The sequence below is a fragment of the Hyperoodon ampullatus genome (assembly GCF_949752795.1).
Source record: "Hyperoodon ampullatus genome assembly, chromosome: 20".
NCBI lineage: Eukaryota > Metazoa > Chordata > Mammalia > Artiodactyla > Ziphiidae > Hyperoodon > Hyperoodon ampullatus.
In genome coordinates this window covers 26,284,937-26,428,351 of record NC_136933.1, presented here as the reverse complement: position 1 = coordinate 26,428,351, position 143,415 = coordinate 26,284,937, and the positions used below count along the sequence as shown (strand labels likewise).

Below are 143,415 nucleotides of genomic sequence, written 5' to 3'. Positions count from 1 at the left end.
TTTTACCATAAATAATGAAAGTCTAGAGAAAAACGTGCCATCATATGAAATGCTCCTGTCTTTAGAGGGACATTATTTGTTTATTTTGGATCTCAATTCTTTTCCTCCTGCCACGTCTCCAGTCTATTCCTACCAAAAGGCCAAAGAAGTCAGGCAATCTGAAGCCTGTTTTTCTTTCCTAAGACGATGGACCAAGCTGCCAAGCATCCTCTCAGGTCAGGAGCAGTCACAAGCAGGCACACAAGTCACCAGAATGCACACGCTGAAACGGTAAATCCCATGCTCTGGCGCAAGCACGATTCAAGCTATCACTCCTAAACAGCTTAATAGATCACTTTCATAACCACAGACTCTTTAAAAAGCATAACCTATGTCCCACATACCCACTGATTGGCACAGAGAGAGGTAACCTCCCATCACTGGATTCACGAGTAAATCAGAGTAAGGTACACATGACTTCATCTACTTATGTGCCAATAACTTTCAATGTGTACTTTTCCTATTGTAATAAAAAAAAGTGGATTGGACTCAGAATCCAAATCAGTTGGCCTCTATTTATGAGCGTATACTTTATCCTTAAACTTTTTTTTTTTTTTTTTTTTTTTTTTCAGTACGCGGGCCTCTCACTGTTGTGGCCTCTCCCGTTGTGGAGCACAGGCTTCGGATGCACAGGCTCAGCGGCATGGCTCACGGGCCTAGCCGCTCCACGGCATGTGGGATCTTCCCGGACCGGGGCACGAGCCCGTGTCCCCTGCATCAGAGGCGGACTCTCAACCACTGCGCCACCAGGGAAGCCCTATCCTTAAACTTTTAATAAACAGTAAGCCCTGTCTGTACACATTTGGAAAGTAAAATGTTATAACAAATGAGGAAAGATCAACCGATTTGTTTTTAATCCTTGTGCCCCATCAAAGTACTGACTTTCATGTTACTTCTACTACAGTATTTTGGAATTCACAATTAGAAAAGTGTAGTTTACTTGCTAAACCACGTTATAAATATATGTTATTTCCCCTTATGTTACTATGTTCATTGTCACTCTGCCACAATTTCTTAGACTGATGCTTGTAAAAATGGATTTCCCTCATCAGGATGACAGAATTCATATTTAAAACATCGTAAGTAGTGGGTTCAACCGTGCCTGCCTGTTATTCTTTAGAACTCTCAAAAAGAAAGGATTTTAACCTTCTTTTGGGGGCGGGATACTACTCTTTTTGAGCCCACTATGAAATATCAAAGTGGCCGAGCATACCTGGTGGGTACCAAATGCTCCTTTTAAAGCAGACAAACACCACGGCCACTGTCAGCGTTTCCTACTGATGACATGCGCTTTGGAAAACATTCAGTCACCAAAGACTTAAAACTCAAATAAGAGCAAATCGTTACTACATCACTGAACACAATTATCAACATCTCTTAACTTGAAAATATTAAACCCATCTCAGTTAAGCGGCGAGAAGGACCTGCTCTTGAGGTGTGTGGGCCTTTGACCATATCTGGGCCTGTGATGACAGAGGAGATACTTCCAGTGCTCACTAGACAGATCTTATTGGGAATCAAAGATTTCACCCTTAATACTTACTACATTTGGAGTGGAGCCAACCGAAGCTAAGCACATGTGGCAGGAACTTTTAAACTTAGTTAGAAAGGGTTTAAAAGCTTTACTTATCAGTTATAATTTTAAACCTCAAGCCGAAAAAGTATGACCTTCTTTCAGTCGTTCCACTAATATCGTTCACGTCGGCTTAATTTAGGATCTCAGCTCTGGGAGGTGGCCCCGAGGTCCCCTCTCATGGTGCAGGAAGCAACGGCACCTGGTACCCCACACAACTCAGGTCTGGCCGCCCGGCCACTCCGCGAGTGATCCCGAGGGACAGTACACCCCAGTACACTCCAGGCCTCACCCACCACACCCAGAGGCTTCATCTCTCATTCTGTTTCTTTCTTTCTCAGGTATTTTGCAACTTATTTGTAAGGTTATCTATCTGCACACATCCTACATCTTGCCATCGACCCCATTAAGCAAAGCAAAGCAAAGCAAAGCAAAAGGAATGCGGACTAGGCAGCGGGCCTTAATAATACAGCATCGCAAAAGGTCTTCAAGGCCCCGCGACAAGCTTCTACCTTCTAAGCCTTTAAATGATCCCGTGGGCTGGGCGGGGCCCACCGGGGCCCACCCCCAACTCTCTCCCTCCCCGCCTCCACTCCCCAAGCCCCTTCCAGTTTCCCAGTTGGGACCTCGGCCCACAGGGCATCCCCTGGCCCAGGGCTGCCGAGGGACACGCCCGGGTGACCTGGCCCACCCTACGCGGCGCCCTCCTCGCCTCGGTCTGGCTTCTCCTCCGGCAGGTTGAGCACGAACGGGAAGAACAGGCCCCGGGCGTCCGCGGGGGCTCGGAGCGACTGGAGCTCGAAGCTGCCTTCGGGGCCCGCGTCGCCGGCGCCGGGCTCGCCATCCGGGGGCGGCACAAAGCGCCAGGTGCCCGCGCGGCTCACGCAGTAGATGGTGCCATCCAGCGCGGCACAGCGGAAGGGCTGTAGGCCCGATGGCGCGCCAGGGGGCCGCAGGTGCGAGGCGCAGCGGCTCCACTGCTTGGCCAGGCAGTGGTAGCGGAGCACGCTGACCCCCCCCGCAGGCCCGGCCCCCGGCGCATCGCCGCGGACCCCGCACAGGTCGAAGCGGTAGATGAAGCCGTCCAGGGCCACCATGTCGGCCGAGCGCTCGCGGCTGCTGCTGCACGGACACTCCTGCCACTCGTCGCGCCGCGGGTCGTACTTGAGCAGGCGGTAGAAGAGCGAGCCCCCGGACACGTAGATCTCGCCGTTGCAGGTGGTGGCCTCGTGTGCCACGGCGAAGGCGCCCCGGGGCAGCGGGGCCACGGCGGCCCAGCGGTCGGTGCGCGGGTCGTAGCGCTCCACGCTGAGCAGGCACTCGCCGCCCACGGCGTACAGGTGGCCGTCCAGGGCCAGCAGCTGCAGCTGCGAGCGCGCCTGGCGCAGCGGCCGCACGGTGCTCCAGCGGTCGGTGGCCGGGTTGTAGCAGAAGACCCGGTCCGAGGGCCGCGCACGGCCGTCGGGGCCCGCGGGCCCCACGCCGCCGGCCACGAAGAGGTAGTTGTGGAGCACGCACAGGCCGCAGCCCCGAGCCGGCGCGCCCTCTGGTAGCCGCGTCAGCTCGCGCCACTCTCCGGCCGCCTCGTGGAAGCAGTAGACGGCGGCGTCGCCTCGGCCCTCCGCGTCCCCCGACGGGCTCTGCGGTCGGCTGCCCGCGCGCTCCCCGGCCGGGCCGAGCGCGGCGGCCAGAAGACGGGCGCGGCCGGCGCGCAGGCGGCGGCGCAGCAGCAGGTCGCGCTCGGCGCCCGATAGGCGCCCGAAGACGGCGGGCTCGCGCAGCACCTCTAGGTAGTGGTCGCTCATGAAGCGGTAGGCGGCCTCGCGCAGCTCAGCCAGCCGCTGCCGCTTGGCCGCGCTCAGCACCTCGAAGCAGTTGGCCAAGCTCAGCTGCGGCGCCACGGCGTCGGTGGCGCGCTGCGCGGCGCAGGGCAGCTGTAGGCGGCGCGCGCCGGCCACCACGTCGGCCACGTTGTCGGGCCGCACGCCCGCCATGCGCCCGCTGTACGCGTAGGCCAGCAGCAGCCGCAGCGCCGCCCAGCCCACGCCCTGCACCCGCAGCACGTCCCGCGACGCGCGCGCGCGGAAGTAGTCGCTGCGCGCCGCCAGCACCGCCTTGTGCGCCCGCAGCCGGCGGCCCGACACCTCGATAAGCAGGTCGGGCTCCCCGTGCTCCGGCCCGACGCCGGGGGGCACGGGCGCGGGGTCCCCGGGCTCTTCCGGGGACGTGGGCTCCTCGGCCGGCGGGCGCTCCCCGGGGGACGCGGGATCTTCCGGGGACGCGGACTCTTCTGGGGACGTGCGCTCCTCGGGGGACACGGGATCCTCAGGGGACGCGCGCCCTTCCGGGGACGCGGCGCCCGCGCTGCCGACTTCCCACTGCCTCTGCACCACCCGCCGGCCGCGGCGACAAGAGGGCGGGGAATCTTTCCCGGAGCTGAAGCACAGGGACGCGCTGAGACTGCAGGGTGTCTGCGCCGGGGACGCAGCGCCCTCCCCCCCGGCCGCGTCTGGCGGCTGCAGGCCGCCCTCTCCCGGAGCCTCGGGAGCGTCGCCCCGGCCCCCGGCCTGGCCGCACGCTCCGTCCCCCGGGTAGAGGACGTAGGGGGCCACCGGGCTCTCCATGCGAGCGCTCGCTCCGGCTGCCGTCCCCGCTCAGCAGCCCGGCATGACTTCGCCCGGACTCGGGCTGCCCAAGGTCGATGGCTCCTCCGGGGCTCCTGGCTTCACACGCTTCTGCTGGCGCGCGATCAGATTTCACTTGTGTCCACACTGGTTTTCAATCGCACGCAGCTCCCCTCGCTCCCGCCCGCTCTCCTCTCCGGCGAAAGGGGTGTGTCGACTGGAGCGCGCTCCCGGCTGAACTTGTGAACCTGGCAAGGTTCCCGCCCGGCGGCCGTCTGCAGGGGTCTTTGTGGCTCGGTCTCCGCGCCGCGTGGTGATGATCAGTCCACGGACAGGACCGCCCTGCAGCCGCAGGCGCGGCTCTGTCTGTAGCTCCTGCGCTTCGGAACTGAGCTGTCAGGTGCTCCTAAGGAACTGGGCCTGCCCTTTCTTCCTGAGTCAGTGTTTATCCCTCCACATTCCATCACATCTCTGTCTCCGAGGACCAACGAATCAGAGACGGGCTGCAGTCCACACTTCAGAACACTGACTTTACGGCTGTTTTACAGGGAGCCGCCCCAGGGAGCTTTCTTTTTGTACGAGACTCCCATGTGCGATTAAGGTTTATGGATGGTCAGCCGGACAATATCTGTGTGTGTCCTGGCATCGGCAGCGCTCCTGATGGGCCTGCCTCGACAATGTTCACCTGGAAGCCGGGAGGGCATGATTCAGTCGCCAGGTGGGTGTTAGGAAGACACAGTTACTGCACACACTAGACCAGCTTTCCTCCTTCATCCATCGGGAGCCTTCCTCTGCGACTTCCTTTGTTGGAATATCAGGTGTTTCCATGTCATGTCACCACGCTCTTTGTGTTCCTGTTTATAGGAGAAAGAGACAGAATGTTGGGATTTGCATTTTTCCATAGGGCTATTTTGTGTCAGTGGCATCTACCCCATTTCCCTCCGTAATTTTCAGGTTATAGGATTCAGATACGGTGGGAATGGGGATCGTGACATTTCAGTGCTGGAAAGTTTGGTGAATAAAACATATGGGATTATTTCGATACTAAAAAACTGTTCCTCCCCTGATTTTTGAGGCCTATAAAGAAGAACCCAATTCAGCCATGAGCCTTAAATACATTGGGTTGAACCATACGAAATTGCTGGGTTTTGTGTGTCAGTGCAATGGCAGTCAAATATCAACCACATCCGAATTTCGACCTAACGAGATGTATATGTAAAATTGAGAACTTTTAGTGAGAAAGCATGGCCAGCCTATGAAACCTCAGTTTTATTGTGTGACAGTTTTTCTGAAATCTTTTCCAGCCAACTATCTCAAATTCATTTACAACAAATATCTGGAGAAAGGTGCTGAGGACTCTTCTCTGGAGTTGGCCTCAGAGGCTCCAACTCTGGAATCTGTTTGAACTGCTCATTCCTGGCTTTGTACCTCTGAAAAACCTCAGAGAAGCAACTCTCCACATAGCACACGTGTAGCAAAAGAAAAGCCAAGGCAAAACAAAACAAAACCAAAACAAAAAACAAAATCCACAGAACTACTTGGAAGGCAAATGTGAGCACCTGCAGATGAATTATAAAAAAATAATAAATTATCTTTCCTAATTGGCAAAACCTTCACTGAGACTCCCCAGCCTAGAAGGGGGTCTTAGCACAAGGGGAGGGGCAAACTGTGCTCTGGTTCTCCTAAGAAGAGGCTGCGGACAAGAGAAACGGACCAAATACATACAGCTCAGATGTGTCATCATTATAGGGTATGTTCACCTCTCAAATGGGATAAAGTGATACTTAACCACCTACCCTCAACCTCTTCTGATTTTCTACTGATCGTACTTAATACTGTTACCTGATCCCTATAAATGCTCAGGGTTGAGAGAATGGGTGTGTATAAAAATATACGCTTGCCCTGCCCTTTTTGCTACAGTGTTACGAAAAAGACTTTCCCATTATTCTCAGAAATACGAGTGTCTTAGAGGTGGAGATTCAAGACATTCAATTCAGTCTCTCCCTTCCTCCCCACCTCTCTCTGTCTCTCTTCCCCTCCCTCTCTCTTTCTCCCTCTGTTTTCCAGAAATCTTTAACAGTAACCTTTGGGGCATATTCACCAGGTGCAGGGCACTGTCTAGGACATGTGGAAAGGCAGCATGGAGACAGTCGGGATGAGCTGAAACTCTGACCATGGGCATGTGGGTCACGGAGGTGCCACATGTTTACTCAGCTGTGCCCCAGCCCGTGATGCTGCTGGGGAGGTCCTGCATCCACTGAGATGGAAATGCACTCTGGCCCACAGAGACTGGAATGTGATGACAAACTGGAAACCTGCACAGATTTTATAAGCAAAGCTTCTGGCCTCTTCCCAAACGCCAGAGGTGCTTTCTTAGTCAGCTGAGTCATTCAAGGGAAAGTCAGATAAAAAGTAAGACATATACATATCTTTCCCAAATATACATATAACTGTCAATGTCTGAAATAAAATCAGAGAACTGGCTCTCTTATTTGCTTCATTCTTTTCACACTTTCTCTGTATGATACAGAAGACCTTGGACCTCAGAAAACTAGTTTGTTTTTTTTTTTCTTTTCTTTTCTTGGCCAGGAGAAGGGTTTCAGCACTTCCTGGTTCTTTCTCTGGCTTGACTCTCATCGGGACGTGCAGAAGCCCAACCTCTGAGAGTTCTCTTCGTGGAAGTCATCACAGACTCAAAGGAAAGGCAGGGAATAGGACACACTGGAAAGCCTAAGTTTGCAACTCTTATGTTTTCAAAGCTCTACAGAATCCGTTTAAAGCCTGAAAGAATCAGGCTAAGTAGGCATTTTGTCGTAGCTACAAGAAGCAAGAGCTGCATGTCCACAATGACACAAATATGACCCAGGTGGTCAGGGGTCCAAGCAGGCACGTCCTTGCCAGCTCCCTGTGCGCCCCTGGCATGGATCACAGACCAGGCTGGCAGAGCAGGGGGTGGCCCGAGACCTGGGCGCAGCCATGTAATCCCATCCAAAGTGTGACAGCTGCTCTCCCACTCAGCTGGCTCTCTGCCCCGTGACCAGGTCAGGAGTCCCTGTTCACCCACACAGCCAAGGTGATGGTGAACACCTGAGTGTTGTCAGGTGAGACAGAAGACCGTCTGTCACTGTGATGCAGGCGGCAGTGATGCTGGATCCCAAGAGCCGGGAGGCCACCCAGCAGGTCCACTTTGTGAACAAAGCTTCTGCAGCATGACAGGTCCTGGCCCCCGCCCGCCTGGCAGGGTAGAGGGTCAGCTTCCACAGGAGAAATGAGGAAATTAAGCAGAGGGGCCACTTCCTTTTTCAAATGATGTTAAAGAAAGTCAGCATTCAGAGCTATATCTTTTTTCCCCAGCATGGCCCATTACTGTGATTTGGCCTTAAAATGGATGGGAAGAAGTCAGCCCGTTTTGTGTATAACAGTCCTCTGAGCACCACAAGTCTGCCAAGACACTTAGGGTCAGATTCTTTGGATTGGAAGTCCGGGATTTGCAAGGGGACGTCCCCCCATGTTGCAGTTGGCTCCAGCATCAGAGTCCCCCTAAGGGGCTCCTGGAGGACTCTGTGCCAGCACCCACCCTGGTGACGGCAAAATAACTGCAACTCCCCACCCGACTGAGACATCGGGAAGGATTTCTTCCCTGAGCACTGCTTCTGGGGTCTGTTACAGTCAGATGAAAGGCAGCATCTTCGCCCCGTGTAGCGACAGGAGGGGATCTATCAGTGGAGGTGTGGGGTGTAGTAACAGGCTCCTTCCTGATGGTAGTGAGAAAATATTTTAACAGGAACAAGTCTGCTTTAAATATAACTTAGGTAGCATTTCCCCCTGAAGGCTATACATTTCTTCTCCACATTGTAAATACCTAAACAGAATTTTTTAGTCTCTCTATGAATTTCTTCACTCTCAATTTGAATTTTTTAATAAATTTATTTATCTATTTTTGTTTATTTTTGGCTGCACTGGGTCTCCGTTGCTGCGCATGGGCTTTCTCTAGTTGCGGCGAGTGGGGGACTACTCTTCATTGTGGTGTGCGGGCTTTTCATTGCAGTGGCTTCTCTTGTTGCGGAGCACAGGCTCTAGGCACGTGGGTTTCAGTAGTTGTAGCACGTGGGCTCAGTAGTTGTGGCACACGGGCTTAGTTGCTCCGCGGCATGTGGGATCTTCCCAGACCAGGGCTCGAACCCGTGTCCCCTGCATTGGCAGGCGGATTCTTAACCACTGTGCCACCAGGGAAGCCCAATATGAATTTCTTAAAGAAGATTGTCTATGATTTCCCAAATGTGGACATTATTTTTGTGCTTAAGGTGGATATAAGGTTATTTAAAATTAAATATGCTTCATTAGAATAATATAGGTTGCTAAATAGACTCTCCGTTTCAAATAATCTGTCAGTTTTTTTAATATTAATGAACAGACTTAGGAAGTTTATCTAAATGTCTGCAGCACCTATTGTTGTAGCCGATTCCTCCTCGGCGTTCTCCAAGTCACGCCCGACACGTATCTCATCCGTGTGTCCAGCCACGTGCCTGTGACAGCAGAGTCCTGGGACCACCACCTGTGCCCCGCCCGCCGCCTGCTTCCCATACACCAGCACGACCCTGTTCACATAGTGAACAGCCAATAACCCCTGGGGTTAATTCACAAAGAAAACCACAAACAGAAGAAACATCATCGAGTCTTAGAAATTTGCAGGGAATGTCAGGATATCTGTTTGATCATAGAATGTGTTGATTCCCTTCAGCTGTTCCTACAAATATTGCTGGTTCCTTCTTCCTTAGGCCCAATTAAAATGAGGTGGCAGTTCTGGGTGCGCAGGGATGCAGGTGGGTGGGAGCGGATGCCTCGGTGGGGGTGGGGAGGGCAGCCAGTGACCTTCACCCCAGCCCTGATTCCCACGTTCTCCGCACTCATCACAGTCCGCCGTTGGGCCCTAGCAAGACCATCATAGCGGCGTGCCTGGAACACGGAGTCCAACGCTGCCACAAGGAAGCATCATTCACAAAATAGGTTTTCATTCCTCAGTCATCCTGGGAGCTTGGCCTTCTGGCTGCTAAAAGCCGGGTGCCGCGTGGTCTTGGGAGACGCGGAGGGTGCAGGGCCCGGGTCCCTGTGTGCAAGGCTCTGTACACGCTTCGGCCGAGGAGACACCCACCACCTGGATGAGAGGACCCCCAAGCCGGGTGTAGGCCGTATGTTCCGTGAGGTTTGAGGATGGGCAGGGCTGGTGAGCAGCCTGGTGTGTTGAATAATTAAGAGGGGAAGTGACGTCCTTCAGCAGGTCTGGTGACGTTAACCAGAGTCTATTCTGCCAGATTACAACGTATCATTTTTAATCTGCTTTTCATGAAGGACATTTCTAAGACTCCACGGGCTGTAACATAACCTGAATGCACGAGTATTCATGAAACAGCTCACGCCTATTTTGTCTATTTTACAGGCACTGCTGTCACGTGTGTTACATCACAGGGACATACGCAACCCTCGCAAGCCACCCTTCTGTGGGGTCGTAGTTTTTAGCCCCGTTTTACCAGAGAGGAAGTGAGATGTGAACCAATGTCACATACAATTAATCAGCCCCACACTTAGTAGGTGGCAGAGCCAGATGGGGACCCGCTGTCCGGCCTCAGCGCCCACGCCACCAAGCACCAGGCCCAATGCTCTGTGCCCTTCTGTTAACAGTTCTGAGCGTGAAGCACTCGACTTTGCTGCATCCGTGCGCTGGGCTAGTGGACGCCTACGAGACACTCCCATGTCTGGTCCCCTGCCCAGCACATCCTGGGAGCAGAATTCTGGTGACTCAGGACGCCCCCAGCTCTGAGAGTAAAGCAGATAGAGACACAGGGCAGGTCGTGGCGGGGATGGGCTCCTGCCGGCGCTGTCTGTGTGGGCCTGATTTAGGGGGTAATGGTGGCTGAATCTTCTGGCAGGGCTTCACTGGAGGAAGTAAAATTAGAGAATTTCCTAAAGAGAAGCTTTTACGTAATAGCTATTCTCAAAGTCCAAACTCCTTAGGCTGGTAAATGAGGCATTGAGCCATCTGTTCCCAAGTCTCCGCCGCCCTCATCTCTCCCTCCTCTGCCCAGAAGTCCTCTCCATCCTTCGCACAAGCACAGAACTGCTGCCACGCCCCGGTAAAGCCTGCGTGGGGGTGTCTGTGCATGTAAACCCCATGTAGGTGTATCTGTGTGTAAACCCTACACAGGTGTACCTGTGCGTGTAACCCCTACACGTGTATCTATGCGCGTAACCCCCACGTAGGTACATCTGCATATGCGTTCCCACCTCAGGGTCTCTGCCCACACAATCCCTGCCACCCAGAGCCACCTCTCCTCCTTTGAGCCAGAATTCTTGCTCATTCCCAGGCCCCCAGGGACCTGCTGTCACAGACACTGCCTTCCTCACTTCCCAGGTCAGCAACTGTGCAGTCCATGTTTGCACAGAATGTCTTATTTCAGCACCTCATATGCATGTGTGTCATCCTTCTGGATTCACGACAGGGAGATGCATTAATCGTTCTAACCTTGGCACAGGGATGGGCTCTGCCAGGGCCCCCAGAAAAGGCTTGATGGATGGTGAGTGAATAAATGTTAACCAGAGGACCTAGAAAAAACAGCTCTGAAAACATCCAGATAAAAATCCATATTATAGCAGGTTCTTGCACTACATACAATGTATGTATGTATGTATGTCTTATCAATGAAACATGATACAGAGCTCACAAAGAAAAGGTTCTTCAAAAGGGATTGGTGTTTGTGGACGCTGGATCAGAGACAGGTTTTTACTGTCTTCTATCTAGCTCTGCCCAGTTTCTCTATTTCCTGAAACGAATATACACTGGCTCCACAGTCATAAAGGGTAGTGGGATTAAGTCACAGGGTTGCTCCAGCCCAGCCCACGCCCCACCTTCCCAGCGCCTGGTTCCGAGAGCATGGCCCCCGGCCAGGTCCTCCTGCTGAAGGGTGATGCAGGAGAAAGGCTTTGGCCAGGTGGGTGGGTCAGGGAGCTGAAATCAAGGGAAAGCTTGTCCTCGGGAGAAGGAAGCGAAGCCAATACAGAGCAAAATCTAGAAAGAGAGGAGAGAGTGCCCTGGGTGAGTCACCCCCAGCCAGGGCTTGTGACGTCTGCGAGCTAATAAGTCTGTTTCTGGCTTCAGCGAACATGAGTGGGATTCGTGTCCCTGGAAACTAAAATAACTCTGACTGTAAACAAGAAGCCACCTTGCTGGGTCTCCGCGGGGATTAGACGGGCGTTTGTAAAGAGCTTCGCCCTGAACAGGCCCCAGCTCCTGGTAACCACGTGCCGTGAGGTGCCGACCCGGACAACACCGGTCCCGGCTCACAGAGAAGCCCCACCAGGACGGAGTGCACAGCCCTGCAGCCTGTACCCAGAGCGGCTCCCAGGCCTCGCGGCAATTTTCCATTTTGTCCTCACGATCCACATATGAGGACGGGTAGAGGAATTGCCATGATCTTGATTCCAGACACGAGAAAATGCTGGAGGCCCAGAAATACCACGTTACTCGTCTCAAAAGACCAAACGAAGTTAGCAGCAGACCGAAACCAGAGAGCACTTTCCCCCTTTCCCCGTCTCTGGGGCATTTTACACGAGGCCTCAGAAAAGATGCCTGCGGCTTGTACCCGTTCACTAAGTTAGCGGCCACGTGGGTTCACAGGCCCCACTTCCCACTGCTCCGGAGTTTCAGAAGTTTGGTAGCAACTATGAGTGTCTCTGTGCCCTTAGCCGTTACCCATGACAAGCTGTCTGGGGGAAGATGAAGCCCAGGGTAGAGAGATGAAATTGACATTAATCCAGCAGGACAACTGGGTCATGAAAATCTGCTGAATAGCTTCACTGTTCTCCTTCCTTCATCAGATCATGGGTCTTTGTTGTTAATTCAAGAGACTCAAGCAGCGTTAGAGCTTCATGACTCACAAGACAGCCCTTCACTGGTGATGTAGTAACACACCTGAAGTCACCACACTTTAAAGCAAGGGGACATGGGGGCATTGCTGCTGCGCTCAGGGAAGCGTGTGCCTTCAGCCATCACCTAACGTGACATCACACAGACGGGCCCCGCCTCAGTCCCGGCTATGACACAGCCCTGTGCTCCCTGAAGCCAAGACCCTGAAGAACTGAAAGGAAAATGGATGAGGGTAAACCTGTGCATTCACTCAAAAGGGGGGCTCCAAGTTACTTGAGTGCAAATTATGCCCTAGGTTCCGGACGTGCCTTCAGGGAGCAAACCCAGAATATTCTGCAAGAGAAGCACCTGCTTTTGCTTGTGGCTCGAGGTTCGGGAGTTGTTGACAAGTGCAGAGTGTGAACACTGAGATCACACACAGAATCACAGAGACTCTGCAAAGAGGCACACGGATTGCAATCCTCCCTGGAAATTTCTAGCTATGACACCCAATTCTGAGCAATATTTGGGTAATCTTAACTCTTTTAAAATAAGTTTATTGTGTGAGTCCACTGAAGTCAGAGGTGAACGTCTCAGCAGTGATGCAAAGCTGGAGCCAGAAGTGAGACTGCCTGGGTCAAACAAACCCACACTTTCCCCAAGTCTTCAATCTGTTCAAGTCCCACCAACGCTGAGAAATAATTAACAATATGCAGTCATTTGCTCATTCACTGAGTGGATGTATGCTGAACACCTACAGTGTTCCAGGAGGTGCCCGGGGTCCTAGAAAGTAGCAGGAACCAAACAGACTTGGCCGAGGCCCCACGGAGCTCCCAGCGTAGGGAAGACAAACATAAGCCATTACTACAGAATTCTAGAGGAAGTACAAACCACGGCAGGAAACATAAACAAGGATCCGAGAAGTAGTGATGGATAGACCTGATGTCTACTTGGGATCAGGTAAGACCCCTCTGAGAGCAAGAGAGATCCAAACACAGGGTGGAAGAGAGAACAGACGCCTTGCAGTGGAAACAAGCTTGACCAGTTCCAGAAGCTGAACAGGCTGGTGCAGCCAGGAGCCCCAGGGTCAGAGGACTGGGCCCCTCCGAGGCGCCCTGGCATCTTAATGACAACAGGAATCCTCTGATGGCTTTAAAGAAGTGAATATGATCAGTCTTGTGTTTTAGAAAGAGTGTTCTGTGTCCTTTTGTACAGAAAGACTGATTAAACTACTTTTAGACTGATTTTCTATCACTGCCCAAACAACCACACACATTAAAATGGATGAACTAAATCTACATGTATCAATGTGCATAAATTTCAGAAACATAATTTTGAATTTTTGAAGGTCTGCCATTTGCAGAAAGATACAGTATAATTTACACACATTTAAACATGAAAAAAATACTATGTCATTCGTGGAAGTGTGGAAGGGACAGGTGTGAATTCCGGTGCAGTGGTTACTTCTGAGCAGGGAGGGAGGGTTGTCTACCTGCTCTGTATCACTTGGCTTCCTGAAGGTTTAAAGCATAAACAGCAAGACGAGAACGTGTACTGTCTCACTGGGATACATGAATATTTTTATTGCATTGTTTACAGCGTTTGAGTATTTTATAATTTACCACTTAAAAATGTTTTTCCAGGGCTTCCCTGGTGGTGCAGTGCTTAAGAGTCCGCCTGCCGATGCAGGGGACACGGGTTCGTGCCCCGGTCCGGGAGGATCCCACGTGCCGCGGAGCGGCTGGGCCCGTGAGCCATGGCCGCTGAGCCTGCGCGTCCGGAGCCTGTGCTCCGCAACGGGAGAGGCCACAACAGTGAGAGGCCCGCGTACCGCAAAAACAAAAAGAAAAAGTTTTTCCATATGTTTAATCAGTACTTATCAATTAAATAGTCAATCTGGCCTGCTACTGACCCTCATGGAAGCCACACAATCTGAAGCATAATTAAGTAAAGTCACTCGCTAGGTAAGAAGGTTCCTAAGTCGCTGTATTCTTAGTGCTGGAGTAGGCATTCCTATGTTTAAAGTTCTAGTCAAAGTGAAATATGGGAAAGTTAAATAAAAACTCACATTTTATAATTTTTAAAGCTCTAAGCTCTTGGTTTGATAACAGAGAGACTTGTCCGAAATCACACGCCTATTACTGGCCGGTTAGAACCCAGGTTTCTCTCCTATTAATCTCACTTGTTTATTTACCATTATTGGCGTAAGTGGAAAGCCAGACAGAACCCCCTCTCTGTGGTCTGTCTGGCTTTGCGTTAGTTACGATGTGACGACAGAGCCCCCGCCTCGCCCTCCGGCTGCACCTGTGTCCTCAGGCTTCTCAGAAACGATGCTGTTGACCTCGTACATCCCCCCTCCGGCTCAGCGGGTCCTGGGAAAGGGCCTGAGTCTCGCGTGGAAACCGCAGCCGGGCAGAACCACCTTCTGACTGGATGTCCGGAGAGGAGCGGCATGGTGGGGAGATTACAGGGAGAGGAATTTATCCAAATTCAACACGTGAGCTCTGTCCTCAAAGCGACGAGCGTGGCTCAATGGGACAAGAAGGCAGATGAAATGCTGGCTCAACCGTTTCTTCAGCAGAAATCAAGACAGATGTTCTGAGGAGCGTGAGTTCACCCACGTGAGCCTCAAGAGAGGCCATTTCCATCAGGCCAGTCCTGACACAGCCAGGAATGAGCGGATGCAAAGACGAAATATTTAAATTACCTTGAGATTGAATCCGAGGAAACGATGTTGTTAGCCTGCTGCCTTTGCAAACGCTTTTAACATCTGACTCAAAAGAGCTTACAGATGAAGGTTGCCAACATCTTGATTTTTATTGCATTTGCCCCCTAAAATGTGGGTTTGGGGTGAATGGCTGCAGTGGGTTCAGGGTGAGAGAGGTCACTTCAGTCTCAGAAAGATGAGTATTTTGGAAAACGGCGCTCCCCCCTGGCAAATGCCACAGTAGGTCAGGCATGTGAAGACTCTGGAGGGCTTCGCAGGCGGGCGGGCGGTCCAGTGGTTACGACTCCGCCTTCCAGCGCAGGGGGCGCGGGTTTGCTCCCTGGTCAGGGAGCTAAGATCCCACATGCCCCTGGGCGGAAAAAACCAAAACATACAACAGAAGCAACATTGTAACAAATTCAACAAATATTTTTAAAATGGTCCACATCCAAAAAAGAAATCTTAAAAAACAAAACTCTGAGGCTGTGACTCCTGCATGTGACACTGGCACCGACATGCCCCCCTCCGCCCCCAGACAGCACCTTACCACAGTCTGTCCGTCCGGGGTCTGGAATTCCACGAGGAGGCGGCCGCTCCCCGAGTGCAAAAGGCAGCTGTAAAGCAGCACAGCGGGGGCGGGGGGATGGTGTCTGCATTCCTGGTCACAGCACAGCTCCCCCGCCGCGCGGAGCACCTGCTCAGAGCATCCTCACCAGGAGAGGCGGGCTCTGCCGTGTCAGCACCTCACCTGGGGGCCCCAGGCCACACAACCGATGTTCCTTTTGGGGGCCGGGCCCTCTCTGGCCATGCATCCGGCCGGCCTCCTTCTCTTTGGGGGTCTCTGGCGGGCAGCTCTGCCCCCACAGCCCAGCCCTTGGTGACCAGACTCCGGAAAGGGCTGTAGGTTTTAGAGAATCTTCCACAGACACCAGAACGGGCCCTTTCAGAGCCTGAGGACACATCATCAAGCTGCAACACCAACCCACCTTCACCCACAAGCCTATGACCTTCGAGAAGCTGTGCAGGCGGCTCTGTTCTGCTCTTGGCCCACAGCCCTCAGGTGACAGGAGACGGTCTGACCCCTCAGCAAAACCCAGCCTCGTCCAGAACATCACGATGTCCAGCAACTGGGACCAAAGCGCTGCTGTGGACAATCAGAGAGGCCTCCAGAGGCTTGAGGACAAGGATACTGCTCAGAGCGGTCTTACTAGGAAAACAAAGGAATGACCATCAAGGAATATGACCAGCAAACTGCACTATATTCAGTATATGTAGTCAGTAGAAACCCCGCTCTTGGCGGAGGGATAAATTAGGAGTTTGCGATTGACATATACACACTACTATGTATAAAACAAATAAACGACAAGGACCTACTGTATAGCATAGGGAACTATATTCAACATCTTGTAATAACCTATAAGGGAACAGAATCTGAAAAAGAATATATATATATGTGTAACTGAATCACTTTTGTGGTATACCTGAAACTAACACAACATTGTAAATCAACTATACTTCAATAAAAAATAAATTAAAAAAATTTTAAACACTCCGCCCAACACACACACAAACACACACAACAGGGGCAAAAAGACAATGAGAACAATACCAAAAGGTTTAAAAGGCATGCTGATTGTGAGAATTATGAGTGACTTTTTTTTCATAATTTTTGGTATCTTCAAATTGTCTATAATGAATATGTATACTTTTAGAATCAGAAAAATTATATGTATATACACATCTCTCTATAGATGTGCATGTGTATATATATACAAGAATGTGTACGTGCATATGTGTACATTTACATCTCTGTGTGCACGTGTATGTGTGTGCATCAGTGTGTGCATAAAATAAAATGACTCAAGTTTTGGTTGGGCCCCGAGAAAGAATACTTGGTAGAAAAATATGGTCAAATGAAAGCTTTCTTATAATATCCAGGCTTTTAGGCACAGAACTATGAAATGAAGGATCCATTTTGTTAAATCCCCGGCCTGATTTAGGTTGTAGGTTTGAAGAAAAAAAATGTTGACACTGAAGACGTGCTGTATCTCAGAATTTCCAAGGGTTTGACTAGTCCCAGAATCTTTCCCCAAACTGGGAACGTTGCAGTTGAGAGATGGCAAGCACCTGCTCCAGCCCTTCCCTGTGTTTCACACACACAGGAAGAAACAGAGACCAGAGAGGGTGAGCCACTTGCCCAGGGGCACACAGCTCTTAAGTGCTGTGCTAAATTAGAAGCCACACCCTAGGACCCCTGCCCGCTTCACTCCCTGCACTATCTCAACTCCAGAAACCTAAACACACTGAGAACAAGTCCAAGACCCAGTGATTTTCATAATTTCTACAAATCCCATGATGCTGCAGAAGGCGTGGTTTCTGGGGTTGACATCACAGAGCTGAGAGCTCCAGTGTTTCTTTGCCTTCGCTGGTGAAACGACCAGACAGAAGGACCTTGGAAGATCCGGCCACCTGTGCACCTTGTCCCGGGGCTGCCATGACTCCACAGCAGCAACAAGTGCCCCCGAGTTCACAGCCTGAGTGACCAGGCCCCGAGGCCACCCCACACACACAACCTGGGCCACGTCGAAGCCACACAAGGTCAGCTGGATTCAAAGCCCTTGTGCAAAAGCGTAAAAGTCTTCTCAGAGCCTGTAATGCTGACCAAGAGGCTGCAGGTGCCTACAGTTCATTTCAAAGTTTCACGCAGGTATTCCACCTCATTTGGCACATAACTGGGCCTACGTCTTCCATCTCAATGTTTCTCCTCAAAATATCAAACCCTTTACAATAAGTAGTAAGAATGGTTGCACGAGAAAGGAATCAAGGTGCTGTTTGACATAAAAGAAATGAAGACAATTTTTCTTTATATCTTGACTTCTACATCAAGATGATTATCTACATGGATAAAAGTACTTAGTCTTATTCCCTACTCAATCAAACGGTGATTTCCATGCACTCAAAAGACAGGAGTTGGCACAGGTGAGAGCCTCGTGCAAACTGATGGGACCACTACGCAGCAGAGCTGTGACATAAGCTGAGTACTGGATCTACTGCCTGTCATGTTTCTATTCCCTGTGTCAGCCCGGTGACTTGACTCTGCACTGACCAAAGGACCAGGGAGGGTGAGACTTCTCCCGTCACACAAGGTCCCCTGCAGTCAGAGCCCAGAAAGTGCCCGGCCTTTGGGAGACACAGACCTTGATATCCAGGCACCTGGGCCTCATGGGAGGGCGGGCTGAGGGCCACACACAGAGCTGCAGAGTGGGCAGCACAGGCCCCGAGGAGCCGCCACAGCCCCCTGGCCACTGGCCAGCCAGGATGAAGGAGCTAGAGGGCAGGGGTGGCTGGAGAGTGCAGGACGCAGCCCATCCTTTCCAAGGTGACCCCTCGATCCAGCCCACCCGCACGCTCTTCTCACGGGTGATGATGGCTCCCCGGATGTCTGCATATGTGCCCCGGTCTCTGGATCCTAAACACTGGTGATGACGGTGAGGTGAGGCTGTGTTGAAAGCAGCAATAATACAGATTCCTCTCTTAGGACCCAGACCTCGGATGCCCGGCGCCAACGTGTAAGAAGTCCGGGGACACCAGATGCCTGGCTGGAGGGAGAACAGGGAGAGGCCACGGAGACACTGTGCTGAGCACCGGGTCCAGCCCTGCTGCCCTCGTGCTCCCAGCCGGGCTGCAGACGTGCGTGTACACCTCCAGATAATCCATTTGAGCTTCCCCGCCAGACCTGCCCAGACCGCAGGTTTATAAGCCAAGTCAACTCTGTTGTTCTGAGCCAGTATGTTTGGACTGGTCCATTATGCACCCGCCTGGACGGGGCTGCCACCAGAGCAGGAGCCCGCAGCAAGCTCAGCGGTCCCAGCTGGGCAGCAGGCAGCCAGTGGGCAGATGCCTCTGGGCTCTGAAGCAGTTGCCAGCGGGGCTCCGAGGACAGGTGGATGGGGTTCCTGGACATGGCTCTGGAGGGCAGGGCTCAGCAGCACCGTGGCCACATGATGCTGGAGGCGGAGGATGAGCTCGGCGGGCTGGATGATACTGGAGGAGACTTCCAGGCAGGGCCTGGGTGACCCTACTGAGCTCTGTCTCCGTGACTCGATGAGATGAGAGAGGAGAGCTGAAGGGAAGGGTTTCGTTTTCAAGTGCGATTTGGAGGAAATATAAAGGAACCAGGCCCCACTGGGTTGGAAGATAAAGCTCTTCCCTTTCCCAGCCCTTCCGATATTGTCAAATTAAGATGGGGCCTCAGAGCAAAGATCAATCCAGGTGGCACAATCAGATCCCCTGTTAAGACCTCATAAATATCTGAGGGGACACTAGACACAGGCCCTGGAGGTCCAAGGTAGAGAAAGGACTTATGTGGATTTGTGGATGTAGCTTTTGTCTAATGGCTTGAATCCCAACAGATCCATAGAAAACCCACAACGTTTTTAAGATAATTGTACAGGAAGAGATACTGCCAACTTGGAGTAAATGGAACAGATCAGCACAAAGAGAAACCAGGAAACAGGCTGAGAAAACCACTCAGCTGCAAACACCAGGCATTTCTTATGAAAAAAGAAGGATGACTCAGAGGGCAGGACCAAGAACCCAGAAGGCAGAGCCAAGAGCACTGGAGATCACCCCAGGAACAGGAACCCAGCCAACTTGTGCCTGACTGCACTGCAGGGCTGTCACGGGCCAGAGGTCACCGTGTGCCTCCATTCCCCTGTCTGAACAGGACAGTTGCGATGGGTAATTTTATGTGCCAGCTTGGTTGGGCCATAGGACCCAGGTGTTTGGTCAAGTACCAGCCTAGACGTTGCTGTGAAGGTATTTTTAGATGGGATTAATATTCGCATCAGTAGACTTGGAACAAATAGTTCCCTCTCCACGGTGTCTGGTAAGACTTGCTTCCTGGCTCACAGACAGCATCTTCTCCCTGTGTCCTCACGTGGAGGAAGGGGAGAGGGAGCTCTCGGGAGTCTGTGTTACGAGGGCACTGATCCCATCATGGGGGCTCCACCCTCATGCCTCATCACCTCCCAAAGCCCCCCCTTCCTAATACCATCACCAGGGGATTAAGGTTCAACATGTGAATTTGGAGCAGACAGACATTTAGTCCACAGCAGGCGCTAAATTTGTGGGGTTGGTCATTAGACAACCACGCCAACCGGAATGAGCATCCCGTGACCCGTGTTGTGGACCACAGCCCACGGCACTGGGAAGCTCCTGGCCGTCCAACATCCTAATATTTGTGTCTTTCGATGACCACCCTGACGACTGTAAGAGGAACCGATCATGGGGGAGGGGCAGTTGTGTGAAGCCCACCTGGAACCACTGCAGAGGGAGTGGGAGGTGACAGTGGCTCAGGCAAAGGCAGCAGACTTGGCATCTGCACCAAGGTCCTCATGGCTAAGACTTTCCAGGAAATGGCGCTAACAGCAGCACCGTGGTTATCGGCTTACAAGACGTGCTGTCCACAACACCCCACGGAATGGGGATCCCTTTGGGACTCAGTACCTCTCAGTTCTGTAAAATGCACACACGTTCTGCTCCATCAAGGCCTAGAGAGCAAAGCTCCATCAGTGTACATAGAGGAAACGCCACAATGAATTAGGAACAAAAATTATATTGTTACAAATCTAGGACATGGTCTAGGGGCCCCTCCCAGCCTTCCTTCCCTTCTCTACTGTGCCGGGCTCCTCTGACCACCATCTCCCCTAGGCCGTCCCCCCCTGCCGTCCTCCTTTGCCAGGCCTCCTCATCCTTCAGACCCCAACTCAAAATCCCTTCATCAGATGCTTTCATAGGGGTTTATTCCTTTCATTTAGGCCACTTGTCTGCTTGTTATTACACATGAATTAACATGATTATATTTTTAATGCCTTTCACCTTATCGGAACCTAAGCCACGGCGGGGCGGGGGGGTGAGGACCTGTGCCTGTTTTAGATGCCATGGCATTCCCAGCACCTAGAACTGTGCCTGACCTGGGGGAGACATTCGATAAATGTTTGTGAAAGGAAGAAACTGGATTTTAATCGGTCAAATATTGCAGAAGGCCTGCAATGGCTTCAATTTCCAAGGCACTGTTTAATATTCGTTCTGGCAGGAGTTGGGTTGTCCGCAAAAGGCAAACTCCTGGAAGTTTCTGCTGTATTCCAAAGGTCATTGTTCATTGTTAACTATGTCCCAAAGAGGTGCAGGTGCCAACACTATACTTTTAGCATAATTACAATACATCCGAGAGAAAAACTGAAATCAAGGCCACAGTGGAGACACTAATCCCTTGAACTCCTGAGAAAAGCAGATTTGCCCTGAGTCACCAGGGGAAGATGTGCAAAATGACGGGGCTGGTTTCTGGTCCGCACGCTGACGGCCTCTCGGGGCACCTCTAAGGCCAACCCCGCATCTGTCCTCCTGGGTCACAAAGCCTTGGAGGTAGGGAGGTCGAGGGACATTACAGCTGCCTAAGTAATTCCAGCTTCACTGCAGAGCTATGATTATGGACAATTTATGCTGTCGGCGTTTAGAAAAAAACTGAAATAGGATCCCAGATGGAGAACCCACAGCACAGAAGGCCCCCCAGTTTCAGTACAGGGACAAAAGTGGACTAAAAAGAGGCCTCCTGCCTTCCCGCTGACAACGTGGCTACTTGTATCAGAACATATGGAAATGAAATCAAGCACTGGCGACTGCCAGGAAACATGTTCAGAGATGAGGTTTCAGATCCTTCTGTTCTGCCAGGGCTGGAGCCAGCAGCAGGCAAAGTCCTCAGCAGGTGAAGGAGGGCCCGCCCTAAGGAATGCCCAGACACTAGGACAGCAAGATGACCACACAAAGCCAGGCTGCCCCAACAGCTCAGTCCTGATCTAGGATGGACACTTAACGGTTTTCTCCACTCCTCCCGAGCCCAAGACTGCCTTAAATCCTGTAAGCAAAATCTTTGAGCTATTTTCATTGTGTTCTAATTATTTTATCAGCAATGCCCGTGCAATTGACATTAAAAGCTGGAAAGACTTTCTTTCTTTAAAATTTTGCTTTGTTAGGCCCCAAAGGGAGCGTTGTAATGCCAGTTACCAGAAATGTGCATTCCCTGGGCTGTCCCTGGGCAAATCTGAGCGCGATGGAGAGCTTCCTTCTGCGTTTCATGGGTGGGGAGGGAGGAAGATTCTAACAATAGGACCCCATTAGCTGGGGATAAAAGGCCAAAGGGCAGCATCGGCATCCATTAAGGGTCCTAATTAGAGGCAGCGTAACGGTAGATGAGGACTGGAGGAAGGCGACAACAGGCCAGGCACAGAGAGAACTGGCCCCTCCACTGAGGGCAGCGCAGGAGCTTAAAAACCTGACCGTAAAGCGCCTTCAGCGCTTTGAGCGAAATAAAGCTTATTACATTGATGTGTTCTTTTTCTTTCCCTTAGAACAGATGTGAGGGTGGGTGGAGACAGAGGATGTGGTTCTGTAGGAACCGAAGAAGTGGTAGAATTCTTAAAAACCTTCCTCCTTTAACGTTACAGACGCAGCCCCTCGAGGGAGGCTGGGGTCCCCCAGCACGAGCGCGGGTCGGGGGTGGGAGGCTTGCTGCAGAAATGTACGTAACCTCCCCTCTGGCCGTGTCAGCCGGTTCCACTCAGTCTTTATTTAAATGTTGCTCCTTCTTTTACCCCCTCGCCTCTGCGCCATCATGCTGTCAGGCACGTTCAAACCTGGGCAACAAGCACTGCTGGTGCGCCGTCTGGTCGGTCAGTGGGGCAAAGGCTCCGCGAAAAGAAAGCACGCGCTGTGCACCAGCCCCCAGCACCCCACGAGCCCTCAGCAATCCCGGCAGCATAAGCAGGGGACCCTGGGGGTCGCGGGGGTTCCGGCCGGCGGGCATCGGAGGAGAGAGCGAGAGGTGCCTCCGCATCTTCCTCCCCTCCCCCGGGGACCAGGTCCGGGAGGAACCTCCCACCCGCTTCCTGTGGCTCCGCGGGATGGACGCTCCAGAGGCAGCGCGGCCCAGCCATGACCTTCCGCGAGGCAGGGCCCCGGCAGCCCGGCACCGAACCCAGGCACCCCTCGGAAAGGGGAAGCGGCCGGGCCCGCCATCCTACAGCGTGGCCGCGAGCCCGGGCCGCCTGCCCAAGGAGCGCTCAGCCTGGGCAGCGGGGCGCGGGCGCGGGGTGCGGCTCCTCCCCGCTGGGCTCCGGGCCGCTCCGCCCCCGGGGCTCCCGCTGGGCTGGGCGCGCGGAGGCGCGACTGGCGGCGGAAAGGACAGTGGCCACGCCGCCCCCGGCGCTGGGTCCTCGGAGGCGGTCGCCGCGGGCACAGCGCGGGGGCTGGCCATCACCGGCTTCCGGCAGGAGCGCCCTAGGGAGTCCCCGCGCCGCGACCCCCTCCTCCACGCGGCGCCCGGGAGCGGGACGGAGGTCCGCCCACCCCGTTCCCCACACCCCCGCAGCGAGCGGGGCCACCCCCGGCCACCGCCCCACGCCGGCCCCCGCCCCCGCCCCGGCGGCCACCCCCGTCCCGACCAGCGCCCACCCCGGGACCCCCGCCCGCTTATCCTCCGCCTCCTGGGGCGTCTCGCCGCTGCCTCCCCCCCTCGGGGCCCACCCCTACCTCTCAGCTCTGCGCCTCGCCCTCCACCCCGGCGCCCACCCGAGCCCGGGACCCGGAACCCTCGCTGGGGTCTCCGACGCGCATGCGCGGGGCTCTTCCCGCGCACCTGTGAGAACGCCCGGGGGCGGGGCGGCCGCCTTCCGCGCACCTGTGCGAGCGCCCGCGGGTTCCCGAGCATCCTCCCGCGCGGCCAGGCCCGGCCCGACGAGTGCCCCCTGCGCCCCTGGCCCGCCTTGGCGGCAGCGGGCCCAACACTCACCGCGTCCGTGGAGGCCGCGCCGGGAACCCCGCCGCTCTGAGCAGCGCGCCGAGGCGGGGACGTGGGCGGGAGGGCGGTCGCAGCCCCCGGCAGGGCGCGCAGGCTCCGGGCTGGAGCGCGCCGGCGCGGCCCCGAGTCCAGGTCAGCCCGCCCCGCGCCCTCCGCTCTCTTAACCCTTTCCAGGCGCAGGGAGGTCCCACGGACACCCGGCTCGAGGCGGGGGAGCGGCGCCCACCGCAGGCGCATCCGTGCGCGCACGGGAGGGGCGCGGGCTGCGCGCTGGACCGTGCGGCACCTCGTAGATGCTGAGCTTTAATCCAGCAACCGCCCCAACAAGGAGCGAGGAACAGGTTACCGCCAGCGCTCTAGGCTTTGCCAGCTCTTTTGTGTCCTAGCCCCCGCCCCCCCCAATGAAATAATGTAATTTAGTGTTTATGATTTGGAAAATTAGGGATGATGCATTGTTGAACTATTTAGCGGTTAAGAAAACTGCCTGCATCCTTACAGACTCCAGAATAAAAAGGAAAACATTCAGAACACCCAAGTAGAGGAAGCGCTGAAACTTGTTCTTGTATCTGGAGACGTGGCCCCCACCAGCTCCAGGTCCTTGCAGCGGGATCGGGGCGCAGGGCGACGAGGGACCGCCCGAACCTCGAGCCACGGTGAGAAGGAAGATACCCAAAGACCTGACAGCGGAGAGGGACGAAGTGCCCTCAGACCTGGGCTGCTTTCTGTTCCTGCGCACAGCTGCTTCCTGCCGGGTCAGCTCTAGTTAAGACCGGACCCCTGATGATAAATGCTATTTTTAAAGGTTTCGTGAAAAAGTGATTAAATTTCCATAGGCACAGAGAGCCTGAGCCTTTAGTTCTTTTTCTTTTTATAAATTTTGCCTTCAACAGTCTCTGCCAGTTAAATGTTATGGGCCCTTCGGTTTTCAGTACCAGAGTTAATACCCTGAGAACATCCTTAAAAAACATCTTTGTTTACTTGCTAAGTAGAATACATCAAGATTTGGGTTAAAGGAAGCAGAAACTGAGCAAACTATCGGTAAATAACTTTTTTAAATGATTAGTTAGGGACTTCCCTGGCAGTCCAGTGGTTAAGACTCCGCCCTTCCAATGCAGAGGGCACGGGTTCCATCCCTGATGGGGGAATGAAGATCCCACATGCTGGGTGGCCAAATAAATAAATAAAATTGAAAAAAATATATCAGTTAACTCTAGCGGAAACAGACCTTTTGGAGGCTGAAATAATTCCCATCATGCGCCATTTCTATTTTACCCATTGTATGTCAGAAATACTTTAGAATCTACTGGGATATTTTCAGTGCATCTCTCTTTACCTTTTTACATGGAGACCGCATGTAACTAGCTTACCCTCATGATTTAAAGATGTCTGGAGGGGAGTTTAAATGCATTTCCCCAGCACCCGTGCCGTCTTTTCAAGAGATACATTGCGCTGGCCCACAGCATCAGGGCTTCATCTGGCCTCCCCGCCCACCTTTGTGGATAAGCCTCCAGTGACCACCCAGCTTTCCCCAGTCACAGGTGCTGTCCCCACAGAGGTCCTGGTCGGTCCTCTCCACCACTCTGCCAGCTTCCAGTGATCTGCTAATAAGTCATATTTAACTTCTCTTCCCACTGGATTTTACAGTGCTTGGCATATACTAAGTTCTCAATAAATATTTATTGAAGGAATGAAAAAATAAATGAATTAACTTAAAACATCCATGCAGCCTCTACACCACCTAGTAGAGGAGTGTGGGGAACCCCATTTATTTTCAGACTTTAGATGTTTTATTTTTAAAACTGCACTCTGGCCCCAATGGAAATTGCAGAGGAACATGACATTTAATTAGGAGGTCATTCAAATGCCAGGGACCCCTAGATTTCCTGAAATTGAAGCTGGGGTATAAAAACGTCAAGAAGAAGGACTAGCTATCTTAAATATTTTTTTAAAACATCCATTTCAAGAGTATTTCAGGGGCTTCCCTGGTGGCGCAGTGGTGGAGAGTCTGCCTGCTAATGCAGGGGACACGGGTTCGAGCTCTGGTCTGGGGGGATCCCACATGCCGCGGAGCAACTACGCCCGTGAGCCACAACTACTGAGCCTGCGTGTCTGGAGACTGTGCTCCGCAGCGGGAGAGGCCGCGATAGTGAGAGGCCCGCGCACAGCGATGAAGAGTGGCCCCCGCTTGCCGCAACTAGAGAAAGCCCTCGCACAGAAATGAAGACCCAACACAGCAAAAATTAATTAATTAATTAATAAACTCCTACCCCCAACATCTTCTTAAAAAAAAAAAAGAGTATTTCAAGAAAACTATTTTACTGTTTAAATCCTCCACAGCTCAGGGAGAGCCTGCTCGTGCACGGTAGACTTGAAGCGTGCAAACATCGCCACGCGACACTGTGCCCAAAAAATGGAACCAAAGCTCATGGAATCATCCTGGGCGTGATGGTTTACAGGCCCCTGAACGCAGAGTCTGGGGACCCGGGTTCCAGGTTCGGGGGACTCTGAAGCTGCCTGGAGCAGTGGAGAGAGCAAGCCTTTGGAATTCGGCCGGCTGGATTTCCAACACCAATTTCACCACTCCAAGTCCTATGCATTTTGGACAAGACACTGTGCCCACTGTCCTTCTGTGTAAAGTGGTGGTATGGCTGCCCTCCCCACGGGACAGACCGAGATGATGGGCACAATGCACTTCGTGCCTCGGGTCTTAATCTTGGGGGAGCACCACTCACACTTGTCGCTTCTGTCACTGCCCCCCTGGGTGACCTCCAGCAGATATTTTTACCTCCCCAGCTGTGTGCCCCCCATAGAGTTTGCATCGTGCGCCCAAGGGGGACTGCTGGTAAGTCGCAGCTGCTTGTTCCGAGCCCCGTTAGGACCCTGGATGGTGTTTTCCTACGTGTGCTACTGCCAGATAACAGATCATTTCCCCAAAGTTTTAACAGCTCATAAGAGTTCATGCACCACCCCCACTCAGCCTTCCAAAGGGAAAAAAAGAAAAGCAGTTAAATTCCAGTAGCTGTCAGGAATTGATCCAACTGCTACAAAGCACTTTGAGTCTCTTGGCATGAAAAATTAATTAGAATATCTGTGTGTTGTCGTGGAAACCGCATTCCCTGGTTCATCCTATCCATTTTGTACAAAAGGAAAGCCCTCTTCCCCCCAGTGCCCCCCTATATTCACCCAAGCCCAGCCTGACTACTCTCTTCGGCTCTGATGAACTCTGGGTGCGTCTGCATCCTTTCGTAAGCTGCTCCTGAAATACTGGAAGCTCTTTTTCTCATGTCTGAGTGTTTCCAAGTATCTTATAAGCCGGTGCCTGAGAACCCTGTGCTCAGAATAGAGGATGCTGCCCAGCTCTCTGGAACATCACGGACTCCGGACTGCTAACGGTGCACATAGATGGCACCGTGCACCGGTCGTGTCAGCGCAAACATTTCATATCATACACAGTCCCTGGTCCAAGCTAATGCCTTAGTTACCCTGATTGGAACAGGACAACAGAGGCCTGTCTATTTAGCCTCATGCAACGGCCAGTACTGTGATGGGGCGAAGTCATCCTCAGTCACTGCCAAATCAGTGATCAAGTGATGCCTCGTTGGGCTGAGCGCCACTCTCTACTGCGCTGCACCACAGTCTGCGTGGACTCCATCAGGCGGTCCTGCACGCACTTTTCCTCAGCAGACTGCAAGCTAGCAGGAGGCGACAAATTCTCGTCAATGAGTCAATATTACCATCATTAAATGGACAATAAGTTTATTAGTATCGATCCTAGTAAATCTTCTTTTGGAAAAGAAACAAAAATTTGATAGTTATTTTAAAGTATTTTCAAGGTATGCATTTATAATGTTAGAACAAGTTATCTGCAATTAAATATGACTTCACAGAAGTCTCTATATAGTGTATCTATAGGTAAGTGTAGGCAGAGTTCTGCAGAGTACTAGGTGTAGACACACACACACACACACACACACACATGCACACGCAGGACCCCAGGAGGAGGGGCCTCCTCCCATTTGACAGCTGAGGAGATTTAACTCTCAAAGGGTGTAATGTAACTCTTCCATTCTGTGTGAGGTGGCGCAGGAATTCTGGCCCAACCCTAAAGCCCTTGCTTATATTCACAGTGAAACACTGTCCTTCCAAATGAATGAATGACTCCACGCTTCAGAGGGCAAATCCAGAAGGCTTATGAGCACGAGAACCATACTCCTTGTCCCAGGAATCCGTGTGTTACAAATAAAATTGGTGTCCCAGTGCATCTTGTTGCTTCCTTTTACCACACTGACTTCCGCCCCGAGCCCAGAGAGGCTTTGTGCTGTGAGTTAAAGGTGAACCTGCAAGCTTACACTGCCCTTGCGGGGAGGGGCGCTGCATATGCATCTTGAGAGGAGTCTTGCCCTAAATGTCATTCCGCTCAAGACTCCTACTTCAGACAGTGAGCCTGGAGGAAGTTTCCACACAGGAATGTCATGATGCTTGCCCGTAACTCTAGTAGGAGACAGAGTGGGACAAAAGATGCTCCGGCCAAGGGGCCAGCACAGCCTGCAAACCTGGTGCTGATGTTGGTGGGGCTGGAGGACCCCAGGACTCGGGCCGTTGTTGTTATGCCGGAAAGGGGGTCCCCAGAACCGGGGTAGGTCTTGTCGTCAAATAATTCTGTTCTCAGTCACATTGCTGTCAGCTAGTAAGGAATATAAGTGATGGCTTTGATGACCTGCAAGGTTACACAGGACAGAAATCCAAATCAGAAGGTATGCGCTGTGTTACTGAATGCCCCGCTGATAATACAGTGACTGCAAAACAGTTTTAATTTTTCAAGTCATCTTTACATAGTAAAGGCCTAACTAGTAAATCCTTCAAGGTATAAACTAAATAAGCACCGCTACCTGATAGCACATTCTGGTTAACCCCAATTGAAAGGTTCTTACAGGTGAACTGTGTCCCTCTCCCACCGCAAAAATAATGTTGGGGTCCTAACCCCCAGGACCTCAGAACGTGACCTTATTTGCAGATGGAGACTTTCTGAAGGGAGCCAAGTTAAAATGAGGTCCTTACGGTGGGTCCTGATTCAATAGGACCCGCGTTCTTATGAAAAGAGGAGATTCAGGGCTTCCCTGGTGGCGCAGTGGTTGAGAGTCTGCCTGCTGATACAGGGGACACGGGTTCGTGCCCCGGTCCAGGAGGATCCCACATGCCGCGGAGCGGCTGGGCCCGTGAGCCATGGCTGCTGAGCCTGCGCGTCCAGAGCCTGTGCTCCGCAACGGGAGAGGCCACAACAGTGAGAGGCCCGTGTACCGCAAAAAAAAAAAAAAAAAAAAAAAAAAAAAGATTCAGGCACACAACAGACACACGCAGAGGGAAGCCGTGTGAAGCCTAAGACAGATCTGAGTGGTGTGGCCACAACCAAGGGATCAGGGACATCAAGGATGCCAGCGAACGCCAGCCCCTGGAAGAGGTAGGCAGGACCCTCCCCTGGACCTTCAGAGGGAGCGTGGCCCTGTGACACCTTGACCTCAGACTTCTGCCCCAGGCTGGGAGAGGATACATTTCTGTTGTCTTAGCCCCTGTTTGGGGTGCTTTGTTCCAGCAGCCTTGGGAAACGAATACAGAGGTTTTGTGTCTTCTCTACATAAGCACTGCTTTTCAAACTGTCTGTTGTAATGAATCAGTTATTTTTTTCCTGTTTTCAATCTATTATAGCCTGACCTTTCCAAAATACAGTAAAAATGAATTGCTAGAAAAAGAAATTTCTTAAATGACATGCAAAATGCAAAGCCACGTTCTTTGTTCAGTTAGACACACGATCTTTCTGTCCCACTGCTGTACACGTTTCCACACACTGCTTTCAGTTTTCGTCCTGGCAGGGGGTCGGCACACGGGCAGTGGGCCACATGCCACCTTAGCAGGCCAGCTCCAAGGACGCCTGGGGATGGTGAGCCGGCAACTGTCCCTGGGAAGCCGATGCTCTTTCACACCCCTGCTAAGACCACAGCACACAGGGTGAGCATTTCCCTGTCTTCCCAAACAATGTCTTATTGTGGAATTAAGCAATGCACCTGTGAAAAATTAGTTGGGGGTTGGCCCTTAAAATGTTTGAAAATGGGCTCTAAACTACTTCCAATAAATCTACGTGGAAATCTAACAGCCGGCCAGGCGGGCCTCTCTCTCCTGCTGATCTGGGATTCAAATGGGCGCCAGGAAGACACTTTTGAAAAACCGCTAACATCAAACTTGTAGGGCCTCTCTCTTTGAAACCCCCAGGCCTTCTTCCAGGAGGTGGGGACACCCTTGATGTGTTTACAAGAGTGCTGGCCACGGATTACTTGCTGTTCCCCTCAGGCCCCCAGCTTCTGCTCTCAGCCTCCTGGGAAGCAGGCCGGCAGCTCTTGGGGGAAAAGGATGGGCTCCCCCGCCCGGGGACAGCTGCGGGCGCCAGGAGTGTGTCCCAGCAGCCACTTCCCCTCCGCCATCCCACCTCCACCCAGCGGTTTGCTCTGCAGCAGAAGGTCCAGGCGGCAGAGAGAAGAGAGGGCCGGCTGGGCTGGGGCTCCCTCAGACCTCAGAGCCCACGGCCCATCTCCTGCTGTGTTTCCCCCCTACCCCGGGGGTCCTGTGGCCTCGAGGTCTGAGGCCACAAGGGCAGAGGACTCAGTTGGTGGGAGGGGACACAGGACGGCTTCTCTCCTCACCATCCTGGATAAACAGATAAAGGCCACCCTTTCCTGCCGCCCCGAAGGTGACAGTGCCACCCAGCCTGGCCTGTTCTTCCTGGAAACCACCCGTAATCCTGTACGTGCCACTGCACGCTTCCAGCAAGGCCCTGTCAGGTGCTTTCCAAGCCATCAGATAAACTCCTTGTTTATCTGAACTTTCAATACAGAAAAGAGGCTTAATCTCGTGGGGGGTGTGGGGGGAGGAGAGCCGGCCTTGCCCTCATCCCCACCCCCTGTCCTCCACCCCCAGGGAGCATCTCTCAGTCCTCATGGCCCTTCTGCAGTCACCACTTCTCCCAGCAGGACCACCACCCCAGGGCCCAGCTACCCTTCTCCCACCTCTGCTCAAGGCCCGCCCCCTCGGTGAAGCCGCTTCTGGGGGCTTCCCACCCGCTCTGTGCCCACATCTCTATTCAGAGCTTCACTGCTGCACTGGTGCGCCGGCCCAAAGCTATCTGGTTCCGGGTCCGTCCCCCCATCAAGGTCTCCTCTGCAAACCCAGCTCCCAGCACACAGGTGCTGCATGGACAACACTTTTTAATCCGTGTTTGTAGCTGCATATCTACATCACACCCTCTCTTCGTCGGCTCAGGCTGCGGTAAAATACGACTGTTTCTTTTCGTTCTTTCTCATGGTTCTGGTGGCCAGGACCAGGATCCTGGAGGTCTGGACGGCACCCTCTCCCTGTGTCCTCACGCGGCAGGCAGCCAGCACATTCCGGGTGTCCTCCTCTTCCTCTAAGGACACAAATCCCATCACGGGTCCCCCCCTCATGACTTCACCACCTTCCTGAGCACCCCCCTCCTGACACCATCCCACTGGGGTACAGACTGGGGGACACACACAGGCCATAGCTCAGCCTTAGAGAAGAAGAGCTGAAGGTCGTACACCATATAGGACCGTCTCTGCCTGAGTATTTTGTTCTCTGTGCTTTTTCTTATCTCCCCCTGAAAGTATGTGGTTTTGCTTTTATCACTGGAAAGAAACAGTAAATGTGCTTATTTTTGACAGGTTTGTTTGGAGAATAAGCCCCACGGGAACGCTGCTGAGCATCCAGTCCCTCAGCTGTCACCACTCCCCGAATCAGCCCCCAGTCAGCAGGCCTTGCCTTACGCCCCGTCTAGGAACCCCTCCTCTGGTCCTGCTGCCGAGCAAGGCCTCCCCCTGCCCAAGACAGCCGCCAGCCTGTCCTTAGGCCCCCCAGGAACTGGAGAGTCCATAAAAGGATTCACTGGGATCTGACAGGCCCCCCGGGGTCTCCCTGCGGGTGAAACGCAGCAGGCGGGGCTGCGGCGCTCAGGGGCTGGGGGTTCGGGAGCCTGGGCAAGCTTCCTGATCACACCTCCAGTCTCAGGGACCTCAGCCTGCATCCGGGTTCTGGCCTTGTCCTCAGGCACCGGACATGGGCAGGGCCAAGGGGAGCTGTGTGTGCCCGGGGGCAGGGCTGGATGCCCTCGGGGTGCCCTGCTGCCCTGGGGCCCCCACCCCCTCCCGCGCCGCAGAAGGCAGGAGGGTAGGGAGCGGTTCCCAAGCCTGGAAAAACCCCGGCCCACGGCCCACGTTAGCAGAGATCAAGTGAGCCGCCCCAGGTGCACCTGTACCCGCAGGTGAAAGCAGCCCCCCATCCTCAGTCTTCCACCCGGGCCTAAGGAGGACACGTCGGACAACGTTTCCTGGTGGCAGGCCTCCCTCCACCCTGGCGGGTTTCTGTTCTCAGCAACGGTGCAAAATGGGGGCGGGGGCTTCCCCAGAGTCCCCGGAGAGCAGCCCAGTGTGGCCCCGCTGACTGCCCCTACATGGTGTCTATTCCTATGGAAACGAGACTTTTTCTTTAGTCTACAGGACTGTATGGTTCCCTGTGGCTGCTAAGACAAACTGCCAAGAATTCAGTGGCTTAAAACAAGATAAATCTATTCCTTACTGTTCTGTAGGTTAGAAACCCAACACGGGTCTCATCGGGCTGAAATCAACATGTCGGCAGGGCCAATTCTGCTTGGAGAGTCTGGGGAGAATCCGTGTCCTTGCTTTTCCAACATCTAGAAGGGCCTGTAGCACCTCCATCCGTATCAAAGCTGGCAGGCAGCACCTTCAAAGCTCTCTCTGACCTGTTCTGTCATCAGGTCTCCTTCTCTAGCCCCGACCCTCCTGCCTCTCTCCTATAAGGACCCCTGTGATGATACAGGGCAGCCAGATGGCCCAGGATCAAATTCTCATCCCAAGATCTGTAATTAGTTGCAGCTGCAAAGTACCTTTTGCCACACAAGGTAACATATTCACAGCAGTGGATGACGAGCATGTGGACACCTTTGGGGCCATCATTCATCCAGTGCAAGAAGTTACTGAGATGGGGGTTGTTCAAGAAGTAAAGTGAACAGCCCAGTGGGGACAGCACGTCACCCAGGTCAGGGAGAGGCCCACCTGCCCTGAACACCCAGCACAGGGACTGGCCCACTGCACACAAATACCATGTATGTGTTGAAAGGGTGAAAACATCTAAATAAGGGAGAAACGGATGGGCTCATGAGGATAATCGTGAATTATAGGACCTCAGGTCCAGAGGAGAACAGTATGAAGAGAAACAGCTGCGGGGCTTCCCTGGTGGCGCAGTGGTTGAGGGTCCGCCTGCCGATGCAGGAGACACGGGTTCATGCCCCGGTCTGGGAGGATCCCACATGCCGCGGAGCGGTTGGGCCCGTGAGCCATGGCCGCTGAGCCTGCGCATCCGGAGCCTGTGCTCCGCAGCGGGAGAGGCCACAACAATGAGAGGCCCGCGTACCGCAAAAAAAAAAAAAAAAAAAAAAAAAAAAGAGAGAAACAGCTGCTACGTATTGATACCGACTGTATGCCAGGCACTGAATGAAGACCCTCCAGCCGTTGTTTCATCTACATCTCCTGCCAACCTCATAAGGCAGCTTCTACTAACTCTGTGTGCAGATGAGAAGATGGAGGTTCTAAGAAGTATCGAGCCCCTGGCTGGATGTACGGTAAACACAGCAGTAAAGCCTGTGCTCTTACCCCTGGTTTGTGTTTCTAGAAAACTAACCGAAATGGAATTCAGACGCAACGCAAACTTCACGCACCGGGAAGGTGGCTTCACGTAGTTTCCTGATCATCAGTTTGGACAGTGGGATGGACCTTTCTCCCGGAGTGGGGGGGCGGCGATGCAGCACAGAGCACAGCGGTCGGCATATTCTTTCTGGAAATTCACAGCCCCTGATGTCAACCGTGGACCCCGGGGAGACACGAAGTCTAGGCGGAGGATCCTCGTCTAAACACGTTCTGTGCTTGAGGAATTCAACAGCGCGTCTGTCGTGAGTGTGAGTATGTGGGCAGCCAGAGCTCACGTCCGTCGCTTGCGTAAATCTGGATACGCGTACGCTGAGCTTGCTTAAAATATCGTATATTAAGGTGTCTCCTGCCAACACGGGTTTCTCTTTCTCTCTCTTGGCCAAGTATGAATCCATATCTTCTTCAGGCTATAGACTAGCCATTACGGTGAAGCTTGCTTAAAGACTAATTTAAGTAAGGGTGTTTGAATGTGGGCTGTTTGCCCCTGTTCACCCCTGTTAGTCTGTAGGAAAAGTTCTGTTTCAGGACCTAAACAAGGTATTTTTATACTCACATTAGAATAACAGTGCTCAAATGAGACAGACCAGTGAGAAGTCGGGGACATCTGGGAACAACGGGAATCCTGTGTGTTCACATCACAAAAGACACCACACTGTGTGATGTCTGCAATGGGCTGCAAGGAAACAAGGAGGAACCTCCGGGACCTGACCTCAGCCCCGGGGACATTCAGGGCGTCCTGTGCCCTGCGGGGTGCCTGGCAGCATCCCTGGCTGCGATGCTCTGGATGCCTGTGGCACTCACGCCCGCCCAGCTGGTGACCAGACACTGCCCCACGGCCCCCGGGGCGGAGGGCCAGTTCACCCCGATTGAGAACCACTGAACTGAAGACAGAACAGGAATCCCATATGCTAGCACCAAAAAAGAAAAGAAGCAATTATCTTTGATAAGCAGAAGATAAAGGTAACTCCCCCATTACTTACGGACTGGAGCATCACACGCGCTGTCCCCTTCCTCGCCTGGCGCAGGTGTCCGGCCCTGACAACTCACCTGCGGACGCCGGGGAAGAAGGCTTCCTGGCTGCTTCTCAGAGGCTTGCACCATCCCTTCGGGGGCTCCGCTGGCTCTGGGCAGGCCCCCACCACGTAGGCCTCGGCTTTGCTGCCCCCAGCCTGCTGCCCATGCTCCACACATGCCCTGGCTTTGCCGCCAGGCAGCAAACAGCATCCCGGACACTCAGGAAGGTCATCCCCTAAAAGGCAGCCCTACATCCTTGGCTGTACATGCCAGACAAGGTGGTCTATGTGACCCCGACTTACCAAGACCCTCTGGATGCAGGTGGACGCGACCGGGTTCGGAATTTCCAGGAGGCAAGCCACGCTAATGGGTGCTCGATTATCGCAGCAAGTGGCAGGAAACACCGAGGGAAGAGCTCCTGGATCCCCGATTTCCGTGGGTGGCTTTTCTGAGGTCTGTGCTCCCAGCCCTTGGTCTCCCTGCTCCGTGCCCTGGCTGGGCTCCAGGCAGCTGGTCACACAGTCCTGGCCACTCCCCAGCCTCCCAGTAGAGGCTCCAGCCCTTGTCTCCCTCCTTCCTCCTCTGTGAGTCCAGCCCTGTCATCCAAGATCTGGTAACTTCGGGGAAGCACGCGGGCCTATTCCAGTCCCTCTGCTGGCATCTCCTGCAGCCTCAGTGCACCCGCCAACTGGCCTCCCCGCTGCCCGGCCCAGCCCACTGGTCCTTCTCCAAGCCGGTGTCCATCTGCGGGGGGACGTGAGAACAGCGGTCCCGGCCCCGTGTCTGCGAGGCTGCAATGAGCTGCCCTGGGCCCCAAACTGCAGGGAGTCCCGGGGGACAGGCGAAGCTCCAGGGTCACAGCCTTCCATGTACAGGTGACAACACGTAAGTTTCTGCCCTGACTCGGCCCCTGTCTACCTCGGAACCAGAACTCGGCCTGTTCTTACCAGAACCAGGCAGAAGTGTCGCCAGATACGGGCCTGGAAAGGGAAGGAGACACCAGGAATCCACGTGGAAGGACCAGGATGGCATTTCCCCCATTAAGATGCTGCAGAAATGTGCCTTCATCCCCCAGAAGCTGTCAGGCAGCAAAGAACTCACTAACCCGCTTTGCAAGGGTTAATGCTTTCAGACTCTGAGGGCGGCCCTGCCAGCCCAACAAACGCACCGCTGGGGCCTTGGGCGGGGGCCGCAGGGGTGTGTGTGCCCGCCTGCAGGGTGGAGGAGGGGATGAAGGGAGAAGAGGTTTCCCAGGGAGCAGGAAACGCCCTGGGCCTGGATTAGAACTGACACACGGGTAAGGAAACCTCCAGAAGAGCACCATGCAATCATCTACTCATTTTTTCTTCCACATTCACTCAGTTTTTGTTTTGGTTTTGGTTATTTTTGCGGTACACAGGCCTCTCACTGTTGTGGCCTCTCCCGTTGCGGAGCACAGGCTCCGGACGCACAGGCCCAGCGGCCATGGCTCACGGGCCCAGCTGCTCCGCGGCACGTGGGATCTTCCCGGACCGGGGCACAAACCCATGTCCCCTGCATCGGCAGGCGGACTCTCAACCACTGCGCCACCGGGGAAGCCCTCACTGTTTTTTTTTTTAAAGAAAATAAGTGAAGTGGCTGCAATCTCCACACACTGCTTCCCTCAGGAGCCGTGACTTGGCATCTGATGGCGGTTCTATGTCAACGCAGAGCTCCCGCTACTTTGAAAGCTTTATGCCTGAAAAATATCCAGTTTTATGAAATGCTTTCATGCATGTATAAATCTAAAAGCCACCAAAACATGTGCAGTCTCTAGGGCTTACATTATGTCCATTTGACAGATGAGAAAACTGCGGCTATAATTATCCCTCTGTCCCCAGGATCTAGAACATTTTTATCAAATTCAATATATGAAAATATTTACAGAAAAAGATACTTTGGGACGTGATTTAGAGAATCAAATCAGATGATTCCACTTGCAAAGAATCCCATTTCCTGCAGCTTGTCAGAGAGAGAAGCAGTTACATGTACTAATTCAGGGAGTCCTCCAGCCCAGCATGAATTCTGTTCAGGCCCGGAGTCCTGTCACCGACAAGAGACCGTCTGGAAGGAAACCTCCTCTCTGGGCTCCAGGGTCCGGACTCTTGCTCTGAGCACTGCAGCTTCAAAAGGCACAGCGTCCCTCTCCCACGCTGGAACCAGGGGCTCTCGGCAGGGCCGGGTCCCAGAGTGACTGCTCACACTTTAATTAGAAGATGGGAATAGAATAAAGTGATGTTGAAAGCTTCACCACACAGCTGGAAAGTAAAAACTGGTAAAATGACAGATGGGCGTGAGTGACAGCAAGGCTTTCCTAAATACGTCACCAATATTACAATGTAAGTGGAAACCTCGGCTGGCACCATTTTTATTTTTTACTTATTTATCCCATAAGAAAATGTGGTAGTGGTAAGTTGAGTTTTTTGAGGTACTGATGAAGGCCAAACAGTCTTTGAGCATCAAGGTTTAAGTAAAAGGCATATCCAAGTACTTCTGTTTTATGTGGACACTGAAAACACGGAGAAACTGTATATTTTTAATCAGTGCAAACAGTATGGAGCTGACTTTAGACACTTCTCTTTATATTTTATATATTTTAATATATATAATATATATATTTATTTATAATATAAATATAAAATATATAAAAAATATAAAAAATATATTTATGTATTTTAAACTAATTCAACTCATGATGTCACTCAAAATAAAAACAGGCAAGTACACGCGCCTCTAGAGAGTTTCTCAGCACAGACTTGGAATTCAAAGCACTCTTTCACACGTACATTGTGCCCGTCTCTGGAATCCACACGTAAACTCCCAAACCAGCACGTGGGGATGCCACATTGGAAAGGACCACCTGACCGTCCCTCGAACCTAACTTCCCCTTTGCGTTTCACAGGAAAAAAGGCAACTCACAATATTGTATTTTTAAATAAAAAGACTTTATTCATGAAGTAAGATAGCAGCTAATAGTTTAAGGAAGGCTGGGGGAGATATTTCTTTCACATGGGGGCACACATGCACCTTGGAAAATATTTGGCAAAGTCATAAAATTAGCATTTTTAGTCACCTGTAAAGTGCTGAGACATTCATCTCGGGTGGACCTGCATTGTTTTTTTTAACCATCCCGTAAGTAGAACATTGATAGATAACTACACGTGGAGCATAGCGAACTCACGGATCACTCGTGCACGACGCCCACAGACGGGGCCCTAAGTGCCCGTCTGCCGACCAAGGGCCACCTTTCCTGTGTCCTGTGTCCGCCGCTAGCACCGGCGCCCACCCTGACCGGCACCGTGCGTCCTTCAGGACATGCATTCAAAGCTAGAAGCGTTCCTGGCCGACAGATGCAAACACAGCAGGAAAGGATGGACCAAGACACCTACATCTCCTGAGACACTAAAACACACACATCTCCAACGTGGATATTTTGGCATTGACGCTTGAGTCTAAATGTTGATAGGCACAGAGGATTTTGGTTCAAAGCAAACATTATTTGTGAAATGTTACAGATAACATAGTGGCTAAAACTTCGTTAATTTTTTTAATAGAAAAATGCGATATAAAAATACTACTTTGTTAAAAATATACAGTACACGCATTATACCACTTTGGAAAACTCAGTTCAACTCAGAAAGCATATAACACCACCTGGCCTGGTATGTGTTACCTGGCTTTCTTCATTGTTACAAATTCTATTCTGGAGTTAAAAGATATACAATATAAATAAAAGTAGTGAATCTGAATCAAGTACAATTACTTTAAGAATTGTTAATAAACCCCTCCACCAGTGAATATGCTGTATTTCCCCATGAGCTCTGAGTCTGCAAGCTCTCTAGGCGACAGGCTACGAGAACAGGTCTGCAGCATCCCGTGTTTATTAAGGACCACGGGGGTCAGAGGTGCAGCATCCTCCCGGGACCCCCACCCACTCAAACACGGCGTCCACCCCCCTTCCTCATGCGCGTTCACACGGGGCTCCCCTGCATGGGGTGGAGGGAGGTGCTGCCAGAGAAGCCTCCTTGACGATATTGCACTTTTCGGCCCCGAGACGGCTGGCGATTCATGCCCAGGCAGCGCAGATGCGGCAGGACCGCTCGGGGTGTGTGACTTGGCTGAAAGCCCACCCCCGGATCTTGACCCTGGCTCACACGTTCAGCAGGGGAATCTGCCAGACCATGACGGACGAGGCCAGCTCCTCCGGCCGCTGCTGCCTGGCCTTCCTGCTCACCCGCCGGTGGCCCTGTCCCCCGCAGGCCACCAGCACGGAGCTGGCCTTGGCCTTCCTGGCCCGCCGCCCTCGGCCGGGGGAGCTGCAGGGGAACCGCAGGGGGTCCTGGACCAAGCTCTCCTCTGAGCGGGGCCCCAGGGAGCCCGAGCCCTGTGAAGGCGTCGGGGACCCAGACGTGGAGGAGACGTCGCTGGCCTGGGCGAGGGAGCCGAGCGAAGACCCCAGCCAGACGGCGTCGGGGCCGCTGCGGCTCGGGCAGGGCCCGGGCCCCTCACCGGGGAGCGCGTCCCTCTGGTCTTCATCCTGGGGGTCGGCACCGGGGGGCGGGCTGTCCCTGGGCTTGTCTCTGTCCACCTTGGGGGCGGCTGTGGCCACGACCAGGAACTTGACGGGCCCGTTGTGAGCATGGTAGGAGACCAGGCCTCGTCCTGAAAGGGCACAGCGCTCAGCAGGGCCCCGCATGCCAGGCAGGGCCCCGGGCACCCCCTATCTGCACGGTAAAACCCAACACTCGACAGCTCAGAGTGAAAACAGCTTCCAGACCACGTTCTCGTGGATTTCTAGTGAAGTCCCTCAAAACCATGGTCTAAAATACAACCGTGGTTTTCGTCAGCGGTATCTCAGCTCTGGTACTTGCATTGTACTTTGAAAGTGATAAAGTAGCTATTTTCCTGTTCTCTGTATAACTGCCTTCTCGTCTGCTCTAAGATAATATATTTAGGAAAAATTTTCCTAAATCTTGGTTAAATGCCTGAAACATGTCAATGTTAGGAATAAGATGCCTAAACTAGTTTCCTGCCATTTTTCATTTCAAAAAGATTCTGTGGTTTAGAATAAGTTAGTCCTATGGTATTGATTAAAATGGGGGCTCTTCAGTTCAAGGGTGATGTGAATTGAATTTTAAAAGGAGCACCAGAAACTCCCTGTAGGTCTTTTTTATGAAATGCAGACTCCCCCATAACACCGAGACTCCAAGGGCCAGGCGGGAACGGGATGTCCATTTTTAAGCGCCTCGTAGGTGAGGTGACAGAAATGGGGGGTAGATGCCCTTTTCACCAAATGCTTTGAGGCTGAAACAGGGCCCTGGCGCCTCCCTCCCACTCTGGCCGAAGCAGAGGACATTATAGGATTCCTCAGCTGGGCGAGGTGACTTCCTCAATGAGCTGAAGGACAAGTCAAGAACTCCACCAACAGCAGGTACTGGGGGAGGGTGAAGGGATGGGGACGCCCAGACACCGGGCATGGAGGTGTGATCTGACGCGACAGCCCAGGGGAACATCCCAGCATCACCTGGTGAACCTGAATATGAGTGTTTCCTACACACCTGTGGTCCCCTCCCGGACACACAGCCAGAGGAACCCGAGTCCCTAAAAGAAGGGGTGGCCAGAGGAACCCCCACAGAGGCATAGCAGGTAACACACAGAACAGGAAACAACTAAATACCCACTGTACGTCACATGGGGAACAAAGCCACGCTACAGAGCAGTGACACGCATGAGCTACAGTCACGTGACCAACAAGGATGCGCCTCAGAAATAATGTGGAAAGAAAGCAGTTGGAGAGGAATACATACACTATGAGACAATTATAGAAAATGCGAAAATGGCACAATTAAAGACTTCTTTTTTTAAAAAGGTACAAGTTAGCAAAACTATGGAGAAAAACCAATGGAATGGTGACGTGAGACCCAGCAGGAGATCAGCTGTTTGGTTGTCAGGGAGGAACGTCCCGCCAGCTGTGACATGAAGGGCTTCTGACTCCTGAGCCTTTACCACTCAAACTGCCCGTAGTCACCATGTACAGCTTCTGCGTGTATCATAGGCAGGTCATAATGGAGAGAGCAGTTAAGAAATGAATACACCAAGTTGGAATTCCATGATCCTAACAGGTGGATCATGACAATAGGAATTTATCTAAAGCACAGACCTATTTGCAGTAGACCTGTGAGAGCTTGTTGAGGGAAGGAAAGGCTGCCTGCAGTCAGAGTGAAATACTCCAGTGTTGACAGCAGGAAGAAACTATAGATGGAGATCTTTATTAACGTTTCAATGAGTTTCCTACAAATCTTTTTCTCTGAGAGTTATTACATAATCAACATAAAATTTTAAGATCTTGGTTTTACTTAACTTACGGAATTAACATTTCTCTGTATCATTCCAAGCTCTCTGCAAACATCATTTTCACTGGCTGTGTTACGTTCTAAAATGGCAACGTGACCACTGTCTTAAGCGTCTCCCTACTCCTAATTTTGGATGTTTAGGCTGTTTCTTGTTCTTTCTGCATCATGGTTTATTCCTAGATTTGGCTGCTTCACGAGACAGACTCCTGAATCGGAAACCCTGACTCCTGACGCAAAAGCATCTTCAAGTCCTAAACACCAATGTGCTTTCCAAAAAGGCTGTGCCCGTTTGAACTCCCCCACAACACTGCAAAACAGCACAACTGAGCTTTCTCAGATGCTGGGCCTCCTCCTTTGCAAAACATAAAAAGCATCCATTTTCACTGAGCAAAACTGTATAGAATGATCAAAACCAACAGCTGGCAAAAAAGGTAACGTGCAAACACGTCTTGGGGATAAGGGTCTCCCTGGACCACTGACGTCAGAAACGGGAAGACAAAAGTATGACCTGATGATTCAAATTAATAGACATAGTCTTTATAGTAGGAAAGAAAGGAAGGAAGAAAGGAAGGGACGAAGGGAGAGAGAAAACCACCTAAGTAATTTACACTGTTTAAGCAAAGACACAGCTGACCACAGACCCAGGGGCTTGATGAGAGTACAGTACAGGACAGAGGCCTGGGAGACGCAGGCACTCGGGGGGTGTACTCACCAGTCACCTTGGGGATCCCCTGCAGACGAGGGACGGGCAGGGCCACCACGACGCCCAGGCTGGTGCCGACCATCAGCAGGCCGTGGCAGACGAGCAGGCTGGTCACAGACAGCCGCTGGTGTCCTGGGGGACAGGAGAGGCTTGTGACCCGCAGTCTGGCCTCTGCAGCCCACACGCTGGGGCAGGGGCCCCGGGAGCTGCCCGGAAACCCTACAGACCCGCCAGAATGCTCCCCGAACAGCCCTGAGCCCTCCCAGCCAGCGGGTGTCACCGGAGCCCTAGCCACACACTGAGACTCCTTCAGCCGGACGAGCAAGAGAGAGATCTGGGGGGCGTCCTGGCTGCACCCCGGCAGAGCACAGCCACGGCCTCAGGACACGTGCACGGTGCTCTCAGCACCGCTGGGGCGGCCCTTCCAGAGCCGATCACACACCCCCGGCCCGAACGGTCCATGTAAATCATCCACTTCCAGGCAGAGGTGCACACACACACATGCACACATGCGCACACACGCACATGTCAGACGGCAGCCCTGTGTGATCAAGAGCCCCCCTAGGCAGGTAAGAGGAGACCTCACAGGTAGGACGGGCTCCCAGCGCAGCCCATGCTCAGCATCACAGGGGAGAGACGCAAGCGACCACCCAAAGGTTCCGCCGGACGGAGACCACTCACGGCCTCAGTGGGGAAGTCCAGGAAACGCGGATACCAAACACTGGAGTCCATGGGCTTTGGAGCTTTTGGCTGTTTGCTCTGCTTTGTTTTGTTTTGCAGTCGAGGCTCTGAGGCCCAGAGAGGTGGGTCAGCCTGACAACGTTAGGAAGTGGAGTGAAAGGTGCGTGTCTCCCCGTGACTCTCGTCTCAGGGACTGAGTCTGGGCCCCGAGCATCCTACCCCTGCCCTGACCCTGCCCACAGCACCACCACCTTCGACAGGGGCTTTAAGCCCCTCCTGGCATCTCTGCTCAGCACTGAAGCTGGAGAGCAGAGAAGGGTCGTGCGGGCTGCTCCCAGGAGGGACTGGAGGGCACTTCAGAACAGCTGGATCCTTCTGCTCTCCAGAAATGAGTCATTTTCAGTATCTCTGCGTTTGACCTAAGTTCATCTCAGATAAAAAGCATGAAAACAAATGGTCTAAACACCAAAGCCAAAGGCAGGTCACCATGTCCACTGAAGTTATTTTATGATTATTTAGGCAACGGAACACTGAAACCAAACCGAGACAACAGCTACAAAAACTAAAGATCTGGTTTTACCTCTAAATACAGGCATATTTTTTGAAGAAAAGCTAATGTATTAAGTTCCCAGGAACCCAAATGCGTGCCCATGGGAGCAGCTGGGGCTTTAGAAACGCCTGGGACCTGTGTGTGTGTCTACACCTGGGCCGGGAGCTGTCATTTCCAAACGCCAGGGAGAACTGCAGAAGCCATTTAGAAACACGGCTTTGGGCACAGCTCACAACGATTGCTATCCAGGGGCAGGTGGTCCCATTGTGGGGCAGCCCTTTGGAGAGGAGCTCCATGGACCAGGGAACGTCCCAGGACACACGGGTGTGCCTTCCAGAGCAGAAGCCTCACCTGATGCCACGTGACCTAAAGATTCCCCACAGCTACGCTCGAGACAGAAAGCAAACCCGCAAAGCTGAGACCCTCCTCTCCAACCCTCCTGGAACCTTTGGTGGAAGCAGCTGGTGGAGGCGACTTTTGGAACTGGCTCACTGCTCTGTGTTTTGTTTTGTTCCAGGGAAGTACGGCCTCCGCCACTGCCCTGGTGCACGGGGGCAGCAGGTTACTTTCCATCTGGATATCTTACTTCTCAACACCAACGTGGAGAATGTCATGACAACGGGGTGGACAGGGGACAGAGTTATTATTTCCCTTTTGCAGCCACTTTCTGAAGCCACCCTCCTGGAAGGAATATAGAAACTGGGGCAGTGGTATAGCCCTGTGGTCCTAGATGTGAATAAATTTCCTTTTTAACACACGAAAGTATTGGGAACAATAAAAACAAGCAGACTCTCATGACGTGGTCTCAGGGCTCGGTTCAGAGGTTGGCTGTGGGTTTTTATATCATTTAAGTCCACCCACACCCTCATTTTGGTAGCCAAGTCCTGCATATAAGCGAAAACTGTTTGTATGAATAAACTGTTTTGTGATTTATTTGATCGTCCTGAAATATTTTGGTCTGGGAAACTGAGTTTCCTTTAATTCTTCTCCAAAAAAGGAATTTGTGAGTTAAATTTTCTTTCACAGAGAATATATCATTTTTAAAATATTGGCCTAGGACTACTAAAGAAGCAAATGAAATACTTTTAATCTACCACTTGCCTTTAAAGAAAACTAATGAGGAAAAGGGAATTTCAAACAGCCCACCTCCACAGTGAGGGTTAACAGATCCTCATAAAATATGATGTGAAATATTTCCAACCACTAATAAAAACATTAAGAAGATCTTACTTTCAAATTACAAAGGATAAAAGTTTACTACTTATTTTCATTCATAAATGCATTCTGAAAGTGACCTTTTATCCCCCTTAGGAATTTTCCCGCCTCTTTGCCTGTAAATAGCATATTAGGAACATCTGACTTTTCGTCCTGCCTCCAGCTTTTACATCTGTGTTACGTTATATGCAGTGAAAATCTGGGAAACTCTCTAGTCTTTGTAAAGAAACTCCTCTCTCCAGAAGTGGATCTTTCTAAAGAGAAAGGACAAAACAATTCAAAGGCACAGAAGGTGCCCTGTGTGGCGTCGGGATGGGAAAAAGTCAGCGTGTGGGGAAAGGTTACAAAACATGACGAGAAGGGGGAAAACTACATGGTCGGTGGGAAAGACCAACGGAAACAACCCCGGGGCTTCTGGGAGGTGCTCCTGGGAGGACACCCCCAAACCTTCACTTCATCATAACAAACGCGAAAGCAGGGAAAACCGAGATGTTTTTCTTTCTAACTAGTTTGAAAGCCTTCAGTTCCAGCGAATGATGGTTTGTTCCATTTTCAAAGTGGTCTAGGATTCATCTTTAATTTCACATATGAAAGTTTAACTGAATGGTAATTAGGGAACGTGGACATTTTCCCATTCCGGAGGGTCTGCAGACAGAGCTGCTGAGAGGTGTCCAGGCTACTCCTTGTGGAAGCGCCAGCTGGGGCCTTCTGAGCTGGCCAAGCTGCGGGCAGAGGGGCCACCCACTGAGCATCAAAGGGGGAGGTGGGGCGGGAGGGGCGGGGCAGAGACGCCTACAAAGGCTGCAGTTGGCGTGGGGCGGAAGTGAGTTAGGGACAGGAAGGGGCAGGGGGAGCTGGCTGCTGTGTGATGCGCGCTCTCCGGGGACCCCGCTGTCCTCTCACACGGGGACACAGGAGCACGGGGAGGCCGGCCAGGTTTATTCAAATGCTCGCAAGAAACACACAAACAGGGGGAGAGAGTAGGAGAAGCAGCCAGCCTTCCAAGTGTGCTTGGAAAGGCTATGACTGGAACCCACTCCCGGCTCCCACCCGGGACAGAGACCAGGGAGGCGGGCGGCTTAGCGCCAGATCAACTGCTGGTTAAGGAAGCTGCCGGTTAGCTCAGGATCATCTGCTGGTGAAGGGGCTGCTGGTTAGCGCAGGATCAACTGCTGGTGAAGGGGCTGCTGGTCAGCTCAGGATCATCTGCTGGTTAAGGAGCTGCTGGTTAGCTCAGGATCAACTGCTGGTGAAGGGGCTGCTGGTTAGCATGGGATCAACTACTGGTGAAGGGGCTGCTGGTTAGCGCGGGATCAACTGCTGGTTAAGGAAGCTGCTTGTTAGTGCAGGATCAACTGCTGGTTGAGTAGCTAGTAGCTGCTGGTTAGCACAGGATCAACTGCTGGTTAAGGAAGCTGCTGGTTAGCTCAGGATCATCTGCTGGTGAGGGGGCTGCTGGTTAGTGCAGGATCAACTGCTGGTTAAGGGGCTGCTGGTTAGTGCGGGATCGACTGCTGGTTAAGGGGCTGCTGGTTAGTGCGGGATCAACTGCTGGTTAAGGAAGCTGCTAGTTAGCTCGGGATCATCTGCTGGTACAGGAGCTGCTGGTTAGCACAGGATGGCACCAGAGCCCAGGGGACACAAAACCCACTCCTCGGTCTGTTCCCTAACTCATAATTAACCTTGAGTCTAGTTTAAGTTGCTGAATTCCCTTATGATGTGGTTGATGGTTCTTAGAAGTTACACTGACTTTTGTTATTAGATAGAAAACTGTGCTACTTCATTTGGTTACGTCACCCCTGGAAAGCAACGTGCTCACTCAGTGGGGACCAGGTAAGGCTACTCTGACGGGGGGTGGGGGTCTCAGCACTTTTTCATCCAAATACCCTCCCCTGACTGTTCTGGACGAAGAGGAAACAGCTGCATCCTGACGTGACTCATGCAGCCTCATGACCCGGAGGAGATGCCGCCCTCTGAACCACGGGCTGTAACCACCTCGGGGGCCGGGAAGGTTGACCGACGGCCCCTCGAAACGTGTGTGCTGACCCCAGGCGTCGTCATCCACTGTGTCTGCCAAGTATGATGTGGTTTATGGCAAAGTGCTCGAGCTAATGGTGCTCAGAACAGAGCTCCACACCGGACAGAAAGATGCAGCTCATCACACGAGTCACAGTCCACAGGGGAAAGCACACTGAGACCTCTAGGGAACTAAACAGGGTTCTCAATTCTGCTACAAAAAAGGCATGAGTTATAGTATAGTATAGTAAATTTCTTTTTCAAATTGTGTTCTTTCTGGCCTGGGAAGTCTTCATCTCTAAAACCTACTGGAATTTTATATTCCAGTGAGAGCACGAAAGGACAGTTTACACATTATTGCCGTATATACGTAAAAAACCCATTTGGGCAACGTCACGAACACAACTCTAGAATGAGGTTTACATACGTGTGTCCAGGATGATGGTGGTCCAAGGACCTGCAATTCCACAGGCTCACACAGGGTGCAAACACGCACTGACACAAGTATCTAAGTGTCAGAGAGGACACAATGAAACACTTCTCACCGTGAAACACTGGCCCAAGGGTAAGACGATTCAAAGAAGGACAGACAAGACATGGGTGTCGAGGCAAGAGGGAGGAGATATGGGGCTATATATGTATATGTATACCTGATTCACTTTATTGTAAAGCAGAAACTAGCACACGATTGTAAAGCAATTATACTCCAATAAAGATGTTAAAAAAAAAAAATTCCTGGAAAAAAAAAAAAAAAAAAAGACATGGGTGTCAGGCCTCCCTGTTACCAAAAATGTAAGAAAATCAGACCAACGTCAGACGCCTTTCTGAGGACCACATTCAAGAGCCACTGCCCGGGCGCAGCAAGAGGACTCTCATTCTAAGTGTCCCTGATTTCTGCTCTAACTGTCCACCTTCCTCACAGTCCACCAGGTCCAGCAGCTACAAACCTGGGAGTAAAATATGAGATGCAGACAAAGCACAAAATCCCCGGATATTGGTGAACTTGGAGGTATTTCGCACACAGCAGGCAGATGTGGGAGAGCACGCCACCCAAAGGCTCCTTCTGCATGGGACGTGGGCTCGGGAGAAAGAGCCCTAAGTCCTGACACAGGGGTAGGAGGCCCAGGGTGGCGGGGGCCCCGAGGAGGGAGGCAGGGACTGTGTGTGGTGATGGTGACAGCAGGCGGGGGCACACCTGCCAAGGGGCCCGGGGACATGGGGCCACCAGGTGTCCCCACCTGACCACACGGTCTCCTGGCTCCACAGGAACCCAGGCGGATCCTGACCTGAACAGTGAAAGCCACGCGGGTGGATGAGAAACAAGGGAGTCGTTAACTGGGGGGTGGAAAGAAGGAAAGAAAACAAGGTGAAGCCGGTGGCCCAGGTGCAAACAGGTTATGTGGTCACGGGTACGTGACCGCTGGGCTTTGCTCCAACGGGGACTGGGGACTCGAGCGCCCTGGGAGGGCTTCCTGCACAGGTCTGTTCACGCGGTGTGGGTGGGAGCCCACGCGCTGCACACCGGATCTTTCTCTTCTCCAGCTGGGAGCCGGGAGATGCAGCCAACGTGGGAAAGGAGGGGAATGCCGTGCGGCGTGAGCCTGGTCCTTAAAAGGCCCGTGCAGATGTGGGCCAGTACACACCAGGCACACACACCTGTACACAGCAAGCAACGCATACACATACGAGTTACATACACACACACATTTGCAACATGCTTATATACACTAGCCACACGCCCGTACATAACAAGCCCACACGTGTACATACTAGCCACACACCCGTACATAACAAGCCCACACATGTACATACTAGCCACACGCACATACATAACATGCCCACACGTGTACATACTAGCCACACACACATACATAACAAGCCCACACATAACAAGCCCACGCGTGTACATACTAGCCACACACCCATACATAACAAGCTCACGCGTGTACATACTAGCCACACACCCATACATAACAAGCCCACGTGTACATACTAGCCACGCGCCCATACATAACAAGCCCACACGTGTACATACTAGCCACACGCCCGTCCGTACCTAACAAGCTCACGCGTGTACATACTAGCCACACAGCAGCCACATGCAGCTCCCACACCCCACTCCCGCACCTTGGCTGGTTTGACACCCGCTGCCAGGAACACCCTTCCCGCGTGGGGCTGGCGGAGCCCCGTGGAGCCCCCCCACCAGAGAGTCTCCTTTTCTCTGACCTTCAACCTCAGACCCTTGCCCCCGCCCCCTGACCCAGTGCTTTATTAACAGCACTAAACCGTCTGCGATGGGTGGCTCTGACCTCTAAGAAGGGCGCTTTAGTTCGGGTCACCCGACAGCCCCGAGCCCCGGCCCCGGGGGATGTGGCACCGCCCACCAGCGCCCCAGGGCTCACCTGGCAGCATGTGGTGGACCGGGGTGGCGACGTTGACGTCCTGGAGATGTTTGAGCGTCTCTGTGTGGAAGAGGCGGAGCGTGGACCCTGAGGTGAAGGCGATCCAGATGCCCACGCCAGCAATGGCCATGTGTGAGACCACCATGCCCTCCTCCTGGTGGGCCTCCAGCTGGCTCTGCGGAGACCAAGGAGAAGGCGATGGCGGGTCGTCGGGGGTACAGCACGGAGCTGCATCCCATGTCGCCGTCACGGACCCGCCCTTTGGGCTGTGCATGAAGCCTCGGGTGGCGCTGTCGTCCCCCCCATGCCAGGGTGTCCAGCTGGCGCCGCGGATCTCACCTGCCCTCAACCACCTACATAAAGGGCACTGTCACCCCAGATCCGCAGGTGCTGAGCAGCGCCCCTGGACACCTGTGGACCATCAGCACCCCCAAACCTGAGCAGGAATGAGGGCCATGTCTGCCTGCGAGGAGGCCTGTACGGGCAGCTAAGCCCCGGCCGAGCTCTCAGGGTTCCCTCGGTGTCCAGCCCCGTCCGGTCCCCGGGTGGCCACCTGCTGCTTCTCTGTTTGACCAGGTCCTTCCCGAGCCTCTGGGCTGTGCTCTGCCCCAGGTCTCCATCCTGACAACCCTGCTCCACGGGGCCCCCGAGAGGGAACTTCTGGAACTTGTCCCCATGGTGGACGGGCCAGTGCTGGGCAGCTGTGGTCCCTGCCCACCAGGGATGGGAGGGGCAGGTGGGGTGAAGCTTGGAGACACAGTGAGAAGAAACACTAACCTCAAAGAAGTCCTCTTAGCCCACAGCAGGTCACAATCCTGCACAGCTCTCTAGCCTGAAAAGAGGTAACTTAAAACCCCCTAGGAAAACAGGCTTACACCTCTGTCCCCTTCCTCAAGGACTGAGAACAGTGCGGGAGGCTCTTTACGACCCACCACGCGGCCGAGTGGGCCGAAGGTGCCGTCCCCGCACGCCTACCCGCGTGGAAAGGGCTCGCCGGTTAGCCCCTCACGCTGCACCCACGCCGCGTGGCACTCCCGAGCTGGACCGAGGCGGACACGTGAGTCTCTGATTTTATCGGAAGGGAGGCTGCCCGTCCAAGAGCACCACACCTTGTTTTAAGTGAAGACTGCAGCTGGACAGGCAGGGCTGGAGAGCGGCCTGGGGGTTGTCCTGAAGCCGGGACTCAGGCGTGACAGTGATTCTGGAGTTTGCAGATGCCCCCGACGGCCTGAGCGCCCAGTCCTGCCATCACCACCTGCCCGGGGCCGCGCGTTCCCTCCAGAGTCCCCGCGCACCTCCCGGAAGGGAAGACGAGGACCCTGCTCTCGGAGTGGGCAACTGGCTCGGGCCCTCGGCCCCTCCCGCAGCCAAAGCCGGGGGGCCGCCGTTCCCTCCGAGACGCCCGTGCTATGCTCACCTCCACAGACGCCTCCGTCCCCGCATGTGTGCACCCTCCCACAAAGCGACCCCGATCATCAGAGGTCTAATGTAAACACGTGTCAGTGGGGATGGGCCGGTGCCGGCGGCTAGGAAGGAGCCCCGAGTTCTTAGAGTGAGTCCTCCTGAGTAAACACGTATGACTGGAAATGCTGGGCCACACGGCAACTCCACGTTTCACTTTTTCAGGAAGGACAGACTGTTCTCCAGCAGCTGCCCCGTTTCACGTCCCCACCAGCGATGTGTGCAGCTCTCGACTTCTCCACGTCCTCTCGGCACTTGTTAATGTCCCTCTTCTATTGCTGTCATCCTCGTGGGTGTGATGTGGTGTCTCATGGTTGCTTTGGTTTGCATTTCCCTACGGACTAAGGATGGTGCACACCCTTCCCTGTGTGGCCGACTGTGTATCTTCTCTGTAGAAATGTCCGTTCAGATCTTTGGTCCGTTTCTGAACTGGACTATTTTTCTTTTGATCGTTGAGCTGTAAGTTATAGAAGCTAGTTGTTATGCACACTTGGCAGATACACGATTCGTAAGTATTTTCTGCCATTCCGTGGGTCGTCATTTCACTTTGTGGACAGCCTGTGGAGCTGGCTTGGGCTGCCCTGTACCACAGAAACAGACATGGCTTTCCTCTCTGGCAGGCTTCAAGGGGAATAGCTTCCATGCTGTTTTGTGAACCGGTACAGAACCCCTCGGAGGAAGCCCACTGCCGAGACCAGGGCTGCAGGAAGCGGGAGCACAATTTCGCGTCCCACTGCCCCGTGTATCACCGAGCAGTTAAGGTTTCAGTAGCAGAGCGGCCCACCCCACCCACGTGTGCTGAGACTTGGCCTCACAGCTCTGTGTCTCTGAAGAGGAAAAGCCCAGCTGGTCCTTCAGGTCAGCTCAGGACAAAGCGCTCCCGGCTCCCGGAAGGCCATCTCTGGCAGAGCAAGGCGGCTTCCAAAGAGAGGTTAAAAAGGGAAGAAAAGGGCTTCCCTGGTGGCGCAGTGGTTGAGAGTCCGCCTGCCGATGCAGGGGACACGGGTTCGTGCCCCGGTCCAGGAGGATCCCACATGCCGCAGAGCGGCTGGGCCCGTGAGCCACGGCCGCTGAGCCTGCACGTCCGGAGCCTGTGCTCCGCAACGGGAGAGGCCACAGCAGTGAGAGGCCCGCGTACCGCAAAAAAAAAAAAAAAAAAAAAGGGGGGAAGAAAAACGTCACATGACACTGAGAAGTCCTTGTGCTACCTGAGCGTAAAGGAGCACAGGTACTCGCTCTCCTTCTGGCTGCTGGCTCTTTCACAGTTACTGTTGAAACTTCTTGTGGAAGAAGCGAGAAAGTCACAGTCTGCTGGTCCTCAACCCCAGTTTCTTTCTAAGCACTCAGCAAGCCCGGGGAGGAGGGAGCCCAGAGCCGCTGCTGGTCGGGGCCCACCCGCTCCCTGACCTCCGGTGGCTCCGTTCGGTTACTGCCTTGGCCGATCCACTCCCATCCTCTGTCTTGCGGGCCATCTTGTCCCATGCGTCCTGCATGCTGCTTCCCGGCCGTCCTGTGGACACTTCCACCGCTGCAGCGGCTGCCCGGATCCACCATTGTCTGCTCACGGGTCTTCGGCGTCTCACAACTGGCTGTTTTGCTTTACAGAAGTGCCTCATTCGGCAAGATCTACCTAAGATTCTCCCTCTCTGTCCTCCACCCACGGGGAGTGGAATTTTCCCGACAGAGTTCTGGAACAACCTTCTCAGTGAGTCTTCAGTCCCCAATCTCACCCCCCTTTCAACTCCTTGCAAAACAAAAATCCTCGGAGGAGACAGATTTCCTGGCGTCTGTCCCTTGGTTAAATCCCTACACGGCTGCCGTCGCGCACAGCATGGCGGGGCTCAGGACGTCACGCGCCGATCTGCCCCGGGAACGGAGCCAAGCGCAGCTGCCCTCACGGTCACGGCCTCGGCCTCGCCAGCGCTGCCCAGACGGGCCCCATGAGCACTCACGGCAACAGAGGCTGAAACCCCGGGAACCGAGGAGGGGCCCGCACGCTCCTGCGTGCGAGGGACCAGGTACCCTCTGACCACACCTGCGCCAACCCCACGTCCCCACGCTCGGACTCACCCTGTTTCCGGGCAAAGGTCCTCCGGGAACCGCCTTCTCATGTCCTGACACACAGCACTCCTCCTCTGAGATGTCGTGCGTTTCTGCCACCTGCTGAAGTCCTCCTCTACCCGGACAGGGCAGCTTTACGGGCCTGTGACCCTCGCGGGGTCTCAGGCTCAGAGGGCTCCGCACCTGGTATGATGCTCTAGCTGCTGGCATCTCGGAGTCCAGGCTAACTGACATTGGACACGGGGCCCTGCAGACACCGTAGCCAGTCCTGACCCCAGACCTGCCCCCAGGGGCCAGGTAGCTGGTGTTGCCCTCACCTGTTCTGACACCGCACCCGGCCTGTGAGTTCTTCTTGGGCTTTGGGTTTTTTGTACAGGACCTGTACTTCTTAAATGCATGACATGTTTGTGCTGGATGATGGGTGATGTGAACAATAATTTATCTCTGGGATGCTGGCCATTGTCTCCCACCTTCTCAGAGGCTTGGTTTTCTGTGTGCAAACAGGAACTTCGGGCAACAGGGTGTCTGAGTCTCCTGCCACCTTGAAATCACGCGGATCTGAAGGTCTCTGCAGGGAAGCAGGGCCGGGACCGGCAGTAGGTGTTCAAGAACCGGTCTGCCTGCCAGCTTGGGCCTGTCGCCTCTGTGCCCTGCATTCGTGTCTTTCTATATGATGACGGGAATTTGTCTCATCAGGAAAAAAATGCATCAACTCAGAAAATGCTCTGCTACTAGGTCACCTTTAGTATCTTATGCATTGCATTCTTTCATTCTATTTTTCTCTTCAACGTTGGGGGTAGGGTTGGAAGGAAAATTTTTTCTTCTTCTCCTGTCCTTCTGTCTGTCTGTCCTGAGTCAGGAACACTGCACATTGCAGAAAATCGAGAGCAAGGAAGAACAGGTCTTACTTTAAACAGCTCCAGTAATTAAACCGAAACTACCTGTGAAATCGGGGCTCCGAGGAACAAAGCTGTGAGGGCAGCACCTGCAGAATCCACAACAAACCGCCTGCTCCTCAACGTCAGGTTGCTTTCAGAGCTGCGTCCGTGTTTCTAAAGCTCAACGCTTTCTTAAAAGGCATGAAATAAACCCCGTGAAGAAGGCTATACGTAGCTGGGAAGGAAGAAAGGCGGCGCCCCCCCACCCCAGATCCAAGTGACGGCAGCTTCATTACGTGCATTTAACACTTACGCTTCCCCGTCTGCTTTCCCTGACCTGGCGGGAAGGCGGGGAGTTTTATTCCTGCCGCGCTGGGCACGCACAGCCCGCCTGGCTCGGCATCTCTGGGTGAGGTGCTCAGCGCTGCCCCATCAGAACGCCAAGCTGGCACTGCAGCCCCGCTGTCCCCGCTGCAACTGTGCCAACCACGAGAACATTCACGCCCCTGGACCTCAGACCTCACACCCTGCTCAGCCCACCGCAGAGCGAGCGCAGCCTCGTGGCCCCACGTCGCTGGCCCTACAGACAGGGCACATTCAGGGAGTTTCCCTGTAGCAGCTGCCCTCACCCCAACCAAAGAGGCTGCAGACACATTGCGGTTTCAAGCCTGCAGAGCTGCACCGGTACCCCAACTGTGGTTTCCCTGCCCGGCGGAACTACTGGATAAATTATGTTTTTTAAATAACAGAGTAGATTTTGCTTCTCTCTCTATAAACACATTTACTCATTTTGGTACTAAAAATGCACAGAAAGGAGGCTTTTATTTAAATCCAAATATGTTACTTCTGAGTCTTCAAGATTTACAGCATATACATCCTGTGGAGCATGTGGAAATAACCCTTTAATTAAGGTCATAACGTAATGTTAGTCTGGAATCGCCTTGGTGGCAGCTACAGAAACCATCATTCCGGCTTTCGGTATGAATTTACGGCAAAATTAACGTATTGGTTTTGGAGAGATGTTCTAAAGAAAGATTGTTACGTTATTATTCCTTCTCTGTGAAAAGAAACAAATACAGACTAACAGAATGCTATTTCTGGCTCTTGTATATTTACTCTAATAATAATTGATTCTAGTCATAAATAGCAACCACTACTGGGGCGCTCTTTGCTATAGCAATATTACCTCTCATTTTGATGAGGAAGTTGGTTGATCGCCAGCTTATGGATCAGAGCCTGAGGCCCAGGTAAGCGGCTCACCTGCGACCACCGTGCAGTGCAGGGTTGAGTTAGGATCTGGACTCTGACCCTCACTACGTCACCGATAAGGTGCGACACTGCTGGTGTACAAGGCAGTGGAATACAGCCCAGCAGTGGTTACAGCATCTATAAAGTCCCCTGCACAGGGGCCGTGGTTAATGACCCCTCCACGCCCCACTGAGGGCTGCTTATTACTCTGAGGCATGTGAAGTAAAAAGGAGCAGGTGGAGAGAAGTAGAAACAAGAAGTTACCATAAAAACACTGGGCAGGGACTTCCCTGGCGGTCCAGTGGTTAGGACTCTGCACTCTCACTGCCAAGGCCCTGGGTTCAATCCCTGGTCAGGGAACTAAGATCCCACAAGCCGTGCAGTGTGGTGGGGGAAAAAAAAACAAACCACGAGCAAAAGCAATTTCACAGGTTTGTCTCCTGCTTCCTATTCTGGACATCAGCCCCATCTCCTCTACAGCTGGCCGGCTGACCGGCTGACCCCGTCGCTTGAGGAGGCTCCGTCCTGCGGGCCCCTGGGGAGGTCACGTCGGAAACAACACAGATGGAAGAACAGTTTGCGGTCTGACAGCAAGAGCGCCAGCCTGGAGTCCACGCAGGACCGAGCTCCTGGCCGCAGCACCTCGGCTCCTGGGCGTGGACCTGCTCCCCAAGCCGCCCACAGGGATTCGGGGCAGCATCTGAAGAGGCCCCGGATCCACAGAGAGACGGGCCCACCCCCTGCAACCCTCACCTGAACACACTTCTCTTCCCACTACCTTCCTTGTGAGGGTCGCGAGATTTTCACTTGTAGTTCACTGGCTGCAAAAGCACCCGTGTTATAGGAGTTTCCTCAGGGCAGAGCGGAGCGATTTCCTACCTGATGAACAGGTAGGAAATAAGTAGGTCTGTCTCGTCTTTAACAACAGAAGGAGTAATATGGCTAAACATACTACACGTGTATCGCATGTGTTAGTAATGTGGCTAAAACATTCAAGAGGTCCAATGAGAAGTGAAACTCATCTTCTCCATGTGTACATACACATATACACGTGTATGGCTACATGTTTACGTACACCCACGTGTGAGTACACTATCTGTGTGTGTGTATTGTGAGTACGTCGCCTACTTGTAGTTCTTCTTCTGTGAGCTGCCTTTTCATGTCCTTTGAACGTTTTCTATTAGCTTGGTTTCTTCTTTTTAATTTAGCAAGAATTCTCTTTATATAAGAACATTAACACTTGGTAGCAGATGCAGCAAATATTTTATCAATTTTCATTTACGAGAGTTTCGATACAAACAACACGTAGTAGATGTTAAAAAAAAAAGGTTCTAAAACTTTACCAAATTTATCATATTCTTTACCATGGCAATTTCTAGGTATAGGACGTATCTGGAAAGTTCCCTCCATTGCAAAGTAACGGAACCATCCTACTGTTTGTACCTTGTAAGTCTGTGGCTTTGTTTGTATTCTAACACCCCTCGCTCCGGAATGCCTATGACGGTGAAGAGCTGGGGCCTGAGACGCAGTTCTGGTTTCTTCCAATGACTACGATCTCTACTGAATAATCCATTTATCACACTGACTTGAAACGCCTCTTCAATCAAACACTAATTTTCCACAGGTCCTTGAAGACTTACTAGTATGTTCATACTGAATACACCTTTTTAAAGTAACGTTTGTATTAACAGCAGGTAAATAACGGACAATCAGTCCACGGATGTGGCTAGACAAGGGCTGTGGGACTTTTGAGTTAATCCTTCCTTCTAAGCCACACTAGGAGGGGTTTTCTTTCAGCACAGAGCCGCAGGCAGGACTCTGCCTGAGCCTTCTACCCACGAGAGGCGATCCTCGACATCAGCCTGGGAAGTTAGTCGGACTGGTTCTGAAGTGCGTCTTCCCGCACTGTGTAGCCACGTAAAATGACTTACCTCCACGGCGTGAGTCTCCACGCTGATTACAGACACTTGACCTCCAGACGCCGCCCACAGTGTGTCTTCCATCATTAGCAGACTTCGAACTGGGAGGACGCCTAATTTTATCACTGTTTGAGGTTCGGAATTCCAAGATCCATCTTAAAAGAAGATATTTCTTTCAATTTCATTCAAATTCAGTTTCTCAAACAGACATTGCTCCAAAGAAGACATACAGATGGCCAACAGGTACATGAAAAGGTGCTCAACATCGCTCATCATCAGGGAAATGCAAATCAAAACCACAATGAGATATCACCTCGCACCTGTCAGAATGGCCATCCTCAAAAACACAAGAAAATACAAGTATTGGTGAGGATGTGGGGAAATGACAACCCTTGTGCACTCTTGGTGGGAATGTAATAAATTGGTGCAGCCACTGTGGAAAACAGCATAGGGGTTCCTCAAAAAACTAAAAATAGAACTGCCGTATGATCCAGCAATTCTAGTCCTTGGTATATAACCAAACAAAACGAAAAGACTAATTTGAAATGATACTTGCACACCACTGTTCAATGCAGCTCTATTTACAGCAGCCAAGACCTGGAAGCAACCTAAGTATCTATTAACAGAGGAATGGATAAAGAAGATGTGCTACATATATACAACGGAATATGACTCAGCCATAAAAAAGAATGAAATCTTGCCATTCGTGACAACACGATGGAACCTGAGGGCATTATGCTAACTGAAATGAGTCAGACAGAGAAAGACAAATACCGTATGATCTCACTTCATGTGGGATCTAAGAAAGCCAAACTCACAGAAACAGAGAGTAGAAGGGTGGTTGACAGGGGCTGTGGGTGGGAAAATGGGAGATGTTGGCAAAGGGTTCAAACTTCAGTCATGAGATCAATCAGCTCTGAGGATCTAGTGCACAGCATATGATTACAGTTAACGACACTGTATGATACACTTAAAAGTTGTTAAGAGACTAGATCTAAAATGTCCTCACCACAAAACAGCAACAGTAAGTATGTGATGTGATGGAGGTGTGAGCTGCCAGACGGCGGTGATCATTTTGCAATATGTATCAAATCAAGACACTGTACACCTTAAACCTACACAATGTTGTATGTCAGTTATAGCTCAATAAAGCTGGGAAAAAAAGGTTCAAATACCCCCCTCCCCAATTAAATAAATCCAAATAATGCCTAAATAAATTCATAACACTGGAAGAAATGGACATAGACACTCCAAATCAAGTTGGGAGGCTTGCTGGACCAGACATATAGTAATTTCAAAATTTCAACTAGTTAATAATTCCCATGAAATTTAACCTCTACCGGAGCAGTGGAAAAAACAACTTGAATGAGCAAAGCTGTGCTACCAAAGCCGGACAAAGGTCGCAGAGAAGAGAAGCAGAGAATCCCACGATAAACACTCACATGATTCTAAATAAATGTGTATTTAAACAAAAATCACATCCAGCAGGAGAGAAGCAACGCGTCCTCGGCCGAGTAATCATGCCCCGAGGAGCCCCTGATCCCGACACCCACACCCCGCCCCCCGAATCCGCCTTTAGAAGGAACTGCGTCTGCCCGTCCAGCCCCTCGCGTCCCAGGGACCTGCAGCGGCTCCAGCCTCAGGACCCCTGGGATGGACGCTTATCCTCCAGGGCTCACCTGACTGCCGTCCTCCAAAGAGCCTGGACCCCAATGCCTGCAGGCGCTCCTCCCAGGGCTCCTGAGCCCCCCAGTCTCCCCCCAAAGCTGGCCTAAGCCCTAGTTTTATGGTCTGTTTATGGTACAACCCCTCAGGGTATGAGAAGTAGGACTCGCTGGAAAATCTGTGGCCACAGGGGATCAGCCCAGGGTCTCCTGAAGCAAGCTGACAATCAGATTCTCCCTGTGGTGATGATGACACCGGGCCCCCAGCCTGGGGGTGGGGGGTGTCCCAGGCACCAGGCTGGTGACAGCCACACCACACCAAAGGGACATGCACCTCACTCCATCCCAAAAGAGAAGCCCCGAGGGCCTTGAGCAAGGGCAGGATGAAGGCCTGAACTGAACTCATCACTTTGAGGAGCACAGAGAAGCCAGCAGGACTGACGTCGCAACGACTTCCGCTGCTCTTGGCGGGCGGCCGTCTATCTCACACCCTCCTTTAAGGACCGAGCGAGTCACAGGTGCCTCAGGACGAGGGGTGATAAAAGCTGATGAGCCTCGCGTTCTGTTCTGCGAGGCTCGGTGCAGAGTGAAACTCCCTCAGCCCACCCCAGGCACGGCAGTGACCCCTGCCACCCTGCAGATGAGCCTGTGTCACGCTCACCATCTGCTCTGGCGTAGACGGCCACAGCCCCGTTGACCAGGCCGGCGTACAGGCTCTGGGGCGTGCAGGCCAAGCTCATGACCGTGGATTTCTCGGGAGCGAAGAAGTGCTGGAGCCGCACCTTCTTGGAGCCTTGGCTGCTCTTATAAATGGAAATGCTGGAAGAGAGAAATGTCAGCTCATGGGTACGTTTGCTCACAAGGAAAAGTGCACGCCGGCGAGCAGGAGAACCACGTCCAACCCTCCTGTCCATCCCCCGCATCCTGCCACTCCTTCCAGAAACATCCCACTTGGCCGTATTGTAAAGACTGCTACCACTTTGATCTCTCTTTTTTCTTTTAAAAGAGAAGTTCTGCGTTATTAAACAAACAAACACCTTAGTTCTTCCTATAGATCTAGGAACGTCACATCAGGAGAATCATCGTAACTCTCCTTTACACTCTGACCACGTTCCGTGTGAGAATAACACAGAACCAGGCTCTGTTTCATTCCAAAGTGTAAGAGTGACGTGCACTTTAAAGCATGAACAAGAATGAAGCGTGTCCACGGCAAAGGGCAGGAAGGACTATAACTTGCCCCGCAAGGAGTTGCTGCCCCCCGGGGTTTCCTAGGGTGACTTCCTCACTCACTGGCTCCTTCAAAGTCCTGGACCCAACAGTCTCCACCCGCGTCCCAACAGAGGGGGGTCAGGGAGGGGCCGGCGGACTCCGCCGCCTCGCGGCTGGTAAAGCCCAGGGGCCCGTGTGCGACGCTCACCTCCCCTCCTCCGTCCCCAGGCAGACGGTGGGGACGCCCAGCACTCGGCCCGCCGTGCTCTCGGGCTCTCGGGGCCTGTGCTCTGCGGGCACGTACACCATGCACAGGACGCGGGACTCCACGTTGAAGCACTCGATGACCTTGGGGCAGTTTTGAAAGGAGACGATGGCTATCTGACCCATCTGACTGGTGCAGCTTCCGATCTGGGGGGTTCGGGAGGGAAGAAGTGGGCTGGAAGGGGCGCCACAGCACGTGCACGGCTGACACCCCACGGCCACGGCAAGATCCGGCTCCCACGTGGGAACCAGCTGGCCGACGGGGACCAAAAAACCTTTAGACAGTCTGTGCACAGAGCCCCGCTCCCTCTGCAACATGTTTAATTAGGTCATCTTTTTCTTTCGATTTTAATAACAAGAACACAGTTTTGTTTTTGTAAAAGTCACATTTATATCCTTTAAAAACCACACACCTAGCACCACAGGATGGTAAAGGCCTATCGGTGCACAATTCAAAGTCTGAAAAAGCAGGCTGGTATGAATTTTAAACCAGGCCTTGCCTGAAAAAACAAGGACTTAAAAAGAGACAAAAGGGGGTGAGAATAGATCTCAAAGTGGGTCCCCAGCATTTAACACATCAGGGAGTGTTGCTGTTTTTCTAGAACTTGTACTACTGCTGCCATGATATTTATGAGCTCCCTGTTTGCTGGATCACTTAGGAACACTCAGCAAGGTTCGTTTCCCAACTTAAACCTAAATTTCATTGTCTTTTCAGTGGGAAGGAGCCGGATCCTGTTAACAGGAAGAGCTCTACATGAGAACGCTCGCCTGGTTCCGGGTGGTGTGCATTCTTCACAAATTCCTCTTCTTTTCCATCAATATTGAGGATGTCGTGACCCTCTCCTTATTCTAACGGATTTTCCCCTTCTGATCAATAAGCCTCCTGCCTTTCCTGGGACAATGTCAAACTGCCAAGCCCGCTGGGGCCGACAGGAAGCAGGGGTCTGACCAGGTGCAGGTCCTGAGATGGAAAAAACCTCCTCTAAAATTCAAAAACCTTGAGGGAATTCAGCCCATCCCTTCGTTCTGGGCTGAGTGCAGAGAGTTATCAGCTCATCAGGCTGTTTTCTTTCCAAAACTCAACCAGGGACTCCAAGCAGGCCAGCGCTCTGGCTGTGAGACGGGGCGGGGTGTGTGGGGAGTTACCTGGGGTCAGGACACCCGGGAGAGAGCCAGGTGGGGCTGGAAAAAGGACAGAGGGCCCATCGTGGAGGAGGTCTGGCAGCTCCCCGCAAGGGGGGCACCAGGAGACCTGAAAACGCACCACACGCGCAATGCCTCTGGTTTGCACGAGCCAGCAATGTCTACTGCAAACGCAGGACCGTTCAAAGGCAGCGCTTCATTTGGAAGAAACTAATTTTAACTGCTAAGTTCCCAGAGTAAACAGCCAGCATGGTCTTGGAAGAGAAAAAACTCCATGCCGTTTAACCGCTCAAATTGAAAAAATATTTCAGTGATTCTATTAGTTAATGGACATTGGACTGAATTTAATCTGGTTACGTTTTACAGGAAAAAGAAAAGAGAGAAATGTTTTAATGCCTTAGAATTCGACACCTTTTCCAAAAGTGATCAGCCCCCTTTCCTGTTTGTGACCCCCATGTTTATAAACACAATTTGGGACACACCAGCCACTAACAACGAGCTATTGGACCACTCAAATCTGTCATTTCTCATCTCATTAGCTGTGGATATGGATTCTTCGTGAACTTGCATTAAAAACAAACAAAAGGGGCTTCCCTGGTGGCGCAGTGGTTGGGAGTCTGCCTGCCGATGCAGAGGATGCGGGTTCGTGCCCCGCTCCGGGAAGATCCCACATGCCGCAGAGCGGCTGGGCCCGTGAGCCACGGCCGCTGGGCCTGCGCGTCCGGAGCCTGTGCTCCGCAGCGGGAGAGGCCACGACAGTGAGAGGCCCGCGTACCACAAAAAGAAACAAACAAAAACAAACAAACAAAAAGCAAACAAAAGCATCTTACCCACAGGAAACCATGAGCCGTGGAAAACGAGTCTGGCTGATTCTCATTATTTAGGTAAGGCTCAGGATTATAAACGGCACATTCAATCTAAAGGGGAGAAAACAACCAAAGGCCTGAATTTAAAATGGGCCTCCAAGGAGGCAGAAGGCACGTCTTACACGATGACAGCATCCTGACATAAACCACAGCAACTCCAAAGGCTAAGAGAGGGAAAGATCGATGTATGAGTCTCAGAAATTTGCTTTTTAGAAGCAACACGTAAGTGTGCCCCGGGCAGCTGCAGCTCTGGGTTAAGGCCACACCGACAGGGCCCTTGCCTCTCCCGGGGAGCAGGCTCTGCCAGCGGGAATGGTCCCCATCAGCTGAGGGAGCTCCAGGGAAGCCCAGGTTCCAGGACTGAGCATCGGCCAGAGACCAAAGTGAGAAAGAAAAATGTGTTTCTTAGAGAAAAACACACCCACACGTCTCTGCAGTCTGTGTGGACACCGGCCGCAGTGCTTGAGTCCACTGCACAGGGACACTGACAAAACGCCACCCACCGACGGGGTCTGCTTCAGCCAAGAGTGGGCAACATGCTTCGGGCCACCGGAAGTTCTCCAATTATGACCACGTGGAAGCCGAGCCGCCCAGCGAGGGGCACGGAGCTGCCGGACCTGAGCCGCGGGGCCTGATCGCGGGGCCTCAAAGGAAGGCCCAGCACCGGCTCTGATGAGCAGCCTCTGGCTTCAGACCAGCACCCTCCTAAATGACTTCTACACAAATGGACCCTGGAGGGGCCACGCCCGAGGCTGCCCCGGTGCCCCTTCCTGGTAACCGCCCGCCGCCCGTCACCTTGAACTCCTGCTGCTTGGCCACCGTCACGGGCATGTGTCCCACGAGGAGGGGGTGCCTCTCTTTCTTGATCTGATTCCCATCGTCCTCCACGTAGAACCAGCCCAGGTGGTTCTCTTCCTCTGTGCCCGCGTCGGGGGAAGGGAACAGAGGTGGGCGACGAGCACAGGCCCGGGGGCAGGGGGAGAGTCTGGCCCCTACTTTGGGTAAGGCTGGAGAACTGAGGGTTTTCCTTCTGGAAAACAGCACAGCCTCTTCTCACGGGGGAGGCTGCAGACTTGCGGCTTTATGAGGTAAGCGCTCTGGCCCGAGTCTAATGGACGCCCACCGCCCCGTTCCCGCCTTGTGGACCAGCCATCGGCTGGGGGCGGGGGCACGGCGAACCATCAAAGCGCAAACCACCCGGGTCTGGTCTGTTTTCCTCTGTCCCTTTTTCAAACTAACTGATATGTTTAGATTCAAGCACCAGGGACAGTGAGAAGTTCTCTAACGTGGCACAAAACCATGGGCTAAAAAAGTACGACGAAGTGAAGAAATGTTTTACTACAAAGCAAGTCGTCCATCTCAGCTTTGAAAACGTGACACATCTGAAGATAAACGGGAGCTTATCCTCAGAGCCTATCCATGTCCCTGTTCACGGAGTCACCCTGAACCTGGCTTGATACACCACTGAGTCATTCAGGGAGGGAGGGAGCCCTGTGCCGAGGATCATAGGCCATCCCGGATGGCCCTCCTGCCACCAGCCTCAGATCACAGGGCCTGTTTCTCTTCCGTATTTTATTTTCGGTTAACATTTCGGATTGTTTTGCACCTGAATGAGAGTTTTACACACACATGGACGCAGGACATCCCCATGTTCTGAGTAACAGACCTGTGCGTGTGTAAATAACATCCATGTATCTTATCCCACCCACCCATCTATGTAAATGTTTGATACACAGATCAGAAGAAGGCAAGGCTAAAGGGACGTAGGGACAAGAAAATAATCAGAGTCACTCCCATCTCTGATAGAACCACAGGACTTATTTTTCGTGCTTAGAAGGTCTTCAGGGACAATTCGGTCCACTCCTGTGTCACCTGATAGTTTCCTTTGAGGTTTATTTCACAGGTGAGTGGTGAGGAAACAGGCTGAGATGAACCATCACTTTCTCATCCCGTGGGCCAGACCCAGGGCTGGGTCCTGCCTCACAGGCCACAGACTCAAAGGACTTTCACTTGGGTTGAACCAGCTCAACTAATATTAATGTTTTGTTATAATAAAAGTGAGTTTTTTTCCCTACAACCCTTAAATTATAATACAAACGTCTTAAAAATCACCACACTAGGGTTGATTTTCCCCACGTGGAGACATTCTTTCAGGTGAATGAACCTGTTGTAAAGTTTACTGCTCAGCCATGACCGTATCCTCTTGGGCGTGCATTTCATCACAGAATAGGAACGGACACTGTGTCTTGTTTGAACATGCCTCATTTAGCTGAGATCAGCCGGCTCTTACCTAGGGCGAGCTTGGCCATCTGCAGGTTGTTGATCCAGGACTCCTTGATGGCAGCGGTGAAGGTATTGAACACGGCAGTGAAGAAAGTCGGCCGGCCGGACCTGCCAGGGAGAAGAAAAGACAATGCACTCCACGCAATGGGCTCCATCGCGTGAAACCCAATCACAGGGCCTGCCCCTCAGGTACAATCCCCAAACCGCGAAGACATGCACGTCATGACAAAGGGCCCTGTTCTTAGCGCTGGCCCGGAGGCTCCCTTCCGACGTTTACTGACTTGTCCTGCTTCCCCGGGAGCTGTAACTGGATCCGACAGCAGTCGGCCGCTCTGATCTCCTCTTCCTTCTTCAGAATAAGTCTCTGTAAACCCGAGGTCCAGTCGTGGGCTACCGACTGGTTCAAGTTCTAGGAAGGAAATGCAGAAGCACACGTAAAGATGTTAATAAGACAGGACCATCCCGAGGGAGAGAAAAAAAGTGATGCCGAGACATGAAAAACCCAGGGAGACCAGTAACACTCATCTGATCAGGAATAAAGCACCCTTGGGAGGCGGGTCACGTGGTGCGGGGACATTCCTAAGAGAACTGACACTCAAGTCAGTCTCCGGATGAACAAAAGTTACACCAAAAGCGCTTCACCTTCTCCGAAATAGGAGAAAATACACGATCAGATCGATTCTTAAAGTAACATCAGTTCTCACTTTTGGCAGAACTGGGAGGTGGGATCACATGCTGACAACGACTTAGAAATTAAAAGAGAATTTTAAGCCAAGTGGCTTCGACTGTCACCTGATAGTTTCCTTTGAGGTTTCCAACCAGTTGAGTGATTTGACCGATGACATTTAAGTCGTGCAGCAAGTTTTGTAAATCTTGATACAGCTGCCCCGGCCCCATGTAAACTCTGTCTGCAAAACAAGACAACAAAAAGAGCACAAATCTCAAGCGTGTTCACGCCAGGGCTTGAGGAAGGAGACACAAGAAGGGAGTCTAGTTCATCCAGATTTTTCTAAAAGTGAACGTTTTCAAGTAAGTAGATGCTTTTCCCTTTCTGACCTTTCATTCTGACATAATTTTACACTTTACAGAAAAGCTGCAACAGCACAGAGTTCCCTGCACCAGGTCTTGGATGTTAACCTCGTAGAACCACAGAAGCATCGTCCAAAGCAGGAATTCACATTGCTGCAGCGACACCAACCAGCGCAGGCTCTACTCAGACCTCACTGGCTTCCCCACGGAGGCCAGTTTCCCAGGGACCCAAAGGCGGGTCCCACGACGCATGAAGCTGTCACACCTCCTTAAGTCTCCTCCAATCTGCTAGGTCAGTGCCTCAGGCCATCTCTCCCTCATGACCTTGACATTTTTGAAGGACGCTGGTGAATTAGTCCATCGGATGTGTCACAATTTGTATTTTTAAAGCACTGCTGATGTAATCACCATTAGTAAAAGGTCCCTGGTCTCTAGAAATGACCTTTAATCGCAACGAAAGTTTCAACAACCGCGCTCTTCCCAACGCCAGCGTGAGCACCCCAGTGAGCCTTCTCTAAACGCTTTTTGAAAAGGATGGAGAGGAGGCCTGCAGTGAGCTGGATGGGTGCACAGGCTCCCAGCGCCCGCGAGAACAGCACCCACCGCTGACTCGGGCTGATCATTTAGCCAAATGATCTAAGTCTGGGGGGACATTAAGCAAACGGTTAGCACACAAAGAGCTCTGAAGCTACTGGAGGGTTTTGGGGGGTGAAGTGGGTGGATGGTAAGGATGGTGACTTTCTTTTTTTATTTTTATTTTTTGCGGTACACGGGCCTCTCACTGTCGTGGCCTCTCCCGTTGCGGAGCACAGGCTCCGGACGCACAGGTCAGCGTCCATGGCTCACGGGTCCAGCCGCTCCGTGGCATGTGGGATCTTCCCGGACCGGGGCACGAACCCGTGTCCCCTGCATCAGCAGGCGGATTCTCAACCACTGCGCCACCAGGGAAGCCCTGGATGGTGACTTTCTACGCACCTCAGTGTAACTCCTGCCTGACCGGTGGAGTCATCTGGAAGCCCTGTGTGAGCAGCCATCCCAGGGGGACAGTGCAGAGATTTGGAGCTGATTTAGAACTCTGCCTTCTGTGTCTGTAACCAAGAGGATCGTAAATGAATAGGTACCTGGAAAGCCTCTTTCCTCTTTATCAGAGAGTAGGTAAAGTGCAAGGTTCACACAGAGACGGCAGAACAAGAAAGAAAAGGAAGGAAGGAAAGAAAGCGCGGATTCCTCTGCGCAGCTTCTGAACACAGGGACGCCCCGGAGGTGGGCGGATGGTCCTCGGTGTGACAACAAGAAGGGCCCGGGCAGCCCCAGGGCAGCCGCACTCGGACTCCTGGGTCACCAGGAGCCTCCTGCCGACCCGACACACTGGACTGATGCCGTCCACCGCCCGGCCCAGCCTGTCCAAGCAGAGGGCGGGTGGGGTGGGAGCCGGGGAGCACGAGGCCCAGCGTCCAGGGTGGTCTAGAGTCACGTGTCGGAGCAGAGAGGTCGGCAGGCGCCCGGGACAGGCTCTGGAGACAGGCTCTGGAGACAGGGAAGGACAGGAAATGGGAGGTCACAGGACCGGGCCTGGCTCCTCCTTAAAGCTGCGTTCACGAGGCCCCACCAGCCCCATCCTATCTCATCAAGGGTAAAACCAGCGCTGCCTGAGTCACCCCATCCCCAGAGGGAGGAGAGGCCTTTTGCTGGCGGGTTACAGAATCTCCCTTATCGGGACTAGACTTTCTCTGCCTTTACCCGACGTGAAAACATCTCAAAGTGCACACATGTGGTGAGTGTCAGAGATGCTTTATGGAAGGGCACGCTGGGGACACAAACACACAGACAGCAAGTAAGATGCTAATGAACCCAGAGGACGCGCACGGAACACCAGAGCATCCACTCAAGTCACACAAAACGGAACAAAGAGCTGTCGCTCTTTTCCCAAACGCTACTTTCAGTTCAGGAAAGAATCTCTTTTTCTGGCTAAATTCATATAAACAACAGATCTGCAAATCAAGATTTTTGTTGGGTGGATTTCCCACCATCTGGTCACAATGCCCAGCACCCTGGGTTTCTGGGAGCAGACGGCTTCTCACTGCGCCCGTCTCCATGGAAACCCCTGCAATTTGGCTTGAAAATTCAGGGTGTGAAAGCTAAGTGGAGTCCATGTGGCCAAGGAAACAGCAACACTGTCCAGAGACTCCCCGTGGTGCGGACTCAGGCCCCGGTGGGTGTGGACCGGCTACAGCTCTGAGGCCGAGGCCCCTGTGTCACACCAGCCACCTGGGTGGTGGGAGAGTCCGGGGCCGGGGGTCTCCAGGCAGGAGGCGTGGCGAGGAGGAGTAAGCGGGGTACGGAGACACTGCAGACGGAATCCAGCCCAGAGACAGTGGGCGGTCCTGGGGTGGCGAGGCGGATGCCGGGCGGGGGCTGAGTAAACACCCCACTGAACGAGAGAGGCAGACCTGCCCCACCCAGCAGTCAGCAGGCCTCGGGACAAGCTCTCCTTTCCAGAACTTTCCGTTCATTCAGAAAAGTTTGATATCTTACAGATCAAGGACTTTTTTTTTTTACCGAGGAGGAACGGACTGTTAAAAGTTACACACCTTCAGGGCACAGTCTGGCGACCGGATACGCACACGTCTGTGGGAGCCTCTCTCCCACCCTCCCGCCTGGACCGCGCGGTGGCCTCTGCCCGGCAGACCAGCCCCCACCGAGCACCCTGTCCCTCTCGGGCAGCTGCTTCCGCCTGGGGAACACACCTCTCTGCTTCCTCTGATGGCGAGGCTGGTGCCTACAAAGGAGCCCGGGTCTAACAGGGAACTTTCCCTCCTTTTCCTTCCAGAACGGCGTCGACCCAAAGTCGCATCTGCAGCTGAAAGAAAGCTTGACGCCCTGCAGAGCGAGCATCAGCTCCGGCCCTGGACCCTGGGTCCAGGGCCCCTCCGTCTGCCTCTTAGAAGGAGAAGAGCTGGCCTCACGTGCAAGGTTAACGCCGACCCCACGCAGGTTTCACTTCTGTTTGTGTCATGAAGAGCACCTCCTCCCTGCCCCTGAGCACTTGCTTCTTGTTTATTCTTCGCACTTTGTCTTCAGCTGGGTCCGCTTCTCCAGTCTTCGGTTTTATCTGCCGTTCTCCCACCCCGGCCTCTGCACTCGACTGTGGAGACCCTCCCTCCGTCCCCAGAGGGGCTCAGTCCTCCTCATCCCCTGCCTGGATGCTGCTCCCTGGAGTGTAAGGATGCTTAGGTCTCTTCCAGCTTTTTTTTTTTTTTTAAGATTTTTTTTTTTGGATGTGGACCACTTTTAAAGTCTTTATTGAATTTGTTACAATGTTGCTTCTGTTTTACGTTTTGGTTTTTTGGCCGAGGAGGCATGTGGGATCTTAGCTCCCGGACTGGGAATCGAACCCGTTCCCCCAGCATTGGAAGGCAAAGTCTCAACCACTGGACCACCAGGAAAGTCCCTCTTCCAGCTTACTTTTAATCATGGCAGTAGCCCCCTCCCTCGTTCCTGAGCTGCTGTACCCACTGCCCCGGCTTCCCCCTTCACAGCCAGATGGCAGGGATCCGGGCACCTGTGTTAGATTTCAGCCTACAGGGGGCACGCAGTAAATGCTGTAGGATGGGAAGTGACACTGGTCCAGGCAGGCTGTCAGGCTGGTCTTCCATTCTCTCTGCAAAGTTCCTGATGGCAAACAAGGGCCCTATTTCCAAACAGGGGTGCCTGGCTCCCTGGAACTGCCATCTGTTCCCCTGCAGGCTGCCGGCGGGGGGCGGGGGGTACAGGGCAGACCACCGCCGACACGCACGTCAGCGCCATGTCCACCACAGTTCTCCCCAGACTGCATCCCTGCCCCACGACAGGAAAGCTCCACAGCTGGACGCTGGTCCGCTCAGCGCCCCAGAGCCCAGGCCGGTCCTGTGCCCCTACAGTGTGTCTCACTCTGCGACAAAGAGGCCCAGCTACGCGCCTGGCTTTTACTACCCATTTTAAGGATGAAGTAACAAAGTGGAGAGCAATGGGCGTGGTTTTTACAAGACGGCACATGTCAGTATTTGCACAAGAAAAAGTGCTTCCCTTGAAACCAGATCTAGCTGCTTCTCACCTGTTGCACCTCTCCTTGGGAAGCATTTGCTGCTGGGTGGTGAAGGTTTCTCCTTCTTGTGTACGTGATTCTCTGAGGGTCTGGCAGCTCATCCCCCCAAGGCCCCTGCGGAGCCAGCACTGTGGGCACGGCCCCTCACACCCTCCACGGCGCCCACCTGGCACAATTCCTTGCAGACTGGGGGCGCTTTAGGGCCCACTTGTGGGAACTAAATGAAGAAAACGCTTTACAGCATCACCTTATTTCTGGCAAAAGGGAAATTTATTTTCTCATAAACCCACCTCCTGAGACAGCATGGAGCAGGGTGAAAATAAGACGCTATTAGCACAGAATTTTGCAAAGTCAGTTCCGGGGGTTGGAAGCTTAAATCAACCCAGGGAGCCCAGTTTGCAGGGCCCTGCACTAGAGGGAAACATTTAAGGCCATCACGTGTCACCACTCAAGGACACGGAGGGTGCAAAGCAAAGGCACGCAGCAGGGGCCACGCTGTCTCCACTGCTGAGTAACAGACCCAGTCTTGCGGCACTGAGCTTCAGAACAGAGTCGTTCCAACAGCAGAACAGTCACATGAATATTGACGAGGAACAGGACTTCTAACTTAGCTGACGGGGCTTGAGTCCCTTCTTCCAGCACATACAGAATTAGCAAACTTTAGTTTGTTAAAAACCATTTTTTTAAATCTAGAAGGCATTTTGAAAACCATCTACTCCACACTCCCCTTTCACAGCTCAGAGCTAAAAATTAAACCCACTTTAAGGATGAGGAAACTACAGAGGCACACACTAAACCAGGATCCCAGGCAAACATCTGCGCCCACGGCGCTGACTGCGTCTGCCAGCATCGCCCCTAATCTCCAGACTCGGCACCCAGAGCATCCTGTCTCCCGCCCCCCCCAACACTGTCTGTCCACTTGGCACCTCGACTGGTAACACCCTGCACTTAAAATGGGTGAACTGTCTTCATCTGTATCATTTTTTTTTGGATTCCGCATATAAGTGATATCATACGATATTTGTCTTTCTCTGACTTACTTCACTCAGTATGACAATCTCTAGGTCAACCAGAGGGAAAGAATCGGGGGGAAGGATCGTTAGGGAGTCTGGGATTGACATGTACACACGGCTGTATGTAAAACAGATAACCAAAAAGGACCTACTGTGTAGCACAGGGAACTCTACTCAATATTTTGTAATAACCTATAAGGTTAAATCTTACAGGGAAAAGAACTTGAAAAAGAAGAGATATATGTATATGTATAACTGTATCACTTTGCTGTACACCTGAAACTAACACAACATTAGATTGTTCATCAACTATACTCCAAAATAAAATAAAAAGTTAAAAAGAAGCAACATGTATCTAGGACTATTAAAAGAGTTTTGGACAAGGTGAACACCAGGATGGGCAGTGACTCTGCGAAGCGCCCTTCCGAGGACACCTGGACCGAGAACAAGTCCTCCCCGGGAGTCTCCCCACCTGGATACCTGCACCAAGACACCAGCCAGTCAAACTCCCACTGTCACAATCTGCTGATGATACAGACCTGTTAAGGGACGAATGGGCACCTTAATTCTTTCTCCTCAAGAAGCCAGCATTGCCTAGACATTAATGATCACCTTCAGTCTGATCTCCTTTATTCCAAGAGACAGATATTTTACTGCGTTACCAGCAACTGTTTTGTTTTCCTTCTCTGACCTTAGCCTTTGTTCTCCTGGCGTCCGACCACACATGTAATGGAAACCATAAGAGTACGAGGATCCTCGGATGGAGACGGATCAAGGGCCCCCGATTCTACAGCAACTTCTCAGGTCTTGAGGTCTATTTGGGGACCACTCAGTGGTCTCGGTCCTGCCTTTAAGGACTTAGCAGTATCACCAGTTGTAAAGCCAGAGTGAGCAGCTAGATAACCTGGAAGCCAAGTTCTCCTTAAACTCAGAATGAAGAAAAAGATGTACTCTACAGAGTGACACACTTTCTTTTGATGGACAATGCAGACTACGTATCTGCATCTGCCATAGTTGACAGGAGCTCGTGACGACATCTAGGGCTCAAATGCAGCAATAAACTTAGTCCAGGTTCTTTCTTGCGTGTAATGTTTTACAAATTAAGTCATCCTGCTTTCTGCTTTTTAATACTGCTGACTTGAATCTTATTCTAAGTTGGCTCAGTACGAACCATAAATTAGAAGTCGAACGTGAGAACGCAGTGTTCCCTGTAACACAGCATCTATTTCATGGATCGAAGGCATCCTTGGAGATCTGAACACAATGAGACAATCTTGATCACAGATCCACCTTGGGATTGCTTCCATCGTAATACACACAAAGGCATTATTTTTGTTCACAAAACCAAGACATAAATAGGATTTGCTATACTTCCAAGTAATTTAAACGGATTTTTAAGAACATGTAACACACAAAATCTTCACGTGGCTCTTACTAAGTAAAATTTTAATCAATCAAGTCAACTGGGAGACCGCCTCTCCCTCCCACCCTTTCCCACTCTGTCCCCCTCCCAAAACCACTCCTCGGCTGGTCCCTCCTTACAAAAATCTGTGATACAGTTTGGTATTTTGATGGTTAGTTGAGACGGTATGCACGTTATTTGAACAGGAGCATGATTTTTTCATCAGCAATTCAGGAGTTCAGGAGCATGTGCTCAAGGAACTAGCATCCCAAGCAGATACCAAACCGCAAGACTATTAACATCAGGCGAAGAAGCAGCACGAACAATGAAAGAGACGCCCCATCAGATGGGACCCAACAGTCACCGCGACCTGTTCCTGTAAACCCAAGTGAACGTGCATGTTCGCTCAGAAAAGCTGCACCTTTCAAAAGCAGCCTCCTTCTGCACGTGTCAGAAACAACACAGTCTAAAAGGTTATTGAACACACTTTTTTTTTTTTTTTTTGTGGTACGCGGGCCTCTCACCGTTGTGGCCTCTCCCGTTGTGGAGCACAGGCTCCAGACACGCAGGCTCAGCGGCCATGGCTCATGGGCCCAGCCGCTCCGCGGCATGTGGGATCTTCCCAGACTGGGGCACGAACCCGTGTCTCCTGCATCCGCAGGCGGACTCTCAACCACTGCGCCACCAGGGAAGCCCCACACTTATTTTTAATATTATAAATTTAAATATAAAGGCTCATTTTATATATAAAACAATTTATGGAAAGTTCCCATTCACTGTACTCTTAAGTGTTCCACAATTCAGAGGCCGAGGCCAGTGAGTGAGTAAAATTCAGCCAGGCTTTACTTGGATAAAAACAAGCAAAACAAAAAGAAAACAGAAGAAGAAAGTGATGATTATGACACCAAGTTCAAAATCTAGAATCTTCAGACCGTTTAATAACAATAACTGTATTATAAGACTGTTGAGCAAGTGCTGGGACCCTCTTCCCCCGATTCTCTGTGAAAGGCACAGGCGGGCACCACCTCCGTGGAGACCGAAGGGGAAGGGGAGGCTGAGACCACCACCCAGGCCCACGCTCTCTGGGACCTTCTCTGCATCCACTCAACGCGCCCTCCGGAGAGAGCAGGGCCCCTGCCGCAGCTGCTGGCGGGAAGCGCAGGACAGGACGCGAACCAGGAAGAAGGAATGCATCCCAAGGGCAGGGCCCCCGCCCCCGGACCCCGACAGGGACAGGCTCAGAGAGGGGCCTCCTGGCTGGCACGTGTGTCCACATGCGCCAGCCAATGTTAAGCACAGGCTCTAGGACCGTGTCACCCAACAGATTTACCATCTTAACCAGGTCTCCTGACACGGTGAGGGGCTGAGGACCGAGAAGGTTACATCAGAGCTATGGCGGCCCCAGACCTGCAAGCGCGTCCGAGACGCATCACTCACTTGGCTTGGTGCCGGCCACCACTGCCAGGCTCTCGGGCGCGGGCACCACAGGACCCCTGCCATTCTCCCCCGCGCCCTCGTTGCCGCCGTATTCTATCACTTCCACGTGCCCGAGAGGGACGCTCCACTTCAACAAATACCTCTGGCCGGTCGACGTCAGGGCACCGCTGTCATGGGAGGTGCTGCAAGGGGCAGAAACCCTCGTGTCAGGCACAGCCAAGGAATCAGTCATGGGACGCCTCATCCCTTGGAGACTCAAGAGAGACGCCTCTGAACTGCGGGCCTGAGTGCTTCTGGCGTTCTCACCAGGACTGACCATGCGGTTCCACAGTGGGTTTTCACAGAGTATAAATATACCCACATTTTATAAGAAAAGCCATCAAAAACATACTTATAGAGAAGCAACTAATGAGAAAGGATTTGAACGATGATACGGACAGGAACCATAGCTGATTCAGGACGGCTAGAAACGGAGTTTGGTTCAGTTTCCAGCTCTGACACCTGCCTGACGTTTACAGAGAAAACCCACCTACGCGCCCCTCAGCTCCACCAGCGGTCAGTCGGGGACCCTCCCTGGACCCATGCAAGTCACAGGGCGAGAGGCTGAGCTCTGCATACACATCTGTCCAGAGTGAAGGGGAAGCGAAGGCATCCGCTCACCGAGACACAGACCGCCTGTGACCACGGAGCTCCCCGCGGGGCCGTGCATCTTACTGGACGCTGACCTACTGGGCGCTGACCTGCCGGGCGCTGACCTACCGGGCGCTGACCTGCCGGGCGCTGACCTACTGGGTGCTGACCTACTGGGAGCTGACCTGCTGGGCGCTGACCTACTGGGTGCTGACTTACTGGGCGCTGACCTGCCGGGCGCTGACCTACTGGGCGCTGACCTGCCGGGCACTGACCTACCGGGCGCTGACCGTGGCGCACATAAGCACGTCATTCAGCATGAAAAGCCGGCGTTCCTTGGTTTTCACGATCTCCCCGCGGTCGTTGTAGACGGTTTCTATCACGTCGTCGGAGCGGACGAGGTAGCGACTCCCGCTGCTGAGAAGCTGGACGTTCAAAGACCACCGAGAAAAAGAAGAACAATGAGAATGAAGCCTAGCAAGATACACGCGCAGACGACGTCAAGGTTTTATGGATTCTTTTTCCTCTACGGATAATCCCTATATCCCCAATCATGCTTCGTGCACGTACGGCATAGAGTTCAAAAAGTGGCTTTTTTTTAAGGAATCTACACAGTGGCAGGGATCTAACTTCCTTACGTGAGCGGTTTCTCTAGCTATGAGATGCTGACGCAGCCACGGGGGCTCCGCTGGTTTTCACCTGTCACTCAACGTGCTCTCTCTCTTTCAGTGACTCCTCGGAATACACGCTCCAACCCTTACAGACCGTCACCCCAACCTTTCTGTTACTTATTAGGACACCGTATCAACTGGGAATGTCTGTAAGTGAAAGTCATTATTCTGTGATTTTACTTTTCCCAAGGACGGCATACGGAAGAAAACATCCTGACTGCTCAGGGTTGGCCATGTTTTACTTCTCTGAGCCAAACAAAGTACTCTTAGTTCTTTGGAAAGTGGCTTCATAATTATTAGTAAAGTGACATAGGTCATACAGAACTTATTTTAGCCGTTCAGCCCAGCAGGAAATCCGGAGTCCTTGGCCCAGACGTCCACACTGGCCGGCCGACCTCACGGGGATGAGGCTGCATCCTCACTAGCGCAACAGTAAGAAATGTGTCACCGCCGAGGGCCCTCGGACTGTCGGGGGTTCCCAGACATTCGGGTACCATAGGGAAGCAGGATTTTAAACGACATGAACCACCTCGAGAATATCAGTGAAGGGAATTTTCTGCTTATAAAAATTCCTGTACAAATCCTTTGGAGAATCAGGGAAAACCTAAGCTTAAAACATATGACAATAAAGTTCTTGTAGTTAAATCACTGGATGTCAGTATCCAGTAGGAAAGTACCCCTGCTGACAAAACAAAATTATTTAACACAGCTCATATCCATTAACCTCTTCCTGTGGACTAGAGCTTCAGATGAAAACGGCAAAGCCTATGTGAAATTGGATTATGGTGGCAGGAAAATGGCTTTGTCAATATGAAGCTGGGGTACAGCTTTGCTGAGGAACTGCTTGCATGCTGTGTTCTGCGTTCCTGCTTCATGATAAATACAGCCCAGTCCACGCACCGTGGATACAAGCAAGAATGCATGTGAATATCTATGCTTCAAGTAGGACTAAGATGAAACACTGCATTTTGAAAGTAAAATTCGGCTAAAAGAGTGGCTCTTAACCTTTTTGGGGTCCTGGGTCCATTTGAGGACCTAGTCAATTTGCGAGCCCCTTTCCTGAGAAAACGCACAGACTACGAAGGCTCTGTGCACACTGTGCAGCGTTCGTGACCCCGAGGCTCTCCATGGAGCCTCAGTCAAGGACTCTGGGCCAAGGGACTCGCCGACAGGTTCCAGGAGGTTAGTAATAAGTGGCTCAGACAGCGAAGGCTCATTAGCACGAGGCAGACAGCCTCTGCGAAGAGTGGAAAACTCTCAACCTTGTTCAGGTACCGCTCGTTTATGGCTTTTGCTATTTGTTTGATTTCGCAGCGTTGATCAGCGTCCCTCTTCCTCTCGTTTAATTTCTCTGCGAGTGTCTCAAGCTCCGTCAGCGCCATCTGGAGGGGCAGCCGGTCGGGGTGTCCTCGGGGCGTGTTCTTCAGCATGTCCTTGAGGAGAAACAAGGCAGAGGGGAGGCGGACGTGTGACGCGGGGGTGGGCGCAGCGGGCGGTCACCACGCACCCCCGCCGACAGCATCCCGTGACTCTGGCAGCCAGAGGCTGGCCCTGGCATCCGCTGCTTCTGGGGAATAAAGTAAGCCCTGGGAAAGGGTAACAAACTCAGTGAGTCACAATTTGGCTGAACGTTCAAAGCTCCTTTTGCAAAAACAAAACCGCCTTATTAAACGGGGATGGGAATGGAAACAAGACACCCTTTTCCAGGAAGGGACCCATCCCTACTGCGAGCTCGCCAGGACCTCAGAAAGCTCTGCTCGCTGGTAACGGTCAGGCTGCTGCTCTCAGCGTGAGCCAGACCAGTGGACCCACAGACGGCCAGAGGCCCCTTCCCGCCGGCGGGTCTGCGTCCTGAGCGCCCGGCTCTGAGCCGTTGGTTCGGGCGGACGCGGAGGCCCTGCAGGAGCACAGCACGGGCACCGAAGGCACCGCGGGCGTGGTGAGAGCCAACTCCAGGCTCTGAGTCAACTTTCGAGGGGGACGTCTACGCGCCGGGTGCAGTCACCTTGCCGGCTTCGCAGAGGAGGGCAAGCAAGACCAAGGCCTCCCTGCCCGGGCCACCCGGCCCGCCCGCCCCCGGGAGCTTCAGCAGCAGAGCCCTGTCTTTTTAAGCTTCCCGTTCTCTTCGGTCTGGAAAGAACTCGCCTAACGATCGCACGTTCCCCGTTTGAATGAACAACACACACTGCTCCAAGCGATGGTTTCCCTGTGAACCACATCAAACCCTACAAGGCAAAATGAACCATCTTCACAGGAGCTCTGGTACCAGCAGGGCAGCTGGGTCGCGCCCGCCCGGATCCCAGCACCATCCGCAGAACCAGCGCCGCACGTGGACGGACAGCTGAGCGGAGGAAAGGGGGGTGCGCGGCGGCTGCCAGGCTGTTACTTATTGGGGTACAATACGGGGGAGAACACGGGAGTCGGGATAGAGACAAAGGCTCCTGGGGGACCACGTAGTGGAAACCGGCAGGCCCAGAAAAGCCACGGCCACAGCCTGATCCCGAGCTCTGGGGGACGGCTATAGCGTCCTCGCAACTACAGGCGACAGGCCCCGAGAGCCAAGGAGGGTCAGGTGTGGTGGGACGCAGAGAGGCAGGGGAGCGGCCGGGGGTCAGAGGCACGGGCCCCTCCACGCCGCCCCCCTTCACCGCCCCCTCGGCGCACGCGGACGCAGCAGGGCTCGGAGCTCGGCGGGAGGGGCGCGCCGGCCCCATCTTCCACCCATGCCTCTCCGGGACCAACTCCCAGGAGCATCTCACCCGCAGAGCGGGGTCCCTGCACGCGGACCTGTACGTACCTCTGACGTACGGAACTACAGAAGTGCAGACACCGCCCCTCTCTGACGCCGACCGCGTTCTCCTAGGAACCAGCCCTGCTCTGTCTGCGCCCCCTGCCCCTGTGAACTGCCCGCGCTCAGACAGCAGGAGGGACCGAACACCTGCCCGCGGGAACCGCGTTCACACAAACCTGGGACCAGCCGTCTGGGTGCTGTGCCGCCATCAGGCCGGGGTGAAGGCTGTTTTCTGCCCTGGAGGGTCGGGGGCTGGCGCCCAGGTGGGGCGGGGGAGGTGGGAGGGGACGAGCTGTACAGGAAGCTCTAAGGAACCCGGGAAGGGCCAGGCCGAGCGGCCGCGTCTGTCCACGAGGACGTGTGCTGAAACCAAAAGCCTGGAGTCTATCGTAACTGGATTCGGACTTTTAAGAATTTTCATCTGTTCCTGCTCAGCAAACTGAAGCATTTAGAGGTAAGTAAAAATAAAAATAAAAGGAAGGAGCAAACTTCTTACAAGAACCAATTTTTAAAATTTGGAACCGTGTGACGGGTGGGCCCAGCGAGGCCTCAAGGCCTTTGATGCACCCTCCCTGTCCCTGGGGATGATTTCACGGTTCACCTTTCATCACTTTTAATGACCAGGCGAGCCAACAAGTCGCCTGATTTAACTATAGAAACGAGCTGAGTGTTCACTGAGAAACCGGAAGAGGCGGAGGCCACTGCAGACCCTCCTGGGAAATAACCGATTCAAACGCCTGACGCTCATCTAAGGAGGGTGAGCCCTGAGCCCCCAAGGCGCGCGGGTCCCAGGTCTCGGGGGCCTGACAGCACATCACACGGCAGGGCAAGGCCTTCCTGATCCGACGATGCTTTATAGCTGCACTCAAAGCCAGCTCCACTCTAAATCAACGCACGTACCTAACTGAGAATTCTTAGTCTAAAAAGACACAGGGTTGGAGTATCTGGGGAATCTCTCTGCGCAGCTCCCGCTCTCCAAGCAGCGGGCCGGCTCCGCGGCTGACCGGCGGCTTTCTGGGTCTGCCCCTCCCCTCTGGGCACACGCCTGACCCCAGAGCAGGACCCTGGACATCTGGTGTCTACCTGCCTGGTGACCAGCCCGCCTCCCCCAGTGCACGAGCGTGTGTGGTTAATGAAAACTCACTCGGCTTTGCCCCAGTTCAGGTCCCTGGCCCGGGGCCCCTAAAGCCCTCGGACTTTCCTGAGTGATGGAGGGAGGGGCGTCTGGTGTTCATAACAAGTCCCTCTCACACCCCCAGAGTCTATGCTGATGAGGGGGGTCCCGATGGGCCCAGGAGAGGAGCTCAGCACGGGCGGGGGCCAGAGGGACCGGCAGCTGCAGGCTGGGGTCTCACCGGCCCCGGGCCTGCCCTGATGTAAGCGACCCGGGAGCGGGGGCAGCTGAGAGCCTGCCGTCTCCACGAGGAGATGCTTGGTCACGGAGGGACGGACGACGGCAAGACGGGACCACTGGCCGAATCGCGCAGGAGGCCTCACCTGGAGCAGCAGGATGAACTGCGGGAACCTCTGGATGGGCTTCATCATCAGGCTGTGCAGCGTGACGCGGTCAGGGCTGGCTTCCTGGCACTGCTGCGGGGTGACAAAGGGCCAGCACTCGTGGCTCCCGCCTGGACGCAGCCCCCAGGGGGGGAGCTCGCACCTCCTCCCCTCTATGGAGAGGCTGCCTCCAGACCTGCTCCAAACACCTTCTACACCTCATACACCGCCAACGCACACTGACGTCATTCAGTCTGCAGCGAGCCCTGGCTGGTTTCTGAACTGGAAGCTTCAATGTTTTTATTTGATGTTTTAAGAGCCATTTATGAGCTAATTTCAATACTCTAAGAGTCAAACTAGTTTCTAAGATTCTACAATCACAACAAAGTGCAGCCACAAAAAAAAAAAAAAGAAAGAAAGAGGAAGAAAGTGACAAAATCCCAAATTGGAGTAGCATGGGCCCCTAAAGGCACCTGCCCCGCACCTGGGGCACAGTCCCTGCGGCTGCCACGGCTTGTCCTGCATTGGGACAAACCTCCCCACTTCAGCCCTCGCTCTGCCGTGGAGATTCGGGAAGCGGCTGGGGCGTGTCCGTGTCCTGGCAAGTCTCCCCAGGGGAGGCCAGGGGGAAGGGAGTCCAGGGCCAGGCGCCCCCCTCCCTCCGCAGGGGAGGCTTCTCTGGAAGGAGGGGATGCCCCAGGCTGACCATTTACAAACTGGGGAGGAGTCCCCAGCTCTCTCCAGCCGAGGGGCCACATGGTGCAGAGCCTGGAGCCTGGCTTGACCTTGTGGACACCAGGCGCCTGGGGTAGGACAGGGGACTGGATGGCCTGCCTTCCCAGGCCGCCGGGGGCTGGCGGCCTGACGGTGGGGCTGTGGTGGCCTCCTGTCAGGTACTGTTGGCACCAGCAGGACCACAACAAACTCCTCAGAAAAAGTAGACTTTTTTTTTTTTTTTGCGGTACGCGGGCCTCTCACTGCTGTGGCCTCTCCCGCTGCGGAGCACAGGCTCCAGACGCGCAGGCTCAGCGGCCGTGGCTCACGGGCCCAGCCGCTCCGCGGCATGTGGGATCTTCCCGGACCGGGGCACAAACCCGCATCCCTTGCATCGGCAGGCAGACTCTCAACCACTGCGCCACCAGGGAAACCCAGAAAAAGTATACTTTAGATCATCCCGTGTTTCCTTTCTCCTGCTGTGACAGGGGAAGGCCAGAGCGCCGACCGCAGCTTTCCAGAGTGGGGTCGATCTAAGGACGGGCCACCTCCACCCGGGTCCTGCCTCAGTGGGAAGCACCATAGCACATGAGAGGGAGGGGGTGTAGCTCAGCCTAAATAAGCCTTCACCCTGGGCGAGGATAACCCCCAGGGTTCACTGTGCAGGTGGTAGAACCTTCCAAGAACACAGTTCAAGTAACAGGAACAGGCTTTGGTCCCAGGTCGTAATGCAAACCGGAGCCTCAGGCAGATGAGACTCCGGCCCCGGGGACTCAGTCTCTGAAGGGGAACTTTATCCTGGTTCCACGGGCGGCGAGCCCTCCGGGCACGTTTACGTCCCAGCCTGTGACGGGCGTCTTCTGACGGGGATGCCGCTGATTCAATGTCACCCATCAAAACCCACCGGGGACTCTCCACAGCTGCCCTTCCCGGGAGGATGGGGAGCCCCCCACCCGATGTCAGAGGAGGAACAGACCATGCAGCCCCCCTACCCACTGCGGGGGCTCATCTTTAGGGGGTCTGCTCACTGCCTGACCCAAAGAAGCCAAGGAGCCCCTGACCGACTCCAAAGGCCCCTTCTAACCCTGTGCTGAACAACAGCTGGCCACCTGGTTTGGGGTCTGAGCTCCACTTTCTGACCCCTCCCACCTATCCACATATGTCTAAGGATGTGCAAATGAAGGTTATTTTCAAAGAGCTATGTTGTCACTAAAAACCTCATCATCCTTTCCAGCATTGATCCAACACCTAGGGTCCTGCTGGTGCTAAAATCTTTACAATAAATAACATTATACATTTAGAGGGAAGGTTTGGTGAAATTTCACTACAAAGTATTTTGACATCAAACCTGTTATCAGAGGGTGATAAAACACACAAAAAATGTTTTAAGTGCCTACCTTTAAAAATTCAAGGAAAGCAGGTTTTGTAGCACACGTTTTCTTAAGGATGGCCACAGCTGTGCTAAAATTATTCACATATTCACTGTAAGCATCCAGCACCATGGACTTAGAAAACTGAAATACAAGAGGAAATTGAGAAATGTAAATAATGCAGAGTCCAACTGCTTCCTCCCCAAGCTTACAATAAAAGGGTGGAAACCGTGCCAACGATAACCTCTCGGTCACTGTGATGTTTTCATGGGATAAACTTCACTATGACTGTGTGTGATCACTGTTTTCTTTAAGCAGACTTGCTAGGAATTTTTCAACAGCTGGCTGATCTTATTTGCCAACGCTCTTTAAGGCTGACCTGCTCAAAACTGTGGCAGTTTGGGTTTCAGTTAAGAAATGTTCCTGACTACAGTCATATAAAGATGGTGTTTACAGACATCCTCCTTTAAATTCCTGCTGACTGGCGCACTGTGGATTTCACCTCCAGGGCAGAATGTCCTGCACCTCAGCATGTGGGGGTCCCAGCATCCTGGCCTGACCATCCCCTGGAGATGCTCAGGGGAGGACAGCTGACTGCACCTGTTTCCCCAGGCTGAGGGGCAATGCCACATAGGTCCACTGCCCAATTTTCCCAGAAGCGCAAAGGTTTCCAGAGGCAGAGACATTGGCCTCACTCCCTTTTATTCTTCTAAGATCCCACATATTCTTGAGGATGGACAGCGATTCCCGTAAGTAGATGTGGGGCCACTTAGAAAAGAAATGCTTTCATCTAAATTATATATTTATATATTTTTAAAAAAGATTTTCTTCTACATTAAAAAAATGTTCCCAAGGTGAACATGTTAAGAAGGATAGACTAAGAGTTGAAACTAATATATAAAATAGGCAGAAATGCCATAAAAAAGTAAATGTCCAATATCTCTTTTTTGTTTTTCATAAAGATCACTGAAGGCGATTATGCAAATTAATTTTAGTAAGAACTCTCTTTCCACGTTATGTTCAAAGCATACTTTATATACCTCATTAAGCACACGCACAGAATATATAGAAAAAAGATTTCACGTATCACATTACAGCATTCCTCTAAGTATACGGACACTTAAAAATCTTTCAAGCTCTTGTCCCTTGACAGCACTGCCCTCAATCAACTTCAGAATCCCTCTGCTACCTCTAGATAGGAAACTAGCCAGTCCACAGTGTGGACGATTCACAAATGGGCTGAAGATAAATGGCTCAGACCCACCCAGTGCTGGAGCTCGGGGCTGCGGCGGCTCCTGCTGGGAAAGGTCAGTGCAGCTGTGGGACCAGCTCATGTCCCCTCGCGTCCTGTGTCACCGCGGGGCCCGGAGGCTGTGCCCGCACAACGGGACACCAGGTCAGGGAGCACAGGGCTGAGGGAAACAGGTGGCTATCTTCCCACAAGGCAGTTCCCAGGAGGGGTGAGACCCTGTGAGGGATTAAAGCCGACAACCCCACAAAACCGTTCACAAGCAGGGCCCTGACTCGGTGACGAAACCATCATCAAATTGCCTGTGATGCCTCCCAAGCTTGACGGTGTGTAGCCTGAAGTGTTCCAGGGGCAGCTCCACCGGAGCCTCTGGACGTTTCTCTCTACATCCTTCCCCTGGGCACACACGCGTGCTCAGCTTCCTGACCTCAGACCGGCCCCCGCAGAGAGCTCTGCAGTGTGGGCCGGGGTGCTGTGGGGTGCAGCTGGGCTCGGGCCGGCAGGACACCCACCCACCCTGAGGCATCCATGGGAGAAGGGAGGGACCCTGAGCCCGGGGAGCCCTGCAGACCCTCTGGGCACACCGGCTCGGCTACCGAGGCCACGAAGACGTCTCCGATCATCTCCACCGAGTCCCACTCGGCCACGCGGCTGGCCAGCGCAATCTGGAACATGCAGTGGCACTGCAGGACCTCCTTGACCCGGTAGAAGACCGTCTTCAGCTTCCTCTCGCTCAGGATCTTGGGCTCCATCTCAGACAGCGGCTTCTCGTATTGCTGAGGCAGAAACGCACAAGGACGGCCCAGGCTTTTCCCAGGGTTCATGAAAGAACACGGAGAAACTCACCTGTGCAACTACGTTTGTGTCCAAACAAACCACGCAACTTTTGATGTCAATACACAGACACAATTCTCAGATTCTGTTAAGAATTTTGCCAATTTGAGTATTTTATAATTCGTAGGTTCACGAAACATATCCATTATACAATGTGGCATTTAGATACCTCCAAAATCCTCGTAAGAGCATCCACGTAGCTCTTTTCACTGTCGACAACCGAACCCAGAATATATCTTCTTACGACCTGTTGAGAATTTGAAAAGACAACAGTCAAAACCTGCCTCAGGGCTTCCCTGGTGGCGCAGTGGTTGAGAGTCCGCCTGCCGATGCAGGGGACACGGGTTCGTGCCCTGGTCTGGGAAGATCCCACATGCCGCGGAGCGGCTGGGCCCGTGAGCCATGGCTGCTGAGCCTGCGCGTCCGGAGTCTGTGCTCCGCAATGGGAGAGGCCACAACAATGAGAGGCCCACGTACCACCAAAAAAAAAAACAAAAAAAAACAAAAAAAAACCTGCCTCAGAAAACACAACAGATAAATTTGACTTCTGTTGAGGCTTGTGGCCAAAAAAGTTTTTTGTTTTCAAGACAGTACATAAATGAAAACTCCCAAGGCCTTAAAATATATTAGTGCATTAACTACCTACCATTATGGGCACAAAACATTGGTTCCCCATCATTACAATTCTGTTATTCGTAAACCTCAAATTATAAACCACAACTACAGTAACACAATTAAATTATGGCATTAACAACAATTTCATTCACTCACCCAACAATAATGAACTAAATTAACGGATTGTATTTTATGTGCTGAGCATGGAATTACATGGTATTTCATGTATACATTAAGCATAGAAAAAAACCCTTCCAGTCTTGACTCAAAGAATGCTATTACCACACATCTAAAATCATTATTCCAAAGTTATTAAAAAACTTTTGGAAGGTGGAGGTATAGTTTTGTTTTGTTTTGAGGCCATTCGAAGCCTACAAGGCTAAGAACGCAGAGAGTAAATTACCAACATCAATTCCAGGTGCAAAAACTCCTCCAGACCTGAGATGCCTGAATTTCAAACAGTGACATCACTTTGGGATTTGTTTTCATGACTAGAGGACACACAAGCGCAAGTTTCTGGCTGTAAGATGCCTGTTTAAGGCCAATGACGACACTGGGAACTTTTGTCCAGTTTACACACCGTTTGCAAATAAACGTCAAGTGGAGCATAGAAATGACAAGGCTGCTCCTAACCCCACCCCCGGCAGCCCCATCCCAGGAACTGCGACGCCACCTGGCGGCAGAAGGCACATCCTCCGAGGGCGCGCCTCTTGTCAAGTCACCGACATCCACAAGGGAGCGACTCCTCTCCTTACAAAAGGGCTGCTCCTTCACAAAATGAAGGAAAAACGCAACCTTCAAGGACACTTAAGGAAGAAAGTGATGTGTGTAAAAGGTAGATGAGTCCGGAATTAAAGCACAAGCACATGCGGCCGCAGCGATGACCCCTCCCTCTGAAACAAGGGTGGCACCCCACGACCCAGACACCCCCAAACTGCGGATGGTCAAATTTGGACCAGCCTTCTCCCAAAATTCAGATTCCCACACACTGTCGCAACTCTGGGATCAGGATATTTGAGGATTTGGGGGGCGTCTAACCTAGGAATTAAATATGTTTTTTTAAGTCCTGAGATGACACTAATGTATCAGGTCAAAGGCCCTGGAATTGGTATTACTGAAAAATACAAAATAAAACCCCAAATCTCCCCCAGATCCCAGGGCTCCCGCAGGTCGGGTCGGCCCCTCAGTTAAACTCAGTGCGTGGACAGCACAGCCAACACGGGCCCCCAGGCCTCAGGCTTCCCGGGACCCTGACCCCGAGGCTGCAGGGAGATCTCAGCCCTGGACCAGCTTTCCTACGAGGCCATGGGGACCCGCAGGAGACGTGCCTGCGCCAGGAGGTAATTAGAGCAATGGAGGAGGAGAAGGAGGTGGGGGGGGCAAAGGGGAGGGGAGGGCAGGGAGGGGGAGGGGGAAGAGGAGGAGGAGAAGGAGGGGGTAAGGGGGGAGGGGAGAGGGGGAGGGGGAGGGGGAGAGGGGAGGAGGAGGGGAGGGGGAGGGGTAAATGCGAGGGGGAGGGGAGGGAGACGGGGAAGAGGAGGAGGGGGCGGGGGGAGAGGGGAGGAGGAGGACAGGGGGAGAGGGGAGGGGAGGGGGAGGGGCGGGGGAGGGGAGGGGGAGGGGCGGGGGAGGGGAGGGGGAGGGGGTAAATGTGAGGGGGAGGGGAGGGAGATGGGGGAAGAGGAGGAGGGGGCAAGGGGGAGGGGGAGAGAGGGGGAGGGGGAGAGGGGGAGGGGAGAGGTGAGGGGAGGGGAGAGAGGAGGAGGAGGTGGAGGAGGGGTAATGCGAGGGGGAGGGGAGGGAGACTGGGGAAGAGGAGGAGGGGGTAAAGGGGAGGGGAGGGAGGGGAGGGGGAGGAGAGGGGGAGGGGGAGAGGGGAGGAGGAGGGGAGGGGGAGGGGTAAATGTGAGGGGGAGGGGAGGGAGACGGGGGAGAGGAGGAGGGGGTAAAGGGGAGGGGAGGGGGAGGAGAGGGGGAGGGGGAGAGGGGAGGAGGAGGGGAGGGGGAGGGGTAAATGTGAGGGGGAGGGGAGGGAGACGGGGGAAGAGGAGGAGGGGGTAAAGGGGAGGGGAGGGGGAGGAGGGGGAGGAGAGGGGGAGGGGGAGAGGGGAGGAGGGGGGAGGGGTAAATGTGAGGGGGAGGGGAGGGAGACTGGGGAAGAGGAGGAGGGGGTAAAGGGGAGGGGAGGGAGGGGAGGGGGAGGAGAGGGGGAGGGGGAGAGGGGAGGAGGACAGCAGCCCCTCCCTGTGCCTGGACCCTGGATCAGAGGCCAGACGGCAGAGGATGCTGGCCTCATCCTTCAGCTTCAGTGCCACCTTTCAAGTAAATGACAACCCAGGAAATAAAGGCTTTCCTCCCACCAAACAGGGCATGTAAAGAACGCTTCATAGGCAGCATTCTTCCTGACAGTTATGTTACCTTATATCAACTTTGGAAGAAAAAATTCAAAGAGCACTGACATCCGGGTTTAAGGTTTTAATGGAAAACTCCCCGGAGAACAAGCAGTAACCAGTGGGGAAGGCACCCTCTGTGAATCAGGGGGTAAGGAGGAAGCCTGCGGGGAGCGGCGCAGAAACCAAAACACAAACCCTCTCCGGCCGTCGTGAGCCTGGCGTGGCGCGTTCAGCCGAGGGCCACCACACGCGTCGCGTCACTGTCTTGTCGGGCCACGAGGAAGACACCGCAGACGCCATGTCCCCGTTTCAAGGGAAGGAGGACGGCGCTCGCGGAACAAGTGAGCAGCCTGGCCGGAGTCTCCCCTGCCCCAGTGCGGGGCCCGGGGTGGGAACTGGGCTGGAGCGGTGGCACCTACAGAGGTGCCCTTTCTGCACCAGGGACCCGTCCTCGCTGTCACCACCCGGCCCTCTGGGGGACAAAACTGACTGGCAGGTGTGTGTGTCTCTTGAGACCCTGCGGGCTCAAAACTCCCTTGTCCCCCGTCCCCTGGCCGACCCGCATGCCCCTGCCGTCTCCAAGTCTCGGCCTGGCCGGGGATGCCCCGCGGCCACATGCATCTGCACGGCGGCCACAGTCCCTCACCCGCAGGCCCCCCACGGGGAGGCTCCACGTGCCTCCCGACCACGTGACCCCCACACTGTCCGGGAAGAGGACCCAAGTCCTGGAGCCCCAGGGGAGGCCTCCCAGGAACATCGAGAGTATTTCTGAGCAATCGATGCCCTTTTTCAGACTTGCGAGGCTAAAACGAGGTGGGCGAGCCAGGGACTTGGGCAGCCAGCAGGGGGCAGTGAAGAGCAGCCTCTCTGCTCCTGCAAAAACCGTCGGCCCGTCCCTGCCAGCAACGCGGCCACATGTCAACCCCAGAAGCACGAGGGAGCCGAGGACGCGGGATGCAGGGGGGGCACCGGACCCGGACACGCCCACCGCCCAATGCCGCCTGACCACGAGGCCCCTCTGGGCCTGGGTGTCCTCCTGTGACTGTGCTCCACAGGGGCGCACGCAAGGATGAGGGGGGTGACCTGTACACCTGCCTGACGTGTCCCCTCCCGAGCACACGAGCCTGGCCTCTCACAGCCCAGCACCCACACACCAGACACTTCACCAGCACCTTCAACCTGCTCTGCTGCCCCCTGCAACCCAACCAAGTGCCAGCTTCCTACTCCAGCCTGACCTGTGGCTAACAGCCCCTTGGCAGCCTTTTCAGCACAGCTTGTCATCTTTCTTACTAGACTCTGAACTTACCACAGAGGACTTTTATGTGGTTCTGTCTGCACGCCACATCTGTGCACGCGTGTCATGTGTGTGATGCATGCATCTATCAACCACCTTGTATACCTATCACCCACCTACGTCTATCTGCCTACATCATCTATTTACAACATCTGTCATCTCTCTCAGTCTCCATGACCGGCATCAGGCTGCCCACGTGGGAAAAACTCAAATCACACCCCACCCAAAACCATCAACCCCTCCCTCCAGTGCCCCCAACTCTGTGGTACACCCTTGTCTCTGACGCCCTTGTTTCTGAAGCTTTCCTTTCCTTTTACCCAAAGATAATCAAATGGAAACCACGGAATATCTTCCCTCTGCTACCTAGAGTATTTTCAAAGATGAAGAAATTCATTGATATTCGGCTAACTTCGTGAGCTGCTGGAAACCTATCTTTTAATCTCAGACTCAGGCACTATGCACGCACACACACACACACACTTTACACAGTCACATCTAGTCCCTTTGTAGAGACGTCCCATCAGTGTGAATGAGTATAAATGACCCTCACAAAGAATGCAGACATTCCACGCATTTTCACAATTACACTGGGAATGATACTCAAAATATTTAGGCCCGCTGCTGGGTTAACCCCTTCCTTGCTGGACCAGGAGAGGCCAGTGGACGAGCCCAGGTGGATGGAATGGCTGCGGGTCTGTGCCAGCAGGTAATTCCCAGCCAGCACAGCCGTCCTGGTATAAGCATGGGGGTATCTGCCCTGCGCATCCTACCTGCTGCTGAGACAAGCCTTCGGGCATCGGGGTGAGGACGGCTTCTGGGTGCTTGCAGTCCACGTCAATGAACAAGTTCTGCTCCTCTTCAAGACAGGATCTGTGGTCTTAAAGGAAGACAGAATGTGCTAGTTTCACACTGAAACAGGATATAACATCACAGCGCAGTAAAGCTGCTGTCAAAGCAACGCCTTGGGCAGACACCTCAGTTCCATATCTCCTTTCCGCCCAGCAATGAGTAAAGTGAAGTTTTAACAAACCCAAGAAAATATCCTTCCCACAAGAGGAATGTGGTGTTTGTCGATATTAGAGATTTTCAATACTTTCTAACTTCAAAAAGCCGAGGTGTCATTTGAACACCTAGATGGCAGAGTAGAAATACGTATTTCAATTTCTTAATCTATAACATATCAAAGTCAGAAACAAAGAAAAGCAGCTATGAATGACTAAGAACCAACACTCCATAGTCAGGGAAAATGAAGGGAGACTTAGTAACTTCCTGACTTTCTCCCTTTCTCACTAGAAATCTGAAGAAGCACAACTTCCCCAAGATCAAAAATTCTAGACCAAAATTAAATTCATTTCTAAAAACTTAGATGTAGCTAAGTAATCTAAAGAATTCACAAAACAGCTAGAAACCAGAAAAGCGCAGGAATTTTTAGGTAATAGGAACCTGGAGATTATCTAATTCAAAGATACAAAACCCTAGCTGCACAGAAGAACTGTCAGAGGAGCTTTAAAAAGCCTACAGTGTCTATACACCTATTGGAACGGCCAAAACCCAGAGCACTGACAACACCAAGTGCTGGTGCGGATGTGGAGCAACAGGAACTCTCATTCATCGCTGGTGGGGATGCAGGATGGTGCAGCCACTTTGGGAGACAGTTTAGTGCTTTCTTATAAAACTAATCATACTCTTATCACATGACCCAGCAGTCATGCTCCTTGGTGTTCACCCAAAGGAGCCAAAAACTTATAACCACACAAAAACCTGCACACGGACGTTTACAGCAGCTGTATTCACAATCGCCAAAACTATGAAAGCAACTAAGATGTCCTTCAGTAGGTGAGTGGATAAAATAAACTGTGGTCCATCCAGACAATGGATATTATTCAGCTAAAAAGAAAGGAGCTATCAAGCCATGAAAAGACATGAAGGAACCTTAAATGCGTATCACTAAGTGAAAGAAGCCAATTTGAAGAGACTACAGACTGTATGGGTCCAACTAGAAAAGGTAAAACTATGGAGGCAGTAAAAAGATCAGTGGTTGCCAAGGTTTGGGGGGAGGGAAGGATGTACAGAGGATTTTTAGGGCAGTGAAACTACTCTCTATGATGCTATAATGATGGATATGTTTCCTTATCCATTTGTCCAAACCCACAGAAGGTACAACAGCAAGAGTGAGCCCTGATGTGAACCATGGACTCTGGGTGATGGTGATGTGACAGTGTAGGTTCACGACTGTAACACATGGACCACTTGGTGGGGACGGTGACAGTGGGGAGGGGAGGCTGTGCATGAGCGGGGCTAGGGGTTTATGGGAAATCTCTGTACTTTTCACTCAGTTTTGCCGTGAACCTAAAACTGCTCTAAAAACAAAATAGTCTTTAAAAAACCCACAACATCCCAGCGTGAGGACGTCTCCCACGGAGGCCCACTGACGGTCTGGGGGTGGAGGCCTGGCACCGCTATTTGTAAGAGCTCCCGGTTCCTCCCTGTGAACTCCAGGGCTAAGAGCCGCGACTTTATTAGCCCAGGCTTCCCACCTGACAGCTCAGGAAGCTAAGGCCGCAGGGCTCAGGGGTGTGTGTAATGGGTCGCCCTCCCCCCAAACCAGGGACGATCCTGTGATACTCTGCTCACTGTCCCCCTGGAGCTGGCTTCCGGCCTGCCCCGTGCACCTGGACCCCGTTCCCTTGCGATCCTGGCTCAGGGGTCTCGGGTGGGCCCGAGTCGGCATTTCTGAGCAGCCCCCCAGACTCCGGGGCCCCTAACCCCAACCTCTGCACCTGTGGGGCTCTGCCTGTGTGCCCTCCCACGAAGGGCCCCCTCTGGGGCACCTGCCCCGCTGCCAGCTCCCCACCGGGGAGCACACTCTATCAGAATCCACATCCCCGTCTCAGCCCCTGACACACTCTCCATCCTATGTGAAGAGGCTGGGGGCTCCGTGAGGATCACACCTTCTTTAAAGGCCCAGGTGGCTTTACGGCCAGTTACAGTCTTCCTGGGCCATTCGCAGGGGAAACACGTGACCTTAAAGTCCTCTCCCTGCACGGTTATCAGCAACCCTGCACTGAGCCAGGCACCGGCTTTGCACATCAGAAGTTCGTACCGGCAACAAAGAAACGTGCTTCTGAAGGACCAAGTCAGAGTCAGGACGGTCATTCCGCACGTAAATGCTCAGCTGCCCGCACAGCCGGGTACCTCCTACCACACCAGTGCACAGACGTGCTCAGACGCTGGAGAACCCTCGCCCGGAGCTTGCTGCCGACGTGAACACACCCAGACAGGCTCTATCTTTCTGACACACAAGCAGCATGGGCTCCTGCCCCTGAGTGAAATGTTTCACAAAACCTGAGAATTCTGGAATCCTCTCACCGGCACAGAGGATCCTGAGTCCCCACTTAGAGCCCACCGTACTCAGCCTCAGCCGTGAAGGGTCAGGAAACGTGCCCAGGAGCCCCAGGCACCGTGAACGCACCCCCGTGACTGTGTTCTATTATCAACGACCCTGCTGAGAATCCAGGGGCTCTGTCGGGGGAGAGCAAGCCCCCGGGGGGACCCCCGATCACCCGACCGCTGGGAGGAGCCTGTTAAGGGGGGGTGCGAAATCCACCCCCTGCGATAATTCACTCAACTTCCTGCCGCCCCCGGAGCCCCCGCTGCCCGCGCCGGCCCTGAGCCCAGGCAGCCTCCCCGAGGTCGCGCCCCGCAGACCTGCAGAGACGAAGGACTTGGTCCTGATGAAGGAGCGGCCCCGCTTCACCACAGCCTTCGTCTTCTCCAGGCCATCCTTGGTGCCCTCCTTGGCGGCCTTCACGAGCTTCTGCATCTGCGGGGAAGGCAGGCCGGGTGAGGGTGGGATGACTCGGTAAAACCTCCTTGTTGCTTTTACTCCATTTTAAAAGAATACTGTCAAGTAGTTTGCTCTTGAAACATCATCTGAAATTGGCGTTTTGATCTGGGAGAGCTTTCTTGGCTGTTGTGAAAGTGTGTGTGTGTGTGTGTGTGTGTGTGTGTGTGGTTTGGGGCTGTTTGGTTTTGATTTTGCTGGTTAAAAAAAAAAAGAAGGAAAAACAAATTTACACACAGAGCCCTTCCTTAACATAGTTTTTAAAAAGTCTCCTGCTGTGTTTAAAAGTCAGTCTTCATTTTTATTACAAACACTTGCAAAGAGCTTTGCAGAAGCTGAGGCCACAGGTGTGAACAGTTTGCCCAAGGCCAACGGACAGACGGCAGGAAACAGTGGAGCCCCTTGCTGGAGACCCACCGGCTGGCTCAGCCGCTGGGCACTCCCCAGCCTCCCCCGGGCTCCCCGTGGAAGCCGGTCCAGCGGCTCACGGGCCCTTCGTACTGATGGTCGCAGGAATGGCCAGATGGAGAGACCTGCCGGGATACAGACAGAGGGACGGCCCGCGGGAGGGGCTGGCAGACCCCCTCCTCCGTGGAGACTGAAGGGTTGGAAAGACCACCAGCCCCCCGCAGGTGGTCCATTCTGGTTCCCTCAAGCCAGGGTCCTGGCATAACGCTTAGACTGGCCGTTAGTGCCCAAAGCTTCCAATGACGTGCTTTGGCATTTCACCCACATTTCTTATCCTTAGACTCTAATGTCTGAGATATTGGCCACTGGGTACCGAGCGACTGATCCTTTAGGGAAAACCCAGATGGCCTCTTATGACACAAGCCAACACCCTTCGGGTCTGTCTAGGTGCCGGCCTCCCCGCCCTCCTGCGATCCTCCCCTGGGGGAGAGGCTTCAACACCCGCCCGCTCCCCTCCAGGGCTTCTTCGCCTGGCCTCCCTCCGGCGGCCCTTTCTACGGGGGGCCACTGCCCAGTTGTGCGTTTGTGCAGAGCAGCGCCGGCTGAGGGGCTCTCGGGGGCTGAGTGGGCACCCTGGACTCGGGAGCTGTGCCCCTGGGGGGTTCCCACTTGAGGAGCCTGCAGCCTGGTGCCGGACACTCGTAACTCCAGCCCTGAGCGACTCTGCAATTCCTCGCTGTCCCCGCGCCTTAGGCTGCATCCCTGAGGATGTGCCCCTGGCCCACCACCCACCTCGACAGACACCAGATCCACGTCACACTGCCTGGCTGACCCCGACTCGGACGCCCAGCCACTCACCACCGCTCTACCCGCCAGGTTAAACGCGGCAAAGCCACTCTGCCTGCTCCGACTCCTGTATCCCTTCATCCAAACGCAGCTTCGTCCGCTGACAACCCTGGACAGCAGCCCGCCGTCCCCGCTTCTCCGCAGCCACCGCTGGTGCCTTGCGCCGCCTGTGCGCCCCTGCCCGCCCGGCTGCCGGGCGCCCCTCCTTAGCTCCCTACCCCCCCGTTGTCCACATCCCGCCGCCCAGACCCGGGCTGCACATGCTGTCCATGCTCCCTCCAAGGAGTCAGAGAACTAGGGACAGACGGATGGCCAGGGAGCCTGCAGGGGGCCGAGCCCCGGCTCCAGGTGAAGCCACACAGGTGCTGGGTTCCGGGCAGAGGGAACGGCCACCCAGGGTCGCACGGCTGCAGCAACACGCCAGGCCCTGCTTCTCCTGCGGAGGACGGCAGCGCGTAACCGGCCCCAGACGAGTCACCCTACCTGCTTCCTTGCCGCTCTACCGCCGTCTGATCGTGCACATTCCCCTCTCTTTGCTGAGCTGGCCTGCCTCGTACCCCTCCCTGGATCACCTGGCCCTGTGCTCCCTGGAAACCCCCGCCCCCCCCGGCCTCCAGATTATCCCAGGGGCTCCGCCTGTTTCCTGCACGGAACCAGCCCGACGCTGTGCCGGAGGAGATGCCATGATTCCGGGGGCTTCACTCCTGCACCGAAAAGCGTGGAACAGCGCCGTGACGTTCCAGAGACGTTTCTGAGTGAACACCTGCCTCAGGTAAGTGCCTTTCAACACGTGTGAACAAATCACAAACGTCAGAAGGACGAAGATCCCACTGAAGGAAAGGTTACTTGACAGTGCCCTTTTAAAACATCTCAAACAGTGGACACCACGACATTCACACCCAGCAGTTCTCGACTTTGTGGTCTCAGGAGCCCTTCACACTCAGAAAAGTCATCGAGCAGCCCAAACGGCTCTGGTTTACCTGCTTCATCTATGTTATACTACATAAGGAGTTAAAATTGAGAAAAATGTTGAATATTTTTATTAATATTCATTAAAAAATATTAAACCTATGACATTTTGTCTCAGGTAACGTTTGATGAAAAATTACTACATTTTCCAAAATAACAAAAAAGGTGCATTGTTTTGCACGTGGGGGAAGCTGCCTCGTGTCTGGCGTGGAGACGGTGGGTCCCACGTCCCAGCAGGCGTGGGTCACGCCCTGGGGCCTCCGTCCACACGTGGGGGGACGGGGGGGTACAGAGGCGAAGGATACCCCGGAATTGACAGCAACTCGCCACTGTCCAGGTGGCCCTGGGGTTCCCTGGACCGCACCGTGAGAACCACCACCCCGGCAGAACTGGGAAGCTCTGGGGCTGAGTTTTCTCGTTAAAGGACAGTCTGTTTTTGCAGAAGCGTTTTCAGCGTGAACCACACTACCTTCAGTTCATGTTTGTGCTTTAGCTGCTGAATCTCTACCGCGCCCACCGCGTTTGCCACCAAATGTCTCATCTTTTTCTCATAGTGCTCCTTTAAGCGGGTTAGGTCATGGGAAAGCTACAGTACAAAGAGATACAAGCTTTTCACAACACGCTCTTTCTGGTGCTTTGAGACAATCTTACATTGAAAGGACTTGAGCAGCGTCTGGTGGGTGATGTTCACGCACCAAGGTCCTACTGCCCCGGGCCCCCCCTCCTAGCCCACCGGCTCTCGAGAAATAAACACATGAGTGAGGAAAACACATCATCAGAAGACAGACTCCAGGTGAGCCAGACTGGAGACTCTTCTATGCTAAACAAGAGCAAGTAAATGCACAGAAAAATGTGGGCACCATCGCGCCTTTACGTTTTGGTGAAATGAAAACGATCAAAACTGTAGAAATATATATAAAATGATTCTGTTGTGTCAGCACCAAAGCAAAAGAAGCTTGAATTCAAGATTGTATTGATGGGGGAAATGATTTGGGGATGACCACGTAGATGTTTAAGTCTGCAAACTGACATAACTTTCTCTGCAGCCCACGGGAATGGGGTGAAATCTTGTAATTCACTCCTCACGTGATCACAAACGTCTCCAACATGCAAACCGAGGCCCCTGCTCCTTAGTGAGTGTTTCCCGTGTCAACCCAGACAAGGACACCTCAGCAATTTTTTAATAAAATCTGAGACTATGGGTGAGTCTTAAACGACTTACAGTGTCATTTTGGCAGCTTCTGAAATACGACTTTTTAAACTAGGAAACTTGGTACTCCTTAGAGCTGCCCTCGGGACGCTGCCCCGCAGCACGGACGCGTGCTGGACCTGGTGAGGACTCTGCGCTCACGGCCACCCGGGGCTGGCCCTCCACCGTCTCTGCTGCTGGGCCACCCGGCCTCCTCTATCGGCACTGCTGGTGGTGCATCTGGGAACACGGGTCCAGCTGGACAGCCAAGAGGGCAGAGTCTCCACTCAGTAATTGTGCCCACGGCTCAGGGGCCATCGCCTGACCAGCCCAGTTTGCACGTCATCCGCCAGGCCCGCTGAAGACGAAATTTACGAGCGTTTTAACCGCTCTCCAAGGCCCCACTGGGTGCCCCATCCTGCTGAAATCAGGCCCCAGTGCCGTATTTAAAATCTCCATTTAAACCTGGAATGTTGGACTCGGCTGTAACAAGCCAAGTGTCACCTTAGTTACCAGCTCCGTTTAAAAGTACAGCTGTAGCTTCATTCGCTGCTTAAGTTTCAGCTGTAATAACTCTGGTGACAGAGACAGCTAAGTTCTGGGGAAAGCTTGTTAATAATATTGAGTAGGTGGGTTGACCCCCACCAACTGGTAGAGTCTTCTTGAGTTTCAGGACAAGATTCCAGACTACAGACTACAGACTATGCGAACACTACGCGCCCTGTAAGCCGCACCGACGTGGAGGCCACGTCCAGGGGCCCAGCGGCCTGGTTACGGGGCTGCAGGCAGGGGGAGGCGTAACTGATCGATCGTGCCGTGACTTATCGATTCTGCTGCGATGACGAGGCACTTGCCACAGCATCCACCAGCGTGCAGCCTGCATCTAGACCTCACGCAGAAAGGACATGGAGCGCGCTGACGTGACCATGGACAGCAGTGTGAATCACCCTTTTACCAATAGCCAAAACACCCAACGACAAGAGTATTTGGGGTGGCCAGTCACCCCTGGACACCGGACACCTCAGTGGGGTGATTTCCCTCAGCAGAGCCTCTCTCAGGTCCCCACCCTCCAACCTCCAGCCCTGGAATCCACTCCTGCAACCTGAAGCTTCTCCCTGGACCCTCATCTCGGGAGCTTCACACACACACACCCTCCCTCCCTTTAAGGCTGCTCCTGGGCGGCTCGGGCGCTTTCGTCCTGTGACATCCTTTTGTAACATGTTCTATTTTTATATCTTCCTGTTTGTGTCGAGAACACTGAGGTTCAAAACATCCCGTAAAGGACAGCAGGGCTGTGCTGTGTCCCACCCGGCCAGGCTCCATCCATGCAGCGGGCTGGGCACAGACAGCCTTATGTGTACGCAACACAAATATCCAGGGAATGCTTATTTACGTAAGTAATTCAAGATAGCGAACTCGCTTAGGGCCTCTGGAGGGATTTAGTTTACATAAATTTAATTTTCCCATCCTGCCGAGATTCTATGATGTGAAATAAGGGGCGCCTTCTCTTTTGCCAACACCTCATGCTTTTCTCAAAGTACATATCAACGGCTTAAAAAACGACCGTTTAAAATAGTATGTGAATGAAAATGACATCTTAGAGTCCCGTCCGCACGTCCACGTGAGAACGTTTTCTCTCTCAGGCGCACAGACCGGACACGTACCTGCTTTTTGTGGTCGCTGCGCAGGAAGGACTGGGGGACCCCGTTTCTGCTCTCTGAGTCACTCTGCTCCCCGTAGCTCTCGAATTCGCTCGAGCTCCACCCGTACTCCAGGGAGCTGTTGCCACCTTCATCTCCATTCTCAACATCATCATAAATCATTTCATCTGAATGCATAAATGCCAAAAGGAAATTTAAAACGTAGACCCTCACTGGCTATTGTTCTGTTTGTGCAGGTTCGTCATCGGACCACATCGCTGGGAGCTGGCACCTCGGAAAAGCTGGGAGGAACGGAACCTCAGGTGTGGCGCCCCCGCCCCGGAAAGGCGCTGGACTGATGGGCGTGGGGTGGCAAAGCTCTGATAAACGCCCAGCCCCATCCGCGTCCTGAGGACCACTGGTCTATGAGACGCCACCACAGTTATACCAAATGACGTCTTGCCCATAGAGAACTTCTGACAAAGGAAGATTTTTCTTTAGATAAACGTATGGAATAGAAACAGATTAGACATACAGACAGATTAACAGATCACAGACAGATGGATGATAGAGATATTTCAATATGAATGCAAGTGAAGCTTACCGCAAACAATTATAATTTTTGCTTTCGTGCTAAAACTAGCCCATAGTACCTATAACCTGTTAACTGTATTTAAATATCTTCATCACATCAGTCGTCTTAGAATTAATGAAGAGCACATCTGTATACGCCGCCAGATACGATGCCAAAGGCGCTGCCGGCAGAGGGGACACACCGGTCTAACGGAACAGCTGTCACCTTCAGCAGGGGCACCGCCAGCCCGCCTTTTCTTGCCGTTTGGTTTCTGAGACACCAGATCAGCCCATCTGCGCTGGGAAAGGTCTACCAGGGAGGATCATTTACTCAAAAATGCATTTCAAACTTGGTTTTACAGCAACCTGCCTTTAGTCTCCACGTTATTTGCAGCAGGGACTTAAATGACTACCCCGGAGCACACTTACTCTAAGGACCTGGCAGGTTTATGTAGAAAGAGGGCCGAAGGTAAGCACGGGTCTCCTGTCACGTAGGAATCTCGGGAGGAGGCCTCCATTAGCTGAGGCCCTAACAGTGCTGGGGACCTGACAGCGTCCAAAGCATTTGTGGGATGAATACATGAATCCACGCTTTTAATTAGGAAGTTTGCCGTCGGTTTGAAGAACATGTCCTCTATTGGGCTGGGAAAGTTCCCTCCTATCAGGAGTTTTGAACACTGGAAGGCATGGTACCAAGTACCTTCTAAGCGTGTATCAGGATGAGCGTATGGTTCGTGTCCTTCGCCTGGTTCTGTGGGAAATGACACCTAAAGAACCAGCCGATGTTGAAAGATACCTGAACTCTGGAGACAAACCTCCAGGGTTAGGATGGGCTTTGGCTTGTTTGCTGAGATGCTGCCAGACGTGTTTCCCTGACATTTCATTTGGGGTTGCTCTGCATCACGCCTTTCGGGCAAAGGGGGCCCTAAGCTTGTGCGAACACCCTCAGGGGGATCAGAGGGGGTCAGTTCACTTGCTCACTACTCTTGCCTGCCTTCTATGGGGTTCAGTACCCCTTTCCTTGAACTATTCCTCTAGGGTCTACAAGTGGTCAAGCTCTCCAATCTGCGTCTGAGGTTGCCTGTTTCTCTCTTGTTAAAGGACAGGACTTTAGTTGGATGTGAAGATGTGGGCCAGACACCGAGTTTTCTTCAGCATTTTGGGAACATCCTGCTGTGTCCCAGCCTGTCAAGAAGCTGCTGTTTTCCCCAGATTGCAGTTCCTCCCGGGTGACTGCGCCCTCGCTCCTGTTGCTGTTAAGATATTCACAGTGGGCTGTGCTCGGCAGTTGGAATTGTACATGCCTCGCGGCGGATTCACGCTCAACCTGCTTTGAATTCGTATTTCTATAATCCGGGAACTTACATCTGTAATTCTGGAAAATTCTTAGTAATTCCTTCCTGCATGACTTCCTGTATATCATTTATTAGAGACATGCTGGCACTTCAAGCCTCCATGTTTCTTCCCTTCCCATTCATATTTTTCACATCTGTAACTCCTCCTGCTTCTTTTTAGGGTAACTGAGGAAAATTACCCTACCTTGAGGGCTGGGATATAAACATGTGCACACACAAAACTGTACCGCACAGCTTCGGTGAGACACCGTAACCTTACAAAACGTGATTACAGACACACACAGCTGTGCACCTAAGGCTTCTGCCTGCCCGCCTACATCCGGAGGGAAAGACGGTAAACTGCATCTCATAAAACTCCACCCCAGACAAAAATCAAACCTGGCTCAGAGTCTGAATTTTCTCTTGGCACGTCATCATAAATGGCTTCTTCCGGATCTGGAAGAAAAGGAAGGGAAACTTTAAAAACCGACCCCGACCCAGGGAGAACATCCTGCACTTCCTGCACATCCTGCACGGAGCTACAGACTCCTGTGATGCTACAGCTACTCAAGAAGTTAGTGTTATGATAAGGATGACTCATGGGGCCTTACCAAAGCATGAGCACTGTTTTTAGGGCAGAACATTTCCTTGGGATGGAAGGACATCTCTAAACAAAGCGGTTGTGAAATGTATCCAACAGGAGTTTTATGGTCTCCAAGCCAATTTATTCCATGATTTTGCATTAAATTACACGTCTCTACGCGGCTCTTTATAAACATTTTTAACTTTATGCAGTTGATGTGTTCTGATACACAAAAATTACAAAGGTGGCGTGCAGTCTCAGAAACAAAGGAACAGCTTCACTGCTGCTGTCGGGTAGGAAGCTTTAAAATCAACCGATGGCTTCATCTCATTTTTCACCCCTGCAGATGAAACGTGGCCACACGCGCGTATAAAAATGCTGAGCTTTGGGGCTTCCCTGGTGGCGCAGTGGTTGAGAGTCCACCTGCCGATGCAGGGGACACGGGTTCGTGCCCCGGTCCGGGAGGATCCCACATGCCGCGGAGCGGCTGGGCCCGTGAGCCATGGCCGCTGAGCCTGCGCGTCCGGAGCCTGTGCTCCGCAACGGGAGAGGCCACAACAGTGAGAGGCGTGCGTACCACAAAAAAAAAAAAAAAACAAAAAAAAACATTGCTGAGCTTTGAGGACAAAACCTCTCAAACTGCATTACGTGAAACGTTAGCATCCTAGGAAACTGTAAGGTGTTTTCTTTAAAAAAAAAAAAAAAAAAAAAAAAAGGAGGGATCCTCCCCAGGCAGATACTCCATGTGAGTGTCAGTGGTCCTCCAGGAGATCAATGGGGTTTGAAGTTCATGCATGTATTCGTAAGAGCTCCATGCTCTACAGGGAGGCCAACCAAACTACAGGGTCCTCCATCCTGGAACCCACGAAGGTGACTGGTTACTAACCAACGCAAGCCAAGATGACATAAATACAGCCTCGCCCTCCTCTGACGTGCGGCCACCGTCCCCTCCCCACATTCCCAGGACCCAGCTTCTTCTCGTCCTGTGCTCAAGCTCCCACGTCAGAGAGGCTTGCTGTCCCGGAACAATGTTTCTCGACTGTGACCACGGTATTTGCACCCCCGTTAGACAGTGTGGGGGGCTGCTGATGTACAGACCTTACTTTCAAATACAGCTGTTCTACTAATAAAAACGAGTCATGGGAGAACGTCAGATTTTACCTGGGAAATAAAATTGCTTGAGGATAGTGAGGTGACAACTTAATCCTGTAAGGATCCAGAGGTAATAGCCCCTTAGTAGAAGCATCTACTTATGCTGAGTTGTTTGTTCTGACAATGTCATGATTAAAACCAGAATGAAACATTCCAGGGGAGAATTTAATAATTAGGAGATTAAGATGGTTCTACCTTGTAAGTCAATCATATAAGAGAATTACACAGAAATTAGTGAGCCAGTGGATAGTAAAAGGGATAATTAGAAAAGCCTCACTTAAAAAAAATAATAAAAAACAAAATTAGCTCTGCTTTCTACACCACACATGGAATAGAAGGTCTGCTGTACCATCTGGTCAGTGGCCTGGCTTAAGCATCCACCACTCCCTCTTCAAAACGGCACCATGAGAAATCATCTCATTGGGGATCACAAGAAAGAATGTCTTGTTAATGCCTCAGTCCCCAAATCTCTAACTTTTATGACAAAAACCAAGATCTGTACTAGAAAGAATCAATCAGGAAGAGGGAGATGCTGGGATGCAGAGAGCAGAGATGATCTGATGGGAGACAAAGTGACAGCTTCACGGGGCCCTGGGGAAGCATCTACACAGTCAGCTCTGGTCAGTACTTCAGGTGAATGGACGCAGGACAAGAGAATAATTGGCTGAGGCTGACAAATACACACTGTCCCAGGGGGGCTCAGGGGTGGCCCTCCAGACTCCCGGCGGCCGTGGTACTCACTTTCCATCCAGGCTGTATTGGCCGGATCTGCAACCCACCGGGTGAGGGCACTGTCCTCCTTATGGACTGGACCTTCACTGAAAGAAAACACACCAGAACGTCAGGATGTTGACAATCCCTCTAGTGATTAAAAAGTCACTGTGCATGCAAGTTGGGCACTTTCCCAGGTAGCATTACGGGATATGCCAGGTTCAAGAGTTCCTCCACAACCATGTATAAATAAGTGCTTTTGAACGCCTACCACACACACACCACATGTCTAGCACAGCATCCAGTGCAACAGGACATGAAGAAATGCAGTCCCTGTCCCAAGAGGCCTGACTCGTCCTCCTGTTTCTCAGATCTTGCAGAGGGTCCACTATGTGCCCCAAACGATGCTGGGTTGTACGGACACACCCAAGTGAGACTTGGGCCTCTCAGCTCCAGCAACAGGGCAGACTTCAGTACAGCACTTTCAATATTGGATAGAAAAACCAGGCAGGAGATCAATAAGGAAACAGAGGATGTAAACAGCACTACCGACCAACTGGACCCACCAGACCTCTACAGAACACACCCCCCAGGCTTAAGAGCTACAATTATAAAACTCTCAGAAGTAAACGACGAAAAAGCTTCAGGACATTGGTTTTGCCAATGATTTATTGGACAGGACAACAAAAACACAGGCAATAATATGAAAAAATAGATAAACTGGGCTTCAACAAAATTAAAAACTTTTGTGCCCCAAAGGACACTACCAAGAGAATGAAAAGACAACCCACAGAAAGGAAGAAAATTCATGAATCACTTATCTGATAGGGGGTTAATACTGAGACTATATAAAAAAATACCTACAACCCAACAACAAACCCAATTCAAAAATGGGCAAAAGGACTTGAATAACATTTCTCCAAAGAAGACATGCAAATGGCCAATAAGCACAGAAAAGATGCTCAACATCATTAGTCATCAAGGAAACACAAATCAAAACCACCACGAGGTACCACTTCACACTCACCAGGATGGCGATGATTTTAAAAAGCAGGAAATACGTTTAGTAAGCTTAGAAAAATTGGAGCCCTCACACACAGCTGGTGGGAATGTAAAATGGTGCAAGCTGTGATGCAAAAAAGTTTGGCTGTTCCTCAGAAAGTTAAACATAGGATTACTGTGTGATCCAGCAATTCCACTCCTAGGTATGTACCCAAAGGAATTGAGAGCAGGGACCTGAATAGATACCTGTAGGCCAACGTTCACAGCAGCGTTATTTACAGTAGCCAAAAGGTGGAAATGACCAAGTGTCCATCAGTAGATGGGAAGATAAACGAAATGTGGTATATACACACAATGGAATATTACTGAGCCTTAAACAGGAAGGAAATTCCAACACACACTGCAATACGGATGAACCTGGAAAACATGGTGCCGAGTGAAATGAACCAGACACAAAAGGACAAATACTGTACAATTCCAATTATATGAGTTACCTAGAGTAGGCAAATTCATGGAGACGGAATGCAGAATAAAGGTTACAGGAGCTGGGAAGAGGGGGGATTGTGGGTAGGGTTTCTGTTCGAGATGATGAAAGTTTCAAAAGTAGATAGTGGTGATGGTTGCAGAACAATGTAAATGTATTTAATGCCACCAGATTTTAAACTTTAAAATGGTTAAAATGGCAAATTTTATAGTATATATTTTTGCCACAATTTAAAAATGAATAATGCAATATACCAAAAACCACAGAATGGTCCACTTTAAATAAGTGAAAAGTACTATGGTATGGGAATTATATCTCGATAGGGCCGTTTAAAAACAAAAAAATAAACACACCTACCATGCACCAAGCATGTTCCCATGCTAGGTGGTAGGTGCTCTAAGACTTGGTAAAACCTGGTCTTTGTCTTTGAAGAATTCAATCTAGTAGCAGAAAGGGACACAGAAATAACAGTGAGAGCACAAAGCCATCAATTAGAATGCAGGTGTGTGCACACAGCTCTGGAAGCGCAGAGGAGGACAGTTTCATGAAACGAGACACTGAAGCTGGGTTTTGAAGGGTGAGTAGGAGTTTGCCTAGGGGAGGGGATTTTCCTGGGAATTTCGAGCAGATGCAACAGCATTTGTGAAGGCAAGTGGCATGAAAGAAAGGCTTATAATCAAGTCAGTTTCAAGAATTTTAGATGAAAGCTGGGTTCGACAAAGTTAAAGATCCTTTCTCCCCCTCGGGATTCTGAGAACCTTTACAAGGTTAAGGACTCTGAACGTCTCTGGCAGGGAGACGGGAGTGGCGCGTCATCCAGCTCTCTGTGGCTGTGGACCCGCAGTTTTCTCTTTTTCTGCAAAGCATAATGTTAACGTCTTAAAGAGTCCTAGTGTTCAGGAAGACCCGATCTGGGGTCCCTTGGCGAGAGGGCAGAAAGACCACGGGGCAGGGGAGGGGCCTGGGCAGTGAGAGCCTCGGAATCACTGCGCACGACATTTCGGGAAAAGGTCGGGACTCAGAACATCCGTGGAAAATTAGTAAAGATACCTGTTGGTTGGATCCTCAGAACTCAAGGAATTCAACTGGCTGTCTTCTGTTCCCTCCTGTGTCTCTGCCAGGAAAGAGAAAAAGTTCACATTGTTTTATGCCCGAAAGAAATGGTGAGGAAGTTGTTTTTTATCCTCAAAATGGTTTCATATTTTCCTTTCTTATCAATGAGAGGTTTACCTTATTGTGAAGATGATCAACTGATAGATTTAAGGTTTTCAGTTTTTAGATCAAACGTATTCAAAATAGGATTATGATGAAGAGTGACACCCAAAGGTCTTATGAAACTACCTGAAATAAAACGGTGCCCAAAGAAACCAAGCTAGAGAAACACCATAATTCTCTCCTGTTTCTTAAGTTTTCATGGGAATTTGCAATTGTGATTTACTTGAAAATGTGTCTACATGACAAGCTCAAAAGATTCCCAAGGAAGAAGTACTGACGTTGGTGGTACCTGACAACCAAACTCCCTGTTTTCCTCAATTGCCTTAACTGGGAAGGAAAGAACCCTCTTACTGAAGTTTCACACAAATATGTCCTGATCATGCTGCTTCTGTGACACCAGTGTCCTCGGGGCTACTCCTGCCCATCAGGACGTCCACACCTGGGACAGTCCTCACGGTGCGTCCCAGCACAGAACACGGAAGCAGAGCAGGTGAGAGAAGGGAAAACTCAGCCGAGATGCCTTTACTGGGCTCATAGGTTCAGGGCCCTGATAAAGGACCCCAGAGAGCCCCCAGCCCTTCCTCCAAGGGAGGACACAGAGAGAAGATGGTCTATGAACCAGGAAGGGACCTCACCAGACACCGCACCTGCCGGCGCCTTGACCTTGCACGTCCAGCCTCCAGGCTGTTGTCCAGAACCGACTGCCCCTCTCCAGAGGAGGGATGGTTTGTGTCTTCAGCTGCCCTCCTGACCTGGACGTGCGGGAGGTGGGAGGGGAGGAGGGAGTGGCAACTGCCCACGGGCTTCGGCCGGGACAACGGTGAGCCGCACACCCGGGCCCCGGCTGCTCCCACAAAGCACCGCCGTCTGCGCAGCTTATGGACAACAGCCTGGAGGCTGGACGAGCAAGGTCAAGGCGCCGGCAGGTGCAGTGTCTGGTGAGGTCCCTTCCTGGTTCATAGACCATCTCTCTGTGTCCTCACTTGGAGGAAGGGCTGGGGGCTCTCTGGGGTCCTTTATCAGGGCCCTGAACCTATGCATGGGGGTCCATCCTCATGACCTCATCACTCCTGACACCGTCACCTTGGGTGTTTGTTAGGTTTCAACATGTGACTTTCGGGGAGACACACACTCTCCCTTTACACCTAAAAACTCAAGCCCTGCAGAAGCAGCTGATGCTGAAGCAACGCAGCCAAGGGTCATCTGCGCAGATGACGGAGGCGGCTGCTTAAACCACGTCCTCGAAGCTACACACCTGCTCCTTCCCGCTAAGTGGAGGTGAAAGCCGTGACTCACTGAACCAAAACCCCGGTCACGGAGCTGGGCCCCCTCAGCACCGCGGCCCCCGACAGCCGATATCACAGGTGCGGGGACAGGCTCCCTGCACCTGCCCGGCTTCCCGAGGAACCTCCTGATTCTCCCGACTCCTGCCCCTCTCCCGGGTCCTCATGTGCCTGCTACACACGCACGCACACGCACGCCCCAGGTGTGCAGTCTGCCCTGAGAGACGGAGCGTGCCTTCTACCCTCCCCCCCCCGCGAGGGGTGGCACAGGTGCGGCAGCGCTACCTGCGGGGCCCGCGGGGGTGAGGACAGGGCTGGAGTAGGCGGGCAGCAGCAGGGGCAGGCCGGAGGGCACGGCGTAGCCGCAGGGCACAGGCACCGAGTACCCGCTGGGCACGTGCAGGCCCCCGCCCTCCCCCTCGGCCTCCGGGTCCGGAGGCGGCGGCTGGTCCTCATGGAGGGGTGTGATGTCGATGACGGAGTAGGGGTTGACTCTCGTCGGGCCCCCGGGTCTCAGTGGTTCCGCCAGGGCGTCTGTGTCGGCTCCCGTCCCATTTTCGTGTCCTGAGGGTGAGAGGAGACCGTGGCAGACACCCGGCCGTCAAGGGCACGGCCGACACGCCCTGCTGGGCTGGGGGTCCCCAGGTGACCCCCAGGCGACCCCCAGGCCTGGAAGCACTGTCCTTTGGGGCATCGGTGGGGTCAGCGCGACCTTGGGGGCGGGGCACGCAGCCTGGCTGAGCCCAGGGAGGCTCCTCCAATGAGGCGAATGGGTGACAAGCTGCCAGAAGTGGGGGGTCACTAACCACGTGGACAGGTGGTGACGGTCCCAACCAGACCATCGGTGAGTGAATGAAAGTCACCAACTCCACCCCCAAATTTTAAAATATCAATTAAACCTCTACATTTCATCTCAAATGGCATTATTTTGAAAAAATGTTTTATGCAACACAGTGACAAACTGGTGAGGCCATTTTTATTAGAAAATGACAATACCTGTTTCCTCCAAAATATAAATAGAAAGGTAGGTAGACAAGACTGAAAATCATGGAAAATAGAAAACAAATAAGAGAATCTCAGCCAAACTTGAGTCATTTCAGCTCACATCGTATCACAGAAACATCGCACATCTCGGGCTCCCGGACCCCACCTTCCCCAGGACGTTCCAACCCGCAGGTGGGCCGGCTGGTCGCTGGGTGGCCCGAAGACGCACCTGATCCGGCCGCGGTGTTGGTGGCGGGGACAGTGGTGTTGGCGGCGGGGCTGTCTGCTCCCGTGTCCCCGGCCTCGGGGGCGCCCGGAGCCCGTCTGTCTGCTTCTGGAGCCTCATCTATGCCGTCGAGATCCAGCTGTTCCCCCTCTTCTTCCTCGTTGTTGTTAGTGTCGTACTTGGCTTCATTCTCTGAAGTTTAGGGTAACGTAAACCACAGTGTTAGCATTTGTTACCGGGAAAACGGCTTCCACGCTCCTAAACACACAGCAGCCAAAGTCAGCCAGCGATGAGCACCCAGATGGGCACCCGGAGGTGTTGGCGGCGCCAGGACACGCCCTTCCCCCATCCCCCGCCGGGCTGGCCCACTGCCTTTCTTTTTTTGTTTTTTTTTTTGCGGTACGCAGGCCTCTCACTGCTGTGGCCTCTCCTGTTGCGGAGCACAGGCTCCGGACGCGCAGGCTCAGCGGCCATGGCTCACGGGCCCAGCCGCTCCGCGGCATGTGGGATCTTCCCGGACCGGGGCACGAACCCGTGTCCCCTGCATCGGCAGGCGGACTTTCAACCACTGCGCCAACAGGGTAGCCCTGGCCCACTGCCTTTCTACTGGGAAGAGTTTCGTGCCATCAGGCTTTGGGGCAGCGATCTGGGTTTCCTCTCAAAAGGACCCACAACTCACAGTCTGGAAAGAAAAAAGCAGGAGAGACAGAAAGGAAGAGAAAAAGCACTTCCCACATTTTACACCCTGGACTTAGAACCACATTAGTAAAAATCAAGTTGGAATAACATTAAATAAACCAACTGGCGAGGAACAACGTGTAATTCAGCAGTTCCTACGCGATCAGTATAATGATTTCACCCCTTCTGTTCATCCCGGCGGGCGGCGTACCATCCTCACGGTTAAAATCCGCAGCTGTGGGCTACCTGTGTCACCTTGGTCATGAGAATTCTTTCCAACACTGCTCTCTTTGGGGGAAAGTGGGAGGGGATGCAAGGATTTGCTCATATAAGGGCTTTTACATGACAAACAATAAGGTCCCTCATGCAGACTTTTAAAAGAAAAAAAAAAGTCAGTTGAATTTAAAGGATCAGAACATTGTACCTGCCCTAATCTCAAATCACTAGGGGGTGACTTTCTTTAAAAGTCTTTTTCAGGAAAAAAAAAATGCATATGCTGGAATTAAGATGTGAAATGGCATTAAAATCCTCTGTGTCTACCTGAGTTTGCCCCAGCATGTAGCTCGGAGTCCGAGCTCTCAAGAATTTCAACCCTGCCCGGCGTGATTTGTTGTTACTAAGTCAAAACATAAGCTGTTTTTGTCCCCATCACTTTTGTCGGGGTATTTAACTGGTATTATTTCCCTGTCACATGCCTTTGGCAAACATGAATTTAAGGAAATGATGACAAGTGTATTTAGAAAACGTTCTGGAAAATTTTATTTTTCTGTTGAAGAGATGTTTTGCTCTAATATGTGTTCGCCAGTTTATTTCAGTGAATAAACTGAGTACCTAATGATTTAGCAACAAAAGAAGGACAGAAAAAGGCAGGCAGCTGCAGGGAAAGCGGTGGGGAGGGGAAATCCGTCAGTCCCAGCCCAGCCCGGCAGCTCGCAACTCCTGGCAGAAGTTAGGACCAAAGGCCACACACAGTCCACACAACTGACCAGGAGCCACGGGCATCAGGATGGACTGGCTGGGGTCCCTGGCACTCCCAGCGGGAGAGCGCTGGCCGCAGGGGTCACCCCTCCTCTGTGAGCAGACAACCCTCCAGGACAGCTGAAAACCCATGAACACCTTTTAAAGATGTGCCACAAATTAACACATTAAGGGAAAAAAATAAAAGAGTATTCGTAAATTCAGAGATTGGAGCTAGGCATATTGTTCCTGGGGCTTGTAAGACCATAGCTGATTATAATATGCAAGCTTAACCCAAGATATGTTTCTCTTTATTTCAAATGAAGGCTATTTGTTTCTTAATTCCTTTTACTGTTATGAAGGCGAGCTTTAAGAAGCACCAGGCTGCGAACAGCCCCACCAACAAGGGGCTATTCACAGCCGTCCTCTGCTGCCCCTAGGCTCTGCGTGTCACAGCTGGGACCAGGCCCCAGAGCAGCAGGGTCGCGGAACAATGCCGCCCCCGTCACCCGCTGGCACACCACCCGCTGTCCTTCACTTCTGCCCGAGCTTGTCACTGTCACCGGGCACCTGGTGAGGACTGTCTCGAAGCAGCAGGAACATGGTGACATTGCTGACTTCCTTTCCCCACCACGACTCACTTTTTTTTTGTTTTGCTATTAATTATAGAAAAGCTTTAGCTGGTAGTGACTTTACCATCATCAAGGTGTTGAGCTCTGCATCCTGAGACATCCTGGACCATCTTGTAATACGGTGTTTACATCCCGGAGCATCTTCTAACTTGACTCTCTGAGGGCCTCCAGGGGCCCCGCCTCTAAGAGCTTCGCAGATGTTACCTCCTGAGGGCGGGGCTGCTCCAGCTCTGTTATCCCAAAGGAGAAGGAAACTGAGGCCTGGAGAGATGCACACATGCCCCCCGGTCATCCGCTTGCACACCTCAGGGACCACGCTCAAACCCGAGCAGCCATGTGCAAAGCCCTCGAAGCCGCAGGTTTCTCCGCCGCACCCCACCTCCTCCCAAATCCTGCTTTACCCGGACGATTTGACTTGTCGTCAAGGAAGCTTCTGGAAAAGGCACAGGTGCCTGAGGACAGGTAACGATGGACATGGATAGAGTTACCTCACCTGACACGTATGACACTGTGCACAGGATACTATGCAGCCACTGAGAATGACAGCTGTGAAAGCTATGTGGTGACACGGAAAATACTTGTAAAGTTTCAAGTGTGACACAAAAATGTATACTCAACAATCTTAAAAATGTAAATTCAATGGCTGCAATTATGCAGAAAAGAAATATGAGGGAAAAGACAGAGAACGGATGAAAACACAAGTGTCCCAGTGATGCTGGGGAGAACGGACCTGGGTGATTTCCAGCCCCTTTGTCATGTTCAAGGGAATTTTTTTTTAAAGATTTAATTTTATTTATTTTTGGCTGCATTGGGTCTTTGTTGCTGTGTACGGACTTTCTCTAGTTGCGGCGAGCGGGGGCTACTCTTTGCTGCTGTGCTCGGGCTTCTCCATGCGGTGGCTTGTCTTGTTGTGGAGCACAGGCTCTAGGCATGTGGGCTTCAGTAGCTGCGGCACGCGGGTTCAGTAGTTGTGGCTCACGGGCTCTAGAGCGCAGGCTCAGTAGTTGTGGCGCACGGGCTTAGTTGTTCCACGGCATGTGGGATTTTCCTGGACCAGGGCTCCAACTCGTGTCCCCTGTATTGGCAGGTGGATTCTTATCTACTGCACCACCGGAGAAGTCCCTCAAGGGAATTTTTAAGAGGACAGTTTCATTTTCACAATGGGGGAAATTATACCTAAAGCATCACTGAATCATCAAAAACGACGCCAGGCTGTTATCCCCATTGCTAATCGTCACAAGTGTTAACTACCCAGAAAATCTTGTATCAGAGTATAATCATGTTTAAGGCATGGTACTAACATGTTTAAATCGTGGTCTTAGCCCTGGGCTGTCAGCCAGGAAACAGCCATCGGCCCGGGGAGATGATGGAGCTGGTCCTCTCCCGGCATCCTCAACACCCCACGTCGGCGGGACCTCCCCAGGCTCCCCAGAGGAAACCTCCCAGGCGGCCCATGTAGAAGGTGGTCCACCTCCTCCCAGCTGCAAGTCATCTCCCAGCTAAGAGGGGCCCTGCCTGGGGACAGGGTCGGGGGAGTCACCCATGAACAGCCTGGCCAGATCGGCTGCGCCCCGGGAGCGACAGGCCTTGCCGGTGAGACTCGCTCGCCACCGTGAAGGCCACAGGCGAGCAGGGCCCGGCAGCACCTGGTGCTGGAGCAGCGAGGGGTGGGGTGGGCAGCAGCCCGCCGCGGGGAGAGGACGGAGGGCGCTCGTGGGAAAGGCGGTGAACTCTGCTCGGCCCTTAGCGCCCCGCCAGCCCCCCGAGGGACCCTTCGCTCTCTGCGCCCGTCCTCTTCCGTCTTTATCGAGGTATGAATGACAAATAAAAACTGTGTATTGACGGCGCAGACTGGATGATTTGATCCACCTGTACTCTGTGAAATAATCACCGCAATCAGCTAGTTAGCCTCCAACCCACACAGGTACCGCCTTCTCTCTTCTCTGCTTTTCCCGCAGGCAGAACATGTAAGCTGCCCTCTCAGCAGACAGGCCTAAGCATCTCATCCCTGTGGCTGGACCTCGGACGCGGCTGCCTGCCAGCTGAGTCCCCGCACAGGCCTGGCTGCCACCTCGTGGTGCCCGGGCGTCTGGCCGTGTGCCCTGGGCCGAGGCCTGTCCCAGGCTTGCAGGCCCGCCTGCCAGGACGCGGTGCTGCTGGGCCAGGCCCTCTCCTCCCGGGACCAAGCGCAGAGGTGCCTCTGGGGGTGAAGGTGGACGGGTGTTTCTGCAGAACTCGGGGCGTGACTGGGAGGCCGAGTCCCTGGGGGGTGGGCACTGGCCGACACCGGGCGTTTGCCGAGAGCAGGGCAGGCAGGCGTGGCCTCCTCTGCGGAAAGCAGACCGTGTCCTGGAAGGACAACGCACCTGCCACCAGGTTTGAGCAGCACGCACATCACCCACAGTCCTAAAAACCAGGTGCAGGTGTTTCTGGGCCTGCCTTTTGTATTCTGATGCCCCCAATAGCCGATGCCCCCTGAGCACCTCGGAGCCCGGCAGCTCCCTATCCTGCATGGGTGCCGAGGATGCTGGTGTCCCTTAGAAACAGCGAAACGGCACAGAAGACAGCGATGGCTGGTTTCAGTGAAAGGCCAGGAAGGAAGGAGCGGGACGGCAGTCAGAGGGTAGGAGGGAGCCCACCGCCCGGGCCACGCTCGGGAGCGTGCGGCCAGCACCAGGACACGGCCCCGCGCACAGGGGGCCGTGGGGACCCCAGGCCTGTCTCCGAGAGGCCACGCTGCCCGGCATCGTCTGGGCATCACCTCCTTGACGGGGATGAAAAGTGGTGAGCGGTGTTGGTCTGTCTCGCTTTCAGTTCCAACAATCAAAGTCGGGTCTAGCCTGGAAGACCCCAAAGGCCAGCCACTCACACTCAGATCAAACTGCGGCCCAGAAACAGGCCCCAGAACCCCTGGCAGACCTGGAGGGAGCCGAAAAGGAGGCTGCCGTAAGCTCCGCTGGCAGGTGCCCAGTGGCCGCAGGGTTTGGCCTAAATCTCGTCTCTGAAATGGGCCGTCACCCCCCTTACCACCTCCAGGTGGTTCTGATGGGTCGGGTGAAAGTAAACCCAGGAGACCCTAGACACTGGTGTGGGCACCACAGGGACAGGTGGAGGGGCTCGGCCAGGACCCCCAGGCCTCCGCCCCCTGGGGTCTGGGTAGACCCTCCTCCTCCCCAGGAGCTCCTAGCCCAGGCCCCACCCCAGAGGCTGTGGGTTAGTGACGCCCAGGGCATGGAGCCTGGGAAACAGCCCCAATTCACCTGCTGCGCCACCGGCCTGCAACCTGTTACCTTCCCGGGCGGGAGCCGGCGGGCCCAGCTGGTCCATGCTGCCGTGTCCACCTCGCTCCTGGGCTCGGAGGATCCGGGACCTGTGAGGAAGAAACACGCTGTCAGGGCCGGGGGAGGGTGGCCCTGGACGCCTCTGGGCACCCCGCCGACAGCCTGAGAGAAGGAAAACGCAGACTCCATCCATAGCTGCAGCAAAAGACCTAAGGACGTGAGGACCGCAAACCGCCTCGAAATAACACTCAGGGCCAAGCCAAATGGAGACTGCCGGTGTCTTGACGTCACCTTGAATTGCAGCCAGGGGTTGATTTTTGCAGCTGGATTCAATGGCCGGACCCCTCCCGGCCCAGAACGCCTTGATTCCCTGCTTAATTTCACACATGTTCTAAGGGGAGAAATGGACACAGAAGTCCAATGGTTTTTCTTCCTCCTTCAACTAAATCTGTAACAGTTTTGAGTGAAGGATTAATTTCTGAGGATGAAGGAGGAGGCTGACCGTTTTCCTCAAGCCCTTTCGAGCCAGCGGGTCAGTAAACCCTTGGGTCCGGGCCGGATGCCTGCGTCCTGCTTTGTTTTCTTTCTTTTTTCTGCTCTTCCTGTTTCCTCGCAGGCTGGTCTCAGAATGAGTGTGAACCACCAGGCCGTGAGAAGGCTGGTCCCGCACCCCTCCGCATCCTGTGAACCAAGGTCCCTGTTTATGGGTGTTGACACCACCACCACCTGCCTGGATTCTTCCAGAATGGTCGCAGGAAAGCAAACCTCACTCGGGAAGCCACACTTTGCAGAAGCACCTTCCCAGTTCTTGGGGTCCCAGATGAGGCCCAGGGAAGCCCCTTGGTGACACCCTAGCCCCACGGATGACACACGACACTCAGTGACGCCAACCGAGGCAGTTCACCCTCTCGGAGAGAAACTGCAGTGCGGTTTCCAAACCATTTACGACAGACACGTTCAGACCACATGGGTCAGGGAACTCGAGTCCCAGAGAACCTGGAACAGTAAGTGGACGACCAAGCCTTTCTCCACGGGGAGACATGCCGGCTCCTGAGAGCGAATGTGAAGCGACTGCTTCCGTTTCAGTCAACAAACCCTCAACCAACACCTGCCACGTCCTGGTCTGCGAAGTCACAAGGGGACATGCATGCACACATGCACAGCCATGTGACCGAGGTGTGTGCACACACATGCAGAGGTGAGTGCACACACATGCTCACACATGTGCACACGTGCAGAGGTGAGCGCTCACACATGCACAGAGGTGAGTGCACACACATGTTCACATATGTGCACACACATGCACACACAGGTGAGTGCATGTGTGCACGTGCACGCGCGCACACACACACACACACACACACACGGAGGCCCAGGGGGCTGCAGGGAAGGAACAGGAGGGAGGATGGGAGGATTCGGGGCCTCAGAAGCACACAGAACCGGGGCGATGCCCGCCGCCATGTCCTCTCCCAAGAAGTAAATCAAAATACCCGAGTGCGTATGTAACATCCCGTTGGATTCACAACGGCTTCATGTGGCGCCAGGCCAGCAGTGACATGACACAGACACACGGACCGCGCCCACGGTGCTGAGCCTTAGGTGACGCCCGAGAAGGACGCAGGTGGGGCCGCTGGGCGGCCCTGGACCCGGTGGTGCCAGGACCCCACAGGCACTGCTGGGCAGGACAGACATGGGTCCGCAGGAGGAAGACAGTGCAATCCCCGCCCTGGGAGGAAGCGAGGAGGAAGAAACTGGTCGGGGCTCCCAAGGCGATGCGGGCCTCCATGTTACTTTCCATCCTCACCACTGACTGAGGACGGAGCCTCTGCCTCACTCCCCCAGCATGAACCAGCCAAATGCAGAGCAGTCCGAGGACCCGCCAGGCCGGCGAGAACAGGGCCCAAGTTGCCAGGGAGCCGGGCGTCAGAGCAGACCACCCCCATGCACCCCTCTCTGTGACCCCGGCACCATCCCTCGCAGACACTGCTGGCACGTTGCCCGGGCTCGTCCAGAACAAGTGGGACGCACAGGCATGCGGGACCTGACGGCCACGTGGCTTTCCGTGTCCTATAGATTCGGGTTTCTCAATCACGTCATTTACTCACCTTAAACCATGCTGGACAAATCTCACTACTGCTACTTGTTTCTACTGAAAATGCACAAAACAGAGTCAAATTGACTTCTCGTTTCCCACTGCTAACGTGTGGGACAAAACAAAGAAAGACTATGCCTGTGCTTTTTCTTACTCTGATGCCTGATCCTATTAAACCACCACCGCTCACCCTCAGAGCACTCCCAGGATGCCAAGATGGACCTCGCAGCCATCCTAGTCATCCTACCCGAGGGTGAGAAGCTGAGAGAGCACGGCTCTTGTCTCCACAGGCAGAGCTGGGACTGGAACCCAGGCCCCTGGTGCCTCGGTCTGTGTGTGTGACTGCGTATGAATTTCAGTCAGACCACGACACTCAGGGACTGTTTTCTTCCAAAATCAGCATCCATGGGAAACTGCCTTTCTGGAAGCTCACACACACACACACACACACACACACACACACACACAGGATCTGCCTCTGGATTTGGGGGGCCTGGGTGTCCGTGATCTGAATTCCACTCCATGCAGGCATCACCCAGCACTGAAGTTTCAGCCCCTGGACCTCCCAGCAGCCCTGGGAAGCCTGCTCCCCGAAACTGGGCACCTGCCGTCTCCCAGTTGCCCTCCAGGTGTTTTTAGGGACGGGATGAAGCCTGATCAGCCCACGACCGACCTCGGGACGGAGGACAAGTCTCGCTTTCACAAGGCTCCTCCCTGGCAGACGAGCAACAGGAAATAATGCCAACCTGGGCTGCAGGGCCGTGGGGATTATCACTGTCATTTTCCAATTTAAGCATCCTAATGAGAGATTTCATTGTGCACTCAGGTTGTGGTTTCCAACAAAAAGATGACACATGCGGTAGAAGCAGCAGCCCGGAGAGACGGGCACAGAGGTGGTCCCTGCAGTGCGGCTGTGACTCTGCCTCAGAGCCTGGGCGGCGACGAAAGTGCCCCAGTCACTTGATTTTTTTAATTTCATGGAAACAGCCTGAGTCTTTGCTCCAGTGAGGTTTCCAGCAGCTTGGCTGTCTCTGCAGAGCTGCAGGGAGAGCACCGTGGACGCGTGGACGCTCTGAGGGATGGGACCCGCCGCCCCTCCCAGCAGGTATTCCCTGAGCAGGGGGCTGGGAGCCTGGACTCGGGAGCCAGTCCGGGGATACCCTGCTCGGGTCCGACCCTCCAGCTGGACAAGCTCAGTGTCCTCGCTGTGAACCGAGGTGACAGGGACATCTCTGCCGGGGCCCACGGGACTGGGAGCAGACAGCACTGGGGTTGGTTCCCCAAATGCCACCCTGGCCTCCGTGCTGTCCAGTCACAAAAAGTTGGGGGACAGACTGCAGGCTGAGTCTGCCCCCGACCCACTCAGCTGGGACCCCTCGGGTCCACACACCACAGACTGCGCCACGGTAGGTCAGGGGCACCCAGCATCCCGCACGAGGGCTGGCTGTCCACTCGGAGCACAGCAGGAGCCAGTGCACCTCAAGCCCGGGGACAGAGCCTGGGGACAGAGTCCGGGGATGCGGGGGACGCAGGAATCCTCACAGCTCACGGCCGCTGGCGCTGGGTCCGCCGTTGCCTAAAACCACGAGCTTCCCAGCAACCTCACGTCAGGAAGCTTCTGTCTCCACATGGAGATGCAGGAAGGAAAAACGAAAAGCTCACAGGGCCTACGGTATGAGTCCTGTTGGAAAGGCTCCATCTAGGTTTAACCAAACACACACCAGGGCAAACCAAGCACACCAACCCTTTGCACTGAACACTGTCATAGATTTTTAAGTAGACATAATGCTCACAGAAACAAGAAGGAAGGAAGGGAGTGGGGAGAGAAGGAGGGGAAAGAAAGAAAAGCACAGCTTCTCCCTAAGCCGAGCACAGAACTTAGCCGTCAGCGACGTCTATTTTGTGCTCATCGAATCTGGACCGCAAAGGGCACAGGAGTGCAGGGCACACGTGGGGCCTCGCTGGGGGTGTGCCTCGGCCCTGCTGCCCTGCCTGCAAATCTTTATGAACCAACTCCCTCCTGCACACTCCTGACCCGAACTCTCACCCTGCGAACAGCTCCCGGGTCACCTCTGCATGTGTGTGTGGTGTCTCTGTGTGTGTGTGTGTGTCTCTCTGTGTCTCTCTGTGTGTGTGTCTCTCTGTGTCTCTCTCTGTGTCTCTGTGTGTCTGTGTCTCTGTCTCTCTACCTCTGTGTCTCTCTCTCCATCTCTGTGTGTGTCTCTCTGTGTCTCTGTCTCTCTATCTCTGTATCTCTGTGTGTCTCTCTGTGTCTCTCTCTCTGTATCTCTGTGTGTGTCTCTCTGTGTCTCTCTGTGTCTCTCACTCTGTCTCTCTCTGTGTGCCCACCCCCTGGGGAGTTCACGTGGCTCGGGAGGGGGATACAGCCCTGGAGCCTCCCCAGACACTGTCCCTGCAAACACCACAGGCCGCGACACACAGGCCCAAAAGAATGAACACGTGGAAGCCTGGCTGATGCCCAGGCCATAATCTGCACTTTTATGGGGTGAAAACATGCATTTAATTATTTATTAGGGCCTCCTAATAAGGAACACAACGCAGAACTGTGCCTGACACGGGGTCTGCTTTCAGAAGAACACTTGTGGGGGGCAGGGGTGGACAAGGGGGAGGGGGAGGCGGGGGCGGGGCGGGGTGATGCTCCTGCCCCCACTCTCCCTTACCTTCTCCGCCCCTCACACTTCCATCCCTTAAACCCCTGGACCACAGGCCTGGCCTGGCCCAGACCAGACTGGACTGGCCTGGACCGGACTGGCCTGGACCAGACTGACCTGGACTGGACTGGCCTGGACCGGACTGACCTGGCCTGGACCAGACTGGCCTGGACTGGACTGGCCTGCACTGCTGCTGTTCTGTGCCAGGTCCCTCCAGAATCCAGCAGGCCCTGCCCCCAGCCGCAGGTCCACATCAGCCGGGATGCATGCGCCCCGAGCCAGACTCAAGCATCAGGAAGACAGCTGCCCCGCTGCCCGCCGAGGACCAAGGCACCCAGAGACTCACAGCACAAACACTTCACGCCCCACGGACTCCTGAAGCCTGCCCGCATCCAAGGCCCCCAACACGGCTGTCCATGGCCACACAATCCAGCCTGAGAGCCTTCTCTCAAAACCTCAAAACCACCTAGACAAAAGCACAGTCGCTTCATTTCAAAACTTACCAAGGACGAAGTTAATTTTGCCTTTAATTGGCAGTGTCTTTGAGAAATGTTTTCATCAAAGGGGGTATTATATTCATAAAACAAAACAGAACAAAGTTACTCTTGCGAGGGGGTCATCACCAGACTGGCCTCTGCGTCTCCGTGTGTGACATTCTGTGCCCTCTCAGTCAGCTGGTGGGCATCTCTTCCTCCGATTAATTCTTGGGCTGCAGCCTGTCCTCTGTCTTGTCCAGGCCTCCCTGTCACGTCCCCCGCCACACATGCCCCTCCAAGGACAGGCACAGAGCACCCCAGCCGCTGGCAGTTCAGGACTTGACCAAGGACGCAGAGCAAACAGGCACCAAATCACCCCAAGGAATCAGGGGAGGAGGGCGGCAAGGTGGGGAGACGGCAGGGAGCGCCCCACGCCCCCTCCTGTGACCCACCCGCGCAGCAATTTCTTGCATGAAGTGAACCCCAACTTTCAGAAACAATCCTTACAGACAAGGACATCCAGCCTCAGGAATGGAAGGAACTTGGGAAAACCCTGGGGCTGACGTCCATCCCCCTGCCTTCCTTGCAGGGGCACCTGGGTCAAGGTCAAGGGTGATGGACTGTGAGGGCCCTGGCCGAGGGGCTCACATTCCACCAGGTGTTCCCGTTATTTACAGGAAACACAATGAAATTCTTCCACAGAGAAGGAAGTGTGCTGTGCGAATGTGTAATTACATCAGTCGGATGCGGATGAAGCCACTGTCCCCGCAAAGCTCCCTGGAGCCTTCCATCACGTGTCCAGGGGCAGCGGCTCAGCCCAGGTGTGGGGCGGCCTGGCTCCACCTGGTCCCACCCTACAGACGCCGTCCCCTGGGATGCTGGCACTGCCCACACACCCAGCACTGGCTTGGGCCACACTGTGGACCACTGGGGGGTGGGAAGGAGGGCTGTGTCCAGGCAGCGTCTGCAATCACATCTGCCCTGCTGCAGGGGGGCTGAGACTCCCCTAGGACGGGACGGAGGAGGGCAGAGCCGGAGTGCAGCCTCAGTGTGGGGAGCGGAGAGAGCAAGACTGAGGGGAGAGCAGCACAAGGCGAGGGCAGGCCGAGGAGGCTGGGCTGAGGTGGGGACCTGTCCAGGGCGGAGCCCTGTCCTCAACTCGGAAGGCGCCACGGAAGGTGTTTGATCAGGGACTGATGTGGCCAGAGTTGCCTTTTCAAAAGGCCACGCTGGCATCAGGTGGACAGGGCATCGGGGAGGAGGGCCAGGTGGATGGAGGCCATCCCCCAGGAGGCTGTGGGGCAAGAGGCTAGGCTCCTGACCACGAGGATGATGGGAATGAGGAGGGGGAGGCAAAGGAGACGGCACAGAAAGCGCAACTATGGCAGCCAAGCTACAGGGATGGGCGCCTTCTGTGAATTTTCCCGCTTTCTTCTGGTGGTTGACGAGCAGTTTCACACCATCGTGGTCAGAAAAGATGCTTGATGTGATTTCAGTCTTCTTAAATGTGTCAAGACTCGTTTTGTCGGCTAACGTGATCTATCCTGGAGAATGTTCCATGTGTGCTTGACAAAAATGCCCATCTGCTGCTTTTGGATGGAATGTTCTGTACATATCTCATAAAATTCACTAAAGTTGCAGAACATAAAGATGTCACAAGAAAAGAAAGTTATAAGCCAATATCCCTGATAAACACAGATTCAAGAATCCTCAACAAAATACCGGCAAACCAAATTCAACATTATGTGAAAAGGATTTATTCCAGGAATGCAAGGAAGGTTCAACATCTGCAAAATCCACCAATGTGATGCACCATATTTAAAAAAAAATGAAGGACAGGGGCTTCCTTGGTGGCGCAATGGTTAAGAACCTGCCTGCCAATACAGGCAACACGGATTCGAGCCCTGGTCCGGGAGGATCCCACATGCCGTGGGGCAATGAAGCCCATGCACCACATCTATTGAGCCCGCACTCTAGAGCCCGCAAACCACAACTACTGAAGCCCACGTGCCTAGAGCCCATGCTCTGCAACGGGAGAGGCCACCGCAATGAGAAGCCCGTGTACCGCAATGAAGAGTAGCCCCCACTCACCGCAACTAGAGAAAGCCCGAGTACAGCAATGAAGACCCAACGCAGCTAAAAATAAAATAAATTCTAAAAATATATAAAATAAAAAATAAATTAAAAAAGGATAAAAATCATATTATCATCTCAATAGATGCAGAAAAAGCATTTGACAAAATTCAACACCCATTCAAAACAAAAATTCTCAACAAAGTGGGTACAGAAGGAATGTGCCTCAACATAATAAAGGCCATTTATGACAAGCCCACATCTAACATCATACTCAAGAATGGAAAGCAGAAAACTTTTTCTCTAAGATCAGGAACAAGACTAGGATGCCCACTCTCACCACTTTTATTCAAAATAGTATTGGAAGTCCTAGACAGAGCAATTAGGCAAGAAAAAGAAATAAAAGGCATCCAAATCAAAAGGAAAAAGTAAAACTGTCACTATTTGCTGATGACATTATATATAGAAAACCCTAAAGATTCCACCTAAAAAATTGTTAGAATAAACAAGTTCAATAAAGTTGCAAGATACAAAGTCAATATACAAAAATCTGTCGCATTTCTATATGCTAATAATGAACTGTCAGAAAGAGAAATTAAGAAAACAATCACATTTACAATTGCATCAAAAAGAAAAAATCTAGGAAAAAATTTAACCAAGGAGGCGAAACACCTATACACTGAAAACTATAAGACCCTGATGAAAGAAACTGAAGAAGACACACATAAATAGAAAGATATTCTGTGCTCACGAACTGGATGAATTACTATCATTAAAATGTCTATACACTACTCAAAGCAATATACAGATTCAACGTAATCTCCATCAAAATTCCAGTGGTTTTTTTTTCCACAAAAATAGAACAAACAATCCTTAAATTTGTATGGAAACACACAAATAGCCAAGAGAAAGAAGGACAAAGCTGGAGGCATCACATTTCTTGACTTGAAACTGCACTGCAAAGCTACTGTAATCAAAACAGAATGGTATTGGCAAAAAAATAGACACATAGATCAATGGAAAAGAACTGAGAGCCCAGAAATAAACCCATGTGTATATGTTCAATTAATCTGCAAGAAAGGAGGCATGAACAAAGAGGAAAGGACAATCTCTTCAATGATTAGTGCAGGGAAAACTGGACAGCTATATGCAAAAGAATGAAACTGGGTCACTACCTTACACCATACACAAAAATTAACTCAAACTGGATTAATTACTTGAATGTACAGCCTGAAACCATACATCTCCTAAAAGAAAACACAGGTGATAAAGTCCTTGACATCAGTCTTAGTGATGAGGTTTTGGATTTGACACCAAAAGCAAAGGTAACAAAAGCAAGAATAAACAAGCGAGACCACATCAAACTAAAAAGTTTCTGCACAGCAAAGGAAACCATCAACAAAGTGAAAAGACGACCTACAGAATGGGAGAAAATATCTGCAAATTATCTATCTAATACGGGGTTAATGTCCAAAATACATAAAGAACTCATACAACACAACAGCCGAAAAACCACCCATCTGATTTTTGAAAACACGGGCAGAAGAACTGAATAGACATTTTTCCAAAGAAGAAATTCAAATGAAAAGATGCTCAACATCACTAATCATCAGGCCATCAACAGACAGACAAGAAATAACAAGTGTTGGTGAGGGTGTGGAGAAAAGGGAACCCTCTTGCACTGTTGGTGGGAATGTAAATCGGTGCAGCCGCTGTGGAGAACAGTATGGAGGTTCCTCAAAAATATAAAAGATAGAGCTGCCATATGACCCAGCAATCCCATCTCTGGGTATTTATCCAAAGGAAATAAAAACAGGATATCACGAAGATATCTGTCCACGCCCCCTCCCTCCCTCCCTCCCTCCCTCCCTCTCTCTCTCTCCCCCCACCATCTAATCCACCAGCAAATGCTGTCAGCTCCACCTTCAGAGCACACCCCTAATGAGGTGAGCCGTCTCTCCCTCCCTCCATGGCCACCATCCGTCTCTTGCCTGAGTTTCTGTAAAAGCCTCGTACCTGGCCTCCCTTCCCCCACTCCTGCTCCTCTGTAACTTTCTCGAGGCTGCACCCAGCAGGCCCCGTGAAAGCACAGTCAGCGTTCGCACCCCTTTCTGTCACTTGTTTCCTCCCCAAGGTGGAGCCCTGCCTCAGCCTCCATCACTCAGCACTGCGGCCACCAGCCTTCCTGCTGCTCCCAACACACTCCTGCCGCAGGGCCCTTGCACGGGCTGCTCCTTCCGCCTGCAATGCTCTTGGGTGGACGTGAGCGCGGCTGTCACTCTCCATCAGGTCCTCACTCGAACATCACCTTCCCGGTGAGGCCTCACCTGCCACCTTCGTGAGTAGCAGGCCCCTCCCCACAGTGCCCCCAGGCCTGTCTCCTGCTTTATTTCTATCATCATCTGAAGTACTATCTACTTTCCTGTCTATAGTGTCTCCCGGGCACAGGACACAAGCCCCATGAGAACAGGACCTGGTCCATCTGCTCACTGCCTAGTGTTGGGACTGAGGGCACTTGGTAGTCAGCACCCAGTAGGTGCTCACTAAATATCCATCAAATTAATAAATCCCTTCCAGATTTGCTGCATCACGTGACCACCTGCACCTCTTCCCATCTGTACAGAGGTTGTTCCTTTTCTTTAAAGTTTAAGTACAAGAACTTGATTTCTAAAACGCATGAAAACAAAATGACATTGAATGTACTTCATCAGGGGAGAGACGGAGGCCTAAGGCGATGGCCTAACATTGGATTCCCTGCTGGAAGCTCTGGACAGACGGCAGGCGCGCCCAGGGAACGGGGCCACGGAGCACGCCCAGGCGCCGGCAGGGAATGAGCCGTGGGCACAGCACCCTGGTGTGAACCCTCCTCACCTTCCCCGGGGTCCCCACCCTCCTCCCACAAAGGTGGAGAAGGCGGCGGCTCTTCCGGGGCGAGCAGGAGATGAGGCAGGGTCCCGATGCCCTCCTGTTGGCCCAGACTGGCTGCAGCGGCCGCACACCCTGCAAACAATCTCTCCCGCCTGCAACTACCTGGGATTCATGTCCAAAATACTTCTGTCGTCTGGCAGATGCTGCACCTTTCATTCCTTCCTATTAAATCACCAGGAGCAGCACGTGTCTAAACGCTCCTGCAGAGCAGAGGCCAGCGGCAGGCCCAGTGGGCTCCCTCCAGACCCCGGCTCTGGACCTGAGACGGGGACTCTGTCCTCCGCAGAGCATGGACCCCAGCAGCCTGAGTCTGATTTTAGTTCCAACTGAAAAGCGATCTAGGGCACGCCAGCCGGGACAAGAACTCTGAGACGGAGGCCCATGCCCGGCACTGCTCTGGGAGAAGGGCCCCACTGGCTGAGTCCCTGGCCACGGAGGTGACGTCCAGCCCAAGCTTCCCTGATGGACGTGAACCGGTGCTGCCCATGTGGCCGCTTCCCAGCGACCTGCGGAGTCAAGTGCTTGAGAACAAAGCATGAGTCAACATCTTATCACTTTTGCAGCAAGAGGGCCGGCCGGCCAGGGCCAGGGGCCAAGTCTACATCCTCGGGAGGGAGCAGGCGGCCAGCCCCACGACGAGCTCCAGCCCGGAGCAGGCGCCGCTACCCGGCCAGGCTCAGACCTGCACACACAGGGAGGGAAGAGACACGCCAGATTCCTGCCCTCAGAGCTCAGCGTTCCTCACCCAGAAGCAGGCTCTGGCTCCCAAAATGGGATCGCAGTTAACTCTGGAACTCCTGGGCAGTATCTACAGTGGTCCACACCGCATCCCATCCCCACCACTAGGCAGATGCCTACACTTTCGAGCAGCCCTTGCAAGCTGCTGCTGAAGCAAGGCAGAGCCTGGCCCGAGGGCAGAGCAGCCAAGCAACTCTCCTACATCCTTCCGGGGGTCTAAGGCCTTCCAACCCCAGTGGAGATGGGCACTGAGCACGGCCTCAGCACAGACGCTACCCCTTGTGCTCGATGTTCTCCGTTCCTTCAAGTCAGAAACCAGCTAAAGTCACCCCATCTTCCCTTCAGAGAAATAAGGCAAATAACAGAATAAAACACTAGGTGTGCACAGAACACTTTCATCAAAATAAAACTCCTCAGCTTTTCCAGTACTGTCAGCTCCCATTCTCCACACCACTGAGAAATGACTCAAGTTCAAAGTTCGTATCTGTTTGCCTTTGGACTCTGAATGTCCACAGTGCTTTCTTAAAAAAAAAAAAAAAAAAGATGATGTCCACACATGAGGCTCTGGTTCCCCACAGCCTGCTGGCCTCCAGCCCAAGAAAAAGAGCGAAACCTCAGCCCGGGAAGCAAAGCCTGCCCTCAAGACCCTGACACACCTCGCGTGTGAAAAGGTCCACTGCTCCATGTAGCTATCAGTGTACAGAGCATTGGGGAATCCTCACCTATTCCTTTTGTTTTCTTCCTAAATGCCCAGTTCAGGGTCACAGGTGACTCACTGAGCCAAGACCCTGGAGTCTCGGACAGGCCACCAGGTCACTAGCCACCCCCCCACCCGGTGGAAGGCTAGCTCGGCCATCTGTGTGGGAGCGCAAAGCATCACCCTCACCCACCCATGACCTTTCTTCACAGCTCCCTTTCCCAAGGGCACTGCAAGGCTGGAGAAGCTTTGGGCGCTGCATTTTACTTCAAAAAGTAATTTCTAGTATCAGAACGTAGCTCATGGAAGAGAAACACTTTAAACCTAAAAAAAAAGATAAAAACTTAAAAAAAATCTTTTGAACATTCTTTAATGAAACCATAAAACATCAACAACTCAGAGAAAGCACCTTCTACTAGCAGGTACGCATTACTTTCATGATATAAAGAAGAACAGGAAATGAAAGAATAACACCAGTGCCATGACAGCTCATTTTTATAATCAAAGTTTTGAAACCGTGCACACAAAAACAAAGAAGCAGCAAAAACAAACTTTGATGTCTGGATCCTTGAAAAGCCTGAGTTGGGAAGGAGAGACAACGAGGGGGGGGTATGGTGGGTAGGGGCTGGTGGCAGATAAGAGGGTCCTTTGCCAGCTCTCCTGTGCCTCACTGCTCACAGCCATCACCCCAGAGCTGGCCCTGCCCCCCACCCGCAGACCTGCACACCCCTCTGTACCGTAAAGCTCCCAGAACTTCCCGCCTCGTTTTCTCAAATTACACTTCCAGAAGGCTTAACTGAGAGAGCAGTAACCCTACCCCATAAATGTTTAACATCTATGTTCCCCTTCTATCTTGTTTCACTCCACGTATGTTTCTACCTGTGCAAACTATGAATGATGTATGACGTATAGATGAATATGCTCTGAATATCCCAAGATGTGAATTTTTCATTGCAGCTTTTCTATCATGCCTTGTGCAATAAGAACATTGTATTTTTCAACAAGGGTCTATATTATTGATATTACAGAGTAATACAGCCAAACTCACAGCATTTTTATTTTGCTCTAACTTATGCAGAACGTCCTTATTTTAAAGCGCATTTCCACACACTTGCGTTCCAGCAATTTCCAAAGTGAGTAAACAAATTCTGTGGGGACCTGACTCCCCAGGGTGGGGTGAGCGGTTCCAGAACTCAGCCCAGGGTCCAAATGCCACCAGAATCCCTCGATCTCCAAGAATTCCCAAAGAGTCAAGAAGTTCTTCTAACCCCGCCCGAAAAGCTGCAGAGAAAACGCAGCACGTCAAAATATCAAGATGACAAATTTGGTAAAACGAGAAAGTCAAGTTCGACTTTTAAAAGATAAAAAGCTATATTGAACGACTTTGGATTTTACCTCATCCCTAAATGTCTATAACTGCTTTGATAGAATCTGGCCTGTATGGAGAGACTAATCTATTACGAAATACCACTTTCTATGAGTGACTTTTCTTATGGCGTGAAATCAGGAAACCATAAAGAGTCACTGAGTCACCTAACTGCACATGTGGCCACTAAATCATATCTCAAGGCCAATCAAGTAAACACTGTGCGAGCTTAAGGGGTAAATCATATTTTAAAATTACACAGAGTATATCTCATCTTTCCATTATAATAAAAGTTATTTCCTAGAAAACAATTGTCCAAAATATATTTTTTAAGCAATAAATGAACAGTGAAAACGTTATCCCTCCCAAAGTTCTACCTGAAGGGATATCAAGTAACTCTTGCACAAAATCCAGAACATTGATGACTACTTTATTTTTACTTTGTGGCTCAACCAAAGAAGAGCTGAGCTAAAAATCCATTGCATTTTGAGTTAATGAGAATTTTTACCTCTAGTAATTGAAAAGAATATTACATTGCACCAAGTACGTCTGCTGCTTTCTCAGAATGTTCACGTCCTATTAAAAGCTGAAACATTTACTCAGATTTTTACGTTCAAACCGAGGGTCTCCCAGAGGGGAGGTGTGGCCAGGTGGGGATGAGCAAGGCACCTGCCGACCACTGGCAGCACACCCGCTTCAGTCTCCCCGGCAATGGTAGATGGGGGGAGGGGGAGGAAACACGTACGGGGTTTTTAAGTACAATAGTAATTATCTTCACCCTAAAGTGGGCCAAGGACTTTTTCCTCTATCGGAAAATATACATGACTGTTCCCCACCTAAACACCCCAACTCGCCACTCTTCCTGCAACGTCACTGGGGCCCCGGCCTGGGGTCCCTCCTGCACCCTCCTGACAGCCGGTGGGGTCTCGACCCGGCTCCCGTTACCGCCGGGACTCGCGGTAAATGGAGGCTGTCCCGGGCCTCAGCTCCGCCACCTGCACGGTCCGTGCCCGGGGGCAGGGTGCACCCCGAGTGGCCCTCGCACAGTCACCCAAAACCTGGGGCGGGCGGGCAGCCTGGACTTCAAGGAGCGGTGGGATCTGGCCAATTCGGGGGAGTTAGGCAGAAGTGCAACTTTCAAAGGAAAAAAAAGGAAACTCCGAATCCCCGCGATAGGTGGGTTCGCTGGAGGCGCCGTTCAAGGACCCCCGCCCGCCTCCGACCCGGTCTCACCCCGCAGGACCCCCACCCGCCATCCGCTCCCCGCCCGCGCTCAACCCACAGGACCCCCGCCCATCCCCGGCCCACACTCACCCTGCAGCCGGGACAGGACCCCGGCCCGCCGTCCCTCCGAGGACCCCTCTTCCCTCCTCTTGTCCGCGGCCCCGGGATGCGCCCGGGCCCCGCCCCGCCCACAGGGAGGCCGGCCCACCCGCATGCCGTGATTGGCCGGATTGGGCGGTGCCGGGCACCCATTGGCTGCCGTGCCTGCCCGTTCCTCGGCGGCGCCCCGCCCCCGCGCCCGCGCATTCCTGCGGAGCCACGTGGCCACTCGCACCCCCTCCTTCGGCTCAAAGCCCAGCCTGGCTTGGCCCACGTCGGCTGGGGGCGGCCGACAGGACCCCTAGACCCGTGTCTTTTCCCCACGGAGCCCTCGGGCTGCTCACTCGTGGGCAGGGGGGCGCCCGGCAGGGCACCCCCGGACCCCCAGACCCCCATCACTTCCCCGGGGAGCCCTCGGGCTGCGCGCGCGTGGGCAGAGTCCGCCGGGCAGATCACACCCCTAGATCTCCCCACCCCCCTCGCTGTCCCCAGAGCACCCACCCCTTCCCTTCGCTCGCTGGCCCTGCCAGCAGGGGCGTTCCTGGCTCTTCAGAAGGTCAGCTGCCCCAAGGCCCGCCAAGTGTTTGGAGTTTGGAAATGCAATGATTTCACATATTGCCGAGACAATTTTTAAAGCTTGCCTTTTACTGGAAAGCGCTCATTTTCACCTTTCCCTTGACGGTGAACATGGGTTCTAGAATTCCGTATCTTGTAAGAGCCAAAAAGCAATGCTGTAAGAGGGAGAGCTTGACCCTGCGTTTTCACCCTTCAGCGCTTATTGGGCCTAAAAATCATCCTTATACTACGAGCCCATTTGAGGTTAAAAATCCACGCATATGCTTGGTTCCTCACAGAAGCGCCTAAGATAAACAAGAATTCCCTTCTGTGCTGTTGGAATTGTTTGCCAGGAGCATTTCTTTGTTTTATAATTTAAAAAAGGAAGCATAGGGCTTTCCTGGTGGCGCAGTGGTTGAGAGTCCGCCTGCCGATGCAGGGGACAGGGGTTCGTGCCCCGGTCCGGGAAGATCCCACATGCCGCGGAGCGGCTAGGCCCGTGAGCCATGGCCGCTGAGCCTGCGCGTCCGGAGCCTGTGCTCCGCAACGGGAGAGGCCACAACAGTGAGAGGCCCGCGTACCGCAAAAAAAAAAAAAAAAGCATATTATTGCTCTAATTTTTGCTATAGGACAAAACTCGAGACGAAGCATCTTTAACAAGAATACAAACCAAAATGACGGCTGAAGAATGTTGCCTGTTACCTGGTGAACAAGGTAAACAGATGAGTCATGCCCTAAGCTCCTCTCCCATCTCCTGCCCAAATCTCTCAATCATAGAAGTAATTTATTAAAGTCAGAACGTTAGAACTGCCAGACACCTTAAAGATCTAGGGTACCATTCACTAGGTTTATAGAAGGAAGACAATGTAGCGAAATGTCAGAAAGCTAATTTGAACGTTGAGTGCCTTTAAAGCCCCCATGCTCTGTAAAATTTCTTTCCCTGCAAATTGTGATTCATATAAATCATAGCTACCATATAAAGACTACAATGGTTGGGAAAAAAATAATAGTAGGTAAGGGAATATTTTAGCAATGTTTATTATTAGCATTCTCTAATTTTATGGAAAAAGACTGAGCTGTTCTTAAATACTATTTCAGACCTATCTTAGAGCACCCTGGGAAGATACTAGAGCCTGAATCAATTGAAAAAGATACTTCCTCTCAGTGTCTTTAATATCAGAAACATTATCTGGGGTCTCTTTTCCTAGGGCTCTTTGAGTAGCTTATTCAAAGTTCTCCTACCCAATTTTCTTAGTAGCCATGGTGGACAGAGGTAGAAAGACCAAGTGAATTAGTTCTGTTCACCACACAACAAGAAAATCCTGTTACATGTTGTGTTTCTGATCTAGTGGAGCAGAGATAAGAGGGAAAGTATACTGTATATGGATGAAACAAGGGATTGGGAGTCGATTTGGGGATCCTATTTTGGTTTCTAACATTAACAAAATCCTGTGTGACTTACACAGGTCTCTGAGCTTCCATCTCACCATCTAGAAAATGTGACTAATAATACCTACATCATAGATAAGATGTTTAAAAGGGAGAACTATACAAAGAACGCAGTATGGTGTCTGGGAAGAGTAGATGCTCACTAAGCCATAATATAAGTTGGATCTAACTTTTTTTTTTCAGGAGCAAGAAAACATATTGAATCACTATTTCTAATAGATGGCTCACAATTGCATTTTAAGAAACTTAAGGAAGTTCAGGAGGCTGCTATTGTCATCATTTTTCACTCAGAAATCATGTTATTTTGGACCATGGGGACAGTACAGTAGCAGCATCATAACTAGAAGCACGGAGTGCAGCTTCCCCATTTCCACAATGGCTGTGTTGACCCCCTAAGGTCAGGGCCACCAGGAAGGGCAATGCTGAAGTGGGTGGGGCATGGTGCTGGGGCAGAAAGAACTCTGATTGAAGCCTCCAGTGCTGTCTAGTTTATTCTAGTGTTCTTCAGATACATCACCATTCCCTGTAAGCCCTGATGTGGAAGAGGATCAGAATTTCCACTGCAATTTCCTCTTTGACCGGTGGGATGTTATATACACATACAGAGAGAGGGAGAGGGAGCGGGGGGAGAGAGAGAAAGGGACTGAACATGAGGAAGTGGCTCACACAGGTATGGAGGCTGACAAGCCCCAGGATGCGCCATCTGACTCAGGAAAGCCAGTGAACCAAGGGAGCCGATGGTGTGAATCCCAGTCGGAGGACAGGAGAAGATGACCTGAGATGACCCAGCTCATCAATGAGGCAGACCTCCGTCTTTTGTTTTTTTCAAGCCCTCAGTTGATTGGACGATCCCCACGCACATGGGGTGGGGGCCATTTACTGAGTCCACGGGCTCAAACGCTAATCTTCTCTGGAAGCACCTGGAAAAAATGTTCAATCTGGGTAACCCATGGCCGTCAGTTGCCCCATAATATTAAGCATCACAACTACACATTGTTGATGGGAGTGTAAAATGGTACAATCATTTGGAACATTCGTTTTGCAGTTTCTCGTAGGACAAGCACAGCAACCCCCCTCTTAGGTATTCCTTCAAGGTACAGGAAAACATAAGCCCGTAAAAAGACCATACAAAGAATTTTTTAATTCGTTAACAGTTCAAACTGTTCAAAACAGTGCACATAGTTCCAAACTGGGAAAAGTCAAATTGCATCAAAGGGTGGCTGTAGCCACGAGGTGTGGTCTGGTCCCACGGGAGAGCGCTGCGTGTAACAGTATCAGAAAGGACGGGAACAGAAAGGAATAAACTGCACGCAGTGGCTGAGATGAACCTCAAACACACTGCGTTGCATGAAAAGAGAACAGACCTTGGAGCACACCCTCTGCCCAGAGCTGCGTGTCCGTCTCCACAGAAACGACCGCCGTGGCGGGTGTGTGCGTGCCTTCGCTCAGCCCCAAACCAGCGGGCTGGGCCGGAGGTGGCTGGCGAGTGGGAGCGGCTCCCAGACCCTGTGCCCTGATCGCGGCCTGCCTGCAGCATCGCCACTCCGCCCCGCCCCTAGCCGCGTCCCCTCCGAGGGCCGGCAGCCCAACGGGACACGAGGGGGCGGGGGAGGGAAAGCAAAGCCAAGAAGCGGCGACGAGGCGGAGGAACCCGGCAAGATCAGTGAGGCGGGTCCCGCGGCTGCTGTTCCTGGCGTCACGGGAATCTGGAGGGCGAGAAGGAAGCATTGTTCCAGGCGGAGACAGGGCTTTTCTGTTCCCAGAGCCCTTGCCGCGAGGCCCGAGCTGTTTTCTCGCTTTGCTCCGTGTCCAGCGGGGGAGGCGAAGGGCCCCGAGAAGGGCAGGCATCGCCCACCAGCCGCAGACGTGGGTCGGGAGCTGGGTGCAAGGCCTCCATCCCAGGGCTTCAGGTTCACGTGCAGGCTCCCCTGAGGCCGGCAGGTGACACCTGGACTTGTGTGGGCTGGAGCGCTGTGTCTCTTCCCTCCCTCCATCCCGCCCTCCCCTCCTCTCCTCTGGTAGGACGGTTCAAAGTTTGGGGAGCTGGAGCTGGAAAGGAATGTCCAAGAAGGGACAGAGAAGGAGGACGGGTGAGTTCTAGAAGCTTCCTTCCTGCTCGGAGAGCCCTGGTCCTGCCCAGAATAAGCTCTGATTCTCAGCAGGGTGAGCACAGGGGTCGTCGGTGCTGAGGAGACACGCAGTCAGGAAGGTGCCATGATTCGAGGAGCCCAAAGGAACGCCCCGCACCCCACTCCTGTGTGTAGGTACATCTGTTTTTCTGACCTGGTGGCCTGAGCTTCTCTGCCGGTGAGAAGTAGGGCATCTGCAGCCCCTGCCGTCCTGTAAGAGGCCAGCACACCTCAGGGTTGGGCAGTCAGCCACCTTGACCTTATTATCATCCAGGACTGCTAGGAAGAGCAGGGGGAGGGGGAATGCAGGGGGTGGGGGAATGCAGGGGGAGGAGGAATGCAGGGGGAGGGGGAGGACCGTGTCTGGGCTCTGGGAATTCTGGTGCCGAGTGGTCCGAGCAGCGGAGGAGAGGAAGGAGGCTGCAGTGGACAGAGGGGCTCAGACTGACCCCACCTGCAGTCCCGGCTTCTAGTTCTCGCCCCTGTTTCTGGAGCTGCGTCACCCAGGACGAACCTCGAGGATGTTTCCTTCGCTCGGGTTCATTCCCATCCCCACAGGGATGATCCCAGCCTTGACCATCCCACGGGGCTGACCCCCCGACCGCCGCTTCGCCCTCTCAGCAGGACGCTGACTCCCATTGTATCTAGAACTGCTGAGGCAGAGGGTGACCTCCCTTTGCCCACACCAGAAGGACGTGAACGCCGTTCTCGGAGACACGTCGCCCCGCTCCTGCCCAAGGCCACCGCGGTTACTTTGTAGTCCAGGTTCAGACCTCTGCTCTGTCTCTGCTTCCGTCCACCCCACAGATCCCCGCCCCAACTTCCAGACCTTCATCACGGTGCCTGCAGGCGGGCCCCACCTCTGTTTCTGGGACCCTTCACGTGAACTCTGAACGAGGGTGTGTGTCTGCAGAACCCGACCTGAGATGCCCACCGCTTCAATTCCCAGCTCCCCTGCCCGCTGCGCGCCCTCCCGCCTGGCTGTTGTGACACAGCTGTGACCTAGCGGACAGATGCGTGTCTGCCCCCAATGCCCGACACAGAGCTCCGCAGTCCCCTGGGACGTCCTGGGTGATGGGAGCATGTTTGTTCTAGTGAGGCAGCTCCAGGATGGCTCAGAAATACTGAGCCAGGATGAGAGGCTGGGAACTTCCAGCCCCACCCCCATCCTCGGGGAGGGGAGAGGGCTGGAGATTGAGTTAACAATGGATCGTGCCTACGTGATGAAGCCTCCAAACAAATTCACAAACTACGGGGTTCGGAGAGCTTCCAGGTGGATGGACACATCCCCAACTCCCCGGGACGGAAGCTCCTGCCCCCGGGACCCTCCCAGACCTCGCCCTCTGTGCCCCTTCATCTGGCTGTTTGTCCGTATCCTTTGATCTTATCCTTCAGTAGGTAATAAACCAGTAAACATAAGCAGTGTTTGCCTGAGTTCTGTGAGCAAATCACTGAACCCAAGAAAGGGCTTGTGGGGACCCAAGTCAGAAGTGTGAGAGACCTGGGCTGGTGTGTGGAGCTGGGCATCGTGACACCAAGCCCTCAACTGCAGGACGTGATGCTAACTCCGTGTGGATGGTAGCACACCCAGCTGGTGTCGGAGGATTGGTTGACGTGCGGAAAAACCCACGCGCTTGGTGTCAGAAGTGTTGTGAGTAGAAGTTCTTTCTCTGGCCATCACTCTGCTGAAACATCTGGCTGAGGACCCGGTTGGTCCCCGGCTGCTGCCCCCAGGCAGCGAGCGGGCAGCTCTGTCTCTGTGCCGAGCTCTGCACCCTGAGGCCTGGCTGCTCAAAGCTGCCTTCTCCCTTACCTGACGAGGTGCCTTCCTGCTTAAGGTGTTTTCAGACCTGCCCGTTTCTCCGCCTACACTCTCTCCCGCCCTACAGTCAGCTTTCAGGATCAGAGTCTGGGCTGTGTCATGTGTCCCTGTGTTCCCTTTTTAAGTTCATCCTCCTGATGGCCAGTCTCTACACAGCAGCCAGAGGATGCACAAAGCAGATCAGATGCAGTCACGCCGAATCTCAGAGACCTAGGATGGTTCCCTCCCGAACTCCAGCAGAATCAAGTCCCAACCCCTACTTTACAGAAATGTAAGCTCAGGTGAGCAGACGGATGCAAAAGCAGGTGGAAGGTGGCTTGTGCCTCTGCCTTGCTCTTTACCTGCAGGCTGCAGTGATCAAGGGCAGCTTGGAGTGTATAATTGCAGCTGACCCTTGAACGGTTTGAACTACAAGGGTCTGCTTATATGTGAATTTTTTTTTCAATAAGCGTAGTACCTGTATTTTCATTTTACAGATTTTTAAATTGACTAAGTTTGGGGAAAGTTTGTGTTTGATTAGAGATCACAATATGTGGAATCAAAAGAACTAGGGGTTGAGTCCTGATCCCATCCAGACTGTTTCAGCTTCCTGCCCTTGGCTGAGTCATGGACCATTTCCTTTGTTTTTGAGGCAGAGATAGCAGTACCCATGTTTTCGATGGCTTGGGGGTCAGTGCTCCCACCCCCGCATTGTTCAAGGGTCAGCTGCATTGGTTTCTGCCTTTCCCACTAGACCGTGTTAGCAGATCACACTACAGTTTAATTCTTGTAGTTATTCGAAAGATTAACTAATGAGGCAGCTCCTGGAATGATAAAGTGGCGAATTCTGACAACACCAAGTGTCGGCAAGGCTGTGGGACGACTGGAATTCTTGTATGTTGGTGATGGGGGCACAGATAGGACATTGTATTGGGAACACCACCTGCAGTCTCGTAAATTAAGTGTTTAAGTGCCATCTGACCCAGCAATTCCACTAGGTATTTATCCCAACTACATAAAAAGACTTGTACAAGGAGTGTTCTTGGCAGCTTTATTCAAAACAGCCCCTATGGAGACAACCCATCAATAAATAGGTGACTAGATAAACAAATCCCGTTACATCCATACAACGGAATGCTACTCGGTAATCAGAAAGAACAATATTGATAAATCTGCAAAGGTTAACTGAGTGAAAGAAGTCAGACACGTAGGGCTGTCTATTCCCATGTATATGAAGTTCTGGAACAGGCAAAATAATCCACAGTGAAGTCTAGGGCAAGGAGGGGATGGCTTAGGAGGAGCCCCCCCGCCGGGCACTTGGGGTGATGGAGATGCTGGCTGGCGTGCCAGTGACATAGGTGTATGCATTTTTCTAAACTCATCTCACTGTATATTTAAAATGAGTCCATTGACTTTATAGTATGTAAATTGTACCTCAAGGGAGTTCTTTTTTTTTAAAATAAATTTATTTATTTTATTTATGTATTTTTGGCTGCGTTGGGTCTTCAATGCTGTGCGCAGGCTTTCTCTAGTTGCGGCGAGCGGGGGCTACTCTTTGTTGCGGTGTGCGGGCTTCTCATTGTGGTGGCTTTGCTTGTTGCGGAGCACGGGCGTGCAGGCTTCAGTAGTTGTGGCTCGCGGGCTCAGTAGCTGTGGCTCGCGAGCTCAGTAGTTGTGGCTCGTGGGCTCTAGAACACGTGCTCAGTAGTTGTGGCGCATGGGCTTAGTTGCTCCGTGGCATGTGGAATCTTCCTGAACCAGGGCTCGAACCCGTGTCCCCTGCATTGGCAGGTGGATCCTCAACCACTACATCACCAGGGAAGCCCCGAGTTCATTTTTTTTAAGTGAGTCAGATATCAAGGTAAAGAAGAGGCAGAATTTGAAGTGAGTTTTTTCTTTTTTTTTTAAAGAGACTATTCTTTTTAATATTTTTTTGATGTGGATCATTTTTAAAGTCTTTATTGAATCTGTCACAATATTGTTTCTGTTTTATGTTTTGGTTTTTTGGCCGCAAGGCATGTGGGATCTTATCTCCCTGACCAGGGATCGAACCAGTACCCCTGCATTGGAAGGCAAAGTCTTAACCACTGGACTGCCAGGGAATCCCTGAAGTGAGTTTCTTTTTTTTTTGGTACGTGGGCCTCTCACTGTTGTTTCCTCTACCTTTGCAGAGAACAGGCTCCGGACGCGCAGGCTCAGCGGCCATGGCTCACGGGCCCAGCTGCTCCGCGGCGTGTGGGATCCTCCCGGACCGGGGCACGAACCTGCGTCCCCTGCATCGGCAGGCAGACTCCCAACCACTGAACCACCAGGGAAGTCCCTGAAGTGAGTTTTAATGTGACAAAGAAACACTATGAATGTTAGAGTTCATCATCCTTGTGGCCTCCTTTCAGACTCTCAAGGCTCTCCCTCCTTCCTCTCTAATTAAACTTACTTCTTTGGGGGCAGCAACATTTGATATAAAATTTAAATAATTTCATGTTCAATTCTATTATTTTTCTCTTTGGTTTACTTATGTGGATAGAAACACTGTGTTTTATATTATAGTTCCAAATGCATGGTATTGTAGCTTTGTTAGGTTTTGTGTGCTTGCCTGAGTATAAAGCAACAATCAGAGCAATACTGTCACAGATATTAACTTCAACTAATGATCAGGATAAGTTCTGTGTCACAAACCACCTTCAGCTTAGGGACACTCAGTCTACCAGACACTCCCCCATAAGGTGCCAATTTTACTGGCAAGCCCTTAGTACCAATAGATTCAGTTTTCTTACTACATCCCAAATCAGAGATTTTAATTAGCTTTTATCACTTTTTACCTTTTTTGGTTTTCACCTAATTATCCCCCAATTTAAATCTGACTGAATTATTTAACAAGCAGACAACAAAGAAGCTATTCTCAAAAACAAAGAGCCCTACCCTTTCTGGTCCTTGTCCCCTGCTGGGTCAGATCCAGCCAAGATTTGAAAGCATTTGTGGAAAAGCTATGACTCAGTGTATGCTCACAGTATTGTTGTTTTCCTATTTCCTTCCCCAATGAAACTTAGACAAGACCACCATGTTGCCGAAGATGAAAACAATCAACAAACTAATTCGAGGGGGAAAATGATACCATTTTCTAAAATCTCCTAAGCATTTCCTTTTCTGAAAACAGACATGGGAATCTTAATTGAAAATGATAAGCTAGTTAAACATTACTCATAAGAAGCAACATCCTGTGGTAATAAAATGTGCATTTGGCTGAAAATAGAAAGATGTATGTCTTCACCTTAGCCATGCTTCAACTAGTTGGATGACTGGATAAAGTGTTTAATTTCTCAGCCCTGTGAGTTGGGATGGATGATCCCACACTTCCCGCCAGTAATACAATGGGGAATAGATAGCCTCTTTTTCTGATAAGGGGTTTAATACCCAAAATATATATAAAGGACTCATACAACTCAGTAGCCAAAAAAAACAGACAATCTAATTAAAAATGGGCAGAGGAACTGAATAGACATTTTTCGAAAGAAGACATACAAGTGGACAACAGACATATGAAAAGATGCTCAACATCACTAATCATCAGGGAAATACAAATCAAAACCACAGTGAGACATCACCTCACACCAGTTAGAATGGCTGTTATCAAAACGACAAGAAATAAGTGTTGGTGAGGATGTGGAGAAAAGGGAACCCTTGTGCACTGTGCGTGGGAAAGTAAATTTGTGCAGCCACTGTGGAAAATAGTATGGAGATTCCTAAAAAAATTAAAAATAGAACTACCATATGGTCCAGTAATCCCACTTCTGGGTTTTATCCAAAGGAAACAGAACTGCTATCTGGAAAAGATATCTGCACCCCCATGTTCACCACGGCATTATTTACAATAGCCAAGATATAGAAACAACCCAAGTGTCCATCAACATATTACTGGATGAAGAAGGTGTAGTGTGTGTGTGTGTGTGTATATATATATATACACACACACACACACACTTATGTACACATATATGTGTATATACAGAGATTGTATTGACAGTTGCCAGAGATGAGGGTGAGGAATGGGCGAAATGGGTGAAGAGGGTCAAAAGCTACCAACTTCCAGTTATAAGTTCCAGGGATGTAATGTACAGCATGGTGACTAAAGTTAACAATATTGTATATTTGAAAGTTGCTGGGAGAGTAGATCTTAAAAGATCACAAGAAAAACATTTTGTAACCATGTAAGGGGATGGATGTTAACTAGAATTACTGTGATGATTATTTCACAATATACACATACATCAAATCATTATGTTGTACACCTGAAACTAATACAATGCTATATGTCAAATATATCTTTTTTAAAAAATTGAAAAAACCCAATAAAAGTCAAGCCTGAACTTCCTTGTAAATGTAATGAAGTCTTTCATGACACAGGGGAAGAAAAATAGTGGTGGTGGCTGTGCTCTTATCCCTTGTATCACTATTTATTACTTGTACTACTATTTATTGCTTGTATCACTATTTATTACTTACACTATTTATTGCTTTTGTCATCACTATTATACTACTATTTATTGCTTGTATCACTATTGTATCACTATTTATTACATATACTACTATTTATTGCTTGTATCACTATTGTATCACTATTTATTACATATACTACTATTTATTACTTGTATCACTATTTATTGCTTGTATCACTATTGCTTGTATCACTATTTACTACTTGTATCACTATTGCTTGTATCAGTACTGCTTGTATCACTATTACTTATACTACTATTTATGGCTTGTATCACTATGGCTTGTATCACTATTGCTTGTATCACTATTTACTACTTGTATCACTATTGCTTGTATCAGTACTGCTTGTATCACTATTACTTATACTACTATTTATGGCTTGTATCACTATTGTATCACTATTGCTTGTATCACTATTTATTACCTGTATCACTGTTTATTGCTTGCACTGCTGTTACCTGCACCCAGCTGATGCTGAGGGATTGTTCTGCCAGGCACGGCAGGAAAGCAGGGCGGATTCCTACTTCATCTCTGCTGAAACTGGCCCCCAGTCTGCTCCCTTCTCCCTCCATGAAGCCCCAGTTCTAGAAGGTGGTCCAGCCCTTCTCCTTAAACCCACACTGATAGGTACTGCCCCCTGAACGAGGTTCCTCACTGCCCTTCTCCTACTGGTCCACAAAGTGGAAGTACAGGGCTTGGTGAGTGGAGCTCTTGGCTTTCAGCTGCCCCAAGTCCCTCGTGCAGTCAACAACCTGCAGGTCCATACAGGCCACACCTGTGCTCTCAGAGCTCCCATCTAACTCGGGGCTTAAGACTTGTCTCCGTTGTAGCCCCCGCCGCCTAGCGGTTTCTTCTTTCTCTGAACCCCTCTAGGTCAGGTTGTTTGCTTATGTGATGCTCTAAAACGCACTTTAAACTTGGGTTGTATGATTTTTAAGGCCACTTCCGTTCCTGAGGTTCTGATCCTCGGAAGAGCTGGCTGTCAGTTTAAAATATGAGAGTAAGTCGAGATATTTGCTTTCCTATATTAAGTCATTAAACACTCGTCGGAGGCATTGCCCCAGGTTTCAGGAGGAGGAAGCGGGCATGAGACACTGTGTCCCCACCCAGACCCTGTTATTAGTCGGGCCAGGTTTCAACCCCGGACACTGACCGTGAGCAACTGAACGTCTCCTCGCGGCTCTATTTCTGTGAGCAATCTCATTTTAAAACCTCATAAGTCAAGGATCACAGCCACTTCCCTCGTTTGAGCCTCAAACTGAAACCGTGGGTAATGAGTCAATCCATGGCACCCGCCCTCACTAATCAAGGTCATTTTAAGACTTCATGTCCTCCAAGCGGCAGGGAGCCTAAACAGTAAGCTGTTTGCCCGAGCTGTTTTCCAGCAGCTTGGAGGCTCAGCTGCCTCGAGCTTAGGCTGAGCTGGTTGAGTCTGGATAGGAGCACTGACCCCTCAACTACGCCTGCCCAAGCACTGGTGACCTTGGGCAGGGCTGGCGCCTAGTTACGCCTGCGCAGAAGGACCATTACGCACCTTCTCCTCAACCCTTTCCCCGCGCCCTCCCCGCACTGCCCAGGCCCCACACCTGCCCCACGCCCCACCCAGACTCAGCCCGGCCTTCCCACGTCCCCCACGCCCCCGCACCTCAGCCCGCCCTCCACGTGCCCCACGCCACCCGGCCTAAGCCCGCCCCACACGTCCCCCACGCCCCCCCACCTCAGCCCGCCCACCACGTCCCCCACGCCCCGCCCCCTGGCCTCAGCCGCCCCCACGTCCCCAACATTGACACCCCAACCTCAGCCCGCCCCCCACGTGCCCCACGCGCCTCACGTTTCAGCCCGCCCTTACGTGCTGCACGCCTCAGCCCGCCCCCCACGTGCCCCACGCGCCTCACGCTTCAGCCCGCCCTTACGTGCCGTACGCCGCCCAGGCCCCACCCCTCCCAACCGCTTTATTCCTGACCGGGCGCGGCCTGGCTTTCCCTGAGGTGGGCTTGAGGCTCCATTTCTTCTCCTGGTCCGGCTGTGAGTAAACGTCTCCTTGCTTCAAACCTCAGTTTGCTGTGCGTGGAGCAAGACGACCTTGGTCTGGTAACGGATTTGGAAGCCGGCCGGGAGGGAGTCCAGAGGAACCTTGGCCCGAGGGTCGTGGCCCCTCTTGGGTACGGGGAGCCGGTGGCCGAGCCTGAGCCACGGGTCCCTTGGCTCGTGGGCCGTCCCCCAGTTCCCCACCAGGCACCCCGACATTTAGTTCATGTTTCGTTTTGTGCCAGAAAAACGATTTTGGGGTTTGGATAGGAAAACATCTTCTGGGTGAGTGAGCTCGTTAAAGAAACGCACCTGTGTCTCGATTGTTGACCCGATGGTGGCTGGAGGCCCGGCTGGCGGGCGTTTGGGGGACAATAGAAAAAGTCGCGACGGCTGAGGTACCGGGGTCGGAGGCTGGGGCTCTGGTTTCTCGTCTCATGTGTTCATGTCTGTCTATGTCTGACTGTGTTTTGGCGGTTGTTTGTTTGTTTGTTTTTGCAGTACGCGGGCCTCTCACTGCTGTGGTCTCTCCCGTTGCGGAGCACAGGCTCCGGACGCGCAGGCGCAGCGGCCATGGCTCACGGGCCCAGCCGCTCCGCATCATGTGGGATCTTCCCGGACCGGGGCATGAAGCCGTGTCCCCTGTATCGGCAGGCGGACTCTCAACCACTGCGCCAATTGTCTTGTTTTTAATCGCAGGGACCATGTTCAGGAGAAAAGGGAACAAAGGAGAATGAAACAGGTTATTCTGCTCTCGGCCGCCTGAACCCAGGGAAGAGCCGGACCAAACGGAGGCCCCCATGAGGGGCTCGGGAAAGGGTAGGAGGCCTCAAGCCCCCCACCCGCTTGCATGCAGAGCCTGATAGTGGGACCCCCACAAATGTGGATATTGCAGGCAAGAGGGACACTGGAAGAGTGTCCCATCCTGAGACTCTTGAAGGTAAGCAGGTGGCACCTCAGGTGCCCCAGGTAACTGATGATGCCAGTGACCAAGGATGATCGCTCCGAGTCCACCATTGTCTTCCATATGGGTGACGTGACAGTGGGAAGTCAAGGGTGGGGCTTATCAACACCGGAGGTGGGGGGAAGTTGGTTTTAAATATCCGGCTTTCTAAAGTTTGTTTTGAGACTGATAGTAATAGGGGTGTGTGGAGAACCCTTGAGAAAACCTTTTCTCCGGCTGGGGAAGAACCACTGGTAGCTTTCCGTCCATGGCTGATGGCCTCACTCCCCTTCGGGGATGAGATGGACTAAATGAAACGCCAGGGTTGACTTTGCAGCTGGACGCTGAGTGGACATTGAAGCACCAGCAGAGCAGACCTGCACGCTGCAGGCTCTATCACTCTCACCTCAAACACAGCCTGCAGTGATTCCGGGAGCGATTCCACAGAGGGTGAGTCGGGGGGATGGGCGGGTGGGGGGCGCTGGGGAGAGCGGAGATGGCCACACCTGTGCGGGTCAGGCTCTGCAGGGGGGCAGACATTCCATACTGAATGCAGTATCCATTAAAAGTAGCCAGCAAAGCGTGGGGTGAACTCCTACCAGCCTCCCTGCATTATGACCCAATGTGCTCTTGCTGGTCACGTGGTGATGGACTGGTCCACAGGTGAATGTGATACGTGATTGAAGAGCAATTAACAAGTGGTAGGAATTCATCCCTAGCCCCTAACCATGCTCCGCTGACTCTTTGCACAGACCCTTGTTGGGTTACCATCTTGGACTCACACCCTTGAGTTTTGAATCCCAAGAGGTGTCCACTTTCAGGGCTGGACAGTGCTTCCTCAGGGAGTTAAACATTCTCACAATACTTGGAGATATCCTGGGGAGACGTGAGGGACCTTGAACTGAACAGGGGAGCCCTGCTCCAGGATGGGGACAATGCCCTGATTACCACTGAGACAAAGGACTCCTGAGATCAAGGTACGGGTTTGACTTCGAACTTCTTGGCTGTAAGAGGCTGTAAGGTGACTGATTCACTTTGTTATAAAGCAGAAATTAAAAAAAAAAAAAAAAAGAGGCTGTAAGGTGTCCAAGAAAAAGGTAGATTCTCAGCTCTCTTAAATATTCTGGGGTTTTGAACTCAAGGACAGAGAGGTGCTCCCTGCCGGGAAGGGAGCTCTAGCCAGGACTGCAGTTGCCACCAGGAGACAACTGTGGGATTCCTGGGAGCAACTGGGCGCTGCTACACCTGGACCCCCATGTTTGGACTCATAGCAGAACCCTTTTAATGAAGCTTTTAAAGGCAGTTACACAGAAACCCTAGGCTGAAATCTTGAAGGATAAACATACAGGAGACCGGCTTCATCCCTGCTGGACGGGACCTTACGAGAAATGCGATGGGAAACGGAAACCATGCTGCAGAAGGAAAACGGTGACCAAGTTCATCCAAACCTTGCCTGGTTCCAGCCCCCGACCCTGACTTCTTCCAGTGGCAGGTGAACCCCGACAGATCTTCAGGTGCTATTCAGAAGCTGCGAGAAAGAAATGAAGGTGAGTGGGTTTGCTGCTGTGGTGACTTTGATCACATCAGACGCTTCAGAAGGCAGTTTAACTAACTTGTTAGACGGATCTGTTCTCTTGTTAGTCCTTTGTTTCTTACTTCCCAGGCTTGGAAGGACTTCTACTTTGGTTGCGCTGGTAACCTATCAGGCTGACCACCTGACCCTGTCTTTCCCTGGATCCCTCAAAATCCTAAATGTGAACCATGGCTGGTATTCTCTGTGCCCCTGAGGGGTATGTCTTTGCAGTTTCAGTAACCAATCTTGGTCCTATGGCTGCCTTGACAGCTGGTGCCTGGGTGGTATTTGTTTATTGGGATCAGTGTTAATGTCAAACCAGAAACAAGAAAATACACTCAAATGAGTGCTCGACTGTGATTTCTCAAGCCCTTGTTGGATCTGTGCCCTTTATGAGCAGGGAGTAGCCAGAAGCATCCTCACCCCTCTCCCTTGAGGTGGAGGCACGATGAGAAGACGGGGGTGCTGAACCTTGAACCCGTGGGTTAAACGCACTCCACCTGCCATCCCTAATGAGGGTTGTGAAGACGTGCATGTCCTCCCGGCAGCCTGATCAGTAAGTGTTTGTCGGAGTTGTTCTCCAGGAACTTGGGGTCAGCTGTGTCGAGTTAGGGCAGAGCCACTTGAGATGGGGTAGGACCACCGACCTCTCCACTGGGCCTGCGCCAGCACTGGAGACCCTGTGGACGTGCAGAGGCCTGGAGCCTAGTTACGCCTGCGCAGGAGGACGAGGACACAGCTTTTTCCAATCATGGCAGGCCTATTCACTGTCCCATCAGTACCCCAGCCCCTTGCCTTCTTGGAGGCAGAGCTGAGATTTGTTCTCCAGCTTCCTTGCTTGGCTGCGTTGCAGTTAAGCACTTCTTGCTGCAGACCCCGGCATCTCAGCATCTTGGCTGGCTCTGCAGCAGGCAGAACGAACCTGGTTCAGTAACTGTGACTGATTCACTTGCGACATGTCACCTAGGAGGGTGCTCGAATGCACCGTCTCCAGAAAGCCCCTGATGGGAAACCTGGTCCAGCTGGGCTCAGCACCCTCAGACGCCGGGCCTTCCCAGTTGGTCTGAAGACACAAGTAACTCGTTACCAGAAATAGCTAGTCTTTCAGTTGCTTAGTTCTCAGAACTCGGAGGCAGCTCCTTCCTCCCAGGCTCGCAGTCCTCCCTTCCCTCCTGGCTAGAGCACTTCCTGAGTGGAGGACGAAGGCTAGAGGAGCCCAGGGCACCGGATCCAGTGAGTGTAGACCGCCTCCGCTGCCGCCTGGATGGACACCAGCTGGTCCCGTGGACCGGGCTAGCATCTCAGCTCCCAGGGAGGCGAGCCTGACCCAGAGCGAGGAGGTGACTGCCCGAGGTAATAAGCATCTAGCTTTCGGCGGAGAGGACTAGTAAACGGCTCTCCCAACGACTAACCCTTCACGGCACATGAAGCTGGAGGGGGAGGCTGACGCACTGCAGGCAGAGCTGTGGGCTGCAGGGAGGCTGTCCTGGGGGACAGAGGTCACCTGGTAAGGGAACTTCATCTGCGTTCAGCCCGCTTGGGGACCTGAGGCTTCTACCCATCCCGAGCTCCCTCACCCTCGACACAGGCTGGGTCCTATCTGTCTGTCCCTGGCAGCACGGATACTCCTACCCGGCTGTTCTCGGGTGAGCCGAGGGGTGAGTCTGTGGAGCCAGAAACTCTGCGGCTGTGAGGACCAGGCTCAGCTCACAGATGGAGGAAGAAGTTGGAGGGAGGGCCGGCTGCCCATGGCCACAAGGCCAGTCGTCGCAACTGAGATCCAGGCCCGGGGCGCCAGGCTGTGTCCCCATGCGCCGTCCTGTGCTGTGGGCTGAGCGGGTGTGCCCTTGGTACAGTGGACGGAGTGCGGGTCTCAGCCTGGGGCTTCAACACGGTAAGACGATGTTTGTGGATTTCATCAGCAGCTGTGACACGGGATTCCCTTTCCCTGATTGTACAGGTTTTTTAAACTAATTAATTTTTTGCCACGTTGGGTGTTCGTTGCTGTGCGCGGGCTTTTTCTGGTTGTGGCGAGCGGCGTCTACTCTTCTTTGTGGTGCACGGGCTTCTCACTGCGGTGGCTTCTCATTGTGGAGCACAGACTCTAGGCGTGCTGGCTTCAGGAGTTGTGGCACGCAGGTGCAGTAGTTGTGGCTCTCAGGCTCCAGAGCCCAGGCTCAGGAGTTGTGGCACACGGGTTTAGGTGCTCTGCGGCATGTGGGATCTTCCCGGACCAGGTCTCGAACCCGTGTTCCCTGCACCGCCAGGTGGATTCTTAACCACTGCACCACCAGCGAAGTCTCTGATTGTACAGTTTTAAATGTAATAGAAGCCACAGGTGTCCGTATTTCAGTGTCTTCTGAGCTATGAGGAAGTGGGGTCACTTCACAAGACATAGGTCGCCTGTGCTGCCACTTCAAAATGAAGATGCGACAGGCAGGATTCCCTCCGGGGTGGATCACGGTAAGGCACTCAGACTCTACACAGGGAACCGAGTTGTCATGTCCCGGCTGATCCCGGGGCGTTGTCACGTGACCCCCGGGCCAGAGCTGGAAAGGGGGTCGCACCCCAGCAAAGCCTCCGTCGGGGGACACTGCTCACGTTTAAAAGTGAGAAGCGGACCCCGTGCCGTCAGAGCAACGAGTTCTCTGGAATTACCTGGGGCAGCAGCGGAGAAAGGTGGCCCAGGCCTCTGGGGTCTGGAGGGCTGGCCCGGGTCTGGCCTGTGCCAGCCCCTCCCGATCAACCCAAGGGGCCGACCTGCAGGCTGGAGCCCTGAGGAACCAGGTATGAGGCAAACAGAGGGTCAGTAACGCTTTTCCAAGAGATGGTAGGCTGTGACCGTGAAGGACAAAGGCCGAGTCCCCCGACCACTGTGGGAAATGCCGTCGTTTGCAGGGCTGAGGGGAGGGCGGTGGGCAGCTGTGCCTCCTGCACTGAGGGTAGGTGCTCCTTGAGTGGGACCCTGGGTGACTTTCCTGGCACTGGGTCAGTTAACACATTTCTCCCAGGTAGCTGCTGCTCACGTTTCTGCTGTTCCCCACGGGCTCTGGCGACCACTGCTCTGTGCTCTGCAGATGCTGCTGCGTTTGTCACAAATCCACGATCTGTGGCAGTCCTGCATTGAGCAAACCTGGTGCCGATTCTCCAACTGCATGTACTCACCTTGTCATGTTTTAGTTATTCTTAGAGTGTTTCAAACTTTTGTCATTTGATGTGTGACAGTGATTTTACTGATTCTGACTTGGAAAACTCAGGTAGGTGCTGGTTAGTTTTTTTTTTTTTTTAGCGATGAAGTGTTAAGTTGTATAGGCTGTTCAGATGTAAGTCTGTATACATAACACATTGAAACATAGCGTGAGCAAGCTTTCTATGCACCGGGACACCCACCAAGTCACGTGATGTGTGTTATTGTGATCAGTTTCCGGTGATGGAGAGATCTTGGGTTCACATCTGAGGTCTGCCTGTCACACGCCCCGGGGGAGCCTGTGGAGCTCTGGGAACAGGACTGGGGCCCCAGGAACACTGTGGCCCCCTGCACCCTGTAGAAGGACAGCCTGGACCAGTGTGACAGAAGTGACAAGTGGTCTGGAGCAGAGGAGGGTCACAGTGTCTCCTGGACCAAACCGGC

General features: G+C 52.7%; 2 protein-coding genes and 1 long non-coding RNA gene across 3 annotated transcripts; 1 reads left to right on the top strand and 2 right to left on the bottom strand.

Annotated features, from left to right (window-relative positions):
* Window positions 1–2,304: 2,304 nt before the first annotated feature.
* On the bottom strand, window positions 2,305–4,236 carry KBTBD11 (kelch repeat and BTB domain containing 11; the record flags this gene model as incomplete). The annotated part of the gene is made up of 1 exon (XM_079726747.1): window positions 2,305–4,236. The coding sequence occupies one exon, from the start codon at window positions 4,234–4,236 to the stop codon at window positions 2,305–2,307; it is 1,932 nt and encodes a 643-aa protein (XP_079582873.1).
* Window positions 4,237–38,667: 34,431 nt separating this feature from the next.
* On the bottom strand, window positions 38,668–125,019 carry ARHGEF10 (Rho guanine nucleotide exchange factor 10; the record flags this gene model as incomplete). The annotated part of the gene is given in 31 exon segments (XM_079726662.1): window positions 38,668–39,179; window positions 41,583–41,705; window positions 48,438–48,612; window positions 56,017–56,159; window positions 58,330–58,487; window positions 59,086–59,288; window positions 61,115–61,201; window positions 61,946–62,067; window positions 63,441–63,541; window positions 63,715–63,842; window positions 64,226–64,341; window positions 72,399–72,580; window positions 73,308–73,453; window positions 74,962–75,132; window positions 77,988–78,080; window positions 80,099–80,215; window positions 81,917–82,096; window positions 82,324–82,401; window positions 87,227–87,333; window positions 90,165–90,279; window positions 92,993–93,109; window positions 95,377–95,540; window positions 97,659–97,715; window positions 99,736–99,812; window positions 102,242–102,297; window positions 103,958–104,253; window positions 104,903–105,091; window positions 110,457–110,536; window positions 124,804–124,868; window positions 124,871–124,917; window positions 124,920–125,019. Coding segments are annotated over 31 exon segments (4,305 nt in total).
* Window positions 125,020–128,987: 3,968 nt separating this feature from the next.
* Window positions 128,988–131,021, top strand: LOC307068814. Its single transcript, XR_013811473.1, has 4 exons — window positions 128,988–129,076; window positions 129,753–129,844; window positions 130,498–130,596; window positions 130,893–131,021. It is a non-coding gene; the product is annotated as an uncharacterized lncRNA (long non-coding RNA).
* The last annotated feature ends 12,394 nt before the right edge of the window (window positions 131,022–143,415 follow it).